Source organism: Cibotium barometz, chromosome 25 (genome assembly GCF_041138505.1).
Source record: "Cibotium barometz isolate CiBa-2024 chromosome 25, ASM4113850v1, whole genome shotgun sequence".
Lineage (NCBI taxonomy): Eukaryota > Viridiplantae > Streptophyta > Polypodiopsida > Cyatheales > Cibotiaceae > Cibotium > Cibotium barometz.
The window spans coordinates 44,501,890-44,623,667 of NC_141070.1; the positions used below are offsets into that span (position 1 = coordinate 44,501,890).

Sequence of the window (121,778 nt, forward strand, 5' to 3'; positions counted from 1 at the left end):
CCTCGTCAAAGAGACACAACCGTTGATTCTTTTCCATAGAACAAGGATTATCTGTGATTTACTTCAACCATCGTCACTTGAATAGAATTGAATTTTAATTATAGGGATCCATCAGTCTAGACTAACACCATCCAATCCCATGGGTTAGCCAACTGCCTAACCACTGTATTGATAGGATCCATTTAGAAATTTGGTTATGTTTTGTCCTGGGTATAAGGGAAAAGAGTTCCCAGGTCCCCTAGCCGGAACTCATGCAAAATACAATTTAGACATACCACTTACGCACCCAATATGAAATTGCCTTTTACAGATTCAGCTCTCTTTAAAGTAAACTTGAAATGAAACCATAGTATTACTGATCATAATCCTCCAAAATATCCAGATCCAATTTTCAACTTTTTCACTTTCCAACCATAAAATCCAATTTCAGTCATTCCTTCCTCAACATACCTATGGCATCACCAGCAACCAGAACGCTAACTAGCTGCTCACTCAAGGGCCTTTTCAATAGTTCCTAGCCCATAGTACGTAGGCGTTTAATCACATAAAAACCATATAGACTCTCAGTTGGGGATCAACAAGATCAACCAACAAGATCCATGTAAAAGAGCCATGAACTCCTCCATTGAAGACCAACAAGGTCAATCAACCAGATCCATACCTGTGTTCAGAAAATAGCTCCAACTCATTTTCTTCCCTGACGCATGCGTGGGTATCTTCGATGACCCAGAGCCCGAGCACCATATGGTCAGCACCCTCTAGGTTCCCTAGCAGGTGACCTAGCGCTTCACTCATAGGAGGCCGCTTCCTTGGTCCCTCATTCACTGTACCGGAAGCTCACCAGTTTAATCGAACCGAGGCTGGTCAAGACATCGACTGACCTTGCCAACGCAAGACGTCTTTCATTGACTCTTTGTCAATTGTTGTAACTTTTTCACTTAGGTCCGCACGACCTCATTCAAGATGGTCAAAATGCTTCCCAGCATTCTTGACATAAAACAATCTTTAAAAAAAAAACAGGTTTCATCTACAAATACAGTTCCAACAGAATTGCCATCTTTTCTCATCATCCACATTCTTTCACATTATTCCTCATCATCTCTCGTCATTCCACATCATTTCTCATCGTCCCATTCCATGTCATTTCTTATTATCCCATGTCACATCATTTCTCATTATTCCACATCATTTCTTATTATCCCACATTTTCTACATTAAGTCACATCCAATCACATCATTCCTATGGGGTATACTGCCATCAAATACCAAAGTGTTTCGATTGATCCACGAAAACACTAACACAATCTTCAAGGAGTGCTGGTGCTTCCTTAGTTTATCATCAAGTTCATAGTGTTCTATTGGGGGTATGGGTGTACTGCCATCAAATACCAGTGTTCCAATTACCAACATGGTCTTTAAGGAGTGCTAGAGCAAACTACTGGACAAGTTTAGAGACAAACAGAACAAGTTGCAATGTGGGGCGGCCCACCTTTTCAAGATGTACTACCATCGAATACCAGAATGTTCCAATTGATCTGTGGAAGTGCCAACATGGCCTTCAAGGAGTGGAGGAGGCGTCGGCCAAGTTTGGAGAAAACCGAATAGGTTGGTGAAGTGGGGCAGCCCACCCACCAAGCTTGTTATGTGGACCGCACACCACAAGTCTGGACTGCAAGTGTAATGCCACACTGTGTACCTTAAATGAATAGTCATTATGGGATCTCAAGGGGTGTAAATGAGAGGTCGTACCTGTCTGAATCCCGCGACCATGTATTTGTTTTAAAGGCTATATGCCTGTGTATTTTGCTGATGCACAAATGACGCTTTGGCCAATTATCTTACGCTTAGTCCGGGCGACATTTTAATCAACATGGAAGATCTAGAGTCCTTGAAAGTCACTCTTTACCTGGAGGTGTCTCGGCAATGGGAAGAACAAATTGCATTGTGGCACAGTTTAGTGGCAAGGAGGCCCGTTGTTGCAGAGTCTGACCTCCCTATAGAACCCGCTCCTACACAGGTTCCTGATGTTGCTGTTTCACAGGGTGATAGGGGTAAACAAGTGATTGCTAAAGACATTTCCCTAGATAGTTCTCATGTAGTTATGGCCACATTGGTTCATGAGCATGATGAGGCAGTGCAAAAGAGGAAGTGCTTTGCAGTGGCATTCAGCAAATAGAAGGAGGTTATTTGTAATCTCTGCTTCTTGCTTGAAATGTGCTCCCATAGTTTTGCTCTGCATTTGCCTCCTCAACCTCCTTGGTGAAATGCGGCGAATGAATTCTTGTCACACGGCACTATGATCGGCATGTGCCTTTAATTATCTGCAGCTCTGAAAACGTGCATTGTTTTGATGGAGCGAACTGAGGAACAAGTATGTTGGCGTCCAAACTCTGCTGGAGCAGGTTTTTCCGAGATCGCAATGGCCGGAGGCTTGACCATTACCTACTCAACGATATGAAGAGCTGTTTCAGGAGGTTCAGCAAACACATGAAGGATCAGCAAGTCATGCCATTCCTGATGGCGTCGACGAGGTGCGGAGGATTGACCGCAGTAGCAGTGTTGCTATTACGGGTTGTGGGGCAGATTCTTTTTTTGTGGGTTCACGCAATCCACCGTGCGTGCCAAGTGTTATGTGGAACGCACACCGCAAGTCTGGACCGCAAGTGGAATGCCGCAATGTGTACCTTAAATGAATAGTCATTATGGGATCTCAAGGGGTGTAAACGAGAGGTCACGCGCCTATTGGAATCCCACAACCATGTATCTGTTTTAAAGGCTATATGCTTGTGTATTCTGGGGCAATCAAAAAATTTAGTCAATCAACATTTCATATGCAATAATCTAGCAATCTGTGTTAGCGAAGCATTGATTATGTTGCACTGTGTATAATCAGTTCTGTATTCATTTATCAGTATAAGCTACCTTTTCAATTAATGTTGTATGCTAAGAGGGTAATCATTCTCGTATTATTGTATTTGTGTTTAAGTACGTAATAAGCTAAGGTGTACCCCAAGGTGCCCATTATATACTAGGATGTGCCAACCCACCTAACTTACCAAGTAGGACATGCGGACCAAGTATGCAACAAATCAAATTAAGTAGCCATCCATGTGCCAAACATGGGTCATAGGTATGGACCCTCACCCAACAAGCGGTGAGCCCAATAGCAAGACACCTCCTCCTAACCACTTCTTGGTTCTTGTAATAGTTAGGAAGTTAAGAGTTAGTTACTATGTACACACTCAAGACACAGAAGGTTGTGCACATACTATGAGTGTGTATTATGTACTATGTTGCTAAGTAGGTTTGTGAGCCAGAAGAAGTAAGTGTGAGGAGAGTAGCTTAGTGTAGCCATTGGTGCAATAAAAATACAACCTTATTCCTAGCTTTACAACCCTTGCAGGGTATACTTCCCATGAGAGAATCCACTATCTCTATATGCTTATGAGTGAGAGTGAGAAGAGTGAGTCTAGTTCACTGTATGCACTATGCACCCAAGTCACCCACAGTATATAAAATTTGGCAATCATGGTGGGATTCTCAATGTGAAGCAAAAGGTTTCTAAGTAGTAAAGATAAAGTTGAAGATTTGGGAGTGGGGATGTACACCCGTGCAGCAAAAGACGTACATCCCCACCCATCCAACCTCTCACCCATAGCAGAAGTGTCTTCAAGCCTAGCTCCAAGCTCTTTCCTAGGAAGAGTCATGGCTAGTAACAGTGGCACACCTAGAAGTGTAACCACAGAAGAAAATGGCCAATGTCTACCTCCAACTTTCCAACCTCAAGTCCAAGCCCAAGCCCTGGCCTAGCATAATGTATAGCAACCACATCAAGGTGGCTAACAATGACCATAATGTAAAGCAACCACATTAAGGTGGCTAACAATGACCAATTAACCAAGGTGATCAACAAGCCAACCAGCTAGAGCCATCACCAACCCTATTGAGTAGGGTAAGTGTGAGGCCTCCAACCTTTAAGGGTACTTCTTTGTGGAAGATATAGATGATCGTATCAAGAAATTCATCAATTCTTGTAAAATGAGAGGGCTAGATAGAGAAGGTGCCTATATGGTTCTTTTTCCATCCACCATGTGAAGGGAGGTGCAGACAAGTGGTATAACCAGCACACACTTTGCTACTTGGGATCAACTTAGAGGGAGGCAAAGAAGATAATTGTAAGATCCCTGTTCCCACCGAGCAATGGATTCGCGGAAGTAGCACTTCTCACGTGGGACAGGGTCCCACACTCGGGGCCTCACCCACGGATATCCGGACAAGAGACTAATCCATCGGTTATTCCAAAACCGAACCCGAAAAAACTTCCTTTACCCGGAAAGCACGGGCGATTCCACCAAGATAACTTTTTACTCTAACGTAGTCAAGACCATTACTAATCAATCTGATCCGACTGCATCTATAAAGATACTCGATCAGATCAAGGAAGAAACTTGCACTTGGATCATTGGGATCAACGCTTTTTTCCCCATTCAAGAGGCACAGCCGTTGATTCCTATCCATAGAACAATTACTGTCCGGGATTTACTTTATCTAACGTAATAACAAAAGTTGAGTCTCGATTTACGGATCCATCAGTCCAACCTAACCCCATCCGATCCCATGGGTTAGCCAACCGCCCAACCACTGTAGTGATGGGATCCTAATTAAGAGTTTGGTTAGGTTTTGTCCCGGGTACCAAGGAAAAGAATTCCAAGGCCCCCTAGCCGGATGTTCATGCAAAAATAAAACTAGTCACACCACTCACACACCCAATATGAGATTGCCTTTTTACAGACTCAACCAGTTTAAAACAATCCTTTAATAAAACCATAGTATCACTGATCACCATCTTCCAATTTATCCAGTTGATTCTCAATTTTTCCATCATTCCTTCATCAGAGTATCTATGGCATCATTGGCAACTAGGACGCTTACCACCTGTCCACACAGGGGCCGTTTCCTAATCCCTAGCCCATAATACTCGGCAATATAATCACTTATCAAGATGGACTCTCATTGAAGATCAGCAAGATCAACCAACAGATCCATATAAAGAGCCATGGACTCGTCCATTGAAGACCAGCAAGGTCAATCAATCAGATCCATGCCCGATTTCAGAAAACAACTCTTACTCCTTGTTCCAATATCTTCCTCGACGCACGCGTGGGTATCCTGGGCGACCCAGAGCCCGAGCACCGTATGGTCAGCACCCTCTAGGATCCTTCGCAGGTGACCTAGCGCTTCACTCACAGGCCGCTTCCTTGGCCCCTCATCCACCGTACCGGAAGCTCACCATTTTAATCGCACCGAGGCTGGTCAAGACCTCGGCCGACCTTGCTACGCGAGACGTCCTCCATTGACTCTCCGTCAGCAGTTGCAACTTTATCAGTTAGGTCTCCACGACCTTAATCACAAGATGGTCACAATGCTTTCCCAGCAATCTTGACATAAAACAGTCATTTACAAACAGCATTTACAAACAGTCACAAAATACAGTTTCTATATTAACTCTCATTTTTTCCACATTATCCCTCATCAATCCATATTGCTTATTCCACATTCCAGTTATATGTGTACTCATCCCATCACATCATTTTTCATCACATCATTTTCCATCTCATCAATTCAGATTCCTTCACATCACATATCATATATTCACATCCATACATATATCCACATCCACATCCATACATCCACATCTACATCCATGCATCTATTTTCACATCCACATCTACATGCACATTCATGTATCCTCATCCATACATCCACATCTTCATGCTCATTCACATCCATACCTCCATATCTATATACTTACATTCACATCTACATGCATACATCCATACATACACATCCATACACCATTTCCTCATTCCCATTCATATAACCCCATACGCCTTCTCATCTATTCTTTTTCATCACATCCATTCTCACCCTATCACAATCCATATTCATCTTATCTCATCACATACACTTCTTATCTCATCCCATACACATCTTATCACATCTTAACGCATCTTATCACATCCTAACTCATCTCATATACATCTTATCTCATCTTATCACATCTCCTACACTTCTTATCACATCTTACTCATCTTATCACATCCTAACTCATCTCATGTACATCTTATCTCATCTTATCACATCTCATACACCTCTTATCATATCTCATACACCTCTTATCACATCCTAACTCATCTTATCACATCCTAACTCATCCTTTATGCATACCTCTATGCAAGAATAACAATTGTGATAAAAGTAACACTTTTACAATAAAATAATTATTATTTTTTTTGTAATATTTTTATAATAAAATAATAATTTATTTATTTTTTTCATTTCTATGCACGAAATTCAATATGATGAAAATAACTTTTTATACTAAAATAATCTTTTTTTTTCTTTACAGTTTTATAATAAAATAATAAAATATTCATCTTTTATGCATACCTCTATGTATGAAATTCAATTATGTTAAAAGTAACACTTTTATAATAAAATATTTATCTTTTATGCATACCTCTATGCATGAAATTCAATTATGTTAAAAGTAACACTTTTATAATAAAATATTTATCTTCTATGCATACCTCTATGCATGAAATTGAATTATATTAAAAGTAACACTTTTATAATAAAATATTTATCTTTTATGCATACCTCTATGCATGAAATTTAATTATGCTAAAAGTAACACTTTTGATATAAAATTTTATCCATTATGCATACTTCTATGCATAAAATAAAAATGATAAAAGTAATACTTTTGATATAAAATTTATCCTTTATGCATAATATAAAAATTCAATTTCCTCATGATTCTAATGAAATTCATTCAATTAATCTAGGATGATAATTCCTAGAATATGGTAGGAAATCCTATTTTCATGCTTTGAATGAAATTATTTTGTGTGTAAATTTTTATAAAATTTTGCCATAGCTCCGCTACTATAACTAATAAATCTCAATTATTTTAAAAGATAGGTTATCTTTAAGGGAATGATTAGAATGATCCCTAATTGGATCATTAATCCTTAATAGATTAAATCAAAAATAATCATAAATTAAAAGCATAGAAAAACTATTAATTTATTCTCAAGCATAGATTAATCTTGGATTAAGAAAAAGCTTTATGAAAAGCTTTATTTGGATTGAGAATGGGTCATGAATATGACCATTTCTTAAGTAAGAGAGAAAAACCATTAGAATTAAACATAAATGGAAATTTATGTAATTCTTTACTATCATTAATTAATTAACTTCAATAGCATTTCAAAAACCATACCAATTAAGCTTCTCAAGCTTGAGAGGGGTTGAGAAGAGAGAATCATTGAGAAATTACAGAAAAGATCAAAATTCACTATACTTACCTTACAATTTGCTTGATTCTTTATTCACGATAGAGGTCCCCAACCAATCAATTGGTTTAGTATGTTGATGGAGCCACCAATGGAAATTGAAGAAAGAGAGAAGTGTCAAAAACTAGTGAATTATTAAAGAATTCACAGTTCTTGGCTTAGGTGGAGAAGAGTAACAATGCATAAGACTCTATATTTTTTTCAACAAGGGGAGGCTTCTATTTATAGGAAAATTTGAGCTCCTAACCAAACAAACTGATTCTAGAATTTTTCAAGTCAGTTTGGTCACTTTTTGACCATTTTTAGGTTAGTTAAGCTAACTTTTTGGAACTAGACTTGAATGAGGAGAGAGGAGAGATGAAATATCTCAACTTTTATGATTTTAAAACTCATTTAATCATGTGTTTTAGGCGTCTCATTGAAGGCTCTCCTTATCCTTACTGATGTGTCAAAAAAGGAATCCTTACACTCAAAATATCTCATATTTTATATTGCTCATAGTTTTTTACTAATAAACCTTGTACATTTTCAACTCTTCATCTTATGTGAGAATTTAAGGGACTCCCCTTCCTTACATATGTGTCATAATAAAATCATTATACCCAAAATATATCTCATATTTTTAATATTGCTCATAGTTTTTTACTAATAAACCTTGTACATTTTCAACTCTTCACCTTATGTGAGCATTTACTCATTTTTTGGTATTTTCTTTTTACAAATTGGATTTATCTCCTCCCTACACATGGATTGATGCTATTGGCCCATAGGAACCTTAATTGGACCATAATCCAAAGATTTATGAAAATCTAGACCTTAGACTAAGGTTCTTTATACCTATTTTTCATTAATTCCAATCACACATTGGAAAATTCTTTTTGAATTTCTGTTTCAGGGGAATTCATTTTAATAAGGTGAGATATTTTTCTATCCAAAAATATTCAAAATCTAAATATTCTCTCTCTAAAATATTTTCTCTCTCTAGGTTAAAACAGCCACAAACAAGATCTCTTATATTTCAGAAAAAGGAATTGATTACAGGGGAATATGCCAGACATCAAAAAGGGGGTGGGGGAGGAATCTTACATTCTACCCCACTTAAAAAACGCGAGATGTCCTCATCTCGCAAACTAGGGTAATTTCGCAAGATGCACGAATATGAGACTTAGAGAAAAATTTTAATCAAGATTAACCACCAAGAAAAATCTCAAAGAGAGCAAGATAAGAACAATATTTAAACTTTATTCATTCTCGGAACTTATACAGTAAAGATAGAAGAACTCTTTACACTTCCATAAGCCCGTCCATCATATGGTCACAAAAGCAGCACTCACAAGCTGCACAAGTATAAGGTAACTCATCTATGGGAATAATTCTGTTGGTTATTGCCGCACCTATCTCAGTGGTATGAGGTGATCTAACAAAAGGACCTTTGAGAGGCAAGCCAAAAACGGGATAAAGGCATATCTTCTCATGATGAGGAAGAAAACACGCCAGTAAGAAGACCCGCTCAGAAAACCCAAGATGCCTTGATCTCATGACGCAGTAGTATCGGGGACCCAAACCCAAAGCTTCAATAACCATGGCCAAGCGGACATTGTTACGAAAGTGCTGCTGACCCCAAGGTGTTACCCTAGTTATGCCTTGATAGGTCTGCCATTTGGTCTGCGCTACAGAAGTTCCCAATTGAGGGAAAAGTGAGCGCTCATACTATTCTATAAAATCCTTCTTCACAGACTCACTTGCGTCTTGAAGGTGAGGAATCATTATGGATAAAACTAGTTCTTGTTGCCAGGCCATGAAGGAGATTAAGAAAGAAAGGAGATTGATGGGAGTAAGATTATTGTGAGCGACAAGTAAAAGTTACGATTTATATAAAGGAAGGAGCTAGCGTAACCTAGAAACCAACGGTAACTTGCCACACTGAAGTTTTACCGTCTTTCCATGATTTGTGTTTGACACATTTTTCTATAGAAGGCATTAAGAATTTTGAGATGAGGAGATAAAAGAAGCTTGTAGGCTAAGTTACCTACTTTCATTGAATTCAGATATAAGGGTCACAATATCTGGGGGGATAACTTCTTATACTCCCCAAGAGATAAAGAACTTCTTGGGCCGTACTCGAATGAAAACCAAAACCTTGGTATCCAAAACACCGATTCTCACTTCTGAACTCATTGTTCTAAATCTTTAAAACAGGTGGGACTCCTGAGAAGTATTCTAGGGAAAGGGTCTTCCTTTTTTAAACAGAAACTTTCTTTTATTTTAGAGAGGGAATAATTATAAGATTAGAAAGGAAGATTCTTACTCCAGTATACCTCGAAGGTTGGGGAGGAATCTTACATTCTACCCCACTTAAAAAGTGTGAGATGTCCTCATCTCGCAAGGTAGAGGATAGCTCTTTTTCTTAAGATCCAATTTTATTCTGGGTTCCTTGTATTCTGGTCAACCCAACAGAACACTGGGATAAATATCCCTTATATAGAACTCATCATTAAATAACAATTCATTCAGATTATATCATTCATATCTTTAACATGATAATGGTCCTTTAGACCAAAAAGTTTCCTTCGGAACATTTCTCCACGGAAATTTCAGTCAAGCAAGTTCTCAATTTGACATCCCTTAACTTGATCTACCGGTCAAGTATTAACAGCAGCAATCTGACAGCACAACCCACTAATCTCATAGTGATTTGTTGAATTCGTTATCATCATTCTAGTTATGAATATCATCACAGGGACTCGTCCCATTCCCCCTCATTGTGGTTTCATTATATTTCAACTAATATTTAAAAATCAACATTTTTCAATCAGCATTTTCAATCAGAATCCAAATCAATTCATCAATTCTCAAACAGAATTAAAAATCATATCAATCACATACGAAATCATCATCTGGATAGCATTAACGCTTATAATTTCAAGTCTTAGATTTACTCGTATATACTGTCAGTAAAGAGCTGCAGTATACTCTCGGTATATATGGGTAGTCACGGCCCTTGGAATTATAAGGTAAATACTATCATGTCTAGGCCTCAAGCAAGTCAGGGATTCTATATAGTTGCGGTACTTCCATCTGAAGACCCAATTACCAAATTACCAATTTCAATTTGAATATCAAATTGTATGAATTATCTCACACAATTATAACCTTTTTGTGTTTCTTGATAAATTTTTGACATATTTGTCTTCTCAGTTGGTCTTTATTAACCAAATGCTCTGATACCAATTGTAAGATCCCTGTTCCCACCGAGCAATGGATTCGGGGTTCTAGCAGCGGAAGTAGAACTTCTCGCGTGGGACAGGGTCCCACACTCGGGGCCTCACCCACGGATATCCGGACAAGAGACTAATCCATCGGTTATTCCAAAACCGAACCCGGAAAAACTTCCTTTACCCGGAAAGCATGGGCGATTCCACCAGGATAACTTTTTACTCTAACGTAGTCAAGACCATTACTCATCAATCTAATCCGACTGCATCTATAAAGATACTCGATCAGATCAAGGAAGAAACTTGCACTTGGATCATTGGGATCAACGCTTTTTTCCCCATTCAAGAGGCACAGCCGTTGATTCCTATCCATAGAACAATTACTGTCCGAGATTTACTTTATCTAACGTAATAACAAAAGTTGAGTCTCGATTTACAGATCCATCAGTCCAGCCTAACCCCATCCGATCCCATGGGTTAGCCAACCGCCCAACCACTGTAGTGATGGGATCCTAATTAAGAGTTTGGTTAGGTTTTGTCCCGAGTACCAAGGAAAAGAATTCCAAGGCCCCCTAGCCAGATGTTCATACAAAAATAAAACTAGTCACACCACTCACACACCCAATATGAGATTGCCTTTTCACAGATTCAACCAGTTTAAAACAATCCTTTAATAAAACCATAGTATCACTGATCACCATCTTCCAATTTATCCAGTTGATTCTCAATTTTTCCATCATTCCTTCATCAGAGTATCTATGGCATCATTGGCAACTAGGACGCTCGCCACCGGTCCACACAGGGGCCGTTTCCTAATCCCTAGCCCATAATACTCGGCAATATAATTACTTATCAAGATGGACTCTCGTTGAAGATCAGCAAGATCAACCAACAGATCCATATAAAGAGCCATGGACTCGTCCATTGAAGACCAGCAAGGTCAATCAACCAGATCCATGCCCGATTTCAGAAAACAACTCTTACTCCTTGTTCCAATATCTTCCTTGACGCACACATGGGTATCCTGGGCGACCCAGAGCCCGAGCACCATATGGTCAGCACCCTCTAGGATCCTTCGCATGTGACCTAGTGCTTCACTCATAGGCCGCTTCCTTGGCCCCTCATCCACCGTACCGAAAGCTCACCATTTTAATCGCACCGAGGCTGGTCAAGACCTCGGCCGACCTTGCTACGCGAGACGTCCTCCATTGACTCTCCGTCAGCAGTTGCAACTTTATCAGTTAGGTCTCCACGACCTTAATCACAGGATGGTCACAATGCTTTCCCAGCAATCTTGACATAAAACAGTCAGTTACAAACAGCATTTACAAACAGTCACAAAATACAGTTTCTATATTAACTCTCATTTTTTCCACATTATCCCTCATCAATCCACATTGCTTATTCCACATTCCAGTTATATGTGTACTCATCCCATCACATCATTTTCCATCTCATCAATTCAAATCCTTCACATCACATATCATATATTCACATCCATACATATATCCACATCCACATCCATACATCCACATCTACATCCATGCATCTATTTTCACATCCACATCTACATGCACATTCATGTATCCTCATCCATACATCCACATCTTCATGCTCATTCACATCCATACCTCCATATCTATATACTTACATTCACATCTACATGCATACATCCATACATACACATCCATACACCATTTCCTCATTCCCATTCATATAACCCCATACGCCTTCTCATCTATTCTTTTTCATCACATCCATTCTCACCCTATCACAATCCATATTCATCTTATCTCATCACATACACTTCTTATCTCATCCCATACACATCTTATCACATCTTAACGCATCTTATCACATCCTAACTCATCTCATATACATCTTATCTCATCTTATCACATCTCATACACTTCTTATCACATCTTACTCATCTTATCACATCCTAACTCATCTCATGTACATCTTATCTCATCTCATACACCTCTTATCACATCTCATACACCTCTTATCACATCCTAACTCATCTTATCACATCCTAACTCATCCTTTATGCATACCTCTATGCAAGAATATCAATTGTGATAAAAGTAACACTTTAACAATAAAATTATTTTCTTTTCTGTAATATTTTTATAATAAAATAATAATTTATTTATTTTTTTTCATTTTTATGTACGAAATTCAATATGATAAAAATAACTTTCTATAATAAAATAATTATTTTTTTTCTTTACAGTTTTATAATAAAATAATAAAATATTCATCTTTTATGCATACCTCTATGTATGAAATTCAATTATGTTAAAAGTAACACTTTTATAATAAAATATTTATCTTTTATGCATACCTCTATGCATGAAATTCAATTATGTTAAAAGTAACACTTTTATAATAAAATATTTATCTTCTATGCATACCTCTATGCATGAAATTCAATTATGCATACCTCTATGCATGAAATTGAATTATATTAAAAGTAACACTTTTATAATAAAATATTTATCTTTTATGCATACCTCTATGCATGAAATTTAATTATGCTAAAAGTAACACTTTTGATATAAAATTTTATCCATTATGCATACTTCTATGCATAAAATAAAAATGATAAAAGTAATACTTTTGATATAAAATTTATCCTTTATGCATAATATAAAAATTCAATTTTCTCATGATTCTAATGAAATTCATTCAATTAATCTAGGATGATAATTCCTAGAATATGGTAGGAAATCCTCTTTTCATGCTTTGAATGAAATTATTTTGTGTGTAAATTTTTATAAAATTTTGCCATAGCTCCGCTACTATAACTAATAAATCTCAATTATTTTAAAAGATAGGTTATCTTTAAGGGAATGATTAGAATGATCCCTAATTGGATCATTAATCCTTAATAGATTAATAAAAAATAATCATAAACTAAAAGCATAGAAAAACTATTAATTTATTCTCAAGCATAGATTAATCTTGGATTAAAACTATTAATTTATTCTCAAGCATAGATTACTCTTGGATTAAGAAAAAGCTTTATGAAAAGCTTCATTTGGATTGAGAATGGGTCATGAATATGACCATTTCTTAAGTAAGAGAGAGAAAAACCATTAGAATTAAACATAAATAGAAATTTATGTAATTCTTTACTATCATTAATTAATTAACTTCAATAGCATTTCAAAAACCATACCAATTAAGCTTCTCAAGCTTGAGAGGGGTTGAAAAGAGAGAATCATTGAGAAATTACAGAAAAGATCAAAATTCACTATACTTACCTTACAATTTGCTTGATTCTTTATTCACGGTAGAGGCCCCCAACCAATCAATTGGTTTAGTATGTTGATAGAGCCACCAATGAAAATTGAAGAAAGAGAGAAGTGTCAAAAACTAGTGAATTATTAAAGAATTCACAGTTCTTGGCTTAGGTGGAGAAGAGTAACAATGCATAAGACTCTATATTTTTTTCAACAAGGGGAGGCCTCTATTTATAGGAAAATTTGAGCTCCTAACCAAACAAACTGATTCTAGAATTTTCCAAGTCAGTTTGGTCACTTTTTGACCATTTTTAGGTCAGTTAAGCTAACTTTTTGGAACTAGACTTGAATGAGGAGAGAGGAGAGATGAAATATCTCAACTTTTATGATTTTAAAACTCATTTAAGCATGTGTTTTAGGTGCCTCATTGAAGGCTCTCCTTATCCTTACTGATGTGTCAAAAAAGGAATCCTTACACTCAAAATATCTCATATTTTATATTGCTCATAGTTTTTTACTAATAAACCTTGTACATTTTCAACTCTTCATCTTATGTGAGCATTTAAGAGACTCCCCTTCCTTACATATGTGTCATAATAAAATCATTATACCCAAAATATCTCATATTTTTAATATTGCTCATAGTTTTTACTAATAAACCTTGTACATTTTCAACTCTTCACCTTATGTGAGCATTTACTCATTTTTGGGTATTTTCTTTTTACAAATTGGATTTATCTCCTCCCTACACATGGATTGATGCTATTGGCCCATAGGAACCTTAATTGGACCATAATCCAAAGATTTATGAAAATCTAGACCTTAGACTAAGGTTCTTTATACCTATTTTTCATTAATTCCAATCGCACATTGGAAAATTCTTTTTGAATTTCTGTTTCAGGAGAATTCATTTTAATAAGATGAGATATTTTTCTATCCAAAAATATTCAAAATCTAAATATTCTCTCTAGAATATTTTCTCTCTCTAGGTTAAAACAGCCACAAACAAGATCTCTTATATTTCAGAAAAAGGAATTGATTACAGGGGAATTTGCCAGACATCAAGAAGGGGGTGGAGGAGGAATCTTACAATAATTATTAGCCGTGATGTGGTGTTCAAGGAACAACCTCATGAGATGGAAGAGAAGGTTCCATTCACACTATCTTGCAACAAAGAAGTAGCATAACAAACATAACCACCAATGATAGTACCAACTCCACAAGAGGTGGATTCATCAGATGATGAAGAAGAGAAGCCTACAACACCATCGAAAGGACCATATCCTAAATGGGTGAAGTAGCTCTTGGATGGGAAATCTCTGTTCATGGCAATCACAGAGGAGCCAGCATATTCGTAGATCCAAGAGGGTAGAGGAGCAAAACAAGACCTTCATTCATATTGTCAATATGCCCTTGATGGTTAAGCTAATGAAAATAGAGGAGCCACCCATCTTGGAGAATGCATTAGCATATCCAAACTAGAGGGGGAGTCGTGGAGACAGAGTATGACTCAATTTTAAGAAACCACACTTCGAATCTTGTGGCTCGTCCAACAAAATGGAAGGTTATTGGCACCAAGTGGGTTTGGAAGTCCAAGTACAAGTCTAATGGTGCATAGGATAAGTACAAGGCAAGGCTTGTGCGCAAAGGATTTTGCACAGGTTGAAGGGTTCAACTTTCAACAGAAACTTTTCCCCCCCAACTAGTCTGACCACTATTTGTACAATACTAGCCTTGATCACTTATGGTTAAAGTGATCAGTATTACAAATGGATGTGAAGTCAACATTTCTAAATGGCCATCTCAAGGAGGAGGTCTATGTGTCATAACAACCCAGGTTTGAGATACCCAGTTCAAAAAACGTGTGCAAACTTCGAAAGGCATTATACAGGCTGAACATGGATAGATGCTTTATTTGTAAGTATTGGTCTTTTTAAAGCCCATCAGTTATAATTTTATACATTTTCTCGAAGAAGGGTAGGTACATGATCATTGTCCTATATGTGGAGGACCACATTATGATGAGGAATCATGAGAAGAGAAGATCCAGAAAGCATAGGAGATGAGTTCAGAGTTTGATATGACTGAGCTTGGGCTTATACATTTCTATTTGGGATTGAGTTCTGACAAGAGTCAAATGGAATCTTCATTTCTCATCAAAAGTATGCAGGAGAAATTTTGAAGGTATTTGGTATGACTATCTATAAGCCAATGATTCCCCCCATGGAAGTTGATGCAAATCGTTTTGCAGAAGATGCTTCTCTACTTGTGGATATGAAGGAGCATACATGAAGGTTAGTGGGGCGTTTGATCTTTATGTGCAATACACGGCCTAACATTAGCTTTGTAGTTGGTGTCCTTAGCAGGTTCTCAAATTAGTTTCGAGAGAACCATTGAAAGGTAGGGATGTTAGTGTTAAAGTACATCAAAGGTCCCATTGGATATGGCATCACCTATAAATTGATAATCCCTTGATTGGATTTTGTGATTCAAATTGGGTAGGAGATTTTGATAGCATGAAGGCTATTTTTTCTTATTGTTTTCTTATTGTACTGGCTTTTCTTTAATCGATGCAAACTCTCAGCTTTCGTATATGAAGTGATTATGACCAGATTCAGATGTCTAATTGAACTTGTAAGTGGACTAGGGACTCACTTCTTGAATGAGGTCATCAAGAAGTAGATAGAGTAGCACTTGGTGATACACAAGAAGTTAACAATGTACTATCCACAGGCCAATGATTAAGCACCGTCCATAAACCAGATCATCCTGAAGGGAATTCTTGTTAAGCCTGCAAATGAGAACCGGATAGATTGGGACACAAAGCTATATTTTACAGTATGGGAATTCAGAACAACTTAGAACACGACAAGAAGGCTGACACACTTTACTATGGTGTATGGGTTGAAAACGGTAGTGTCCATAGAATTCCTAGTGCCAAGTCTCATGATAGTTGTATAGCAGCACAAAGCATGAAACCAAAAGAATGTGAGAAGCATACGATAAAGCATATCTTGAAGGATGAAACCAGAAGAATGTGAGAAGCATAGGACAGAAATCTCTTGAAGCTAGATGAAAGGAGTTTGTTCAGTGCATGGACACTTGAAGTGGTTCAATAGAAAAGGAAGCTTCAGGTGGACAGAAACTCAAAGCTCAAAATATTTAAGGGAGGAGATGTGGTGCTGCTATTCAATTCCAAGATGGAACAACCCCCAAGAAATCATAAAATGAGATGGGCAAGACTATACAAAATCTTCACGAAGCTAGGTACAGGGACACGGATTAGAAAATCTGGATGGCAAAAGACTGTCGAAGTCATCCACTGTGTATAAGCTCAATCCATACCATGGACTTTTCCCAGAAGAGCATCATCTTAGGAAACCAAATGTGGAAGATGAAGGAGGAAAAAAGATTGGTAGTAAACCAGAAAGACACATGCCAGATCTTGAGTGATGTGCTTATGATAGAGGTGGTCATGGAAGAGGAAGAGCGAGTTGTTATATTTTTGTGATGCTAATAATGCCCAAGGAAATGGCCATAAATAACATGCATTGAGAAAAGAGGGTGGAGGTCACATTAATAAATTTGCACCACTAACCCCTCATGATTTATATTCTTTTGTGTCTTTTCCACAAAAATCCTCCAAAAGTTGAATATTGTGCTTAATCAATCAAGTTGAAGATCATGTTCAATCAAGCTAAATCGTGCTCAATCATGAGGATATCGGTGGTGCACAGCTAGCTCATTGACAAACGCACCCAAAGCCAACAGTCGTCTCAGTTAACTGTGGTGTGGCCCCTTCTTGAGTTGGGTAGATTGCCCTATGCCCTTCATTGTAACCTTGATCCTTTTAATAAGCACTAACGTTCTCTACAATCGTCTCTCAGTAACCCTACTCTCTATCATCAACCAACCCCATCAATCCTCCTAACAAGATGGTGGAGTTTGAACACTTGAGCTCTGTTGACTCTAAAGAAGTAGAAAAGCGTATAGAATGGCTATAGAGAGTTGGCTCTCAAGGAGTTTGTTGAGCTGTCATGGGGAGAACTGCATCTTAATCTACATGCAGAAAGGCAGCTGGCCAAGTTACATAAATCAAACATTAGAAAGCTACCATCCAACAAGAAGGTAATGTTCTCTCCAGCATGTGTAGCAAAGGTATTCAAGTTCCCTGCAAAGGGAGAGATTATGATCAAGCTAGCAAATGAGGAGGACCTCGGTCCAACAGCTTGGGCTGTTAGAGGAAAGATCCAAGGAGTATAAGATTACAAGGAAACCAGATGAGGACAGACATTAATAGATGAAGTTTGTGGTGGAAATGATAAATCTTATAAACAAAACCTTATGGAAAAACTATGGGTTAGTGAAATCAGTAGAATGAGGATCCAAGGTGTCCTTGTATAATAATCTAAAAGATAAGATAAGGAAGCTCACAAAACAAAGAATGGAGGCTATCAGTAGAGGGAGGATCCAAGGTGTCCTTGTATAATAATCTAAAAGATAAGATAAGGAAGCTCACAAAACAAAGATTGGAGGCTATCGCAAGGCTCTTTTCCAAAGAAGAGTAGTCCTAGACAAGTAGGAGGAAGCAAGGAAACAAGAGGTAGCAAAGTATATCGCTCTCTTCCAAGGAACAACAGTCCCAAAAAGTAGGAGAAAGCAAAGGAATAGGAGGTGGCAGAGCATCTCACAGAGAAAAAAAAAAGGAGAATTTGAAAGTTCTAAGAATCAAAGTGAACAAATAGCAATAGGACAAGGGAGAGACGAGTGGTGAGAAGCGGGGGCGAAAGCAAAGCATGTCCAAGCCAGAGCCCACTTAGTCTGTGGGTATAACCCCCCTGCCACACCCAAGACAACTCCAGAACAGACATCAAACAGGCCAGCTCTAAGTTGTCCCAAAAAATCAAGTTTAATTTTGGAGACAAGAAATCAAGCAACTAGCCAAACAAGAAGCTGAAAGTGGAGCAGAACCAAAGGCTGAAGATGTCCACCACATTCCATACAGTGCAAAACCTCCTTGCCTTAGGTGCCACAACAATGGAAGGAGAAACCATGAGGGATCCCCACAAGACTATCAAGCAATTGGTGCAAGAATAGAAAACAAGATTGATCAAGGAAGGGCTACATAAATCCATTGCCAAAACCACCAACATCCCAGCAATAGAAGGCACACATCATGTTGCAGGAGCACTTGGAGGTGATCTCAATCCAAGCAAGGGAAGATAAAAAGACAAGATCGAGCTAATCTCGACAGAGGCCAAGCTTGTAGTTTATGAAGCCAAGACCCCTGCAGAGGTGTAGGATTTGGACACAGTTGGGATGGAGGAGTGAGAAGAGCATGCAATTGAAGAACCCCAAGCAGTGTGTGGGAGGGAAACCTGGAGAAACTCAAAGCTGTTATATACGCACCCACGCCGGAGCAAGACAACAAACTACAGAGGGAGGTGGAATTCTGGAAAACCAAGTTCCAGAACCTGAAGGCCAAAGGCAAGAAGGCAATCATAGAGTCAAAAAGGGAAGGGAAAGGAAAAGAGTTGGTATTGTGAACCAATGTGGACCAGCATTGCCATGGATACAATCCCTGCCCATGCATTAAGGGAGCATGTGTTGGCACCACCAAGCGACTTGAAGACAAGACAAGTGAAAAAACTTCACTTAGAGCCCACATTGAAGAGCTAGAAAGCATGGTACATGAGTTCAAAGAGCAATAGAAGGATAGAAAAAAGATATAAGTGTTGAAGGAGGAGCTATAGGCATGCACAACTCCAAGAAAGATGTGGAATGACTCAAAAATGACAAAGGAAGAACTGGATATGGCACTAAGAATTGCCCAAACACAGCTGACAAAGAAAATTAAGCCTTTTGGACAATCAAGAAAACACATTGTGAAAACATGGCAACCAAGGGCAAGATGATTGGAAACTTCCACAACTTGCCTAGGCGAGAGCAAGGAGCCAAGGAAGCACTGCAGGCAAAAAAGAGGCAAATGCTTGCAAAATTAAGAAAGGTTCGTTAAATTGCTCCAGCCTAGGAAGTCATCAAGATTAGGAAAGAGCTGGCTGATGTTTGGAGTGCATCAACACAAGATATCAAGAGGGAAAAAGCCTTGCTAGGACAAGCATGCTAATACCTGCAGCATATAGCCACCCATGCAATGCATGGTGGATGCCCTCAACTGACAGACTCGGTGGATATAAATAGGTTTATGAAAGAGTATGTAGAATAGGCAATCCCCCAGGCCCAAAAGCAGGAAGCGACCAAAGCAAGACCAATTGGGTCTTATGTCATTACTCGGTGAGGAGGCAGAAGCCCCATGTAGGGGGTGACAACGCCATTGCCACTCACCAACGAGTTATGCTCGCAAAGATGGATATAAGATAATCGACAAGGCACCGCCCCCAGCTAGAAGACACCGGAAGGCCTCCATATGGGTGGACCTAGAGCACTGGTGATAGGAGAAGGGATAAGGAATCTGCTATGATGCCATTGCTATGAAATACACAGAGCCACATGCTTTTGCTACCAGATGGTTGCTAGCCATGTTTAGGACACAACTCAATTTTTCGCAAGCCAAGGAGATAGAAAACGAGCACAAGAGGCGAGCTGAGAAGGCCAGTCTCAAAACACGTCCTAATCAACAGACACTGAAAAGAATATGAGCGTGGGTACATACAAAAACGAAGATAGAATTTGCATTTGGCAGTGTCAATGCACCGATTGACCCAAGCAAGAAATGATGGGACTGGACCTAAGTTCTTCCAAACTTGGAATAGATGTAGAAAAATTTTCTCGAATCCATAAGGTAAATTCACAACACGGCGGTTAGGGTAGGGTTTCCTTAACATTTTGGTGCCGTTGCCGGGGAGTGCCATCCACTACTTGTCTACGCCTGAAGAGTCAAGAGTCAAGACTCATCACTCAAAGAGTCAACAACCAACCATTACAATAAGTTTAAAATCAAATGTGAGCTTTGAAGTTTGAACAAGTGCCAAACATGAAAAGAACTACTCTCTAGAATCTAGATTCTAATTTAGCAAAACCTATTTATCGTCGTGAGACTTATATCCTCAAGCTCATCCTCTGCCATGTGCTTCCACTGGCTCCTCTTCCTGCATCTGTGCATCCTCATTTTCTTCCATTACCAAGCATGGAACCACTATCCACTTCTAATTTGTGGAAGCCAATGTAGTTATCTTATGTGTATTCATGCTTCATCCTTGTTAAGCAAATGCAAGTTTGCATTAACAAAGACAAGGTCATTTTCTTTTTGTGTCCCAAGCCGATTCCTCTTTTGAAGTGTATGTGGCCAAATGTACTCCATAAACGCCCCAAAGCAGATGATGAGCACACCTAGCTCAAAATATGAATGGCAATCAATTGAAGCTCTAGTGCTTCAGCACCATAATCTTCCCACCAAGTGATTGCACCAACATGAAATCTACAACATAAACATTTCAATTAGACAATCTATGTGCAAAGTTCAAACCTTCAAAGCATCATAACAAAGGTGTAAATCTTGAAAAGATCATAGCTTTTTTCTAAAGTCTCAAAGTAAAAGGAAGGGTTCAATTGCTTACTTAGTGTATATTAAGTATCTGCTAGATGTTGGTTGGTGAACATCCTATAGTTCACCACAAACAGATGAATAGTGGCTTCATCTGTACAAACTCATCATGAGCTTGTGATATCTCATTGTAGCCTTCTTTTACAACGGATGGTACCTGGATGAGCACCTTGGTTCAAGATAGAGAGAAGAAAGTATTGTGCTGAGTGGTGGCATGTTGCCAATTTGTTAAGAAGATGAGCCTTGTAAGCAATGGATTGTGTCTTTATTGAATCCAATCATATCGTCTCTATACTGAAGTCTATCTATGTGGGCATCCAGAGTGTCACCATATATATCTTGGATTATGCTCTTTAATGCTATGAGCTTACACACATGCACTCTTAAGGACATGCAATTGAGTACTAAAATTCATGTAACTAAGTCTTCCTTGCACTCAAAATAGTAGTAGGCTCTCCGGACTCCGATCCGGAGGCCTTCCAGATTGTGCTCTAGCTCATCTATACTAACCTATCCAAAGGCCTTCCCGACTCCAAAATGTCCCTAATTCATGCAAGACTAGTGATGGGCATGTTTTACCCATGTATGGTATTGGGCACAATGGATAGTCTAGCTAGATGATGCCAACTAAGTGGTCTAGAACCAGGAAGTGTTGGGTCTTGACCAAACAACATGTAGCAAGTAAGCTAGCTTGGTTTTTTTTAAAACCACTAATACGTATTTCAAAAAATGGCAATGCAACAAATCACGTAAAAATATTGAGGCCAAGAAGCTAATACCATGTCTATTAAAACTTCTCAAAAAACCCTCCACTTTTTACGAATAGAAGTTTATGAATGTGTATTTGAATTAGAGATACATATTTATCAATGTGCAAATAAACATTGTGTGTGTTAAAACACGTGCACTAGCTAAGGCCCAAGAAATGTGGAGCATTGTTTTCTAGCCACGTAGAGCAACACTCGGCTCATGTTCCTCTTGAAATTCTAGACTCTTGAAATTCTAGACAAGTTCAGCTTCCCTGGACATAATAAGCTCCTTTTGCAAATTCAACATGATCAGCTCAACTTAACTCCCATGTCCTCAAGAATCTGCGTGAACTAAAACATTTTCCAACATGCATGCATACACCTGGCACTGAGCTTTTGATAAATCTTCTTCTTCATTAACCAAGAGATGCAAGCAAATCCCAATGCAAAACAGGAAATGTCGATCTTGGGTGATAATAATATTTTGGGTGCCTTCTTACACCACTCCTTCCAATGGTTCCCCAAGCTCCAGAAACTAAGTGATAGGCTGTCCAGTGCCCTCTTAAGATCTGGTATACAAGACCTCTTAAGATAATGAGGTTCATCCATGTAAATGATGATGACCACCCATAAACCCTTGTTACTATACACACACACACACACACACACGCACACACACGCACAAAAAGCATCAAGTGATTGTGAAAAAAGCAAGTAGTTAATCTAATTATCCCTTCTTTGTGCAGCTTGTTGAAGCGAAAACTAGGAGTCGTTACCCCAACTCAAGTTAAACCTCCTTGTTTTCTATGAAAGAAGGATTCACTTACATTCAGTGTAGTTGGCCTCCTTGTTGAAGGGCAAAGCCTAATTACTTTCCATCAGGTCATAAACTTATCATGTATAACTAATGTCATTGGCAAGAGCTTTGCATTCATGCTGTTCATGTAGTATGTCAACCAATCAACGTCTCAAATAATAGATCACGTGAACCACCATTAGTGATCATGCTCAACTATTTTGGTCAACTTACCATGTAACTAATGTCATAAAGTAAATCTGATCAAAGATTTTTGTTGTTACTAATCAAGGCATGTATCCAATAAACATCTATTCATGTCATTTTTTTTTAATCAGCAAGACACATTCTTATCCATCATGTGATACAAGCAATGATGTGAGCAAGTGTATCTAGTCCAGAGACAAGTAACCCTACTAACACCCAAAAGAGAGGGGGGGGTTCACATCTTGCTCTAAATAACTAGCCCACGATTCCCTTGCAATCTGGGAACTGCATAAAATTAGTGTCCATCCAGCTTGTGTGAAGAGCCGACTGATGCCAAATGCAGGCATGGTCTGTAGATCCATGTGAACGAGGACCTGTGTCTCTAGTCTAGGGCCACTAGTCAACTGACCATTGAGGGCAAGGTGTGCGGTGCAAGCTATCTGAAGAGGAACACAACGTTTTTTATAAGAGGAGTCGGCCCCACTTGTACTCATGTCCAGTTCACTACTGCAAATGTAGTTCTTATGCCTACCCTATGCCGTACTACCATTGGCATCTCTTTATGTTATCACGTGCTCTAGCCTCTTGTATGATAGCATATTGCCATGTGACCCTAAACTTGCACCTTAATCTTCTCTTGTACTGTATTGCATATGTCTCCTGAAAGTTTGATAACCAGCCTGGCTTCTGTATTGATAGGCTTTCCTGAAAGACAGAAACCAAGACTGATGCTATAGTAGACATGGAGCATCAATGCATCTGTAAATGGGCTACATCTAGGGACACCTTATGTAAATAAAGGGGTGCAATGTTGACCGCACTTAAATAATGAACCTTCGACTTTCTTGAAAGAATTTCCACTCAGATAAGCCTTGGGGCCTTTTTGTACTACTAAAATGTTTGCTCTCAGGCCCGTACCATAATACAGGCATTGAAATTACAGGTACACACCCACAAAGGTAAGACTATCCTTGATTATCTCCAACATAGTACATACATGAGTCACATCAGTCTCTCGCTTCAAGAGTAACTGGGACTTCAACTTTCTTATCGCCTCGTAGCACCTCAACAGTAACCTGTGGAAACAAAGATCCCATTTAAAATGAAGTTGTATGTAGAGTTAAGTAATTAGACCTAAAACTTGTTTCTAAACACAATTTTACCTTGTCTCCTACATTACAACGATCCAAGATCTTGTACAGATCACTTCCATTGCTGACTTTCTGTCCGTTCAAGGAAGTGATGATATCACCCAACACAAGGCGCCCATACTCATCCCTAGAGGTAGGTCTTAACCCCTGAGCACAACAAAGAGAGACGGCCCTGACATTAGAAGTCAAGAGAATATGTCCTGGCATTGTTTCATAAACTGCTTAGATAACAGCAAATGAAATCAAAACTTTTACCGCTTTTCCAGCTGGCCCACCCGGTGGAGCATCAAGCACAAGCACTCCACTGACCCCAAGTTGTTCAACAGACTGTTCTGGGGCGAATGAGATTCCTAACACAGGCCGCGTCACTTTTCCGTACTTAATGATTTGGTCAACAATGCCACTGACCTGCAAAAAGAAAACTAGTTTGCTCAATCTAAAAAGATGAAAGATTAATGCACTACTACGAAAGAATCATGAACAAAAAAAACATGTAGCCTGACTAGCTAGAGACCACAATTTATACAGTTGCATTACGCTCCTTGTCTCAGTCTGCTTCTCAACATTTTTGCTACAGATAAACTTTTCTGTGAGTCACCGAGTCTCCTACGACCAAATGGGAAGAGCTGGACCCTCGTTTAGTTTTGAGGAGCAATGCTTGGGGTCAACTTGTAAAAAAGCAAGTCAGGATACAGAAAGGTGGGTTTATAAGAGTAAGGGCCTGAGCATGTGTACATGCGGTGGATGGTGGGAGAAAGAAAGAACAAAAGTAATCTAACGTTTTCAAAAGACCCAGTGGGTCTACAGGTATAACGAATCCATGAGAGTACTCAGTCAAGGAGAACTGAAAGGGAAAAAAAAAACTAGCTACCTACGCAATGAAAGCCATATGAGTACAAGTGCATCATGAGCTCATGTGGGTACATAAGAAGTTAAATTTCATATTAGGGTGTGTAGAAATGGGTTAGCATCAACATTTTGACATAATAAGAATGCAAGAAAGAGATTAAGACTAATAACAAAACTAGAGCATAATGACAAGGCAAGAGATTTAGCAAAAAGCTCATATGATATTCCATTAGATAGAGGGCCTTTATATCGGCTTGAGTACATCTCCATTGGCCACTAATTATGACTCTAAGTTTGATTAAGCCATCCCCTAATCCTGCCTAGATTTGAGGACCACCTCCCTTGAAGTGAGCACCCACTTGGACCATTTCTCACCTTCTTCTAGGCACCTTCTTCTGGTCTCCATTTGGGCTGGACATTCCACATAAACCTTCACATTTGGGCTTCCTTTGAGCCTTTGAATCTTAGTCTATTCCTAATACAACTCATACATCATTTGGAGGTCACATAACACTCCCCGTTGCTCCTAACATTCACCCAACATCACTAAATATATTCAACACTCCCGATCAAATCATGAACACTACCACCATACGTATACTGGATCTACACTCTTCGTCATTTGCTAGAGTGGTCTATCACGCGTGTCTAATAGGCTACAATGTTGGCTTAGGGCTTAATGTTTTACAAAAGGATAGGAATTCAATGAGTGGATTTAAACACAACGTGGGAGAGGTGCCCTCTTCCATCAATTAGACAAAAAGTTCCGATGATTGGCCTCCTTGGGAAGCTCTTCATTCTCTGATCATTATGTTTGCTTCAGTGCATAATAGTTACCAAACACGTTTCATACCATATGAAACTTACGAAACGTTTCATACATATGAAACGAGTTTCATACCTGGTCAAGCCTTATCCAGTTGAAAAAGGGTGTTTTTAACAAATCGACCAAAGACCTTACGTTTTTTCTAAAACATAAACATCCTCTCAAAAAACGTCCTCTTCAAAAAACGTCCTCGGCCACCTGGGATTCTCAACACTAGCAACCTGCATGTCCACAAATTGTCACCAAATCAGCCCCTCCCGCTCTTCTCGGCTCGTGTGCCTACCATCTCTCACGTTGGTTTAATCGATTTGGGCTGACTTTGTTTGATTTTGCCCAAAAAACCAAATTGGGGATTTTTCTTGCTAGGGTCCCAATCTTGCCTTGTGTTTGTCACAATGCCTCACACCAAGGATGCCATTTGAAACGACATCATTCCTATGGGAAAATACGGCAGTTCTAGCACTTCATAGTGGAAATGTAATTTTTGCAAGGTTTTTCCAGGTGGTAACATAGCCTGCGTTAAGGCCCATTTCTCAAGTTTGAAGGGAGAGGGCATTGGTCCTTGCCAATTGGTGCCTACAGAAATCAAAGTTGCCCTACAAGAAAGGAAAAAACTGTGGTTGGGTATACAAGGTTGTAATGTTGATGCTAGCAAGGATACAGGTGATGCATCCAAGAGAACGGGATTGGCTCAAAGTCAGATGCACATAGCCAAGTAGAGTTTGTGGGTATTAGTAGCTCTGCTCCGATAGCAAAAAGCAGCTTTTTGCCTATAGGACCTAGAGGCTCACTCATGATGTCATTGTCATATTGACATGATGTATCATGTATCATGTATCAGGATTCAAGATGCCACTATTTTTGGTTTTTCTTTGAGTAGTGAGCACTCAGCACTTTAAGTGGAGTCTTTGCTCTTTTATATTGTTTCTCAGTTTTGAGCAATAATACAAATTACAATATAGGATCTATCATCTTAATGTGTTCACTATTGATAGCTCAACTTGCATGTATCATTGTAAATTTGTATGATATTTGAATCATGATTTAAGCATGTTTTATAGCCTCTATGAGATACTTTTTAGAGCAACAAATGTGAAGCTCCATATATATGATTTTTGGGGCCAATATCCCCCCTGGTATGAAATATTTTCCAGAGGTATGAAACATTCTTGAAATACATTTTTTGAAATGTCTCGACTACTATGCTTGAGTGTTGGCTTGAGTCTTCGTCTTGTTCCAACAATCTTTCTCCATGTGGCCTAGTTTACCACAAAAGTTACACTATCCTCTGGCTCTTGGTCCTTTGGTGAAGAATTCTTTCCCCTCATAATGTGATGAAGGTCCACCCGCTTTGACTTTGAGTCTTTTCTCCTCATCAATCAAGGCTGCTTCAATGCCACACACGTCCAATCGGGTAGATTTCTGAAGTTAGCCAACAATGGGCTAAATGCTTCCAAGGTCATGTTCTTGAGAAGAATCGCTATTGCATCCTTGTCATCCACTGGTCCAACACATGCAAGTTGTTGCATGACACTTTTCATTGTGTTTAAGTGAGTTTGAAGTGACACCCTTTCTTTGATGTCCAATCCAAAATGCTGAAATGTATTCTACACTCGGATGCCACGGGGAAATATCTATATAGCAGGTGCAGGACCTGGAGTGGTAACTAGTCCCTTGTGAGCCCCAGTTCGGGACGAGTCAGCCAAGCTTCCACTCTAAGCGTCCAGGATCAGGTGTACAAGTCCCATACATGGTCTTGGTCAGGTGTGCAAGTCCCGCACATGAAGCAGTGCCAGTCCATACTATGAGTCACCCTCTAGAATGGTGCCAGGTGTTCCGAGCATTGATAGGCTTGTAGCCAGATGCAAGGCACCTAGGAAGCATGTAGATGCATGTAGAGTTGCATAGAGTGTAGGGGCCATGGGTTTACCCATGTTGCCATACACTTGGCCCATGTGGGGCAGCCCGTGGGCCATGGTTGTGGCCCACAAGCCCCATGGCATGTAGTGGCCAGCCCTTATAGGGCATAGGCCTAGTAGGCCAGCGTCTAGGGGGCAAGGGCAGGCTGTCGGCTTCTAGGCCTGGGCAGCCAGTCGGCTAGCCCATGGAGGGCCAGCACCCAGGCAGATGCAGCAAGGCAGCCAGTGCTTGGTTAAGGCTGAATAAAAACAGGTGGTATATTTGCTTTATTGAATGATGAGAAAGAGACTGATTTCTGTAGGTAACCTTGGCTGTAAATCTGCGGGTGCCCTTCAGAGGGTATATGGGACCCAATCGGGTGTACCTTGTCTTTGTCGTTTTCATAAGGAGACCCAGAGAGGAGAGGATCTGCCGATTATGCCACACAGAGGTTGAGGCGGAGGAGCATTACATATGCCGCTGCCCAGTATACTATGAGATCCGCAGGAGGTTTCGCTGTCTATTTCGTGAGGGATTTGGTCCACTCTGCAGGTTCATTGACTTCTAGGACCAGCGTTGCCTAATCCTCTTCCTACTTGAGCTCAGCAGACATAGGGACACTTTGAGAGAGCTTCAGCCCCAGCCACCCCGCCCCCTCCCTCACCAGCCAACCATCACCAGCTTCTTCTGGACCCAAGAGGTGGAGAACACCGATATAGTGGATCTTGTGGACCCTCCACGAGCTGCTCCGGACCTACCTCGTCCGAGAGAAGTTACCTCGGGACAGAGCCTCCGCACTCCAACGTGCCCGACGCCCCCGGCCCCCCCGTTGGCCACGATCACCTCACCAGCTCCAGATCCAAGACATGCTCCACCGCCATCAAGCTACCTTTCCACGTGACACAGCTGAGGGAGACCTCTTAACCATACTCATTAGCCCCATGCTTGATATTTGGAGAGCGGTATACCATCTACTCGAAGCTGATGCTACTCTCATGTTTCTATGTTCTTAGTATTCCATGATGAGTTTCCATGGACAGTTTTGTATCACCCCAGTGAGATAGCTATGTTCATGTTTTCTTTCAGTTTTATTTTCCATTCCATGATGAGATATGCCATGGACATTATTGTATCACTTTGGTCTCATAGGCCCATCCATTGGGTTTTTTAGTAGACGCTTAATATATCTTTCTTTCCTTCTTTCTTTTTCTCTCATGTTTCTATGTTCTTAGTATTCCATGATGAGTTTCCATGGACAGTTTTGTCTCATCCCAGTGAGATAGCTATGTTTATGTTTTCTTTCTGTTTTATTTTCCATTCCATGATGAGATATGCCATGGACATTATTGTATCACTTTGGTCTCATAGGCCCATTGGGTCTTTAGTAGACGCTTAATATCTCTCTCTCTCCATGGCGTGACGTTGCGCAAGCCCTCCTCCCTGCTTGCGTTGCGCGCTGGTGGTCTCTCTCTCTCTCTCTCTCACGCTGGCGTTTGCACCTCGCTGCTCGCACGCTGCCGCACCTCTCCGCTTTGCACCCACCTGCACGCACTGCCCGTCTCTCTGTCCGCCCGCCGCTCGCACGCTAGTCCCTTCGCCTCCCTAATGGCGTGAACCTATTCGCACCCTTGCTCGCGCCTCGCGCCGCTGGCATTTGCACCTCGCTGCTCGCACACTGCCGCACCTCCCCGCTTTGCAGCCACCTGCACGCACTGCCTGTCTCCCTGCCCGCCCGCTTGTGCGCTAGTCCCTTCACCTCCCTAATGGCGGGCACCTGTTCACACCCTTTTGCTCGCGCCTCACGTCGCTGGCGTTTGCACCTCGCTGCTCGCACGCTGCCGCACCTCCCCGCTTTGCACCCACCTGCACGCACTGCCTGTCTCCCTGTCCGCCCGCCCACCTGTGCACTAGTCCCTTCCCCTCCCTTATCCCACCCACACTGCCGCACCTCCCCGCTTTGCACCCACCTGCACGCAATGTCCATCTCCCTGTCCGCCCGCCCGCCTGTGCGCTAGTCCCTTCGTCTCCCTAATGGCGTGAACCTATTCGCACCCTTGCACACGCCTCGCGCCGCTGGCGTTTGCACCTCGCTGCTTGCACGTTGCCGCAGCTCCCCGCTTTGCACACACTGCCCGTCTCCCTGTCTGCCCGCCCGCCTTGCGCTAGTCCCTTCGCCTCCCTTATCCCACCCACGATGCGGCACCTCCCCGCTTTGCACCCACCTGCACGCACTGCCCGTCTCCCTGTCCGCCCGCCCGCCTGTGTGCTAGTCCCTTCGCCTCCCTAATAGCGTGAACATGTTCGCACCCTTGCTCGCGCCTTGCACCGCTGGCGTTTGCACCTCGTTGCTCGCACACTGCCGCACCTCCCTGCTTTGCACCCACCTGCACACATTGCTCGTCTCCCTATCCGCCCGCCCGCCTGTGCGCTAGTCCCTTCGCCTCCCTTATCCCACCCACGCTGCCGCACCTCCCCGCTTTGCACCCACCTACACGCACTGCCCGTCTCCCTATCAGCCCGCCCGCGTGCGCGCTAGTCCCTTCGCCTCCATAATGGCGTGAACCTGTTCACACCCTTGCTCGTGCCTCGCACCGCTGGCGTTTGCACCTCGCTGCTCGCACGCTGCCGCATCTCCCCGCTTGCACGCACTGCCCGTCTCCCTGTCCGCCCGCCCGCCTGTGCGCTAGTCCCTTCGCCTCCCTTATCCCACCCACGCTACCGCACCCACCTGCACGCATTGCCCGTCTCCCCGCCCGCCCGCCTGCCCGCCTGTGCACTAGTCCCTTTGCCTCCCTAATGGCGTGAACCTGTTCGCACCCTTGCTCGCGCCTCGCGCTGCTGGCATTTGCACCTCGCTACTCGCACACTGCCGCACCTCCCCGCTTTGCACCCACCTACACGCACTGCCCCCCCCCCCCTCCCCCCCCTCCCCCCTCCCCCCCTCCCCCCCCCCCCCCTCCCTCCCTCCCTCCCTCCCTCCCTCCCTCCCTCCTCTCTCTCTCTCTCTCTCTCTCTCTCTCTCTCTCTCTCTCTCTCTCTCTCTCTCTCTCTCTCTCTCTCTCTGTGTGTGGGAAGCGACTATGGAGGAGGGCATCCCAGCATAGACGGAGGTTGCAGCGGCGGATTCGGATTATTCTTGCGAGGCACGCGGGACACCCAGTCAGGGTGCTGACCACAGAGGATATTGAGGAGATCCGCCAGTGTCCGATGCGGCACATATTATGAGATGGAGGCACCTCCATAGTGTACCCCCCCTCACTATTTTCACACCCTATAAGGGTTTCTGTTTACCTTCCAGTTCCAGTTTCATTTTCTAGGTGCCAGTAGTATCATCTTTATTTTTCATTTTTCATTTTCTGGGTTTTTTTATCCAGACATTGTATCAGATCCACCATGATGTAACTTTTGGTCTCATAGGTCATTATGGCCTTTTGAAGACGTTAATATAACATTTCATTTCTCTCTCTCTCTTCTCCCTGCCTGTGGGAAGCGCTGTAGAGTAATCTCGAGGAATGGCTCCGAGTCTCCAAGAGAAGCTCGAGGCCCTCGAGACGGCAATGAAGGCACTAATCAAGGAGAACAAGAAGACATCCGATTCCAACCTCAATGAGGTGGAGAACAAATTACACCGGCACATCATGGCCCTCGAAGCACGGGTCACGGACCTTGAACAAGAGAACACGGCACTCAAGGAGGAGGTGAGTGCATTGAAAGTGGAACTGGTAGCCGTCAAGAACACCGAGAAGCAAGAAGGGGAGATCAATGACAACACGCTCACGGCCATCAAAGAAGAGATCTCCAAGGAGATCACAGAGGACATGGAGGGAAAACTCGAAGCCAAGCAGTCAGGATGCGTTGAAGTGGTGAAGAAGAACATCCGTAAAGAAGTGAGGGAGGAGACTCGAAGTGAGGGAGGAGACTCAAAGGGAAGAACAGCACCATTGGGGAGGAGAAGATGAGGCAGGCCCGCCGCCTCAACATTCGAGTCACACGTATAGCCGAGACACTTGACTCCACTCCCAAGAAAGATGGAAAGCTTCTATGCAGCACGAAGCTCCGCTACAGGGAAGAGGACCCTCTCCCCTTCACCAAAGCATGGAGAGCCGGAAAAGACTCAACACGCAAGCGAGCCCTCATCCTACAGTTTGCAGGAGAGACGGAGAGGGTCACCTTCATGAGGAAGAGGGTGATTCTACGAGGATTACAGGGAGATCCCATCTATTTGGATGACGACCTTACAAGGATGCAGATAGAACACACGAAAACATGCATGCCGAGAGTCCTACAAGCCCGGAAAGAGAGCAAGAGAGCATTCTATCCCGATGGCCGTGTCATCATCGATCGATGGCAAGGCCACCGATTAGCGCCAGGCGGCCTATGGGACATCGGCCTATGGAGACCACACAGGCAGTGACATCTTTCACCATCCCCCCCTTGTCCTATTGGTGCGGATCACACGTACCTCTTACTGTCACTGGCGAGCTCCACACCAGCACCCACAGCCCACACAGGCATCGCATACAACTTTCTACTTCACCCATGACTTGGCAGACATATATGAGCATCATGTATATGACGGGCTACTCCAGATGGATCCCATGTCACCTCTAGACACACTCACCACCCAGCTGTTATCTCTACTACATACGGCCGCCACCCACAGCTTCCCCCATCATACACACATTGCACACACAGATAGATCTAGGAGCATGCCCTAGAATCGGTGGTATGATGATGAGTGCAGAGAGCTATATAGACACCTCCGTGCCCAGAGAGCACTGGGGACCATTACACAGAGACAGGCGAGCCGACAGATGAGGACCCTCACATGCCATAAGAGGCGTGCATATGAGGAGGCACAATACTGGGATATATACCACCTACTCATGAGCAGAGATGCAGCCACTCCATGGCACAGGATGAGAGAGCCTCGCCCTCGTACCCCGATTGAGGATCCACACAAATGGCACACATATGCAAAGAGCCTCTACCATATCCCTCAACAACTGCCCATACCACAGCCATAGGAGTCCCGCCCTACCACCTCTACTTTCTTTACCGCCTCGATAGTAGAGAGAGCTATCCGCCGGTTATAGCATGGGAACAAGGTGGAAAGGTACGTAGTGTACGGCACGCTATCAGTACGTACGGAACGTACTTCTGTACGGAATAAATTTTAAGGTACGTAAACAGTACGTACCATTTGTAAACAGTCCTAGAAACCTGAATATTTTGTAGAGTCTAGACATAGCAACCAAAATACTTAAAATAAAGACTGAACCTCATTACTTAAAGTTTAAATCAATTATCAATTACCAAGCCCATTACACAATACCTCATGTCAACAGTCATAGTGATATAAGCAAGAACCATGAAAGTCATAGATGATAAAAGAGAGTACAAATATCATGTCTACAACACATGTCCTGGTCCACAAGTGCAAAAAGCAAAACAATGAAACACTACAGTTGTCTAAACTCTAGAGTCTAGACGCAAGAGTCTCAAATCTCATCATCAGATGAAGATGATGAGTCTTCTGAAGAGAGCATGCCTCCATCATTGATACCATTGCCCTCTTCATCGAACTCTGCCTCAGAAACAACAAGCTCCAGTGCATCCTCGTCATGTGCCTCGGGAATCTAAGTGTGAATGAGTTTGACAGCCTCATTTGCACGCCTCTGCTGGGTGCGACGAACTGGAAGCTTTCCCCTGCGAATGCTCTCTCGTCTCGCAGAGCTTGGATCTGGAGCTGCCTGGCATAGAGGAATGCTGAGAGATCGTGCACGTGATCACGTGCACGATCTCTCAGCATTCCTCTATGCCAGGCAGCTCCAGATCCAGCGGGTCACACAACGATCCACGCTCTCAAGCTCTCTATGTAAAGCTCTCAAAATCTCATCTTGCTCATCTCTAATCTGCCGATCCACAAGCTCCGGGCTGGGTTCATCTACCAATTTGTGTAGTGTTGGATCAACCTGTTTAAACATGCCACAAATTGCATATTGGATATTCATTGAACTAGAAAAAAATTTCTACTTCTAAGTTCTTCTTGAGTCCAAATTCCAATTTATACCTGCTTCGGTGACCCCAAAGCATGGTAGCTTCGCACGAGCCTCATGTTAGCTCTGCAGTACACCAACTTCTCTAATTGAGAAGTACTAAGGCGATTCCGAATCTTGGTGTGTATAAGAGAGTATGAGCTCCAGTTCCGCTCACATGCTCCAGCTGAGCAATCCTGTGCAAAAATGAGTGCAATGCGAGCAAATTTGTAAATCTTTTAATGCTAGAACATCAAGCTTCACTTCGGAAGACTATACTTTAGAGATTAATTACAAGTTACCTGAGATAGAACACGAAGAGCAAAGCGTGAAAGGTTTGGAAGACCAACCCTTCCATAAGAGTGCCACCATGTCAAAGGGAATTTCATGGCTTCCTTCCTCAATGACACAGGTCTCGCAAATGAAGCACCAATACCACTCATGTACGTGGTGAACTCTCTATCGATCTGAAGTTGCTCCTCCTCAGAGAACATCCTTCCAACATACTCTGACTGCTTCATGCTCAAAGCAGTATTATTCCATAGCTCTGGCGACCTGTAGAGAGGATGGAGCATGGCAGCCATCGCATGGATGGGACGGCTCATGAATGTGCACCGTTTGTCTACAATGTCCAAGATCTCACCTCGGCTGAAAATGAGAGATTGAAAATACATGTCTTAGGTTATAGTGCTAAGTGTACACATGTCAGTCCTGACATGTCATGAGAATCGAGAATCGAGAAGTCATAAAAATCAAAGAAAGAGGAAGAAATTAGAACTATTGCTTACCGTTGAGCAGTCATCATGAAGCACCAAGCAACATGGTCTTTCATTTGCATAAACAAATGAAAGACCAGCCCCAAAGTTGAGCCCTCCATGTCTGTAAGTCGGAGAAGGACATACACGCGCTTAAGTGCAACTGAAAGGCTATGAACTTGCTGCCAAAAATCATCATCCAGGATCCGCCTCTGCAAGTATTTTGTACGCTCATCCTTTCAATGATGCATCTGTCGCCACCTTGGATCCACAACTGTTGATGATAGTGAATCTCTTATCTTATAGAGCCTATCCAAGACCAAGAATATGTAGGCAAACCTGGTCTTGGAGGGTCTCACCATATCCAAAGGGCTATGGCTCCGAAAGATGGCAAGAGCCTAATGCTTCTTGCGGAAGAAGGTGGTGATCTTTACAGCATCTGCAACAATGGGCTGCACCCAAACAAGCTTCCCAATGTCTTCCATAAGTAAATCAAGACAATGGGCAGCACATGGAGTCCACACTATTTGTGGAAACTCTGCCTTGACCATTTGACCCATTGCCTTGCAGTTAGAGGCGTTGTCGGTCACCACCTGCACAACATTGTCCTCCCCAACCTCAAGGATAGCCTGTCGAATGTGGCAATAAATGAACTCCCCTGTGATCCTGTCTCCTGCTCTCCCTGCATCCACGGCACGCAAGAAATAGGTGCCCAAGCAAGATGACACAAGGATGTTGATTATGTGCCTGCCCACCCATCTGAAATAATAGTGCATCCAAACTCCTGCCAACCTGCTTTCACAGGAGTGAGCGCCTTGTCTATCAAGGCCTTCTGCTCATCCAACATGGATGTACGCATCTTCGTATTACTCAAGACCTGTCCACGTCTCAGTAGGCCCTACCTGCGCAATTGCTTTCACCATTCTTTTCCTTTGGTTTGTCCTTAACACATTGAAGGATATATTACACTCAATAAGAGTACGACAAATCTCCATTTCTGCCACCCTTTGCCGCTCCTTTACCCAAGCTTGTGATGAGATACAAGAACGCAAAGTGGATTGCTTTGATGCCTCCCCTGTACCTCTCACATCTTGTGGCAGGAGGTCCTCATCATCGGCAATACGTGCCCTCTTCCTGCCTGTGGTGGATTGGGCTGAAGCCAAAAGACTTTCACCCTCATCTAGTGTACCTGAACCTGTAACATCTCCGATAAAGGCATCATGGAGAGCATCTTGCGTACTTTCACCAGCTCTAACATTGCTTGCACCACCCATTGCAGGACAATTCTCCGCAATGAATTGGTCCCTCAAAGCTTGTGGTATTTTATCACATGAACCACATTGATTGGTGCACCCGATACCTGTCATGTGCTTGATGACGCAAGTTATGGTGCTAGTGTACTGCTCCTCCCCGCAATACTTGCATGCCCATAGCCGAGTACCTGACCCTTGCTGAGAAGGGGTGTTAACAACCCTCAGGACATTGGTGTGGATTGCCCAGTTCGGGTTAGTCTTGCGCGGCATGATGAAGTGTGGGCGGGAGAGAGAGCGAGGGAATTTGCTCTGCAAAGTTTTGCAGGTACACACAGGACACTCGATTTTGCAAGTACACACAAAATGCCCAAATTTTGGTCGCTTATCTACAATCGCCTGATCGCCACACACGCGCCTCGCCACACGCCACATATTTTTATTTTTTTTAAATGATTCCGTACGGATCCGTACAGTACCGTTACCGTACCGTACGGTTGTACCGTACTGTACGGATCCGTACGTGCGTACGGCAGCAACCTTGCATGGGAGATCGACTGACCACACAGGTATACAGAGTGAGCATCTTATTTATGCAGCTAACACACTAGGACCCTTTGTTGCTCACCTCTTTAATAGGGCACTAGTGGAGGGCCTACCAGCTGAGTGGACTATGCACACCATCGTGCCTCTCCACAAAGCGGGAGACATGCTAGACCCCAGCAACTACAAGACTATCATGATTGGTCATACATTGGCCAAACTTTATGGTGTAGTGCTCGAGGCAGAGTTGAGCTCGTATGCACAGAAGGAGGGACTGCGGACACCAGGGCAGGCTGGATTCCGACAAGCTTTCTCCACTATTGACCATATATTCACTCTGAGATGTCTGATTGACCAGGCTAGGGTGCTGGAGAAGAGATTATACTGCTGGTTTGTGGATTTCCGCAAAGCATTTGACACGGTGCCACGAAAGAGACTCTTCCAGCACCTACAGTCATTGGGGATCAAATCAGAGATGGTTTGGGGCATCTATGCTTTACATGAGCAGGTCCTCGGGCACATACGATGCCCCGGGGGGCTATCTGATGTTATTGCTAGCACCATAGGTGTGAAGCAAGGGATGCCCACTCTCTCCTACACTATTTGGGCTATACATCGATAAGGTGGCTGACTTCATTGGTCACGGTGGTGGGGACGGGGTATCCACCAGATGATATTATTCTGGTCTCTGAGTTGCAGATGGGACTACAGCACCATCTCCATGCACTCAACGACTTCTGCACACAGAGGGGGCTTACAGTGAACCTTGGGAAAACCAAGGCCATGATTTTCCACCTCAAGGCCGGTTCGACGACAGGCCATCTTCACACTAGCAGGAGGACAAGTAGAGGTGGTAGACTCATATGTGTACCTGGGGATTAAATTTACGACTCCGCTAGGAAGATTTACTATGGCACATGCAGCCAGGGATAGACTCACACGAGGGTATGCAGCTCTGGCCATGCTAGAGAGACAGTGTCACCAGGCACACTTCCAGGAGCCCCGCATTAAGGGGTGGTTGTTTGACACACTAGTCACCCCTGCTTTGATGTATGCTGCAACAGTATGGGCACCTGGGCTCGCCACCTCCACATGGTCTCAGAAGAAAGAGAGGCCTCAGATTCTCATGCTCTCACGGATGATCCGCAGCAAACCCTCCGTCCCACATGACATTGTCCGGACGGAGTTTGTTGCACCTCCTATGCTAGTAGAGGCCCTCTTCGAGACGATCTGCTTCATACAGAGGATCAGAGATATGCCATCAGATCGACTCTCACATAGAGCTTTTGAGGCCTCCAGGCAGCTCGCAGAGAGTGGAGATAGGAGATCATGGTATTCACACATGATACAGTGGCTCACTCAGCATGGTCTTGACATAGATCACCTACCACCTTTCCAGTATGATATACATGCACCACACATCCAGCTCTCTCACAGTGAGAGGAACAGAGTCCTTCGGCAGGATTTATGGCAGCGATACACTCAAGAGACTTGGATTACATCCAGTCAGCCTCTACCGCCGAAGATGCTATACTACAGAGATCAGTTTATGCGTATCTCAGCGGATGGATTCATACAAGAGACTGGATACATGGATGTGTACATGCCTCACAATGCCCAGGTGGCGATTGGGCCCGCTCAGAGTGTCATCACACCAGCTTGAGATTGAGGCAGGTAGGGCAGCACGGTCCCCAGAGCAGAGAGGATATGCAGACTATGCCAGGAGAAGGTGAGAGTGAGGAACATTATGTATGCAGATGCAGAGCATATAGTGTCATTAGAGAGAGATACACCACCATCTTAAGTGAACATCCCTCACCCCGCCAGATCATGGAGTTCGCAGACCAGCACAGATTTGGCCAGTTCTTGTTAGAGACAGCGTCACACAGAGAGACAATGATACGGACTCATACCACAGGGAGAGGTGGGCGACAACTCCAGCTCACTGATTTCTTCCAGAGATCTATCCCAGTGCCTTCCCTGACACAGGAGGGGGTTACACTTCAGTGCGCTGCGGTCCTCCGAGCCAGACGGAAACCGAGAGCACCAGGCTACCAGGCTCCTAGACTACATCAGAGCGAGATCACAGAGATACGGGCTCGACATCAGCACCATATCCCAGAGCGGCTACCTCACTTACACTCACACCCGGAGATCATGCTCCAAGGTATTTTGCCTCACCATCGCCTATGTATCACATATTACACCCCCATTATGGTACTGGTTGGAGCTAGACACCCTACGCATATAGGTTGCATACTGAGCCTCTAGCAGTAGTGCTCCATCCATCACACCCCCCCACTAGCTCAGTACTCTCATACTTTATTTCATGTTCATTTTGTCCTTTTTGTTTCTGGACATCTAGAAGACATTGACAGTTGTACATTGATTTGTCTCATAGGTCGAGTTCGGCCTCTAGTAGACGTTAATACAGCTCTCTCTCTCTCTCTCTCTCTCTCTCTCTCTCTCTCTCTCTCTCTCGGAGCTGATGTTGCTCTCATGTTTCTATGTTCTCAGTATTTCCATGAATGAGTTTCCATGGATAGTTTTGTATCACCCAAGTGAGATAGCTATGTTTATGTTTTCTTTTTGTTTTATTTTCCATTCCATGATGAGATATGCCATGGACATTATTGTATCACTTTGTCTCATACGCCCATTGGGTCTTTAGTAGAGGGGTTGCAGAGGCAGTTGGATGCATTACGGGCCTTTTGCGAGGACCGGGATCTCACTGTGAACCTTGGAAAGACCAAGGTCATGATCTTTAACACCTCCTCACAATGGATAAGTAGATTTGTAGTATTGTTTACATACATTGGAGAGCCTGTGAAGTATGTTACCTCATATGTATACCTTGGGAATGGATAAGTAGATTTGTAGTATTGTTTACATACATTGGAGAGCCTGTGAAGTATGTTACCTCATATGTATACCTTCCTCAGCTCTCGATGCGGAAGGCGGCCGAAGCTAGATTGATGAGGGGATATGCAGCCCTTGGCTCGATAGAGAGGCAATGCAAACAAATACAGTTTCAGGAGCCGAGGATGAAGCTTTGGCTATTTGATACTATAGTTACACCTGCACTATTGTATGGTGCCCCCATCTGGGGTCCTAGCTTATACCACAAGAGGAGACAGAGGAGAGAGCACGCCCAGACAGATACGAAGAAAGTATATGATGGGTGGAAGCCGATGGAGAGGCCCCTTGTGGCGATGATCTCAAGCATGATTAGGAGTAAGCCATCAATGCCACATGAGATTGTGCGGGCAAAGATGGGGGCTGCACTGATAGTGACAGAGACTCTATTCCAAACTGTGACATACTGGCACAGGCTATGGGAGCTTCCACTTGATAGATACCCCCGACTAGCCCTAGAGTCCTAGAGACAGCTGACACTTGAGGGAGATACACAGTGCTGGTATGCACAGGTAGACACTTGGTTTGGCATGCACGGTATGCAAATGGAGGCACTCTCCCCGTTTCAGTACAGCATAGAGGCCCGTCATTTGCTCTCAGCCGCACAGAGCAGAACACGATTATCAGGAAGACATTGTATGTATATATACATACATATACATGTATGTATATATATACATACATGTATATATACATGTATGTATATATATACATACATGTATACATGTATGTATATATATACATATACATGTATACATGTAAGTATACATACATGTATACATGTATATGTATATATATATATACATACATGTATACATGTATATGTATATATATACATACATGTATATGTATATATATATATATACATACATGTATGTATGTATATATATACATACATGTATACATGTATGTATGTATATACATACATGTATACATGTATGTATGTTGTATACATGTATGTATGTATATATATACATACATGTATACATGTATGTATGTACATACATACATGTATATACATGTATGTATGTATATATATACATGTATATATACATGTATGTATGTATACATGTATGTATGTATATATACATGTATGTATATACATACATACATGTATATACATGTATGTATGTATATATATACATGTATATATACATACATACATGTATACATGTATGTATGTATATATACATGTATGTATATACATACATACATGTATATATTATGTATATATATACATGTATGTATGTATATATACATGTATGCATACATGTATATATTATGTATATATATACATGTATGTATGTATATACATACATGTATATATACATACATACATGTATATATATACATAATATATACATGTATGTATGTATATACATACATGTATATATACATACATACATGTATACATGTATGTATGTATATATACATGTATATATATACATACATAATATATACATGTATGTATGTATATACATACATGTATATATACATACATACATGTATACATGTATGTATATATATACATGTATATATACATGTATGTATGTATATACATGTATGTATGTATATACATGTATGTATGTATATACATGTATGTATACATGTATATACATACATACATGTATATATATACATGTATGTATACATGTATGTATACATACATGTATATATATACATACATGTATACATGTATGTATGTATATACATACATGTATACATGTATGTATATATATATATATGTGTGTGTGTGTGTGTGCCAGCTCTGTCACATAGAGCCCGAGACAGAGGATCATTACATATGACGATGCCCTATATACTATGAGATTCGGGGGAGGTTTCACTGCCTCTTCCGAGCTGGGTTCGGACCACTTTCCAGGATCATGGACTTCCTGGATCAAAGATGCCTGGGACTTTTTCTTCTAGATCTCTGTAGACACAGGGAGTCCTTAGTGACATCCAGATCAACTATACATGCTCGAGGACCAGCACACAGGACTCTCACAGACTTCTTCCATACCAGCACTGCGAGGGCCGATCCACCCATCATACCCGAACCACAGGCTAGCGCAAGAGCTCGGCCGAGAGGTGTGACACTCGACAGAGCCACTGAGTTATGCAGAGCTCAACGCCCCAGACCCCATGGCCCTCGCCAACGGACCCCATGGCCCTCGCCAACGGCCACGCCACCACAGGAGGATCCGGGCCATTATCTCCCATCATCGCAGGACCTTCTCGCGCCAGCTCACTTTTACCACCTTGAGCACGATGTCCCAGCGGCCCATGAGGGATGTATTAGGGTGATATGAGAGCTCTCAGCTCATGTACCTAGATCAAATTTTGTAGTTCTGGATTTTTGTTATCTTTCTTTATTACTATTTTGTACCCACGATAATGTACCTCATGGATATGATGTAACCTTTTCGTCTCATAGGTCATTTTGGCCTTTTGAAGACGTTAATACAACTTTCTTTCTTTCTTTCTCTCTCTCTCTCTGTCTCTCTCCGGAAACGTCTCCCCCACACACAGTGGATGGTATTACATGCAGCGGAAGTATTTGTAATTGAGGATCCTGTCACACAAATGCTCACACCGTCTTCTGTATCCTGAGTTCCACAAGTTTAGCAATCCACTTTAAGACTTCAAACTTTAAAAAATTTGCGAGCGAGAGAGAGAGAGAGAGAGAGAGAGATGGAAATTGTACACCGTATGGGGTCCCGAATTACCCACTGAAGGGCCCCGGTGTGATTGACGATAAGCCAAATGCAAGATCTCTGAAGACCAAGAGTCGGGCTGAACTGTACACGGCTGTAGAAACACCAATGATGTCCAATCTCGAGCCTATGCACTCTTCCCAATGGAATGAAGGAAGGCTATAAATCTGAGGCTGAGATAGGGGCTGTTTGGGACTGTTCTAGGCTATATATGAATGCTATAAATGAATATGAATGCTGAGTTTTACCTTCACCAACTGGCTGTAGCAAAACAATGAAGAGATGAATGGGGAAAACTGTATGTATGCAAAAAACACAAGAATTTACTGATGGCTGAATGCTGTAGACTGCTGTGTTTTGTTGGAGGGCTGGATGCACATGCGTTGATGCTCCTAGGGCTGTAGGATGACACGCTTCTCCAAAACGCAGGTTGCTGAAGTGATCTATGGGCTGAAGACTGAAACACTGAACCGCTTGAGAGCTGATTGCTGAGATATGAGATGAATGAATGGATGAGCAAAGCACTCCTATTTATACTACCCTGATGCTGGTCGGTTGGCACTAGACGCTGGCCGACTGCATAATAAATGCTACACGACTGATAAATGATGTATAAATGCTGAAAATTGTGGAAAAAATACCAGATAAATCCTAATAAATATTCTAATAAATACTAGATGATATCTGAGGGGTTTTGCAATGGTCTAGATGCAATGGATGAATGATATGCAATATGCAGAGTGCTTTCTAATGCAAACCCTAAGGTTTCTACAGACTCTACATGCATGAATGCGTCTCTTCAAGTGGGTTACTGAATGACTGACTGTCTAAGGCTCAGAATGACCTACGTAGCTTGTGCCTGACTTATCCTGGACTGAGGATTACAATGGGGTCACGGCATACAACAATTATCATCCTAAAAGGTACTAATACTGTACAATGTTGCACTGATGATGATAAGCCAGCTTGTCACCATGCACTACAATGCAGAGTGCATGTGACATTCCCTCCTGCTTAGCTTGGCGGCAAGTTCATGGCTTCCAAGTAGACCGCCAATAACTGGGGGTACTCTTGAAAGAACTCCTCATCTAGCCATACGGCTTCGTGGGTACCTCGATTGCGGAACTTCGTATAGAACTGACGTATCGGTCGACCGGAACCATGCTTCCAACGATGAAGAAGGAGCTTCCAACGATGAAGAAGGATCTGCTCAGGCTCGATGACTTCAGCTTCGTCTACCACGTCTGGCTGTTGTTCATCTAAAACATCAAACACTTCTGATCCAACAAATTGTTTTAGCCAAGAAACATGGAAAACATCATGCATCGTCCAACTGTTAGGCAATTTTAACTTCATGGAGACATCACTTAACTTTTTAACTATTGGGAAAGGTCCAAAACTACGGAATGAAAGCTTGGGACAACATTTACCCACTTGTTTCAATCTTTGTTTCATGATAAACAAATAGACCCAATCCCCTTCCTTGAAGTGGGCATCTCGTCTTGACTTATTTGCCTGTCTGCTATAGGCTTCCTGTGCTTTGGTCAAGCGGTCCTTGACTAACTCAATGATTTCGGAAAATGCTTCCGTCGTTTTATTAGCCTCTAGAGATGGATACACCAATCTCGTCAAAAGAGAAGAGAAACGGCGACCAAGGGCTGCTTCATATGGAGTCCGTCTGACATTGGATGAATGAGTATCGTTCAAGATAGCTTGGACCAATGGAAGATAATGTTCCCATTTGAACTGTTGGTCATGACAATATGACTTGAGAACATCAAAGGCCAACTGGTTATAAATTTCTGTTTGGCCGTCTATCTATGGATGGAATGCACTAGACAATTGTAACTTAGTTCCAAAGTTTTCAAATAATGCCCTCCAAAAATGCGAGGTAAACTTGGAATCTCGATCTAAAGTGATGATGCTAGGCAACACACAAATTGGGTACCAATGTTTGAGAAAAAGACGGGCTACGTCCTCAGCTGTGGCCGCGTATGCTTGCATGGGATAAGCATGCAGAATTTACTGAAGCGATCCACAATGGTGAAACACTGAGTGTTACGTGATCCGGTGGATGCTGGTAGAGACCCTACAAAGTTCATAGATATGTTGATGAAAGGTCCGTCGGGGATAGGTAAAGGTTGGAGTAACCCAACCTTCTTTGTATGTGAAACCTTTACTTTTTGACAAATCTTACAGGCTTGAACATGTGAATATACATCACGCCTCATTTTAGGCCAATAAAAGAACCGTTTTAATTTCTCGAGAGTATTATTGATACCTCTATGTCCTCCAACTAAGGAGTCATGGGCATCATGGAGAAGAGCTGATCGCTTTTCCCGAATGACACAGAGACGGTTCTTGAAGAACAACCAACCGTTTTGTACTGAATAATGGCAAGGCTCACAAGCGAGGGCCAAATTATACTGAGTACCAAACTCAGGGGAGTCAACATATTAGTCTTTCATGCTAAGTCCTTCCCCATGATTTCGAGAATGGTAAGACTCCTGGACTGCCTGGATGCTGGCCTTTCGACTAAGAGCATTTGCTACTAGGTTATGCTTACCAGGGATGTACTCAATCATTCCTCCAAACTGTTGGAAGAGTTGACTCCACCTGGCTTGCCGATCACTCCACTGGGCACTTGGCATGGTTTGAAGCCACTTAAGTGCTTGGTGGTCTGTTTTTACTGTGAAGACCTGTCCATAAAGAAAAGGCTTCCAATGTTTGAGCGCTGTGATCACACCCAAAAGCTCTTTGTCATATACCAAATAATTCTTTTCGGCGACATCCAACTTTCTACTGTAGTATGCCACAGGTCTATTGTCCTGTTGGAGAACTGCACCTATGGCTACATTGCTTGCATCAGTAATGACCTCGAAAGGTTCGTCCCAAGATGCTAACTTCAATATAGAGACCTTTGAGGCAGCTTTCTGGAGTGCACGGAATGCATCAAGCACCTTGCCTGTGACTGAGACTTTTTGTTTACGAGTCTTCACCCCCTTGAGCAAGTCGGTGAGAAATGCTGCAAGGTTGGAAAACTGATGAACATGGATGCTGTAGGCTTGACAAAGACCTACAAAAGAACGGATTTCTTGGGCGGTCTGAGAGATGTCCCAATCTAAGATTTCTTGAACCTTTGAAGAGTCCAGTCTAATCCCATCGGAAACGATGATATAGCCCAAGTATTGAACTTCCTTAACGTCGAAGATAGACTTTTTGGCGTTTATGTAGAGCCCATTATCTCACAAAAGTTGCAAGACTTTCTCCACATCTTTCTCATGTTGCTCCGCAGTGGCTGAAAGCCCAAAAGGCATGACTACGAACTCGTAGTGACCACGCTCTATCCGGAAAGCTGTTTTTGGAATGTCAGCTTCGCAAATGCGGACCTGATGGTAACCACTCTTGAGACCGATCTTAGTGAAAATTTTTGCACCATTGAAACGCTCCAAAATGTACTCAATCCTTGACATAGGAAACTTATTCTTAATGGTGAGTTTATTTAATGCCCTGTAGTCTACACAACGGCGTGTAGACTTGTCCTCCTTTTGGACAAATAGGAAAGGTGCAGCAAATGGTGAGGAAGAAGGCCGAACGAATCCGGCTCAAAGGAGCTCAGATAACTGTCTTTCTAGCTCGCCCTCTAGAGTCTTGGAAAGACGATAGGGAAACCTGCGAGGAGGCTCTGATCCAAGGACCAAATCAATATGATGGTCCTCAGGACAGGATGGAGGGAGACTGGGCAGAAGATCGTCCCTAAGCATAATGTCTTGATGTCTGGACAGGAGTTCTGCTAACTGTGTGACTGAAGATGAGATGGATGCTATCGATGAGGTAGAGGCTGTTTGAGCACGAACATAAAGTAGTGCTCGTTCTACTCCCTTGCGGATAGCTCGTTGGGCCTGAAGGTGCGAAATCAATGGGATGTCGAGAATGCTTTTGTCAAATCCCCATAGGATCTCCTCGTAGAACGTTCCTGGTACGAGACTCAAAACCTGCAAACAAACCAAACAAACAAGAAGGAGGTGCAGGCCTGACTCACCTCCCAACCACGACAGCCGTGGGTAAGCCCACAAGACTTAGTTGTCCCCACTGAGCCACGAGCTGAGCTAACTAGATGGACGTACAGACCAATCTCTACCTCGTGACGTCCCATACCGCCGCGAAGCTACCCTTGCGGGCCTCAAGACTGCTGTGCCGGTCTCGGCTGCATGAAGCAGGTGCACGTCTGCACTAGATCCAAGCTTCTAACCATAGAGCTTTCACAAAGTACGCGAGACTCTATATGACTAATGACTAACCTTGGCCACCCTTTTATAGGCTCTTGGCCGGTCATCAGGCGCCCACACTTGGGCGCCCGCCCGTTAGTCTATCCCTAACTCAGCTCGCCAATCAACCTGCCTAGCTCCAAGCTTCCCCAAATCTCGAAGCTAGTCTTGTGTGCGTGTAGCACACGGTAGATACACAATGCACATGACAGCTTCTATCCCCACCACGAATCATTACGGGCTCAGGAAAACCTTTACAGATAGTAAAAGTGTCCTGCCCCCAACCAGGAATAGGCTCATATTAGCGAAACCACTGGATTCCTAAGATCATGTCACACCCCAAAAGAGGTGAGAGAATGAATTGTAAGTTGCAAGTGCATGAAGCAAGTGAGTGCTCATCACTTAGCAATGCCTCTACCTTGTTAGCCACTCGACCTCCTAGCATTTTCTAGTAGCCATCTAAGCTTGTCTCACACAAGCACACAGTGTGGAATGCTACCATCTTTGTATTCTTGCTTTGTGCAATAGTAATACATCATTCTCTTTACCTTGTCTACTACTTTTGCATGAGCTGCTTATTTTCGCATCAAGATCCTCGGTATGTGCGCGTTCTATGTTTTCACCACACTAAAAAGTCTTCTCTTTCACTTGTGAGGCTTTTCCAACATGGTATGAGAGCCTTGGCTCTAGATGCGGCTATGCATCATCTTTGCCCTTTTTAGTTGACCATAGGATCTTGAGAAATGGCTATGGAAGCGGATGATGGACCACTACCACCACAATTGGCTGACAACGAAAAGCTAGATGGAGCAAATTACAACCTACAAAAGCTGAAAATGAGAATAGCCCTTGACTCCTTCAATTTGCTAGGTGTGGTGCCTAGCAACGACAAGAAGCCAACCACCACCGAAGATGACGATGGTAACGATGTTTCAAATTAGCTGATCTTCTTGCTTGGAAGCAACGACAAGCTGATTCTCTTTATGCACTCACGAGTAACATCTCAGATAGTGTGTTATCTTCAATACAACACCTAGATTGTGCTTCTGAGATTTGGTTTGCTTTAAAAAATCAGTTTGGCAATGAAAATCCACTTAAAGTAACATCTAAGATAGTGTGTTATCTTTAATGCAACACCTAGATTGTGCTTTTCAGATTTGGTTTGCTTTAAAAAATCAGTTTGGTGTCACATGCACTCTGCACTGTAGTGCATGGTGACAAGATGGCTCATCATCAATGCAACACTATACAACAGTAGAACCCTATTTGATATTTGTCGTACGCCATGACCCCGTTGTAGGATATGTCAGGCACAAGCTACATAGGTCATTCCTCAGCCTTAGAGAGTGAGGCAGTCAGTCAAAGTCCCTTAACCCACTTGGAGAGAATCATTCATGCATATAGATGTCATAGAAGCCTTAGGGTTTGCGTCAGGTCATGTTCCCATTTTTTCATAGCCAACGGGAGACAGAAGTAAGGTGGCTATCAACAACGATGCAACATGTCTATTGAAGGGCATAGGTAACATCCCATTTTTACTCCAAGAGGACTCTAAAGGCACTTTGGCTCACATGGATTTTTGAGGACATGAAAGCATTGCGGGAGCAGCCTATGGTGCTAGATTGGGAGACCAAGAGTTGCATAGCCATTGTAAAGGATCCAATATTCCATACCTACACCCAACACATGAAGGTTGAGTATCATCTTGTGTTAAAGCTCACCATATCACACAAGGTGCAGCTAGTCTATTACATGCAACCTTGGTGTGGAGCGGCATCAACATGGACTTGGCATTGGGCAGGATACCCATTTCTTTTCGGGTGTCTATTGAGGAGGGGTGTTGGAGATCATTGTTCACCCTCGCTCTAGATTTGTATGGATATAGGTAGCTCATGTTTGTAAGGCCCCCTTTATGAGGAGAAGCCATGTTTGAGAAGGCTGCACATCAACCTAGTTTAGACACTAGACGATGGCCTTTTTGGTTGGATGGTTTTGGTAGGCCTGGCACATGGCCACGCAGGCTAATAATGATGGGAGCCATCCATTGAGGAGTTAATGGCATGGAGCCAGGCAGCTGTGCATTGAAGCTAGGCCCTTGCCTAGACTTGATGGGGCCTAACCAGGGGCCTTGGATGAGCTGGAGCGTGAAGCTCCATGGGAACCTTCTCTAACTAGTGGGCTAGCGTAAGCAAGCGTGAAGCTTGCGTGGGAACCTTCTCCAACTAGGGGGCTAGCATGAAGAAGCTTCTTCACCTTTTGAGGTGGCCCCTAGGAAGCGTCGCCTAGAAGAGGTCAAACTTGTCCACCTCAAAAGGTTATAAGTTGCAAGTGCATGGAGCAAGTTGAGTGCTCATCACTTAGCAATGCCTCTACCTTATTAGCCACTCTACCTCCTAGCATTTTCTAGTAGCCATCTAAGCTTGTCTCACACAAGCACACAGTGTGGAATGCTGCCATCTTTGTATTCTTGCTTTGTGCAATAGTAATACATCATTCTCTTTACCTTGTCTACTACTTTTGCATGAGCTGCTTATTTTCGCATCAAGATCCTCGGTATGTGCGCGTTCTATGTTTTCACCACACTAAAAAGTCTTCTCTTTCACTTGTGAGGCTTTTCCAACAGAACAATATGAGGGGCGATGTTTCTTTTCTCATATAAAAGGACATACTTCTAAGCCATGCCCTAAGAAGACCCCTCCATAGACTACCACCCAGTCTCGACAACTTCTGTGGTGAGCCAACCTCCCACACCAACCCCCCAAGTTGTCACTAGTCCTCCAGCTCCCACTCCTACGATTGGCACCATTGTGTCATCCGGGAGCTAGAAGATAAGCAGCAGGGCAACCATGACCAGGAGTATGAACGAAATGAATTGCTCAAGACATTTGGCTACATAGCGGCCATAGAGTCGTCGTCTTGTTTGACAGCGGTAGTACAAAGGATGTGGTTGCGGATTAGGCCGCTGAGCGAGCCCATTTCTCGTTGACTCATTGAGTCTCGTTCTTGCTTAGTCAACCCTCTTCCCATCCATGACTCACCATTTCGGCATCTACGTCCTCACAAGGGCTACTATATGGGTTATCGAGAGCTATGCTTGACTCCGATCTTAGAGAATCCTATATCTGGGTTATCGTGAGCTATGCTTGACTCCTATCTTAGAGAATTCCATATCTGGGTTATCGAGAGCTACGCTTGACTCCTACCTTAGAGAATCCTATATCTGGGTTATCGAGAGCTATGCTTGCCTCATGTTCAAGCTGCTTGAATTGGTATAGCTGGGTTATCGAGAGTTGTGCTTGACTCCTATCTTAGAGAATCCTATATCTGGATTATCGAGAGCTATGCTTGACTCCTATCTTAGAGAATCATATATCTAGGTTATCAAGAGCTATGCTTGACTCCTATCTTGTTCTCTATCTCTCTCTTGTGCAAGAGTGTGTGTGTTCATGTAATCAAGTGTTTCCCTCTCTCCCATTGACTGTGCCTTTTCTAACAATCACTAATTGAATAATATCCTTCTAAGTGGTGGTTCCCACTTAAAAGAACTCATACCTTTTTTTTTAGTAATGATATATTACTAGTGGGAAACCTCAGTGCGAGGTGAAAACCCACGAAGAAATATGCACTTAAAAGAACTCATACACTAGCGGTTGTTCACACAAATTGGAACCACTTTATATAAAGCCTAAGCTTACACATAATACAGTGCTAGTTTACACAACCACCTAGCACCTTTTTATTTACTAACCCATTACACATTTTCACAACCATGAATGTGAATATTCCCAACAAGGAGCGCAAAGTAGGAGCAGGAGGGACAGAGTAGGCAGGTTAGAGGGGGAACGTAGGGAAAACACGAGCGCAGGCAATGCACAAGATAACGGGAGAAATCAACGCAGATGCACAAGGGCTGCATGCAAGGAACGGGACTACTGGTAAGTGCACAAAAGCAATGGGAGGGGGCTTTTTTTTGGGGGGGGGGGGGGGGGGGCGGGGCGGGGCGGGGCAGGGCGCTCTAGCAAGGTCGCACGAGCTCTCAGCTCGCTTTGAGAGAAATTTATTTACTTTTAATGTGGGACCATTACATAGTGGAGCCCATGAAAAGTCTCATCATGAGAGAGAGAGAGAGAGAGAGAGAGAGAGAGAGAGAGAGAAATGAAATGTTATATTAACGTCTTCAAAAGGCCAAAGTGACCTATGAGACCAAATTTACAACCATGTGACATCTAATACACTGTCTGGAAAAGAAAAGAAAGAACTGAAGGTAAGTATCTAGCCCTACAATGCATCAGTAGGGAGCATCCGGAAGCAGCAACTAGGGAGAGTGGGAAGCTAATGCTACTAGTCAAAATGGGGTACATGAGTACATGGATACATGAATACATGAATATGGGGGAGTACAAAAATGACAGTGAATACAACAGTATATGGCTGGAGTCCTAATCATCCTAGGAGCTCTAGCATGGGTCTCTGCCGGATGGCCTGGATATCTGCCATAGTGAGATGCCTGGTCGAACAAGCCCGATGCCTCGCAATGATGCTCTGAATCCTCCGGTGTAGGCACCGTCTCCGATGTAAGGATCCGCGAACCCTCGGGCGTCTGGATCTGCCCACCTGGATAGCTCTCTCAACTAGAGTCCCACGGGGTGCCCACTGCTGGGCTGTCGGCTGTGTGTCCTCCCGAGTAGTCCCTCTAAGGAAGTCAGTAATCTGTCTCTGCGTGGACTCCCTGCCAGTCGGGCGTCTGCTCCTGATAATGGACTCTCTGAGCCTGCGGATCTCCAGGAGATAAAAACCCAAGCATCGCTGATCACGATAGTCCATGACAATAGCCAGTGGTCCAAATCCCTCTCTCAAAAGGCAATGGTAGCGCCCTCGAATCTCATAATATGCTGTGCAACGACAGATGTTGTGCTCCTACGTCTCTGGCTCTATCCCCTACGTCTCTGGCTCTATCCAACAAATCTGACAAATCCTGTCCCCTGGAGGTATGCCTCTAAATCTGCCTGTCTCTATCTCTAACTGATGTGAAGAGGTGCGAATCTGCCCAATGGCGCACCTCAATCCATGAGACAGATGGGTATCCATGTAGCTCGGTCTAAGTATAAAGCCATCCTCAGTGGTGCGGAGAAGATGGTCTCTATAGAATGCCATCTTCGTCCCCAACTCTTGTGAGGGCTCTAGCCATGTCCTCCTAGTGTCCAACTGAATGAGGTCCTGTCTGATGACTCTACTAATCTCAGAATGTGTCAAGGTGAGAGAGGGTGCCTCCAGCGAGTACTCGAAGGGTGGAAGTCTGTCTAAACTGAACCCGTGGAGCTCAAACCAGGATGCTATCTACGCATACCAACATGAAGTGTCTCCCTCCATGGCTAGCTGATGAGAGGACTCTAAAGCAAGTCGTGAATACCGGTGTCAAGGAAGCTCCCAAGTGCTATGAATGAGGACACTGATCTGGCAAGAGCCTCGACTACGATCGGTGGTGCTCCCATCTCGGCTCTGATAATCTCATGGGGTACCGAGGCCTTAGCCCGAATCATCCTAGAGATCATGGACACAAGTGGTCTCTCCATCGATCTCCATCCATCGTATGTGCGTCCTGATCGACTGTGACGATCTAGGCTAGGCCCCCAGATCTGTACTCCATATAGCATAGCCGATGTGACCAGCGTGTCAAAAAGCCACAGCTTAGTGCGTGGCTCCTGAAACTGTACCTGTGAGCACATCCTCTCTAGACCTCCTAGTGCTGCATATCCTCTAGTCAATCTGGCCTCTGCTGCCCCCCCTCATGGAAAATGTGGGCCCAATGAACACCCACTCCAAGATATGTGTATGAGTCAACATACTCCACTGTCTCCTGCCCATGTGTGAAAATAGGCGCTGATCTCCAGACCCACTGAGCTGTAGTGTTAAACACCATAACCTTGGTCTTACCAAGGTTAACTAAGACCACACTGTCCTATGCATAAGCATGTAAAGTATCCAAGTGCCTCTGCATACCCTCTGGTGAGTCTACTATAAGCACAATATCATCAGCATATAAGAGCAGAGGTATCCAAGTGCCAGTCAACTGGGCTCCTCTGTCCCCTCGTGTCTTAATATAATCAGAGATCTCATCAATGTATAGTCCAAATAGAGTCGGAGAGAGCAGGCAGCCCTGTTTCACCCCTATAGTGGAGTGTACTGGCTGGGAGAGACCCTCTGAGTCCGCACCTGCCCAACTACTGTCTCATAAAGTGCCATAATACCCCAAATGAGCTCGCATGGAACCCCCAAGTCTTGCAGCCTGCGCATCAGTCTAGCTCTGGGCACTGTGTCAAAGGCCTTGCGGAAATCCACAAAGCCACAGTAGATCCTCCTCCCATGTGCTCTGCCCTCCTCAATGATAGCCCTGAGGGTAAAGATATGATCCAAAGTAGAGAATCTCCTCCTGAAACCGGCTTGTCCCTGAGCTCGGACCCCTTGTCTCTCTGCCCATCTGCTCAACTCTTGCTCAAGAATAGAGGCATATAGCTTGGCCAGCGAGTGACCAATCATAATGGTGCGGTAGTTAGTCGGCAAGCTCGGATCTCCAGACTTGAGTACCGGCACAATCGTGGAAGTACTCCAAGTCCCAGGAAACCCCTCACACATGGCTCTATTAAACATGAGAGCTAACAAGTCTGCAATCATATCTCTAGCATGTATGAAATGCTCGGCAAGGTGGTCCCTAAAGCTTCGCTTACTATGCCAAAGAGTACATACAAATGAAAGAAAGTAATGTTAATGTCTACAAAAGACCCAAAGCTGTGTATACAAATGTGATAGCAGCATGTGACCCTGTATGGGAGAAACTAGCCATGAACAACTAATAATGATGCCCTCTTCAGCCAACACAGATCTGATGGCCAAGAGAATATCTAGCCTCTGTGATGGAAGGATGGCATTGCGTCGAAGTACCTCCTGATCCGTCTGGTGGAGGGTCATGATGATGTGGTTTGGGGACCATCAAACAAAGAATCAAAACTTGTGCATGTGCATGTGAGTGTGTGTACAGGTGCACGAGCATGAATTGGGCATGGGTGGTGTGCACGCGCGCGCATGTGTGTGTGTGTGTGTGTGCGAGAGAGAGAGAGAGAGAGAGAGAGAGAGAGGCCAACAAACAGAGAATCAAAAAAATTTACTTTCAGTGTCATACCGTATCCACTGGAATGGAAAAACCAACACCAGATGATGCCCCTGATGGAGAATATATTGCGGTATTGATCCCAATCAAATTTCCAGAACTGTCAAGGAGTGGACCCCCACTGTTTCCAGGGTTGATGGCTGCATCCGTTTGAATCACGTCCTGTATAGGACGCCCTGTTGCAGCTGAGCTGATCTCTCTCCTTAGACCACTGAAATTATACTAGATGGAATCACTATGCAAGCCTTGAGATTGAAAACAGACCATTCAAAGTAAGCATATAATTGCCATACCTGATCACTCCTGTTGTCAATGTGTGGTCAAGACCAAACTGCAAAAAAGAAACACACACACACACAGAAAACAGTACTCACAATGTGAAACAAAAAAGGAAATGTGACAACCACCTCTAAAAAAATTCCACAAAAACAAAATCCCAGACACACAATGTAAAACAAAAAAGGAAACAATTTCTTAAAAAAATCCACCAAAACAAAATCCAATACATGACTTTGGACTTCTTGATTTGAAAAAACAGCCCCGTGCCAGCCAAATTCCCTATCCTCATGCAAGCAGTTATAGAAACATGGCAGGGGCAGTTCAATCTGGAAGATGCACTTCTAGAGCCCACAATTTGTACCACCTAAGTTGATAGAGTGTGCACAGAGTGGAAGCAAAGGGAGCAATAGAATGTGCTGAAATGAGAGTGCGAGAGAGAGAGAGAGAGAGAGAGAGACAGAGACAGAGAGAGAGATGAAGCTAAAAGGCTGAATATACTGCAAAGAATACAATCCCGAGGAAGAGACCTTGTAGGCTCATAAGTGAAGGATACAAAAGGGGCCAGTTGTGTCAACACATGAACCACACAACAACATTAATGAACATGATAAATGGGAGAGACCAGCCCACCTATGTATAGATATGGGGCTGGCCGACCGGTCATCAGGACCCGACCTGGGAAAAATGCCAGAAAAATAGGGGGGAAATAGGGAAAAAATAGGGTGGCCAGTCCACAATCAAGGGCCATAAAAAGGAAACAAATATGGGCAACATACAAGGATGAAATGCTAACACCCCCATTCAGCACCGGATGCTGAACAAACTCCAACAAAAAGCCAAAGATGAGGAGCCAAGGAAACCTAAGACACCGGCTTGGTGAACAAATGTGTTGCATGCTCTACTGAAGGACAATACTCCAAACGCAAATCTCCCACAAGAACCTGTTCACGAACATAGTGATACTGGATCTCAATGTGTTTCAAACGAGCATGAAACACAAGGTTCTTGGCGATGGCAATGCCCTTCATGAAGAAGTATATATAGCCGTCATGCCTCCCTCATATTTCACTACTTACTCTGGTTATCGCACTGGATGACTATGGGCTCCTTCTGTGGAAACCCAATCTCGCCAAGCAACCTCCGCAGCCACACAACCTCGCAAGTAGCACCACAAGCAGCCCGGTACTCTGCCTCTGTCGGAGATAAGGCAATAGTTAGCTGCCTCTTACTGCTCCTGAGCCGAGGGTAAAACTGTAACCTGAAGTAGATCTCCTCGTATCTGGATCTCCTCCCCAATCTGAGTCACTCCATCCTTGGAGTCGGACTCCATCCATCAATCCCCCTCCTGTGTAGAAGAGTCCAAGATCCTTCGTACTCTGCAGATACCACAAGATCCGCAATCCTGCGTCCCAATGAGACTTCAATGGCGTCTGCATAACTGAGCTCAACAACCCCACGGAAAAGCTCAAGTCCAATCTGGTGTTCAGTAACCAGATCAATGAACCAACCAGCTTCCAATACTGAGATTCTGAGAGGCATCAACTGGCTCACAAGGATCATTGACAGTTAACTTTGTATTCGGATCCATCGGCGAAGTAATAGGCTTGCAATTCTCCATCCCAAAGGCCTCAAGCAACTCATGAACATACCGCTGCTGAGAGACGAAAAACCCCCTCTGGGTCTGCCAGATCTCCAATCCCAAAAAGAAGTGGAGTAAACCTAGTTCGGTCATCTCAAACTCCTTTAACAAGGCAACCTTCGTCACGCCAATGTGCTCCACATGACCGCCGGTGAGAATGAGATCATCCACATAAAGGACGATAATCGTAACCATGCCGTGTTCCCGAAAGAGATACACGTTGGGATCTGCACACCTCTCTGGATCAAACAATCTGTATCCCTTGGAAAGAGAGTTGTATCCCACAAATATAAGCTTACGGGACTTGGAGTCAAGCTTCCCCCTCTGCTACTTCGGAATATGTACATACGCATCGCTCCCAAACACACGGAAGTGGGAGACATCAGGTTTCCTGCCAAAGTATGCCTCAAAGGGAGTCATGTTAGGTAAAAAGTCGTTGGAGAACGGTTGAGGATATGGACAGCCGTAGTCCCCAAAGTGGACGAGGAAGATCACGATGCTCCAGCATCGTCCTCGCCATCTCCACCACAGTCCTGTTCTTGTGTTCTACCACTCCATTCTCTGAAGGCGATCCTGTATTGGCCACTTCCCTCTTGATGCCATGATCTGCACAAAATCTGACGAGAACATTCGAACAGAATTCACCTCCTTGGTCAGCCCCCTGAGTCTTTACCTGCAATCCAGACTCTTTCTCCACCATCACATGCCAATCCTTGAACCGAGCAAAAGTTTAGTCCTTCTGCGAAAGAAAATAGACCCATGTGAATCTGGAACAATCATCAACAAGCAACATGAAATATAGAGAACCTCCCAAAGATGGTGTCTGCTAAGGTCCACACAAGTTAGTGTGAACCAACTCCAATGGTTTCGAAGCCCGCCTGGAAGCCTGCTTCGGAAAGGATTCCCTGTGCTCCTTACCACGTATGCAAGAATTGCAACATCCTTGCCTGCTGCCAGCATCTGGCAAGCCAACCACCATCTGGTCACGGAAAACTCGCCGCAGTGCATCCACATTTAAGTGGCCAAACCGAAAGTGCCACAAGTCACCAACGTGAGAACCTGTCAATGAGGAGAGTGCGGAGAGTTTGTAGATACCATTCTCCACGCCACCTTCCCAAACAACCTGGCCAGTCTCACGGTCCCTTAGAGGGACTGAATGCTCCTCAAATTCCACCCGGAAGCCAGTCTTGCATACTTCATGCACTGACAAAAGGTAAAAACCAAGAGCGGGGACGTAAAGAACACGGGAGGAATACTTACCCCCCTTGCCGTCGGGAATAATCTCCATCCGGCCCTCACTGTGTATCGGAATGGTGGTGTTGTCGCCAATGAAGACGCGACCTGACTGCCGTTTCATATCCAAAAAGAAGTCTCGGGAAGGAGTCATGTGCCTGGAAGCACCACTGTTAAGAATCCACTCCCGGGTATCCTTTGCAGTGAAGCCAACTGTCTCCTCGCTCGAAGACGATGAAGCATATGAGTCCATCATCTCTAAGTGCACAAATGCTAGAGTCTTTGCAGCTGAGGCTAAAGAATCAGCACTCTTCCCAGTCCGCTTAGGACACTTCCTCCAATAGTGGCCTTTCTCACCACAATCATTGCAGGACCTCTTGGCCTTTAGTTTCTCTCGGTCTGCATCAGGCTTCTTCTCACAAGACTTCTCCGATGAAGCCTTCCCTTTGCCCTTGTTGTTATTCCGGCCTTTCAACCGTTGGCCAGTTAAGGCCTCCGAACCTCCGCCCTATGGAGGGTTCGTGAATCTTTCCTCTTGGTCCAAGACCATGGGCACAAGCTCCTCCCACGTGATGGTGCTGAGCCTGCCACTGGTAGTCAAAGACGAGTAGAATGCTGAGTACTAAGAAGGCAAATGTGACAGCAACGTTATGGCCATGTCCTCCAATGATATCTCCTTCCCAGCCTGAAGAACTTCCTACTGAAGAGCCTGCAGCTTGTTAATGTGCTCCCGTATCGTCAATGGTTTTGTAGGGTTCATAACGCGCATCTGTAATCCTCTTCATGGGCGATACCCTGTTATAAAGAGAAGCCAAATGCTACCATAAACCTCTGGCCAGCGTCATATGCTTTATATGATTGATTACCTGCGGTGTGCAGTTGAGGAAGATGAACGAACGGACCCTGGCATTGACACGATCCCATAACTCTGCCTGTGCCTTGCGGTCCCTTCGAATCGACGGTAACTCCCCTTCCTCTACCTCCGACCGTGGAACCCGAGCAGCAAGGTCATATGACTCCAGAATAGATTGCATCATAACCTTCCATATGCCGTAATTAGTCCCGTCCAACTGACGGTCTACTGGGAACGTGGGGAGTGTAGGGATCTTCACATGCTTTTCAGCCATCTCAAGTAAATCTGCCATTGCGGGGATGTAACTGAAAAGGGTGGGTGGGTGGGAAAAAAAACTTACACCTGCAAGTGGCTGTCCATCAAATCAGCCCGCCTTCCTCTTGCTTCTCCTCTTCCCGAACAGTCCAGAACAGTCCACCAATCAGCAACACAACAATCCCCCTCTTGCTCACAAAATTCCCAAGATCTATCAAGAGCCTAGGGCTCTGATACCATGTCAGAATATGCAGCGGAGATGAAGACAAAATCTGAGAACACAAGAGAGACAGCACAAGAGAAGGAGAGAGAGAGAGAGGCGTGTAACTCTGCTCTATCATACACAAGATCCCAAAAAATGAAGAATACAATGGCAAGGGGCAATGGGGCCACTTTATATGGCCCCAAGCACGCAGTCGGCCTATAGAAAGGCAGCCGACTAGACCTGAATCTCCACAACCAGCCAAAAGTACCAGTCGGCCAGCTGCACAGTCGACCAACATCCATGAGAGGTCGGGGACCTGAAGGAGGAGTCGGCCAGCATATGGGTCCTCCTGCCATCGCAAGGCAACCACCCAAGCCAAGGAAAAAATAGGGAAAAATGGGAAAAAATATGGAGAGTGGGGAAAAATGAGAAAACACCTAATAAGGGCAGGCACACCCACAACAGAGGCCCTGGTGTATATGTATAGACAGGAGATGACTTCTAACAGCTCTTTGGGCTCCCTTTTGCCTGAACCTTCTGGTTATCTTGTACCATCCCTCCCACCCCTGATTGTTCTCTGCAGCAGTTCTTGATCTGAGGCTTCAGCGTTTCCATATTCAGCCCCTTATACCTCTGCGTTTTCAGATTTGCAGCCATGGTTGCTGCATTTTTCTGAACCGTTCTTGCTGGTAGCTCTACCTTCACTTGGGCTTCATCTGTTGGACCCGAAGGTACCTTCTCTTCAACATTTTCCTCATATGAGGTGTGGACATTGGTTGACCTGAATTTTCAGGTTTGTAGCCCTTGTTTGGCTGTGTTTTCTTCTCCAGTGGACACAAATCACTTGCAGAGGGGGTTTCTTGATTGGATTGTGGCTTTGGAGGCAGTTTGGTACTTGAGGAGGATTCTGAATTTCAGATTTCAGTCAGCGTTTTGCTGATTTTGGAGCATCTATACCTGTGTTTTGTTCCTGGCCTACACCGTTTCCCGGTTTCTACATGTTCCTTGCCTTCTGTTGGTGGTGGAGTGCTATTTTTGCTGGATAGCAGTGTTTTGTCTGCGTTTTGCTTCCCACAGGAGTTTTCTACACTCAGAGGGGGCCTATCTCCAGCTACTTCACTTGAGGGGATCAATTTCGGGAGCTATTTTGTATCTGTGGAGACTTTCTTCTCTGATAGGAGTTTTCAGTTTTCTGGAGGAGAGCAGTGATCTTTTTAGAGATCCTCAGCAGAGTTTATTTTGTCCGAGCTTGTGTTCTTTGCAGTATTTGCAAAACAAGGAGGGTGTTTTGCCCTTGCGGTGTGATCCTTTCACATGGATCCTTTATTTGTTGCTGATTCTTGCGACCTGGTTCTACTTCTGGAATAGTCTTCTGCTATCTGTGATGCTTTTGAGGACTTTGTTACCACTGCAATCTATATTCCTGCTTCCCTTCCTCATTGTGAGGAGTCTTCCTCTGCCTCTCTTTGTGATGCTTCTGAGGATGCCCCTCCCCCTGCCAATTCTGCAGGTTTATTGTTTTGGAGGATGGTTTTTGGGACCCAATGGGATGCTTTGGATCTGTGGTTGCTAACCGTGCCTGGGGCATAGTGGTACTTCCAGAGTTTTTTGGATTTGGATCAAAATCAGGTTGGGCTTATATCAATCCGACGATATCTTTTTTCAGAGGGGGATGTGGAGTCCTTTCATCTTGCGATGCCCACCTCCGTGGTGTGTACTTATGTACAGCTTTGGGCAACTCATGTTATGGAGTTTGAGCAGATGGATCCCATCTTTTCTACAGAGTCTTTTGCGATGCCGACCTTTTCAGAGGATGCTTTTATACAACATTTGACTACTCTTTGTACAAAGTTGGAGCAAATTGACTCTATTTCTTTTGAGGGTTCCAATGAGGAGCAGTTTTCTTCTCCCAGGATTGATTATATACAGGATCTAATCTTGGTTGGTTATGAGGTTTTTCATATCTTCTCTAGGCTGGATACATGACATTCGACTTCCGGGAGTGTTCTTACAATTGGGTTTGGAACCATCATTTGGAGCAGCATGTCACAGCCTATATGGTTGTTTCCTTCCAGAGGAGTGGTGTACCTGGCAGCTTGTTCTGTTACTTTTGTAGCTTAGTTGCTGAGGAGATTGCTTGTGGAGCTTTCTTGGTACCTGTTTCTGCAATCTTTCATCTTTGATCGAGGACGGCGTCTCTGGCTTCTTGGAGTTCTGCTTAGCATCCGGAGCTGAGAGGGGGTGTTAGACATCATCCCCTACTTACTGGCTTCCTATTTGGTGTCCTATTTTAGCCTCTAGGGCTGACCATGTTAGTCTGAGGGGCTGGTCACCCCTCACATATATTTTCCCATATTTTTTTCCATTTTATGGAGTCTTGCGCATTTTCCCAATCGTGTAGGTATTTTAGCTCCAGTCGGCTGCCTTCATGTAGAGGTATATATAGCCGGCATAACTCCCTCATATTTCACTACTTAGCATTGCTTGCCTAGCTTGTCTAGCTGCAGTCCCTCACTTACGAGGTTCTCCCCTCTTGCTCGGGACATGTATTCCTTTTGGTGATGATATTGAGAGCAGGTTCTCACCTGTCTTTCCTCTCTCTCTCTCTCTCTCTCTCTCTCTCTCTCTCTCTCTCTCTCTCTCTCTCAATGGATCACCACAGCCGAGCTGGTAGCACTGATGGATGGAGACGTATGGAGAGGCCCTTGGTTTCTATGATTTCCCGGATGATTAGGGCCAAGGCCTCCGTACCACATGATATTATCCGTGCAGAGATGGTTGCCTCCCCATTGGTAGTAGAGGCACTTACTCGATCAGTCTCCTTTATACATAGCACTTGGGCTCTCCCTAGAGACAAATATGCTCGCTTAGCCCTGGAGTCTTCACGACAGTTGGCATCACAGGGAGACGGATCATGTTGGTATGCACAGATGACAGCTTGGTTCCAGCTGCATGGCTTTAGTATGGACAGGCTACCTCCATTTCAGTACTCCCTGGATGCACCCTCCCTCTCTCTCACACGGGCAAAGATTACCAGACTTATCAGGCAGGACTTGACTCAGCTAGACACTAGGAGGACATGGATACAGCCGACACACGAGCTTGGTACGAAGATGGCTTTCTATAGAGATCATCTTCTCCAGCTCACGGAGGATGGGTTTGTGATTAGACCCAGCTACATGGATACTCATCTTTCTCATGGGGTACAGTGTGCTATTGGTCAGATGCGCACATCCTCACACCAGCTAGAGATTGAGACTGGTAGATTCAGAGGAGTACCAACTGAGGCCAAGATTTGTCAGCTGTGCCAAATGGAGCCAGAGACAGAGTTACATTACATATGTCATTGTCCAGTATATTATGAGATACGAGGCCGTTTTCACTGCGTGTTTAGAGAGGGTTTCGGACCACTTTCTAGAGTCATGAGATACCAGGATCAGAGATGCCTCGGATTATACTTGCTAGAGCTGCGTAGACATAGAGAGGGTCTCTTGAGAGGGAGGGGATCAGAGAGGGAGAGACACCTACAGAGGCAGATTACAGACTTCTTTCGACCAGAGATTGAGCAGTTAGGCCAGCAGGCATTGCACCTAGCCCCAGAGTATAGCCGCACCAGAGGTACACTGATTGATCGGGCTATAGAGGTACACTGATAGATGGGCCTCTCTTCTTGGGGAGGTCCAGGCTCCCCAAGAAGAGAGGCCCATCTCGACACCGGCGGAGACTACAATAGAGGATCAGGACCATACTAGCACAGCATGGGAGACGTCCAGTCAGAGTACTCACCATGGAGGACATTGAGGATATCCGCCATCGATCGATGAGAGACATCTTTGGATAGTGATGTGTATGATGCTTACCTTTGTTGCTGGAGTTTTCCTCCCAAATGTTATCCATTAGGAGCTCCTAGTACCGTACTTTTCCTCATAGTTGTTTCAGTTTCAGTTAGTTGTTTAGTTGTTTTTAGCTTTTTTAGCTTTTCTTACACAGACATTGTATCAGATCCACCAATTGTTGTAACCTTTTTGGTCTCATAGGTCATTTTGGCCTTCTGAAGACGTTAATATATCATTTCATTTCTCTCTCTCTCTCTCTTTTGGATTATACTTGCTAGAGCTGCGTAGACATAGAGAGTCTCTTGAGAGGGAGGGGATCAGAGAGGGAGAGACACCTACAGAGGCAGATTACAGACTTCTTTCGACCAGACATTGAGCAGTCAGGCCAGCAGGCATTGCAGCTAGCCCCAGAGTATAGCCGCACCAAAGGTACACTGATTGATCGGGCTATAGAGCTAGGGTGGTCCAAGCACCCCAAGATGAGAGGCCCATCTCGACACCGGCGGAGACTACAACAAAGAATCAGGACCATACTAGCACGGCATGGGAGACGTCCAGTCAGAGTACTCACCATGGAAGACATTGAGGACATCCGCCATCGACCGATGAGAGACATCTTTGGATAGTGATGTATATGATGCTTACCTTTGTTGCTGGAGTTTTCCTTTCCCAGATGTTATCCATTAGGAGCTCCTAGTACCTTACTTTTCCTCATAGTTATTGTTTCGGTTTCAGTTAGTTGTTTAGTTGTTTTAGCTTTTCTTACACAGACATTGTATCAAATCCACCAATCGTTGTAACCTTTTTGGTCTCATAGGTCATTTTGGCCTTTCGTAGACGTTAATCTCTCTCTCTCTCTCTCTCTCTCTCTCTCTCTCTCTCTCTCTCTCTCTCTCCTGTGTTTCCACTTTCCTTTCTTCCGTTGCACATTCTATCATGTCAATCTTGAGAACCTTGACCGAAGAACCAATCTCTAAGTCCTCCAATCACGAAAGTGTTGAAAGACCTCATCGTTGGACTTCAAAAAGAAAACCCAAGTATATCTAGAGATCACAAGCATGTACAACGCCTTACTCAAAGACGGGGTACTCATCGGACCACACAAGTCTGCGTGAACAAGAGCAAGTAAGGTCGAAGATCTGTGTGTCGCCTCCTTCAGAAAGGCGGCTCGGTGTTTCTTCCCTTGCAAGCAAGAGGAACATACGGAGCCTTGACGGTTAGTAAACCCTTGACCAACCCATCCTTTGAAGCTCGTTGAAGAAAACCGAGCATGCCAAAAAGCTAATGAAAAGATGTCCAATCTCGAGCCTATGCACTCTTCCCAATGGTATGAGGGAGGGATGCAAAGCTAGGGCTGAGAGATGGACTGTTTGGGATTGTTCTAGACTGTACATGAATGCTGTAAATGAATGAGAATACTGCGTTTTACCTTCACCAAGTGACTGGAGAAAAACGATGAATGAATGAATGCTGAAAACTGCATGGATGCAGAAAACGCAAGGATTACTGATGGCTGAATGCTGTGAACTGATTGAACTGATGGCTGAATTCTGAGAACTGATGCGTTTGCTGTAGGAGGGCTGAATGCACAAGCGTTGATGCTCCTCTTACTGAAGGATGCTACGCTTCTCCAAAACACATGGATCTAGGTGGATGCAAGGCTGAATGGTATGCGCCTGAATGCTCCTTGACTGAATTATGAGATGAATGAGGGGATGGGTCAAGCCCTCCTATTTCTACTAGCTCTATAGCTAGTCGGTTGGCACTAGATGCTGGCCGACTGCTCCATAAACATTAAATGCTTAATGATGATGTATAAATGCTGAAACAATCCGTCCAAAGACGAAGGCACCCCAAGTGGGCGTGGATCCTGTCCTCCATGTGACGCCACTGTATCCGAGCACGAGAATATGCATACTCCGAACTCCATCGATCACAATGGAGGTACCTGTAAGAAGGGGGGAGAGTTACTGAAATATGCATGAACACAAAAGGCAGCACCTCCAGGCTAGAGGCCACCGTCTCCCCGTCCTAGTCTCTGTGGCCTCAGCCTTCAAGCTCCATCCTAGCCAATGGCCATAGATGGGTGAGTACGTCCATGATGCGAAGGTCGTGAAGATGGTGGAAGAGCTCAATTGCCTGTTCCTGGATGGTGGCAGCCACCGACTCCGAGTCCTATTCTGTCCCCAGGGCTGCACTCAAGGGGAAAGAGAAGATCATCGCGCCATGCTTTGGCGTAGAGGGTCAAGAGTGGAAAACCACAGATATTCGAATAGGGTCTACTATCACAGGCAGCCCCAAGATCCTGGGGAGGTCCCACTTGGGGACTCTGGCGGGAGATCCCTCACCGGGGAAGCGGCAATGGTCATCTCTACCAACTTAGCAAAAAGATGAATCAAGCGGCAAACAGAACTCGCCGCTATCTCTGTTGGGTAGGAGGGCAGCTAGCCTGCACACACACACACACACACACACACACAACCTCAAGCACACAGAAACGTGAGAGTGCTGGAAAAGATGTACTCAATAATGATATAAAATGAAAGTACAAGTGAGTACTAAAAAGCCTAGGGCTAAGTGCCCAACACACATAAGTGTGTGCACACAGGGAAAAAACCTGTGTCCAGTCACAGGGAAAAAGTGTCCGTGAGTAAGCTGGGTTCACACCTGAACTAGCCGGGAGTGGACATGACCAACAAACCCCCCTCAAGTGAACGGTATGAACAGGTAGCAGCAGGGTGATAAAACTGTGAATGCTTCCCTGCACTATGCTCCACAGTAAGAGTGATCAAGAGAGATCACAATGGCAAAGATAAACTGCAGTGCCAATGGGAATAGCAAGCACTATATGACGGGGAAAAGGAGAATCCCCAATGTCACAGTAATGCTAGAGCACAGTAGTACATAAATGCATCACCTGAAATGCATGTCAAAGATCATGTGGACATCAACTACATCAAATCAAGAGGCATCGCATAATACCCCCCTGAAGGCAAGCATCCAAATGCCAAGCTGAATTGCATGTAATCCATATCAATGACAACAAGAGAGCAAAGCATAGCTAACTGCACCAATGATAAGCATAAGAAGTGGTAGCAGATATACGCATGTGTAAAGGCAACAGGATCTAGAAGTCATGCCTGTGAGACATGCAATGTAAGCTACAAGAGGGAAACTCATCAATGGAGGATCCGATGAGGAAAAATCAGCAATGGTAGGGCTGATAAAAGTAAAAATTCAGCAATGGGAAAAGCTGAAAATCGGGAGAAAAAGTGGGGACTCGGGGCGGGCATCAGCCAATGCTATGAGAGGATGGGTAAACTCTCAGCGATGCCATGATCAGTGGTGGCATGTATGGCAAGTGTAAAGATGCATAATCCCACAATGAATAATATACATGTGACATGTGAAAACCATGAGGGCAAGCCAACACTGGCCAAGTGTGTAAAAGGCACTCCCAGTAAACATCACACGTGTGAAAGTGACAATGTCAACACTGTAGAAACGATCCCGCTACAAGGGAAAACAGCATAAAAGACATCTCCAGTAGACATCACATAAGAGAAAGCGTCTAGCATAGACAAGCATAAGGGTCAACAAGCATAAGTGACCATGAGGCATCACCAACTACATGTGGGCAAGTAAAATCCCCCCCTGAAATGCATCTACCAGACAATGCATACCAAGAAGTACTGACTATAGAGCATAGTCATCAAAAGCAACTGCATCAGAAGACATCTCTGCAAGTGATGAAGATGTAAGGGTCAAGGCTGATACAGGTGTAGCCAAATTGGCCTAATCTGCACCTGTAGAAAAAGATGCCAACTGCTTCTTTTTTTCACTCTCAATACGCTTCCTGCATTCCTCTATGGTGTCCCCTGTTTTCCTGCAATACAGCGCTTTTTCTTTTCAGGCTTGTTCTCTGTCTTGGGAGGATCCGATGGGCTAGGTTTAGGCCCAGATCGATTCCCACGAAAGGGAGCAACCATTGCTGACTCAGCAAACATCATGTTGTTCCTGTTGAAACGAGATTGCTCTTCACTGAGCAAGAGAGTCACAAGGTTGTCAAAAGTGACCGCATTAGGTGCATTGCCAGCCAACAACCGTAGAGTGGTGCCAAATGTCTAATTAGAGTCAGGCAAATTATGCAAAACTGTCTAAACAAGATAGCCATCTGTTAAGACCTCATCAATGTTAATGAGCTACTCTCGTAGGTCTTTCACATGCATAAGTACTGATCGATAGAGTCACCTTCAAGCATGCGGTCAGTCTCAAGCTTGCTCTGAAGGTAAGCTACACGAGCCTCATTGCGACCTGAATACAACACCGCCAAGGTATCCCAAGCACCCTTTGCAGTGGTGCAGGAACGAATGTGCGGAATGATATGGCTACGGCACGAGAGAGCAATCAACACATGGGACTGAGCATCCCTAGCATCCCAAGTACGCTGTTGTTGGATAGGAGGAGGACGAGAAAGTGGACCTGCAGGAGGGTGAGCGGGAATCACTTCACCTTCCGCTGGAGCAGGTGCAAGATGACGCTCCTCAGTGCCATCCACATATAGCCATACATTCTTGGCAACCAATACATGACGCATCATATAAGCCCACATAGGGTAGTTATCCCCATTGAGCTTGTCCTCTTGAGATAGCATTAAAAGAGGTCATTATTACTGTTGGCCATGACAACACAGCAAATCTGTCACAAGTCACCACGAGTAGGCAATGCCCAGCAAAACCGTAAGAATGTGGGAGATAAATAGCAGGATAATCAATGGACTGAAAGGGAACTCCTTCACCACAAGAAATACATATGCATGTCCCAAATTTGCAAGTGTACTGCACGATGATGCAAATCTATCAAAGTGTCCACAATGGCATACATATACTGCAGCAAACCACAAATGTATACATGTGCCGTGAAAAACACAATCAGCTGACACCTGTAAGAGCTGCAAGTGCTCAAATCCTGGCGAAATCAAAGGTAAATTGGTCGAATGCTGCAAAAATGGGCTCAATGTAGAAAAGCCCTAATTTTTAGGCAGCCAATTAGACCAAAGCTGAACCGGATCTACTCTTGTAAATCTGCTAAAGCAATTGTCGCCTGTACCAAATGCTGTAATGCCCAAAAACAATTGGGAGAAATGCCCCAATGCCACGTAAATGTGCCTGTAACACCCAAAATGCCTGCAAATAGTGCCAATTTTTGCAAAATAGTGCCAATTTTTGCAAAATCCCCAAATTTCTAGTGCAATTACGCACCAAATCTGCTAAAATCAATGCCAATGTTGCAATTGCACGCTCAATGGTGAGAAGCCCCAAATTTCAACAGACAAAATGTGCAATTTGAGGTCAAAAACTACCAAATCCCACAAACCTATAAATCTGTAAACCTGTGTGGGCTGAAATTTTCAAAAATTTCAAATGTCCCAAATTTTGTACTCTGTCAGTGCTCGCCAGGTACAATCGGGTAGGTAAAATCGGGTACCAAGTACAATCGGGGTTGGTACAGTCGGCACAGGGGAATCGGGCGCACTGGTGCAGTCTGGTGCAGTCGGGCGGCGCACAAGGCGGCAGCGCTAGAAGGCGGCATGAAGTCGGGCACACAGCGAACTGGGCAGCACAGAGGGCGGCGCACGGGCGCGAGCAGCGGCAAACTGCAGACAGGCGGCAAATCTGTACGTAGCAGAGAGAGTATGGAAAGATCTAGAGAGATAGTGTGGCATGTCTGATGTGTGCAATAGGCTAAAGCAAAAAGCCGAAGGGCAACAAGATGTAACCCTAACCCTAACCTTAATCGGGCTCTGATACCAATGTTGGGTAGGAGGGCAGCTAGCCTGCACACACACACACGCATACACAGTCTCCGCTCCAAGTCGGGGGCTGCTAGGGGTCGACAGGAGTGCTCTGGAGAGGCGGAGGGAGGGGGAGAGCGGGCTCTCATGAGGACGACGGGGCAGAAGGAACTGTTGCGGGAAGAGTCGAGAGTGAGGATGGAGGAGGAGCGGGAGGCGGCGAGAGAGAGGAGGGAGGGGAAGGGGGGGGGGGCGCGGCTAGGAGTGATCCATCAAAGAGCAAGGCTGCTGGGAGAGGCTCGTCGGGGCCTCAGTGGGGTCTACCGGCCTCACTCGACACTGAGAGCCGGCGGAGGAATCACGATGGGGAATCAGCCTGGGACCAAAGCGACCCGCTCCGTGACTGGAGGGGGCCCATCGCCAAAGGGTGGGTGCTGTGATAAATGCTTGAACCGGTTCTCTAACAGAACCGAACCATCCTGTACTCTGCGAGCCTGGCACATGCGATCGCGGCGCTGAGCACTGGTGGTCGGCTGACGGTCCTCTCACAGGCCAACCGTCCGTTGCTGTCCGACAGCTAGGTCGTCCGCAGTCGGGGCCTGGTGCTCCACTCATTGGGACCTACCTCTCTCTCTACCCCATGGTGAGGATCTAAATGGGAAACCAAGGGGGAGGGGGCCACAAAAGACGGTCTCTTGGATTGACGCCAAGGGCAAGCTCTGGCTAGATGTCCCATCTGCCTACAAATGAAGCATTCGCCTGGAAGGCCTTAATACTCCACTCCATTGAATGATGAGGTCACCCCGAAGGTATGGAATAGATACAACATGAGGCACTAAATCCAGCAAGGTAACACAGATGCGAACGGATGGAATCCCGAATGCCCATGCGAGGGCCGAGGCGGCAATGGGGGGGGGGATTCCATCACTCTCTCGATGGCACCACCAATCACCGGGAGAAGAGGAAGATATTCCTTCCTAAGGCCTAGGAAGCAGACTGTCATTGGGAAGCGCGACACGCCAGCCAGAGGGTCAGATGCAAAGTCAAAGCCATGCTACCATTGTGCAAAGAAGGCATGGGGCGTACGCAGTGCAACGGGGCTCAGCTGCATGACTCGATCTGACGCCGCTGGCGAGTCAAACTCAACCTGATAGTAACTGTGTCCCAGAGGATGAATGTCTAAGATCTTTGCAGGCCCACCAATGAGACTCGCTGCAAAAGATCTCCGAGTTGTCCTCGCGTTGGGCGGCTACCAACAATCTTTCCCTCTAATGATACAATACTCGTAGAGCGAGAAGCTAAAGGTCCACTTCTGAAAACGATAAGTAACGGCAGCCTTGGTCGGGGATGACGAAGCAACTGCCATGGAGTCCTCCAGAAAAAGCCGAGACTTGCCGGGAGAAGAACGAATCCCAAGAACTGAGTATCTTCCTGAAGACGACGGAGGAGGCGAAGGAAACGAAGGAGAGGCTTCGGTTGAGACGATGGAGGAGAGGCAACTATTGGGGGGAGGAGGAAAAGAGAAAGAAGAAAAAACAAACGAGGGAGGGGGAGAGCGGGCTGAGGAGAGAGCAAGAGGCACGGCACAGTCAGAAAGAAAAGGGAGGCAAGGGGGAGGCGAAGGGTGAGCGAGAGACGAAAGGCGGGCAAGGGAGGAGGGCACCATGGCGGAGAGATGGGAGGTGCCCGCAGGCGGAGAGAAGGATGGCCGCGAAAGCGCAGCGGAAGAGGGGGGGGGAGGGGGGGGGCTCAGGGACGTACTAGATGTTGATCACTTCCGTACAACCAGAATTGTTTTTACTCGACCTTTACATTTCCCTTTCCATTTTCTCAAATCACACTGCCGTCATCAACCCCACCATAATAATACCGTGTAACTGACCTAATCCAGCTGTTACGCCTCCAGAGGCCTACACGCAGCCATCTACCAACTCTACCACCTCTCTATGTCCAATCCGCACCTTCACCGACTTCCCCGCCTTCACCTAGCAACACTGCCATTTTCATCGCACCCTACTCTACATGATGCCACCACATCGCCACAATTACATCGCCCTACATAGCTCTCCACATTCCATGCCTTCCATCTCTTCAACCTTAGCTTCCGCCTCCTCCCCAAACATTATTTTCCACAAAAGAAGTTTGCTACTACGTACTCCTGTCATCTTCAATCACTTACCCTTGTTGATTTCTCAAAAACTCATCCTGTGGTGAAGTTAAAGCGGTGCTCCAGTGAGCGGTGAGTCATGACTGGTGCAGCATCAGGAGTGGTGTCGCTTATCTCTCAGTACTCAGTCCCCTCGTTCTTAACTATATGATGAAGTAGCACATTTTAATTTCAACATAGGGACTATTGTACACCTCTATACGACGCGGGAGCTGATACAAGGAGACCTACATCATCATTGTCTTCTCAAGAGTAAGCATCTGCGATTTCGACCCTCAAGACACGAGTTTGAAGAAGTATACACCCCTTCAAGTACAAGAGCAACACGTTAGAAATGTGCATGCTAGAAGTATGGTAGATGCAAATTACACATGCAAATTCTCGTATATTTTTTCTAAAAATGCACATGTTTGAAGAAGTATACACCCCTTCAAGTACAAGAGCAACACGTTAGAAATGTGCATGCTAGAAGTATGGTAGATGCAAATTACACATTTACTCGTGATGACTTTCTCACAATGAGAGATATCATGAATATTTCAAGGAATGACACCACCAAATATCAAGTACATAAAGATGATGCTCAAAGTGTACGCATGTGGTGCATTGAGAATAGTGGCAATGTTTTCATGTACCAAGAGCATGATAAGGAGAGAACCCGACGGTATTCAAACTTATTGGCAGCTTCAAAAGATAGATGAATATGGAAGCAATGGTATCATCTCCATGGATTCCACTTTTGCAACAAATATCTACAAGGTAAAATATCTTATTTTTATATTTTATAGTCTTATGTATATGTATTCATTATTGCTATTTTCTTGATCTGATATCTATGATGTATTATTCTAATATTATTTATTTACAATGATTGTCTTCGATACATATTGCAATGGATTATCACATTAACACTTGATACCCAAACAAGTACGCAATAAATGAAGGCAATCCGTAATCACATTCTTGATTATAATCGCTCATGTAAGCCCAATGCATTCCTGGTTGATGATGCATCAACCGAGCATCAAGCCATCAGGTTTATACTAGAAGCAAAAGATAACATGCTTTTATTTTTACCCCTTGGATGGTATATGAATTCAAGTAAACATGACTCCTTCGATTCTTTTACCAAGAAGTGTTTTATGTGCCAATTTACCTCTATATTTGGCATGTTAGACGATACTGGCTCAAACATCTCGTTAAATAGGTCAAGGATTGACCCACGAGAGCTTCCATGTTTAGACGCCTTGGTGCTATCATAAACATACGAAGTATTGGTGGTACATCAAATGGTCCTTGACTTCAAGTCCGACTTTTCACATGAAGACAAATTCATAGATTACTTTTCTACTTATTGGGAAGAACGCATTGGTACGTTCTTGATCGTCTTCTATAATTGATAGATATTGTAAGTCATTTGTAAATATGCTAATACTTGATCTCCATCTCGTGATTTAAAAGAAACATGGGTGCAAGCATTGAGGAACTTGCCACATGCCAACCAAGACACCAATAGTTCTATTAAGTCTTATCATGCCATATTAAAATCCAAGTTTTTATATGAAAGAAAAAGGTTGGTGGATTGAAAACTGGATTGGCTTATACATCAGCTCATCTCCAATGCCCTACCATACTATTGGTATCAAGATGAGATAAAAAAGAGTGTTTTTAAAAGAAAACACCTCATTAAGACACTACTCGAAAATTCCTTGGAGAAAGCACAAGGGATTCTAGATAAGAGTGTGCATTTTAAAGTTGACAATGATTGTGAAATTACAAAGGTTAGAAGCATGTCAAACTCTTCTTTTACATATAAAGTCTTCAATGCATATTGTGATTGGGCATGGTGTACATGTGAATGGATACAAAAAGAAAACTTGTGCAAGCACCAAGTCAAAGTATTGCTCATGAAGGAATTCACAGTGCAAACCATTATTACTAAACCCATGGATATGTATGAAGGTCAAGAAGGAGATATGCCAGAGGATGATATGCCATCATGGAAGCATGTGGCGTCCATTGTCAGTGATCTACATGGATGGACCATCCCACAACTACGTGGTTGCATTAGAGAATGCACAAAAATGATGAAGGATATGATGAAGGATGGTGATAATTCAAGGACAATTAACAATCTCAATACAAAGAGAGGTCCAAAGGCACCGAGAAAATGTTCAAGATATAGAGATACTTCCAAATTTGAAAAACGATCACGAGGCGATAAGCCTTGTAAAGACCCTGAGCACGATCCCACATTGTCTTGGAGTTGCGGGAGACAATATGTATCTTATTCATATAACTCAAAGACTCTTTATATTTGCAAGGCATGCTATAATAGAACTAAAGGAAATAAGCCTTTTCATGAGCGCTAATTGTGTATCTTATTCGTTTGCAAGGCATGCTATAACAGAACTCACAGTTACACGGTATTATTATAGTGGGGTTAACGACGGCAGTGTGATTTGAGAAAACGTAACGCAAAACTTAAATGTCAAGTTTAAAAAAAATTCGACTGCCGTCATATAACTTGGAAACACAATCAAGGCTCATGAAAAGCCTTATTTCTTTTAGTTCTGTTATAGCATGCCTTGCGAATACGAAGACAATGTGAGATCGTGCTCAAGTTCTTTACAAGGCTTATCGTCTCGTAGTCGTTTTCCAAATTTGGAAGCATCTCTATACCTTAAACATTTCCTCCCTGCCTTTGGACCTCTCTTTATACTAAGATTATACTTGAATTATCACCATCTTTCATCATTTTTGTGCATTCTCTAATGCAACCACGTAGTTGTGGGATGGTCCATCCATGTCGATCACTGACAATGGGCGCCACATGCTTCCATGATGGCATATCATCCTCTGGATATACTCTCCTATGCTCATCCCAAAAGAAGGGCATGCAAAAAAGATTCTCTGTAGTAACCATGGAGCCACAAATACCAATGCTAAGACTCTTTGTAATGGCTATCTCGGAGGGATAAAAACCATAGAGTCTATCTTCGCCAGAGAGGAAATATGTGGTTTAGGCATTCATGAGCTCCCACTTGTTAAACATTCTTTCCATTCCCTCATCATTTCAAAGTTATGTGGATTCCAAGAGTGCCATGTCTTTGTCCCTGTAAGTAGAAGCATCCAACCCATTTGACACATAAGGTCGATATGAGAAGCTGAATAAAAATGTTTACTTGAAAACAAAATACCTAGTCTAGATTGCATTGGTGTTCTTCCAAGCGACTCCATCAAGAAAGGTAAAATATTATCTTCAAACTTTGGGTATCCCTCTACACCTTCCTGCATGGTCCAAGATAACATTTGTATTGGGTATTTGTATTAGGTTTAAATACCCAATACAAATGATCGAGTTCTCTCCTTATCATGCTCTTGGTACATGAAAACACCGCCACTATTCTCAATGCACCACACGTGTTCACTCTGAGCATCATCTTTATACACTTGATATTTGGTAGTGTCATACTTCCTTGAAATATTTATGATATCTCACATTGTGAGAAAGTCATCACACGAGCAAATGTGTAATTTGTATCTACGCACATTTCTAATGTGTTGCTCTTGTACTTAAAGGGGTGTATACTCCTTCCATAACGTTGTCCATACCTATGTCTTTTTTGAGAATGAAATCCATAGAGCAAAACAAGAATTCAACATACTTGAGTTGTTGCTATCTTGTTCATGACACGAAATCCCTGATTGGGCAATATGCTCCATGTGGGTGTACTTGATGCGAGCCACAGAAGAAACTAAGTACAATTGTTCAATGTAGAAATGACATTGATATCCAATTTGATGTACACCTCATTGCCTTTGTGGCCTACTACCCTTCCTGTTCTTTGGTGTAGTAGAGCTTCGAGGAGCAGACTTGGGTTGTCGTCGTATGTCTTTGGACCATAACAACATTGATAGCTACGAAAAAAGGCAATATTCTTTAAATCATAGTGACATGGGACGGGGGGGACGGACCCTAGGGACGGGGAACGCCTGGGACGGGGGCGGGACGTCCGCGGGACGGAGGGACAGGGACGGCTGCCTGACTGCGGGACGGGGACGCCGGGAACGCGTTCCGGGAACGGCGTTCCCTGTCCGTACGGGGACGGTCAAACTGACCGTTGGCGGCAGTTTTTGACTGTTGGCGGGGCGCCAACGGCTATCTGTCCTAGCCGTTTGGTGATGCGCAACTCCTCCAAGGCTTCTTCCTTGAGTCTCTCTCTCCCACATGGCTCCCCTCTTCTTCTATATAAGAGACCTCCATGCTCTCCTCAAGCCATCTCCTCTCCAAGCTCTCCCTCTCCAAGACCCAAGGCTCAAGCTCTCCCTCTCCAAGCTCTCCTCCTCCAAGCTCACCCTCTCCAACCTCTCCAAGCTCACCCTCTTCAAGCTCTCCTTCTCCAACATCCAAGCTCTCCCTCTCCAAGCTCACCCTCTCCATTGTCCAAGCTCTCCTTCTCCAACATCTCCATCCCAATTCTCCGTCTTGACTCTTTCTCAAGCTCTACCATCCATCTCAAGCTCTACTCTATCACTATGGCATCCTCTTCTCAAACCCCTTCCTCTCCTCAACCCGGGTCCGCCGCCGCCTCCACCACTTCAACACTCGCTCCATCACGAAGGAGGAGGCCCGCCGTACATCGATGGAGTTGGTGGGATGAGGTAGAGTGCTCGCAATACGGTCAAGGGGGTGGTTCAAGACCATGGGTATGTAAGCTTTGCGGCTACAAGCGAACCGGCGGTGCCCACAAAGTGCGTGCTCACTTCTTGCATGAGCCCGGCAACGAAGTGCAATTTTGCAAGGAGGTTTCGGCTGAGAAGAAGAAGGAGCTCCTTGAAAAGCTTGTGGTTTATGAGGCGGCCGAGTTGGCAAAACGCAATCCTCACCACATCCTTTGTGAGGACATCAACGCCGCATGTACCTCGTTCATCAAGAGAGGCATCCGCTTCCCGGGGACGCCAAAGTACTCTTGATGAGAATTGGAACCCTCGATTGAAAGAGGAGGTGGACATGGCGGTGGCACGATTCTTCTTTCATGACCACATAGCATTTCGGGCGGCACGGTAAGTCCTTGGCACTATGCTCATGTACTATTCAAAATTCAAATATCATGCTCTAAACTTTAAAGACTAAAACTTAAAAGACTAAATGATGGTAAAAATCTGAATTTTGTTTGTGTTTTGCATATGGTGTTTTGGATAGATCTCCATACTTTCGGGCCATGTGCAAATTGATAGCGGAGTATGGACCCTCTTATGTTCCCCCCTCTTCGAAGACCATCCGCACCTCTCTCCTTGACAAGGAGAAGGCAAGCGTGGAGGTGGCGGCCAACCACATGAAAGAGCAATGGGCTGAAAATGGTGTTACCCTCGTCGTTGATGGGTGGAGTGACACTAGAAAGCGCTCCATCCATGGAGTTGTTGCCTACTCACGAGGGGAGACATACTCTGTCGACTCCCATGATGCTTCCGGGACGGGGAAGAGTGCCGAGATACTTGCTGCGGAGTGGGCAACAACACTAGAGACGGTGGGGGCGGAGAATGTCATTGCCATATGTGCGGATGGAGAACCGGCAAATAGGGCGGCGCGGACAATTCTCCAATCAACTTATCCTCGCATCACCGTGTGCTTTTGCATGGCCCATTGCCTCAACAACCTTATCAAAGACATAGGGGCCTTGGATTGGGTTGCACCTGTCATTGAGGGTGCCAACAAAATAGTGACCTTTCTCCTTAACCATCACAGGGTGCAGCACGAGTTTTCCAAGAAGTCAAGCCTCTCTCTTCTTAAGTATTCCAAGACGAGGTTTGCATTCAACTTTCTCATGCTAGGCCGCTTGTGTACATGTAGCGGGGCATTGAGGGGACTCTTCCTCAGTGATGAGTTTGCACGCACTTCAGAGGCTTCCACGACGGTCGGCAAATTTTGCAGGGAAAGGGCAGATGATGCGGCATGGTGGGAGGAGGCCAAGGCGCTTGTGGAGATGGTGCAACCGATTATTGATCTCTTGGATACGATGCCACTGGATATAAGCATATCAAATAACCCATAGGGTGATTTCTTACAAGACTCAACCTTCCAACTCAATTGTTTTGAATTGAAAGAGGAACCTTCAGGATCTTGAACATTAAGGTATTTTGTCATTTCTATTTCCAAAGCATTAGAAAGAGCATTGTTAAACATTGTATAAGAGCTATATCTCTTCTATGTATATTAAGTTAAGCATGTTAAAATTTATGCATACTTTGGGACACTTTCACTATCTACATAATTTTAACGTTTACACGAAGTGGCCTATTGAAATATCAACATAAATAACATAAATTGTTAAAAAGTATGCATATTTTATAAAAAGAATACAAAAAATTACACACGAGAAAACGTATACATTACAAGTGAAATTTACACGTGAAAACATGTACATTTTCAAAAAAAATATACGAGGACTACCTATACTCGTGCCTAGAGGATCGAAATCGCAGATGCTTACTCTTTAGAAGACGATAATGATGTAGGTCTCCTTGTATCAGCTCCCGCCTATAGAGGTGTACAACAACCCCTATGTTGAAATTAAAATGTGCTGCTTCACCATATAGTTAAGAACGAGGGGACTGAGTACTGAGAGATAAGCGTCACCACTCCCGATGTTGCACCGGTCACAGCTCACATCTCACCGAAGCACCGCTTCAACTTCACCACTCCATGAGTTTCTGAAAAATCAGCAAGGATTAAGTGATTGAAGATGACACGAGTACGTAGCAGCAAACTTCTTCTGTGGAAAACAGTGACTCGAGGAGGAGACGGAAGCTAAGGTTTGAGAGATGCCAGGCATGGGACGTGGAGAGCTATGTAGGGTGATGTAATTGTGGCGACGTGGCGGAGTCATGCAGAGGGGGGTGCGATGAAAATGGCAATGTTGCTAGGCGAAGGCAAGGGAGGCCGTGAAGGCGTGGACTGGACATGAAGTCGGCAGAGTTGGGGGATGTAGGCCTGCGGAGGCGTAACCACTGGATTACGTTAGTTACGCGGTGTTATTATGGTGGGGTTGACGGCAACAGCGTGATTTGAGGAAACGTAAAGGGAAACGCAAAGGTCGAGTTTTAAAAAATCCAACTGCCACGATGTAACTCGGAAACATAGTCGAGTGTAGACGACAAGGTCGTCTGCACTACATTTATCCGCAGGCCCTTTCCATAGGTAAGCACAAGTTGTCCTTTAATTTATCCCTGGCGCCTTCAAGTTGTCTCAGCCTTGGCTGCAATGGTGATGGCAACCCTTTGAAGTCATCTAAAGATGATCCACAGAAACCACAGGTCTTGCATCCCATGGGGCCCTAAAGATACAAAATCATATGCATAGCTGTCGATGCTTCTGCCTACCCTTATCCCCCTGATGTCTGGCCAGCCTTGTCTTGTAAACAGACTAATCTATGCATGGCCCAAGCTAAGTACACAAGCAACCTTTAATAGACAACACAACTGTGCCACATGATCCAAGTCTGAAAAATATGCATGTAATTAGTTGCACATGCACCATATAGTAATGTGAGCCCAAGAATGTACACACTCAGGGCATGAGAACAGGTAGAGAAAAGAAAAGGTATAAAACCGCTCACACAGGCCACACATATGACAGGTGACCCATCCTGACAGGATCATACAGAAACATACCACAATGGTTGCAACATAAGGTTTCAAACTCTTGATTTTGAAAATTAAACGGAAAAAAAATTCCTTGTAGACATTGGAGCACAATTCAATCAGGGTGTTCTTGGAATGAACTTACCTACCGGATTTCCAATGGCATAAACTTTTTGTCCAACTAGAAGATCCGAAGAGGTTCCAACAGGAATTGGTCGAATCTTTTCTTTAGGTGCATCAATGTGTAATACTGCAACATCTTTGTCTTCATCATAGCCTACAATGTCCGCTTCATACACAGACTGGTCTCCTAATGTCACCCTAGAAAATTGTTGAGACAATCATCATAAATAGCAGGTCGCACATCCACCAAGAGTACTGGTTAAAGAACCTTTTAAATATGTAGTCAGGCCCAGACTGGAGTTCAGATGCTAGAATACCTTAGATCAGAGGCCCCTCTGATAACATGGTAGTTTGTCACAACATGCCCTTCTTTGTCCCATAAAAACCCTGAACCAGAACCTTGCGGCACTTCCATGACATCCAATGTAAACACATCACGTCTGCAAAGGGAACGAAAACATTAACCACACAAGATTTCTGTCATAAATGACTGTCCTCTCCTTACCCCACTTTTTAATCACAATTTGTTGATCTGCAAATACATTCCAGAGATGTCCACTGCTCCTCCCAAATATGTAGCAGATGTTTGTGGACATAGCTATGAGAATGTAACGTGGAAATACAAGGGTACACTATAGGACACACCGCCAAGGATCAAGAAGTACTACACTCAGGTAATAGCGCTGGCCTATAAGACTGGGTCAGCAAACAGATGGCAGATGGCCACATGAGACAGACCTGCAGAGAGGATGACCAATCAGAACCAATATCAGCCTATTCTAAATGGCTGAATGGTCCAACCAAGCCACACAAATGTGAACATGCCACACAAACGTGAACATGCCACATGTGGTATTGCAGCCTAGGTCAGGCAGTATAGGCTATGTACAAAATAGCACAATCAGTCTGACCATAAAAATGACACAATCTGAATGCAAAAAAATATTATGAGTAGGCCTTACTTTGTGGCCTTAGAATAAAATCATCATCTCCTTGTTCTACCCATCGTTTCGGCAGCCACCAAGGAGATTTTTCAATGTCTAGACACAACCCTGTCACGGCACATGTGCAGGGCAGGACACGTTTGGACAGCATCCAGGCAGCCAAAATATGTGATCGTGTCAAGGCAGTGCACCCACTTGCAGGCACGTCAGGCAGCATGTGTGAACAGGACAGGCAAAGCATCGACGCTCAGCCTTAGTATTTCAAAATAATTAACAGTTCTTGTAAGCAAAAGCATGTCCTGTGACCAGACTGACCAGCAAATAAACAACCATAAAGGTGGCACCATTACCATATCTAGACCCTTCACTGGACGCCCCAGCTCTAATCAATCATCATAATCAAGAACCATCACCCTCTCCACCAAACCAAGATAATCAAGTGTCGAATGCTTTGGCAGGAGAAATGCACTAAACCACATAAATAACAATTACGCAGTTAAAGAGATTTTTCCATGCACAACACAAACAACAATCAAGCACTTAAACTTGAAGAGAAGAAACAACCACACACAGCACCAACGCTGGGTGCCAATGCCCAGCCCGGGGTCACATGCACCAGTTAATTTGGTGGTATGCAGACACAATTTGGCCATTCAGGGATAAATTTGGGGCAGTTTTGGACCAATTTTAGGTTGCCTATGCATGTGTAAACTAGCCTAGCAAAGGGACCAATAGTTGGGCACCATTCTAGCCCAATATGAACACGTTAAATGACTTATGCATAGTTGTCTAAACTTGGAGTTGGCAAGGTCCCAACCCTGTTCTTACGTTTTTTGCCCAAGAGGAGGCATTGCCAACTCAGTTTGAATTTGGTGTCATTTTCAAATATTTCTGTTTTCAAGACATTTCAAGGGTTGCCATTTTCAATCTATTGGGACTCGTTGAGAACTAGCTGGCTTGGCAAAAGGCTGGCCGACTGGAGCAATTATGAGCCTTTGAATTGCAAGACTGGGATAGCTTTCAGCATTCAATCACAAAACTGCAATGCCATGTTCCCGGTGCAGAAAACCCTAGATCAACAGTTGGCAGCCCCGGCACAGCAGGTATCAGCCCTATACAGCTTTGGAGTAGAAAGTACAGTCATTAGCTTGCCTCAGTATTCAATGCACAGCATTCATAAGTCCAAATATAGTCTAGATCAGAGCAATCATTGTGGAAATTCATTCATGCTATTAATTAAGTGAATCTCTTCCATTCTCTGTGGCTTTTCAGTTTGTGCATCTTGATTAGCATTAACATAGGTTGTCACATGCACACCTTAATATGGTGCCACATGGATATGCATCGTACTTGCAGCTGACTAGCCAGTAAGTTCACAAGTCAAATATGGGCAAATTGCAGGAATTATGACAGCCCAATAGGCACCTGAAGTGCCTAGGACATGCTTCAGATGTTGGGACATTCAAAACTGCCTTCCTTAAAAGGGGACTCACACGAGAAAGTGTATGTAAGTCAGCCCATGGATTTTGTGGCGCATGGTTAGGAAGGAAAAGTATGTAGACTATTCAAGGCACTCTATGGCCTCAAACAAGCTTTTGCAAATCCGGAATGATCAAGACTGGACCATGTGTAGTTGCATCTTTCGATTTGAGGAATCCATCTCTCTCTACATCAATCCATTTAAATGTAGCCTTCTTCTTTGTCAATCCATGCAAAGTGCTAAATGAACCTGCAGTAGTAAGAGCATAGCCCCCCTTCGCAACTTCGCAACAAACCCCCCCCCCCTCCTCTCTTTTTCTCGCAACAACCGGCTCCGAGAATCGATGAATCAAGCGGCAGACAGAGCTCCCAGGCTGCCTCTGCTCTGGGTTGAGCATTGCCGGAGGGAAGCAAGAGTGCTCTAGAGAGGCGGAGGGAGGGGGAAGTGTGGGCTCAAGAGGAAGAGGACGGGGACATGGGGGGCTGCTGTGGGAAGAGTCGGAGGCGAGGATGGAAGGTGAGGCGGGGGGGGCGGTGGGGGGTGGGGGGTGGGAAGGCAGAGAAGAGGGAGATAGGGGTGATTGGGAGTGATCTATTGGAGAAGGAGGGTGATCGCTAACAAAAATACAAACTCCTCGCCGTGAAGTTGCGAAGGGGGGCTATGCTGTGATGGTCAGCGATCAGCTCTTGCGAGCAATGACAGGCTCAGGTGTCATAGTCTCTGGGCAAGCGCAGTGGGTTACCATTAGGATCGGAGGGGACTGCGTGGGCTTCCTCAATGTTTATGCCAGGAACGCCGCAATAGGTAGAGCCATCTTCTGGAGTATAGTCCGTCAGGCCCTTCCTCAGGCTGACTTTTGGTGCTTGGATGAAGACCTTAACACGATCGAGTCGGTAGAGGACAGACTCTAGGGAGGCACAGCTACAATCTCAGGTGCAGAGTACTCTGCATGGGGAGGACCCTTGGCATCTTCCAAAGTTTGGGCACAGCCCTGAGAGCCTGTGCTTCTCTCAATCTGATAGGAGGAGCACCAGCCCCAACCTCTCTCAACTTCATAGATTCTATGTGATGAGTGGGCTTGCGGTCGCGGGGGCATGATTGGCATCTTGGCAAGCACTACTTTCTTTGATCATGCTCCGGTTATTCTGTCCTTAGAGGACCCCTAGAGGCAGGACAGGCATGCGAGCACTAAGATTCCGAACAGCCTCATACAGGACCCCGAGATCTACAGCAAGATAGAGCACATTTGGGCGGGACTGGATTTTATCTCAGGTTCTACCGCATGCATCTTGGATGTGAGCCTTGGTGAGATCAGCAGATTTTTGCAGGAGGCAACACATAGCAGATTGGAGGGATTTCGTGTGCAAGAGAGAAGCCTGAGGAGGGGTCTTGCTTCTCTCCAACGTCTTCAGGAGAGTTCCCCCGATAGCCCATGAGAGTCAGCTTGCTGCCGCCCATATGGAGATCAGATCCATCAAGGAGAGAAGGGTGGAGTATAGGTACCATGCCACAACTTCCTTTTGGACCCACGCGGGAGATAGAGTCACAGGGGACTTCTTTGAGATTGCAGGCCCCCATAGGCGAAGAGATGGTATTCGCAAGTTACGTGCCCAAGATGGAGCTATTGCTTTTAACCTCCCCACGTGAGAGCCATCGCCACTGATTTTTTCGATCCCTCCTCACGGGCGCCCCATTATTCCCACAAGTGATCACGTGTGAGAGGGCCTGGAGGCACACCAGAGAGGTAGTTCCCCCCGCTCCCGGTCCTTCTTATTGACTCCCTTCACAGCAGAGGAGTTGGCAAAGGCATTGACATCTCTCACTAGGGGCAAATGCTCGGGGGCAAGACGGGCTTCTAGTTTCTTTCTTTCCTCGCCACTGGGATCTCATGGAAGGCGGCCTTCAAGCAGCCTTCAATGAGATTATGATGACAAGTGCCATGCCAAAGAGGCTTTCAGAGGGTTTGATACACTTGATTCCTAACGAGGGTGGTGACAGATGGGAGATCCAGCAATGGAGGCCCATCACCCTACTTGGGACCGCCTACAAGATCTTGGCCAAGGCCATCAGCCGAAGACTTCAGCCTTTCCTCCCTTACTTGATCCATGACACTCAGACAGGTTTTGTTCAGGTTCGGAGCATTCTGGACAACATCTTCACTTTTTGGGAGCTGACAACTTCGGCCAGGATGCGGCAACAGGCCCTCATAGTGCTCCTCCTAGACTTTGAGAAAGCTTATGATAGAGTTGATTGGAGTTTTCTGGAGGACACAATGTACCGGATGGGATTCCCAGTGGAGTGGATCCATAGTGTTTCAGGACTTTACTCAGCCACTCACAGTCAGGTTCTCATTCAGGGAGCCCGAGGTGATAGATTTCCCCTTTCTCACTCGGTCCGGAAGGGCTGTCCACTAGCACCTTACCTTTTCCTATTCGTCATCGAGGTCATGAGCAGTTTTCTCTAACTCAAGAGACGGGGCTCCAAGGATTGTGTCTCCCCCTCCGTAGCTACTGGACTCAGAGCTTGCAGATGACACAGCAACATACCTATCCGGAGATGTGGGGAATCTCCAGAGATTTGCAAAGGCGATCAAGATCTTTTGTCGCCAATCAGGAGCACAAATCAACTGGCACAAGTCGTGTGGTTTTTGGGTAGGCTCTGCACCCATCCCGACTTGGCACCCAGTTGAGGCTTTCCAGTGGATCCCGAGGGGCACTCCGGTCTACTATCTGGGATACCAGGTGGGCATCGAAATCTCCCCGGAGCAATAGCTCGCCCCTCTTCTTCTAAGCGTTCGGAAGAAGCTTTTTACTCGAGTTCTATGAGGCTCTCCTTAGCTGATCGAGCGGTGGTGGCGAACCAAGTCCTTCTTGCCACCATGTGATACATTACTTCTTGTTGGGCTTCTCCTACGCATGCATTGGTCAGGTACAGCAATTGATCCGGAACTTTTTGTGGGCCCACAGTGATGGGAGGCCTACCCAGGCCAAGGTGGCCTGGAGAGTGATCATTCAGCCGCGATGCAGAGGGGGCCTAGGCATCATTGACCCCGCCATTCAAAGCTGCACCTTGCTGGGCAAGTTGATTGTTAGAGGACTCCTTCCAGGTGGTGATCCTTGGAAGGACTTTCTCCTGACCCAGATTTCAGCCCATACTCCGAGCCTGGGGGCCCTTGGCCGCAATGCACCAGATGGATCTTCATAGAGATGCGGGCCCACACATGTAGCCAAGCTTTTGAGGACAGATTTGCAGCCACCCTACTCTAAGCTTGGGAATCGAGATCACCTCAGGCCGACCCTTAGGCAATTAGCTCCAGTAGCCTTGGAGGAGCGTCTTCAGCAACCTCTGATCTAGAACCCCCTGATCCGTTTACCCAGTGGCCATATGTTGGGGGCCCGACCTCATGTATCATGGGGAGAGTTGAGCATAGGACCCGCCAGGTCCCTCGGAGATTGTCTTGCACACAAACACCTTCCCCCAGAGGCTCAAAAGAGAGGCTTGGCTGGGATCCGAGGTAGAGACAAACTCAGCCTCGACATCGACCTCTACTATTCCCCGCGAGTGACTGACCCCTATCCCAAACCCAACCCCCCCACAGTGGCTAGGCATGTTTACTAGGCATGATATTCTCTTGGCAGTCCATGGCACGGATGAGGACTGTGGTTTGCTCACTTTTTCTATTGGTCCCCATGGCAGATTAGAGATATCAGAGCCCCCTTTGGAGGATTTTATTGGTGGCTGCACCTTACAGAGGGTGAGAGTGGTCAAATTTCACGCACATGAGTGGCACATAGATCCCCCGCCGGCCAAGGTGGCCAGGGAGAGACTTTGGCGATTATGGATTTGGGAGAGCTGGCCCCTCATGCACCTCCAATGGAACCCGGGGGAGTGGCCTTGGCATGATCCTGTTGATCAAGAGGAGACTCTAGATACCCCTTTTTTTGCATACACCACACAGCTAGGCCGCCGGATTCAGATCCCGAGGTTGAGGGCACCCCGGCAACAACAGTACATTGGCAATCACAGGGCCTCTCACAACGACTTTTTCTAAAATTTTTGTAAGAGGCTCTGGGACAATTTTCGGCCTCGAAAGATCACCCTCTTTCTTTGGCTGATGGCACACAGGATGCAAGCCCAACAGGGCCGTGACAATTCCACCACATATCCAAGAGATAGAAATATAGAGAGAGAAAACAGAGAGAAGGGTTTAGGGAACTTTGCACAGTACACACACTGAGAGCGGGGAACAGGCCCCGTCCCCTTTCAAGAATTTATTCAGGAATGCAAGCCAGGATCAATACAACCAATGAATACAAAAGCAAACAAATATGCCGATGTAAGGTATCCAAGTCGGAGTCGAGATAGATGATGAAGTATATGAAGCTCAGCCGTAGGGTTGAAGCCCAATCCTGAAGTAGAAGACAGCCCACAAAAGATGCCTCACAAAGCAGTATGATCGAAGCAGTTCCACAAAGCTGTATGGTAGCTATACAATACAAATCAATTGTAGTAATACGACAAGCGATGGTGTACAGGTAGGTGGCCCTAACCAATAGGCGATGGTGATGAATGGGCAAGAGGTGTTTCATTCAACTGGATCAGCATGGTGGCGGCAACAGCCAAAAAGGATGCAGTGCCAGCAGGTGGCAGATGGTGGACAGGTGTAGATGGCAGCGGCCAAGTGGCAATGGCACAAGACAGGCGGCGCTAGAAGGTTGGGCAGTGACTGGCAGCACAGCCCAGTAAGTGGCAACAGCCTCTATATTAGGGAGGTGGCATAGGTAACAGCATTGGCTGGCGCAAGTGCACAGGCGGCAGCAAAAACACTCGCAAAGTGGCGGCAACAGCAGCATGGTCAGGCAGGAGCAATACAACGATGGCCACTGCAGGAGGTGGAGGCGACACTGCCAAGCAGTGGCGGCAGCAACAGCACAACCAGGCGGCGGCAGCTGTAAACAGCAGTTCAGATAGTGGCGCACAAGCAGGTGGCTATAGAAAGGTGACACAGCCAAGCAAGGTGGCATTGGAGAAAATCCCCACACTAGGGTGATGAAGATGATAACGATGATGAGCACCTTGCTCTGTCGATGAGGTTGTTGGAGAGCTTCAATCTTCAATGATGATCTCCACGCCTTGTCCTGGATTCGAGAGGCCTTCATGCTTCTTTTATACTTGAGGAGAGCCCTGCTTTTTGCCAAAAAAGCTTATCCATGCTTTTGCTTTGCCTTTCTCTTTTCTTTTGCTCTTTTTACTTTATACAATAAATATGGCCAGCTTTTCCCAAAGTTCTTGTGCTTTGCTTTTTTGGTTTTAGAGCCTTGCTTTTTAGCCCTAGAGTTGCTTTTTGAAAAAGCGGCTTTTTGCATTTTGGTCCGGCTCAATCTTCTCTTGCCAGTGGTGCTCTGTCACGTCCACACCCAGTTGGTGTACAAGTGACATGGCATTCTTAGCATTCATAAGCATTAAGCAAGACAATCAAGCATTAATCCAGTTGTTACAGCACCTACAGCAGTTCATGAAGCATTCCAAGCATTTAGGACATTTAGCACATCAGGTCAGGGCTTGTAGAACCAGCCGACAGCCTGTAGAACTAGTCGACAGCAGATAAAGAGGTTCTCCTGGCATTTATGAGTCGTGGAGAACAGGCCAACAGCAAGGTTCTGCCCGACCAGCAGCAGCATCTCATATATAAAGCAATAGCACATCATTCGTTCATTCATCTTCTTCTTCTCAGCATTTCTGGCCTGAGGAGCAAGGGCATCATTCGTAGGCAGCATTCAGACATAGACAACAATCAGCATTCAGCCAGCCTCCTACATAGAGAAAAGCTCACATCCAAAGGGTGGACCTCAGCATTGGAGAAAGGAACATTCAGTCGTCATCTTCATTCAACATATCTCTCTCTTCCCGAGAAGGATACTCAATTAGGACAAGCATAGATCTATTCATAGATCTCATTGTAACCATCGCATTTAATACAGTTGCATTGCATTTGTATTGAAACCGTTCTCTTTCTCTTAAGTGTTTCTAAGTGAAGTTTAGTTAAGTCTAACGTTGTTTTACTACGGTCAAACCCTCGCATGTCACATTCGTATCAGAGCATTACAGGGTAACCAGCCTTAGTTCATGTTCATTCCATAAGCCATTTAGTAAGTCATCATGTTAGTTGCTTCCGCTCAGTTAAATCTAGTCCTCAAGATCTTGCAAGCCATCCTTAGGGTTTTCCCCTTAGGCATGCATCAATAACCCATCCATTTGCATTCTTGCATAGTATATAGGGTTACACATGGCTTGCATCAGCATAGTAGTCATCCTAGCAGTCCAGTAAAGATAGTCAGTCTAGTATCTTGCATCTGCAAGGCATACATGATTTACCCATGAGTTTTTTGGGGAAGAATGACATCCATCATCAAAGGAGAAAATGGAGTTTCGGGCTTTAACTAGCATTAGCAGGGGGTTCTCTTCCACATAAGAAGACGGAAGTGGCTCCAACATCGCCTCGGGAGGTTCAGAGTTCCCTAAACGACGGAGATGGTGTGTGAAAGGATTCCACGGACAGGTCAATGGTGATTCACATTTTTCCAAGCAGATTCTTTGGCCATGCAGTTCCCGTAGTGGAAAAGTCTTTGGCTCAAAAGATTGAACTCCTACAGTCAACCTCAATCCCAGCAAAAGAAGACAAAGTGGGGCAGTGGTTTCAGTGGAGGAGGATCGGCAGACGAGTCGAAGGGTTGTCAAGTGTACCACCTAGCAACAGTTTAGCAGAGGGGATTGTCACGTGCACACCCGGTTGGTGTACACGTGACATGGCATTCTTAGCATTCATAAGCATTAAGCAAGACATTCAAGCATTAATCCAGTTGTTACAGCACCTACAGCACTTCATAAAGCATTCCAAGCATTTAGGACATTCAGCACATCAAGTCCAGGCTTGTGGAACCGGCCGACAGCCTGTGGAACCAGCCAACAACAGATAAAAAGGTTTTCTTGGCATTTTTGAGTCGTGGAGAACAGGCCGACAGCAGCGTTCTGCCCGACCAGCAGCAGCATCTCATATATAAAGCAAAAGTGCATCATTTGTTCATTCATCTTCTTCTTCTCAGCATTTCTGGCCTGTGGAGCAAGGGCATCATTCGTAGGCAGCATTCAGCTATAGACAGCAATCAGCATTCAGCCAGCCTCCTACCTCCTACATAGAGGAAAGCTCACATCCAAAGGGTGGACCTCAGCATTGGAGAAAGGAACATTTAGTCATCATCTTCATTCAACATCTCTCTCTCTTCCCGAGAAGGGTACTCATTTAGGACAAGCATAGATCTATTCATAGATCTCACTGTCACCATCGCATTTAATATAGCTGCATTTGCATTGAAACCATTCTCTTTCTCTTAAGTGCTTCTAAGTGAAGTTTACTTAAGTCTAAGGTTGTTTTACTACAGTCAAACCCTCGCATGTCACATGCTCTTAGCTCGCGGTCAACTCAATTTGACTTTTTGCTTTTCTCTACTTTTTGACCAAAATTAGCGCTTTTCCATGTGCGAACCTTATGGTCTCTATTCCCATGCCTTCTTCTACCTGTCTAGTGTCCGCGCACGGGTTCCATCATGTGAATAGTGCTAGGAGAGCCAAATAGTTACACAGGAGCTTGGCGGTTGGCACATGGTTGGCCATTGGCAGTCGACCAACAGCTTGTCTGAGGCGCGGCCATCCTCAGGAGTCTCAACGACATTGTCTTTGGGATTGCCCAAAGGCTTAGCAAGTTTGGCAATAGATTCTCCGCATTTTCACGATTGAGACAACCTCGACCCGTATCATTTCATGGGGCACTATCGCTTGGGCCACAAAGACTGAGGTTATCATGGCTTATGAGAAGGAAGGTGGAGAGCTAGCCCTTCAGATCTCTAACCTTCACATATCAACAGTATCAGCCCCAACCCTAGCCCCAGCCCCATCTACTGATCACTAGACTCTGAGCTCGTGCCAGAGACGGGAGATTTGTAGTAGCATTGCAGCCTAGCACATATGGAGAGCTCGATGCAACGAAGCCATCGAGGGTACCCACACTCATAAAGCCCAAATGTTGTCCTGAAAGCAGTTTTATGTACATCCTCAGGCACCACGTACACTTGATGATAGCCACTCTTGAGATCAATTCGGCTAGAGCATGCCAATCTATCCAACTTGTCAAGGATGTCCTCTATGCGTGGAATCGAAAACCGATTCTTGAAGATGAGCTTATTCAAAGCTCTATAATCCACACACATACGAAAAGATCCATCCTTCTTTTGAATCAAGAGGACGGATGAACAATATGGGGAAGAGCTTGGCTGAACCAAACCCTTCTCAAGAAGCTCATTTACCTACTTCATGAACTCCTCTCTCTAGGATGCACTCACACAATAGACTGACCTATTAGGTGGTGAGCTACCCCTCACAAGATCAATGCGATGATCTTTCGATCGTACGGGTGGCAACTCATTTGGTAACTCATCAGTATAACAATCATTGTACTCTTGCAAGAATTTCAGTCTATCATTACTAAGAGTGTTTACATACACATTAGTTTCTTCAACATAATCCCGTACAAAAATCAAGTACGCAAAAACACCATTTTTCATTACTTTCTTAATTTGTACATGAGATACAAGGGAAGTGGTATCACTCTCTTGAATCTTCACCAGCATCAATCACATGCTCTCGGCCTTTATGCATGAAGGTGATCATGTTGGTCTTGAAGCCTTGCGCGGATCAATGCAAGTGTGCCAAGGCTTCCCAAGCAATACATCCGTTCAAAGGCACTACAAGGAAGTTTTCATAGTCCACATAGCCTTGAATGTGTATACGCAACTTGCCAATAATAGACATAACCTGCACTTCTCTACCAACAAAGACAGTCCCTACTTCAATTTAAGGACCCATGAACCCAAAGCAACTACCATATATGTAGATATGAAGTTCTCAGTTACATAATCATCAAACATGAACAAAGCGGACTGGTCCTTAAGCTATTCCCAAGCTTTACATAAAACCTTGTCTTTGCTATCATGTGAAGTGTTGCCTTGCACATCCGGATCCATATGCCCATTGGGCTTTGATGCATTCACATTGCTGCTACTTCTTATTTGGGCATGCATTTGTAATATGCTCAGTGCTACCACAAGTAAAGCATTTTCCCTCGCTCAAATACTATTTTTTCTGCTCCGCAGTGAGACCGTAGTCTTTCACTTGGAAGGGACGCTTCTTGGTAGAATTATTTTCAGCCTTTGGACCATTTTTATCTTGGTTTTGGTCCTTTTTAGGTGAGTGTCCACTATTTTGCTTTGTCTTGAAATGAGGATTTAGCCTTATTGGATCAACTCAACTTGAGTTCCAATTGCTCGGTGGCAATGGCGGCTACGATTAGTTGCTGTAAGGTGTGACCAAGATACATTTGTAGTCCTGCTTTATGCATGGGTTGCAATCCCGATTGAAACCTTCTCTTTCTTTCCGTCTCTGGAACATGCATGAATGGAGACAGCTCCAAAAGCACTTTCCAAAACTTTTGCACATATGCATTCACCGTTTCTCCCTCATTTTACTTTACCCAATCCCGCTTCATTGTTATCTCATTGAATGCATTGGGAGGCAAGAATTGGGCATAAAACCTCTCCTTGAACTCTCCCCATGATCTAACAGGATTTGGTGAGAGGAGCTCAGTAAGCCACCAATGAGCAACAGTAACTTTCATGAACATGCTTACATGCCGGATCATGGATTTCTAAGTAAAATCCACTAAAAGCAGTATCAAACTGGGCAATAAAAGCAAGTGCCTTTGATGCATCATATTCCCCATGATATGTGTGAAACTTCACAGATTTGTCCCCGGCTTTAAAGTCACCAGACTTTGATGCATTTGCCGGCATCTCAACATGTTTTCCTGCATGTATGTCCATTGGGACAATCCTTGTGACTGGCATTCCTCAACACATATTGGTGCATTTTCACCCATAGCTTCTCCCTCACGAGCACACTCAAGGACATGAGTAGCATGAGAGATACGTGGAATACCTGCACCAACAGAAAATTGCAGCCCATGTTGCATATGTTGTGCATGCACATTTTCAGTAAGCAATGGCATTTGACATATATTTTGACCATTGCCATAATATTGCATCCTTCACGAGCTACATAAGGTACACCTGCATGGCGTGAAATAGCCGATGGTTCCTCTCTAATAGCATGAGGATTCATCCTCTTACACATATGTTCTTATTCAACCACATGTGGAAATACCAAGACATGTGGGATGGTTGCCTTTTCTACATAGGCATCCTCGGCACAAGCCAAGTATGGACATGCTACATCCCTCGGTTGCACGTGCAACTCTTGAGCAATCATTGCCATGACATAATCCATAAAAGATTCCACTTTCTTAGCCATCAAACGATCATGTACCAATGGATTCTCACGGTAGAGCTTCAATTCTTCTTGTTGTGCATAAAGAAGAACCTGCATACAAGTAAGTTCAGCCCTTAAGGCTATGGACTCTTCTTCCATCATTTTCTCTTTACCACGAGATAGTTGTCCCACATGTTCCTGTTTCCTGGTATGCACTACATGAGTTTTCTCTTCTTGTAAAGCATTGGAAGCATGCATTTCATTGTCCACGCCTCTTGTGTTGGCATCTCCAACATTCACTGTATGACTGTCCATAGTGTTCTAAGTGTAGAGATAGCTAGTGTTCGTGGTGATCATCTTTCATGATAGTAGTGAAAATAAACCGTATGCTCTGATACCAATGTAATTCCACCGATTGGTGTGGAATGCTTGGCTAAACACAATGCTAATCAATACACTTAAATACACTGAGAATTAATGGACAACAAGCTCAATACAAGATGTAATTTGCTAAATTAACAAGAGATGCACAATGAGCTGGAACGGCCGGCCCCTCCTCAAATAGAATATATTAAACTTGGGAGAATCAAGTACATAGTGTCATGGGCATTTCTGACCACATTTCCAATTAAACTTGGGAGAATCAAGTACATAGTGTCATGGGCATTTCGAACCAGATTTCCATATCTATGCGTATGAATATAGTATTGCAAACAATCTGGTTGTCGGTGTAGAACTGCAACTCACACTACCCTCTCAGGTGCCCATGTTTCCTACCATCTGTTCTCTATTGTTCCACCAACACATGATAGCAACAATCTACAAGAGAGCACGTACGACAAGAACACTACACAGGGTATGTGAACGTATCATAATTTATAAGTAAGTTTTGGTCGCCCAAACTTAATGAAGTGTGTACACACTCACTTATAAATTAATGCTAATTTCTAAGGCTAGGTTTTTGACTAATACTTACCACCTATCACATGCCACATAACCATGTCAGCAGACAATTTCACACACGGTTCACGGGTAGGCGTCCCCTTACCCGAAACTACACATTGGTCACCAAGCATAAAAACAACATGCAAATTAAATTGCAAGTAAGCACATAAAGATGCTATGCAATGCAACATTAGTATAGACAATCCCCATTCACGAGACTACACCAAAATAGATGTGCTCCACACAAGTACACGAGGTACAAGACCCAATGAAACACCAATCCTCCAAGCATTTCCGGGCATGTACACACAGGCACAAGTCCCAGCAGAAAGCCAAGTCCACAGTATCACATGAGTGGCATCAATCCCTGGCATATGCAACTGCCATGGACGCCAGTCCAATGTACATACATAATGAGAGCACAGGTGTACCAGTTAGGTGGCCAAATGGTGACACCAACCTCCTGGGAACTTCTTCCATGTCTTGTGTTACTCTCCTTGGACTATGCACCTTCATCTGGGACACCATCAATGTTTAGTCTTGTTGAGCCTGATGCTAATACAATGTTGTGTGGTCACCACCCCACCAAAAGATGAAGACGCAGGCGATGGTTTCATCAATGCGCGATGCAATAAGGGTGGGTGGGACATGGGCAGCAACAATAGCTTAAAGCTCTAATACCAATGTCACATGTGGAAGCTATGGGAGTCTTCTTTCAGCCCTAAACACCTTTCTTGAAACATGCTTGATGCAAATGCAAGTAGAAGATGGAGAGGAGAGAGAGAGAGAGAGAGAGAGCTGATTTTTCAGTGTATTCTATGTAGTACAAAAAGGTACATTCTATATAGTAGAAGATGGAGAGGAGAGAGAGAGAGAGCTGATTTTTCAATGTATTCTATATAGTACAAAAAGGTACATTCTTTGGCAAGCCATAGGGGACTAAATGGTGCTAATGATTCTTGGCTGAGCCTATTTATAGGCTTTGGAACACCACCAAAGGTCGGCAAGCAGAAAATATCCATAGTATTGTACTTGCTGCCCAGTCCATTAATCCCTTCATTACCCTGTCGGCCAGATCCTGCATCCTTGGGATGCTCTTCTTGGGATTCCCTCTGCCTTGCTCATGCCCTGGTTCATCTGTTGTTCTGTTGCCCTTCAAGGATTAGCCCATGAAGTAGCATGTCCATGTGCATGCACATGACACTATATTATTGGAGTATTTTAATTTGTACAAAGTTCTAAGGACTCACCTGCCAGATAATCCAATGCAATGCAAGCATGAAGACAAGTTCCCAAACAAAAGTATGTCAGAGTACACTGTCGATGCCGGACTCGTTGAATGGGTCAGAGACTCAGTAGCCTGGCCACCAATCTCATACACCTGGAGGGGAGTGAACGCGAAAATTGTCGTTCCAAGACCACACAAACAGGCGCTCTCGTATTAGAGTTCGGCTCACACCCTCACAGAGACTGTGTGGCACGTGCACACCCATGCCATGGCTAATCATCAGCATGAATAGTCTTAATCCCTGACTAGTCCAACAATTAGGACAACAGTAGAATCAATAGCATGAGTATCATCAACATTAGCATCAGCAGCATCATCCTCGTCATCATCAGCCCCATCATCATCAGAATCACCATCATCATCATCATCATCATCATCATCAGGGTCACCATTAGCAACATAAGCATCAACATGAAGGGCTTGGAACCCTGTCGGCAGCCAGCACGGGTTCCAACAGTAGGTGACCACGCAATAGCTGGCATAGCAACAAGCTTGAGCAACATCAAATATTTAGCGCAGCAATCAAGGCATTTAAGGCCTAATTCCAATCCAAGCAACAGACCTTGGTTGGCCGACTGCAACCTTCACACATATATATAAGAAAAGGGGCATAATTCAGTCATTCATCAAATTCATTCATTCAGTCATCAGTAGAAGATATGTAGAAGGGGCCAGGGGTCACCCCTATGGGGCTGACCAAGGCCTAAGCATGTACACGCATCTAAGCCACCTTTTTGTACCATATTAAATACTAGAAAAACCCTGACACTTATCTCTCTCTCCTCTGTCTTAATCATGTTTAATCAGCATCATATTCTTACTCAGGCTTAGAACTGTGGAACAGTACAACAAAGACTTCCGCGCATGCAACACCATGGCTGAAGCCTCCCTAGTGCGAGTACTCAATTCTTGATCCTCCTCGTTCCATGCATTTTCTAGATCTTTACTTCTTAATATGAGGGAAATGTTCTATAAATTTCTAGTTCTATCTAGTTCTTAATCCTTCTTTATCTGGCTGCACTCTAGGATTAGTCCTGAGATTAGCATGTACATGTGTGTACACATGACATGTTCACATGCCACAAACCATGTCAAAATGCAAGACACTCACATGGTTCATGGGCGGGCGTCCCCTGCCCGTGAATTGGGCATGTCATAGCAAGCAGTCACACGAAAACAAGTCACGTAAAATCAATTTCAAGCAAGCAGAGATGCGTGCACATGCATTATGCAATGGATATATCTCCCATTCTTGGAACCTGTAAATAGCAGGTCTTTTCGAGCACGAAACTAGCTCAAACTAGCTCAGCGGGAAGCCTAAACTAGGATCCCTAACAATGGGTTCCACGTCCTAGCCACACTACAAGTGACACAAGGCCTAGCCTCCCGTACCTTGTCACGAAATAGGCAAAGACCATTTGGGCAGCGAAATGGTGACAGAGTCCAAGTCTAGGTAGTACACAACAAGATCTACATTTTTCTTCATGGCACGCATGGAAGAAGGTCTCGAGACTTTTCCAAGGAATGCTAGAGACTTGGGAGCAAACAATCAAGACTCTCTCTTGGATGCATGACTCTGAAAAGAAAGAATTCAAATGGGATGACACTTTTGGAATACTTTCTACAACGTGTTAAAAGAATTGGATGGCAGATTATTAAAGCAGGATCCAATCAGGAAGTAGCATTGGACAACACAAACAAAGTTGACAGAGAGAAAGCAATGGTAAGTTCACTAGGGGTTGCTAATGAGGGCTTCTTTAGAAGATGCAGAGCTTCAAAAACCTAAAGTTGTTTAGGAGTTTGAACCAAAGGAAGGCCAAGGGCACTTTTCCAGTGAGAAGCATGTGATAGTCTGAACACCGCAGACTAGCAGATAATTGTCCAAAGGCACCCTAGAGAGATAAAACCCATTCTTGATTCTAGTTGTAATATAGCCACAAGAAACATTTCGAGGTTTTTGAGAATTTGTTTCAAAAAGATTTAGTCCCTCAACCTCAAGGTTTCGTGGTTTCAAAAAATCAATATTTTTATTAATTATAAATATTTAAAAAACAGATAAAAGCCACCTAAAAACATAGTATGATGATGAAAAAAACCTCGAGGTTTTGAGGTTTTTTAGACAAAGGAGTAGTTGCACGTGGACATGATTTTCCCTTGCAGCCGCCTATTGGCAAGTTCCAAGGGCATGTTTGGACCAAGAGGGCAACGTTTTGTGCACCGGGATAGTGGGCAACTAGGCGCCCATGGTCCAGAGAGGTGTGGACAGTTTGGGCACATCCTTTTATGGTCATGTTCATTTGACCTAGTCGGTAGTTGGCCAACCAGTCCTATAGACACGTTTATAAGGGCAGGTTTGAAGGTCATTCTAGGCATGGTCCATACGCAAGAATATGCAAAACCAGAATACAATGCAACGAAGGACAAGTTGTGGGTCATTAGAAGGCAATTCTCTAAGCGTATTTCAGTGGGATAGGAGAATCATCAGGTTAGGGTATGTATGTAGCCAAGGGGAGTTGCACATGGACATGATTTTCTAAGTGGTTTAAGGCATGATCCCCGAGTTTGCTACGATCACTCTAGTACACAGCTCATGTGAGATCTTTTAATGCACTAGTAAGGACCATTATTGTCCTTCCAAAATGGCTCATTAGGTGTTTCGATACTTTTTGGCACTGCCTATGGATCGAAGGCTGTTGGGGAGGGGGGGGGAGTGCGCATAGCAGAAGGGGCCTTCCAATCCAGCACTCAGCAATCATCTTCAGCAGCCTTTTTCATATTATTTTGGGTTTGTCTGTGACACCCATAGGTCCACCCTTGTCGTCGTTTCCCATCAGGCTCAAGATGCAAATCTCTTTCCATGTCATTATTATTGAACATATACAGTGATGACAATCATGCTTCAGTAGATTTCATCAGCATCCTCCGAACATAAGAAGTACAAAAGTAACGTTGGATCTTAGCGCACACTTTTTGATCTTCGTACAGGCCAGACACAAAGCATGAAAACTCCCATGGGGAACCCCATATTGCAGACAAGTTTGAGCAATTGTTTCCAGCATCAAACCAGACAACCTCGAGGTCACCTTGCACCAACCAATTGTGCACTCCTAGTTGGCAGCTCTTCAGTTTTCCTGCCCTTGTGAAGAGAAAGGCCCCCACCCTGAGCTCAAGCTGCAACAGTGTCCAGCCGACTATTGTGAAGCCACCCTTATGGTACACATAGTCCTATGGCTTCAAAAGGTTTGACATTGCAACGTTTCCGCAACTATAGTAATGGGGCATGGTTACAGTAACCTTAACTACAGAAAAAGAAAGACTGAAACGAAATTAACAATAAAATCCACATCTTAATGACATGTTCAAGGATGCATTGGAAGAAGAAACCATGGTTACCTGACAGCTAGGTTTGTGATGTAGACAACAGAAGGGGTATTCTCTCTGAAGAGCTGCACTGTGGCGAGTTCATCACTCTGCAACCGTCTAGTTGGGGGCGAAACCAGTGCATGTGAACCTGACCCAGTTCCAAGCACTGCTAACGCCAATGCCAAGGAGGTCACGGCAACAAAAAACTTCTTTGGTGGCACCATCCGGGCCAATGTGCTCACAGAAAAGCGCCCCAACACCTCTGCTAAAGTGGCGAACCTGCTAAAGAGTTCAAAAAACTGATCGGAAAGGCGGAAAGGTCTCGCCCACATTACATTTGGTCGCCCAGGACAGCCCGCTTTCACTGTTCCGGCAGAAGAAGAATCATTCTCCGGCACTCTCCGTGCGCAACTTCCGTCCAGGTAAAGCGTACCGTCAATCGTACGACCGTTTCGAGAGTGCTCTGAAAGAAGGGCTGATGCGCCACGGCGGAACCGCCGACAGGTGTTCCCGGCATGATGGAAGAGGAGGCGAGCTGGGGGAGGTCGAAGCTGTGGAAATCTGCAGAGTGTGCAGGAGAGGCCAGAAAGGTTCCGAGTGTGGCGAAACTGAGTCCACTGAGGGTGGGCAACTGTTGTAAGCATGATGAATGATGAATGAAGCCAGCAGTCGGGAGTTTAGCCTATAACATCAGCATGGATAAATTTCTCTATATATCTATATCTATAGATATTTATTTATTTATTTATTTATTTATTTATATTTCTATTTCTATTTCTATATCTGTATTCTATATATGTATGTATATTATATATAAAAGAAGAGTTTTACAAAGCTTCCATTTGGCAAGAATTTGGAAGTTCTAGAAGAGGAGGAAGAGATCCACGAGGAGATTGGGGTAGAATTTGAATTTGGAGGTTTGAAGAGACGTGCGAAGTACAAGTCATCTCACTAGTGTCTATTAATATTCACTCTAATGCCCATGTTACTTAATTAGTGCAGGGGCACTAATTAATTGATAGGGCTAAGGTTAAGCTAGCTAAAAACATTTTGGGTGTACATTGTAGCCTATCGAGCAATGCCACTTTTTTGTGTTACAAAAAGCTATTACTTTTGACTTCTTAATACCCTTCTTCATCCTCCTCCTCCTCCTCCTTCATGCTCTTTTCAAGCCAAACTTATTCCATGTTTATCCAAAAGTGAATGGGAGGGAGGGGGGAAGATTCTTGTGAGCATGAGCATTTTTTAAGAAATATCTAAAATTTTAATTCTTCCAATATGCATGCATATTACTTACCACATCCATTGATAAACTAATCACTTTTCGATTATAGAAAACTTAACATGCTGTAAGACCAAATTATAGAAATCTTAGGAAGATAGACTTTTTCTAAAACCATAAATTACAATATTACTTATCATATATGTACACATACATTCTCAGTCCCTCAATGCTCATACTTTAAGAATAGGTTCTCATACAACTCAAAATTACATATACATTAGTATTTGATAAGGTAGGTTGGTGCATGAACATTTCTCATTATGATGTAGCCCTAAAACATGTAAAAGTGCATAATATATTGGTGTTTTCCTCTTCTCAAACTACCTCTTGTAATATCTCATGCCTCCTTTTTGGTCTCCATAATACGCTATCATCTAATCTCCCTTATGTGCAATGTTCATCCTCATCTTACCTTAGATACATTGAATTTGCATTCCGTTCCATTTATTAAGGTTGCACTCATTCATTGTAAATTAAGGCCACTATCTATTGAGGTTGTATTGCCTTCCATCTTTTACGGTTGTCATTTATGAATTAAAGCCACCTTTATCATACTTGTGCCATATATTGCATGAATGGTACTGGATCGATATTATAATCTAGATGTCACATATAGGTGATGTCATCATTACAAAACCACGACATCATGGTACAAAATAAGAAACCTCCATGAATATATAAGTGTAGGTGGGTTGGTGATTATTATAAATCTAAAATTATAGAAAATGCGGCGAATGTTTTCAAAAAATGCCCTAAAATGTCCAAAATTGCGCAAATATTTTATAAAACCATTCAAAACGGCCAAAACTTGGGCAAATGTTTTAAGATATTGGGCGAATTTTTTGTGGAAAAACCACAAAAAATAGTCAATTGGCAAAGATTAGCCCCCTTTTTTTTCCTTGCATGGCATATGTGGCCTAGCAATCAACCATAGTGTTCTCTCTTAAAGAAAACATGGAGCTACCACACCTTTTGACGAATGTTGAATGTTATGGTCTTAGTTCAATTCCCAAATTATCTCTAGTGCACTCTAAGAATCAAAATTTGACCGCATCTTCAGCTCCAAAGATTGTAATTGGTACTACCTAGCATTGTTAGTCATTTCTCACAATTAAATATAAACTCTAGGACTTGAAAAGAAGTTGTATACAAAATGTCCCCACTTGTGGGTGGCAGAAAGGCAGTGCGAGGGTCCTCTTTTATTACACACACACACACACACTATGGGAGAGAGAGGTATTAACATCGGTAGAATGCAACACGAGGGCATATACGACCAATGGTGGGACTTGAACTCGGGTGGATCATGGCCTTTATATGGGCCCTCACACTAGCCAATCGGCCCGACTTGTGGGTGGGAGAAAGGTAGTGCAAGGGTCCTCTTTTATTACACACACACACACACTATGAGAGAGAGAGAGAGGTATTAATGTCAGTAGAATGCAACAAGAGGGCATATACGACCAACGGTGGGAGTTGAACTCGGGTGGATCATGGCCTTTATAAGGGCCCTCATTCTAGCCAATCTGCCCCACTTGTGGGTGGCAGAAAGGTAGTGCAAGGGTCCTCTTTTATTACACACACACTATGGGAGAGAGAGGTATTAACGTCGGTAGAATGCGAACCGAGGGCATATACGACCAATGGTGGGACTTGAACTCGTGTGGATCATGGCCTTTACAAGGATCCTCGCACTAGCCAATCTGCCCCACTTGTGGGTAGCAAAAGGTAGTACGAGGGTTCTCTTTTATTACACAACCACACACACTACGTGAGAGAGAGGTATAAACGTCGATAGAATGCAACACTCGGGCATATACAACTAACGGTGGGACTTAAACTCGGGTGGATCATGGCCTTTATAAGGACCCTGGCACTAGCTAATCTTCCCCACTTGTGGGTGGCAAAAACGTAGTGCGAGGGTGGATCATGGCCTTTATAAGGGCCCTGGCACTAGCTAATCTTCCCCACTTGTGGGTGGATCATGGCCTTTATAAGGGCCCTGGCACTAGCTAATCTTCCCCACTTGTGGGTGGCAAAAACGTAGTGCGTGGGTCCTCGTTTATTTCACACACACACACACTATGGGAGAGAGAGCTATTAACGTTGGTAGAATGCTACACAAGGGCATATACGACCAACGATAGGACTTGAACTCGGGTGGATCATGGCCTTTATAAGGACCCTCACACTAGCCAATCTGCCCCACTTGTGAGTGGCAGAAAGGTAGTGCGAGGGTCCTCTTTTTTTACACACACATACACACTATGGGAGAGAGTGGTATTAACGTCGGTAGAATGCAACATGAGGGCATATACGACCAACGGTGGGACTTGAACTCGAGTGGATCATGTCCTTTTTAAGGGCCCTCGCACTAGCCAATCTGCCCCACTTTTGTGGGTGGCAGAAAAGTAGTGCGAGGGTTCTCTTTTATCACACACACACACACACACACACACACACACACACACTATGGGAGAGAGGGATATTAATGTCAATAAAATGCAACACGAGGACATATATGACCAATGGTGGGACTTGAACTCGGGTTGATCATGGCCTTTATAAGGGCCCTGGCACTAGCCAATCTACCCCACACACATACACACACACACGCTATGGGAGAGAGGGATATTAATGTCAATAAAATGCAACACGAGGACATATATGACCAACGGTGGGACTTGAACTCGGGTTGATCATGGCCTTTATAAGGGCCCTGGCACTAGCCAATCTACCCCACTTGCGGGTGGCAGAAAGGTAGTGAGAGGGTCCTCTTTTATTACACACACACACACACACACTATGGGAGAGAGAGGTATTAACGTCGGTAGAATGCAACACGAGGGCATATACAACCAACGGTGGGACTTGAACTCGGGTGGATCATGTCCTTTGTAAGGGCCCTCGCGCCACCCAATCTGCCCCACTTGTGGGTGGCAGAAAGGTAGTGCAAGGGTCCTCTTTCATTACACACACACTATGGGAGAGAGAGGTATTAACGTCGGTAGAATGCGAACCGAGGGCATATACGACCAATGGTGGGACTTGAACTCGTGTGGATCATGGCCTTTACAAGGGTCCTCGCACTAGCCAATCTGCCCCACTTGTGGGTGGCAAAAAGGTAGTGCGAGGGTTCTCTTTTATTACACAACCACACACACTACGGGAGAGAGGTATAAACGTCGGTAGAATGCAACACTCGGGCATATACAACTAACAGTGGGACTTGAACTCGTGTGGATCATGGCCTTTATAAGGGCCCTTGCACTAGCTAATCTGCCGCACTTAAGGGTGGCAAAAAGGTAGTGCGAGGGTCCTTGTTTATTTCACACACACACACTATGGGAGAGAGAGCTATTAACGTTGGTAGAATACTACACAAGGGCATATACGACCAACAGTAGGACTTGAACTCGGGTGGATCGTGGCCTTTATAAGGGCCCTCACACTAGCCAATCTGCCCCACTTGTGAGTGGCAGAAAGGTAGTGTGAGGGTCCTCTTTTTTTACACACACACACACTATGGGAGAGAGAGGTATTAACGTCGATAGAATGCAACATGAGGGCATATATGACCAACGGTGGGACTTGAACTCGAGTGGATCATGTCCTTTATAAGGGCCCTCGTACTAGCCAATCAGCCCCACTTTTGTGGGTGGCAGAAAAGTAGTGCGAGGGTTCTCTTTTATTACACACACACACACACACACACACACTATGGGAGAGAGGGATATTAACGTTAATAAAATGCAACACGAGGATATAAACAACCAATGGTGGGACTTAAACTCGGGTTGATCATGGCCTTTATAAGGGCCCTGGCACTAGCCAATCTACCCCACTTGTGGGTGGCAGAAAGGTAGTGGGAGGGTCCTCTTTTATTACACACACACACACACACACACTATGGGAGAGAGAGGTATTAACGTCGGTAGAATGCAACACGAGGGCATATACAACCAACGGTGGGACTTGAACTCGGGTGGATCATGTCCTTTGTAATGGCCCTCGCACTACCCAATCTGCCCCACTTGTGGGTGGCTGAAAGGTAGTGTGAGGGTTCTATTTTATTACACACACACACACTATGGGAGAGAGAGGTATTAAGGTCGGTAGAATGCAACATGAGGGCATATACTACCAACGGTGGGACTTGAACTCAGGTGGATCATGGCCTTTATAAGGGCCCTTGCACTAGCCAATATGCCCCACTTATGGGTGGCAGAATTGTAGTGCGAGGGTCCTCTTTTATTACACACACATACACATACTTACACTATGGGAGAGAGGGATATTAACGTCAGTACAATGCAACACGAGGACATATATGACCAACGGTGGCACTTGAACTCGGGTGGATCATGGCCTTTATAAGGGCCCTCGCACTAGCCAATTTGCCCCAGTTTTGGGTGGCAGAAAGGTAGTGTGAGGGTCCTCTTTTATTTCACACACACACACACTATGGGAGAGAGATATGGGAGAGAGAGGTATTAAGGTCGGTAGAATGCAACACGAGGGCATATCCAACCAATGGTGGGACTTGAACTCGGGTGGATCAAGGGCTTTATAAGGACCCTTACACTAGCCAATGTGCCCACTTGTGGGTGGCCGAAAGGTAGTGCGAGGGTCCTCTTTTATTACACACACACACACTATGGGAGAGAGAGGTATTCACGTCGCTAGAATGCAATAGGAGGCCGTATATGTCCAACGGTGGGACTTGAACTCGGGTGGATCATGGCCTTGATAAGGGCCCTCACACTAGCCAATATGCCCCACTTGTGTGTGGCAGAAAGGTAGCGTGAGCGTCCTCTTTTCTACACACACACACACACTATCGGAGAGAGATGTATTAACGTCAGTAGACTGCAACATGAAGGCATATACGACCAATGGTGGGACTTGAGCTCAGGTGGATCATGGCCTTTATAAGGGCCCTCGCACTAGACAATCTGCCCCACTTGTGGGTGGTAGAAAGGTAGTGTGAGGGTCCTCCTTTATTACACACACACACACTATGGGAGAGAGAGGTATTAACATTGGTAGAATACAACATGAGGGCATATACAACCAACGTTGGGACTTGAACTCGGGTGGATCATGGCCTTTATAAGGGCCCTTGCACTAGCCAATCAGCCCCACTTGTGCGTGGCAGAAAGGTAGTGCGAGGGTCCTCTTTTATTACACACACACACACTATGGGAGAGAGAGGTATTAACATTGGTAGAATGCAACACGAGGGCTTATATGACCAACGGTGGGACTTCAACTCGGGTGGATCATGGCCTTTATATGGGCCCTCGCACTAGGAGGTATTAAGGTTGGTAGAATGCAACACGAGGGCATATACGACCAACAATGGGACTTGAACGCGGGTGGATCATGGCCATATAAAGGCCCTCGCACTAGCCAATCTGCCCCACTTGTGGGGGTGGCAGAAAGATAGTCTGAGGGTCCTCTTTTATTACACACACACACACACACACACTATGGAAGAGAGAGGTATTAAAGTCAGTAGAATACAACACGAGGGCATATACAACCAACGGTGGGACTTGAACTCGGGTGGATTATGGCCTTTATAAGGGCCCTGACACTAGCCAATCTGCCCCACTTGTGGGTGGCAGAAAGGTAGTGCGAGGGTCCTCTTTTATTACACACACACACAACACGAGGGCATATACAACTAACGGTGGGACTTGAACTCGGGTGAATCATGGCCTTTATAAGGCCCCTCACACTAGCCAATTTGCCTCACTTGTGGGTGGCAGAAAGGTATCCTGAGGGTCCTCTTTTATTACACACACACACACACAAACTATGGGAGAGAGAGGTATTAAAGTCGGTAGAATGCAACATGAGGGCATATACAACCAACGGTGGGACTTGAATTCAGGTGGATCATGGCCTTTATAAGGGCCCTTGCACTTGCCAATCTGCCCCACTTGTGGGTGGTAGAAAGGTAGTGTGAGGGTCCTCTTTTATTACACACACACACACACACTATGGGAGAGAGATGTATTAACGTCGGTAGAATGCAACAGGAGGGCATATACGACCAATGGTGGAACTTGAACTCGTGTGGATCATGGCCTTTATAAGGGCCCTCGCACTAGCCAATATGCCCCACTTGTGGGTGGCAGAAAGATAGTGTGAGGGTCCTCTTTTATTACACACACACACAACACACACACACTATGGGAGAGAGAGGTATTAACATCGGTATAATGGAGCACCAGGGCATATATGACCAATGGTGGGACTTGAACTCGGGTGGATCATGGCCTTTATAAGGGCCCTCGCACTACCCAATTTGCCCCACTTGTGGGTGGTTGAAAGGTAGTCCAAGCCTCTTTTATTACACACTCACACACACTATGGGAGAGAGAGGTATTAACGTCGGTAGAATGCAACACGAGGGCATATACGACCAACGGTGGGTCTTGAACTCGGGTGGATCATGGCCTTTATAAGGGCCCTCGCACTAGCCAATCTGCCCAACTTTTGGGTGGCAGAAAGGTAGTGCGAGGGTCCTCTTTTATTACACACACACACACACACACACACTATGGGGGAGAGAGAGGTATTAACGTCAGTAGATTGCAACACGAGGGCATATACGACCAACGGTGGGACTTGAACTCGGGTGGATCATGGCCTTTATATAAGGGCCCTCGCACTAGCCAATCTGCCCACCTGTGGTGGTGGGCAGCAGAAAGGTAGTGCGAGGGTACTCTTTTATTACACACACACACACACACACACACACACACACACACACACACAAACACTATGGGAGAGAGAGGTATTAACGTTTGTAGAATGCAACACGAGGGCATATACGACCAACGGTGGGACTTGAACTCGGGTGGATCATGGCCTTTATAAGGCCCCTCACACTAGCCAATCTGCCCCACTTGTGGGTGGCATAAAGGTAGTGCGAGGGTCCTCTTCTATTACACTCACACACACACACTATGAGAGAGAGGTATTAACGTCGGTAGAATGCAACATGAGGGCATAAACGACGAACGGTGGGACTTGAACTCGGGTAGATCATGGCCTTTATAAGGGCCCTTGCACTAGCCAATCTGCCCACTTGTGGGTGGCAGAAAGGTAGTGCGAGGGTCCTCTTTTATTACACACACACACACACTATGGGAGAGAGAGGTATTAACGTGGGAGAGAGAGGTATTAACGTTGGTAGAATGTAACACGAGGGCATATACGACCAACGGTGGGACTTGAACTTGCATGGACCATGGCCTTTATAAGGGCCTTGGCACTAGCCAATCTGCCCCACTTGTGGGTGGCAGAAAGGTAGTCTGAGGGTCCTCTTTTATTACACACACACACACACTATGGGAGAGAGAGGCATTAATGTCGGTAGAATGCAACACGAGGGCATATACAACCAACAGTGGGACTTGAACTCGGGTGGATCGTGGCCTTTATAAGGGCCCTCGCACTATCCAGTCTGCCCCAGTTGTGGGTGGAAAAAAGGTAGTGCAAGGGCCCTCTTTTATTACACACACACACACTATGGGGGAGAGAGGTATGAACGTTGGTAGAATGCAACAGGAGGGCATATACGACCAACAGTGGGACTTGAACTCGGGTGGATCATGGCCTTTATAAGGGCCCTCACATAGCCAATCTACCCCACTTGTGGGTGGCTGAAAGGTAGTCCGAGCCTCTTTTATTACACATACACACACACACATAGTATGGGAGAGAAAGGTATTAACGTCTGTAGAATGCAACATGAGGGAATATACGACCAACGGTGGGACTTGAACTCGGGTGGATCATGGCCTTTATAAGGGCCCTCACACTAGCCAATCTACCCCACTTGTGGGTGGCAGAAAGATAGTGCGAGGGTCCTCTTTTATTACACACACACACACACACACACACTATGGGAGAGAGAGGTATTTACGTCGGTAGAATGCAACACGAGGAAATATACAACCAACGGTGGGACTTGACATCTACTATCAAATGTTTCAAGTGCCACAAAGAAGGACACATAGCCCCGAATTGTCCGGAGCGTACCAAGAATTCAACACCAGCAGCAACAACAGCAGCAGCTCGAGTCAATATATATATGATTGAAGAAGACGACAATGAAGAAAAATCATTCAAGCAAGAGGGTAATTCCGATCCAAACTACTCAGAACAAGGAGGTAAACCTCATGTTCATTCTTTGCTTAAAATAAAAGGAACGATAAATGGACATGAAGTTCTTATTTTGCATGATGATGGTAGTACACATGATTTCATTTTTGAAAAGGCACTTAGAGCATTAAATCTTCATTCTTCACCTACGCACTATAAAGTCAAAGCAGCATTTATTGGAACAAAGTATAATTGCATGCAAGAGGTGAAAGGTTTGGATTTATGCATCAAGCCTTTAACAGAAAAGAGGGATTTCTTAGTTGCACCTTTACAAGGGGTAGATATAATTTTGGGTATGCCTTGGAGACACAAATACAATCCTATTATAGACTATGACACTCATAGCATTTCTCTAAGAAAGGACAATGAAAATATTATCCTCCAGTGTCAAGTTAAAGGAGAAATGAGTCCTTTGTTGAGTCACACTCAAGCAAAGAGAGCTCTAAGAAAAAGAGACAAGACTTATATGGTATGGGTTAACCAGCTTGATGCTGAGTTTGACACATCCAAAAGTCCAAAGTTTGATCTTTTTATCTCCAAATTTAGTGACTGTTTCATGGAAGATCTACCTCCAGGATTACCTAAGTCTAGGCCTGAGGATCATAGTATTGACTTATTGCTTGGAAATTCTCCGCCTTGTAAAGCTCCCTATAGAGTCAACAATTTAGAGCAAAAAGAAATCCAAAGCCAAATAGAAGACTTGCTAGAGAGAGGCCTTATTCGACCTAGTAGTTCACCTTTTGGAGCTCCAATACTTCTTGTTAAGAAGAAGAATGGAACTTACCGAATGTGTATAGACTACCGTGCATTGAATAAGATTACTGTCAAGAATAGATATCCTATTCCTAGGGTAGATGATCTTCTTGACAAGCTTAGAGGATCAAAGGTCTTTAGCAAGATTGACCTGAAGTCTGGGTATCATCAAGTTCGTATGACTCAATCTGACATTTTCAAGACAGCTTTTAGAACCCAAACTGGTCATTATGAGTTTTTGGTTATGCCATTTGGTTTGATCAATGCTCCAGCTACTTTCAGCCGTATGATGAATCGCATATTCCTTAAGTTTCAAAGTTTTGTTATAGTGTTCTTTGACGACATTCTTGTTTTCAGCAAGGATCGACAAGAGCATGAACAACACTTGGAACAAGTGTTCAACCTTTTGAGAGAAAATGAATTGTATGTCAATCCTGAAAAGAGTTCTTTCTTTCAAGAAGAGATTGAATACTTAGGTCATATAGTGTCGGCTGAAGGGATTCGTGTAGATCCTAAGAAAATTGAGTGTATAGCTTCTTGGCTTACGCCTAGAAACATACATGATCTTAGATCTTTTCTTGGCCTATGTAGTTATTATAGGAAGTTTATCAAGATTTTTGCTTGTATTGCTCATCCTTTGACTGAACTCCTTAAGAAACCTACAAATTTCAATTGGACTGAAAAGCAAGATAAATCTTTTGCAACACTCAAGAATGCTTTAACACAAGCACCAGTTCTCACACTACCTGATTTTCAAAGACCATTCTTTGTAGTAGTGACTGATGCTAGTGGCAAAGGATTTGGAGCTGTTCTTATGCAAGACAACCATCCTATTGCTTATCAAAGTAGAAAGCTTAAGCCTGCAGAGCAAAATTATAGCACATATGACAAGGAATTAGCAGCAGTAGTGCATGCTTTGAAAATCTGGAAGCATTACCTAATGGGTTTTGAATTTCTTATCAAGACAGATCAACAAAGCATTAGGCATTTGCTTACGCAACCTCTTATTTCAGATAGGCACATCAAATGGGCATCTTTCATTCAAAGTTTCCAACCTATGATTCAATACCAACCTGGAAAAGAAAATGTTGTTGCTGATGCTTTGAGTCGAAGACCAAATATCAACAACATTTCCATTATTGAAAGTGAACCATTTGTACTTATGAAAGAAACTTACGAAGTTGATCCAGATTTTTCTGAAATATGGATCAAATTGCGTGAAAATAATTGGACACCTCAAGGAAGTTATTCTCATAATGATGGCTATCTTTTCTTTGAGAAAAGATTGTGTGTTACTCAACATTATAGACAACTTGTCTTGGAAGAGATGCACCAACCACCATTTGTGGGACATAGAGGAGTTTCCGCAACACTTCAATTAGTTTCTCGAGAATTCTATTGGCCTCATTTGAAGAATGATGTAGCTAAATTTGTAGCTGAATGTAACATTTGCCAAACAATTAAAAGCTACAAAGGCAAAGCTTTGGGATTGCTTATGCCTCTACCTATTCCTGATAGACCATGGGAACAAGTGTCTATGGACTTCATTACTGGCTTTCCTACTACTTCCAGTCATTCATGACATGATTTGGACAATAGTGGACAGATTTAGTAAGCAAGCCTATTTCATTCCATGTAAAAAGACACTAACTTCTCGGCAAGCCGCGAACATATTTGTTAAGCAAATTTTTGTTCATCATGGACTACCCAAAGTGATAGTTTCTGATAGAGATTCTAAATTTTGTAGTCACTTTTGGGTTGCTCTTTTCTCAAACTTAGGCACTAAGTTAGATTTTTCCATGGCTTTCCATCCATAATCGAATGGACAAACCGAAGTTACAAATAGCACTATCTTAGATATGCTTAGAGCCTATGTTTCCCAGCAACCTAGTGCATGGGATAAGTACATACACCTACTCCAATTTGCTTATAATAATACTCCTCATACTGCTACTGGTCGAGCACCATTTGAGATCATCTATGGTAGAGCTTTGCCTATTCTGGCTACTAGACTCTCCCATAAAATTGAAGTTGCTGACGAATATGTTAGAGACTTTGATCGCATTTTATCTGAAGTGCGTGATTGTATTGCAAGAGCTCAAGAGAAGTATACAACTCAAGCAAATAGGAAGCGTAAAGATTTTTCATTTCAAGAAGGTGATTATGTACTTTTGAGAATTGAAAAACGTTGATTAAAGAGTGTGGAAAAATTCCCTGCAATGAAGCTAGCGCCTAGATATTATGGGCCATTTAAACTCCTTCAAAAGATTAATGATGTGGCCTATAGACTAGAGCTTCCATCTAATTGAAATATCCACAATTCTTTTCATATCCATCTCTTGAAACCATTTCGAGGAACACTTCCTACTCACCCAACATATGAAGAACCACCTCTTATTGAAGGAGAGGAAGAAGTACTAGTTCCTGATGCTATCATTGACCAAGAGATAACAACAACAAGAACAGGTAATCAATACTTCAAGTATCTTTTGACTTTCAAGAATCATCCTCAAGAAGATGCTAAATGGATGCCTGAGAAATTTTTTCGAGTTTACCCTGAAATTCTTCATTCTTTTCAAACCCAGCAAATCCGCAATTGAGGACAATTGCAAACTCAAGCAAGAGAGATGTCATGAGAATATATTTTAAGTCCTCTAGAAAAATATTATTTATCCCCTCTTGAGTAATTTGGGGACGCCTAGATTACTCTTGCGTCATGCCGGCTAGGTTAATATCGTGGGTAACACTACTATAAATATTAATACATGCGGTATATGACATATGTTTGAGGCCACCTATGATTATTTCAGTTGTTTGTATGACAGGGTGATTCCTGGGGTACTTACGCCTGGTAGTCATGAGTTGGTGATGATTTGTGCCTGTTTAATATTTGTGGGATTAATTTAATAATTAATTGGGCTTATATTTTCAGGTGATGAAGAATATGGGAATTGAAGAGTTTACTTTGGAAGAAATGTCTTGGTTCATCACATTTCATTTTTGGCAAGCATAGTAGCTTGCAACCTTAGCAAATGATTTTTCCATTTTGAACTTTAGGAAAGATACATTTATTATGTGGAATTTATTAAAGTCTATGGCTTTACCCTAGTCCCAATATTTGACACTCTATTTTTGTTAAAGAAGAGTGCCGTGCTCTCTAAAAAGCACATCTTGTATATTTTGGGGGCTATGGCCTAATTTTTGGTGAAAAGAAAGCTAATAAAGAAAGCTAATTTTTGGTGAAAAGAAAGCTAATAAAGAAATACTCTTGTGTGGGGAGAGGCCACGCACAAGAGGGGGGAAGATTGCACCCAATATGGTCTATTGAGCTAAGTATTTTAATTTTGTTAAGTGTTTTAATTTCAATTGATTTGATTTAGTTGAAGCTTGCAAAGCAATGGTTTTTATGGTTGAATCAATTCTTGTGAATTCTCTACTCTTCCACAATCTTTCCTAGAATAAGATTCCGGTTGCAAGAGAGAAGAATACAATAGTGCAATAAGCAAAGATATAAGGATGGCACATCTGTCCACTCATGAGAGGAGGGATATTAGATGATTGTTAGAATTTATAAGAGTGGGGATGTAAAATAAGGGGGTCAACACAATCAAAATTTCACTTGATCTTCAACTCCTCCAGAGGTTGTAGTTGGTGCTATTCAGCTTTGTATTCTCATCCATTGGTTGTGGTGATTGGGGTCTATTGTTAGTCATTTCTCACAATCAAATGTCAACTAGATAGTATATGAATAATACCATATAAGCTAACCTACAACCTACAACAATGGCGTAAAACCTAGAACCCTCACAAAATTCAATATCTTGTTTAAACACATAGCTCAAGCATAATAGAAGACAAAGACAAAGAGAAAAATATTATAGTGCACTAAGCAAAGATATAAGGATGGCACATCTGTCCACTCATGAGAGGAGGGGTATTAGATGATTGTTAGAATTTATAAGAGTGGAGATGTAAAATAAGGGGGTCAACACATAATGATGATCAATAAATAGTGTAGAGAGACATGGCCTATGGTGTATAATCTCTGAGATATGAAGTGGCCTTGACATAAAGATATTCTAGAATTTGCTATGCATTGCTTCCACCTTGCACAACAATCTAGGCTCATCTCGATCGCATGGGCCCTACAATGTACATAAGGTGTCCAAGAGTAAAGTCTACCTACCTCAAGGAATCTTTTTTTCCTACTAGTGGTGTGTAGCCTACAATGTACATAAGGTGTCCAAGAGTAAAGTCTACCTACCTCAAGGAATCTTTTTTTCCTACTAGTGCCCTACAATGTACATAAGGTGTCCAAGAGTAAAGTCTACCTACCTCAAGGAATCTTTTTTTCCTACTAGTGGTGTGTAGCCTACGTATAAAATTGCTCAGCCGCCGTGTCTTCTCCTCACACTAGACCCATTACAAAATAGAGTGAGGGTGGAAATTGATATCTCATACATAATTATACTCACATAATTAGCCTAGAGGCAAATTATACACATAACTTGACAAGACCCTTATGCGTCTTCTATACACACAATTTGGGTCAAGGCTATGATGAAACAAATTCCAACACCCTTAAATGTTTTTTTAGGTGTGAGCTAAAAAAGAGGAAATGCACAAAGATTAGAGCTCCACACATTATTTCCAGAGCTCATGCACATTTTTTGCATACATAGATTTGAAACAAGCCACATGTAGGAGATGTGACTACAAAGGAGCTCATTGCTTATTTCTTGGATCATATAAGGCAATATTTGCTAGGGGGCCTAGTGGGACATGACTAGATTTGCAAGAAGACCACATCTCTACCCCCCCACAAGGAGATGTTATATGGCGTGTCAACAAAGTCTATAATTCCCACCCTTAATGGTGGGAAGACCTCTTCTCTATTGTGTGTCATACATGTTGGTGACCATATGACATCATAATGCTATTACCATGACAACACACAAGCATGAGCAAGCTTACTTTTAGTTACTTCATCTAACTTATATTAGCATTGGTTAGAGGAAAATGATAGATGTGGCACCTCCCATTTGTGATAATCCACAAACATTCTAAGGGTGCCATATATGTTTTAACACTTCTTGACTTACCACTCCAAGCCCCACACACTAAGTGTAAATTAGATTAATCCAAGGATGAAACATTGAGAGTAAAAACTCATTTTTTAAAGACCACCCAACTCTACCCTAATGCAAGATATTTAACTTGAAAGATCCATGCCCCCTCCGTGCAACAAATTTTGGGGTGCTAGCAGCGAAAGTAGCACTTCTTGCGCAGGGCAGAGCCTCTCACTCGGGGCCTCACCCATGGATATCCAGATAAGAGACTAATCCCTCGGTTCTTCCAAAACTGAACCCAGAAAAACTTCTCTCGCCCAGCAGACAGGCGATTCCTCCAGGATATTTTATTCTAACGTAGTCAAGGTCATCACTAACCAAACTGATCCGACCGAGCCAGTAAGTCTCATGGTCAGATCAAGGAGACTATCCGGGATTTACGTCATCTATCGTAACATAACAAAATTGAGTCTCATTTTAGGGATCCATCAGTTCAGCCTAACCCCATCCAATCCCATGGGTTAGCCAACCGCCCAACCACTGTAGTGATAGGATCCATTTAGGAATTTGGTTATGTTTTGCCTCGGGTACCAAGGGAAAGAGTTCCTAGGCCCCCTATCTGACGCTTCAAGCAAACTTCAAGATAGTCACACCACTGACACACCCAATATGAAATTGCCTGTTTCATAGATTCAGTTGTCTTTAAAACAATATTTTAATGAAGCCATAGTATCACTAATCATAATTCTCCAAAATATCTAGCTTGAATTCCAATTTCCAATCATTCCTTCATTGGTGTACCTATGGTACCATTGGCAACCAGAATGCTCACCAACTATTCACTCGGGGGCCTTTTCAATAGTTCCTAGCTCATAGTACCCGAAAATATAATCACATAAGAAAATCCATATGGACTCTCCATTGAAGATCAGCAAGATCAACCAACAGATCCATATAAGAGAGCCATGGACTCATCCGCCGTTGAGGACAAGCAAGGCCAATCAACCAGATCCATGCCCGAGTTCAGAAAACAACTCTAACACCTTGTTCCATTTTCTTCCACAATGCACACGTGGGTATCTTCGGCGACCCAAAGCCCAAGCACTGTAAGGTCAGCACCCTCTAGGCTCCTTCTCACAAGTCACCTAAAGCTTCACTCATAGGCCACTTCCTTGGTCCCTCATCCACCGTACCGGAAGCGCACCATTTAAATCAAACCGAGGCTAGTCAAGACCTCGGCCGACCTTGCTACACGAGACGTCCTTCGTTGACTCTCATAGCTGTTGCAACCACATCACATCTCATCTATTCACATCTACCCCGATTCACATCTATCCACATCTACCCCGATTCACATCTATCCACATCACATCTCATCCATTCACTTCTCCCTAGATCCATTCACTTCTACCTAGATCCACATTCATCCACCTTACATCTCATCCATCCATTCACATTACATCTCATCCATCCATTCACATTACATAACATCCATTCAGATATCATCATATCACATTCACATCCATTCACATCTCATCGCATTTATTTAGATATTATCACATCACATTCACATCTCATCGCATCCATTCACATCCATCACATTCATTGCATCCACATCACATCACATACATTCCATCTATGTTACATCATGTCCACATCTATCCACATCACATCTCATTCATTCCATCCACATTACATCACATCTACATCTATCCATATCTCATCACATCCATTCACATCTCATCTCATTCATGCACATCCATCCACATCCATCCATTTATTCACATTCACATCTATCCACATCCATCCATTCATTCACATGTAAATCTATCACTTCACATCTCATTCTCAATTATTTACATCACATCACACCCATTCACATCTCATCACATTCACATCCACATCCATTTACATCGCATCACATCTCATCACATCCACTCACATCTTATCACATCCACTCACATCTCATCACATCCACTCACATCTTATCACATCGCATTCACATCTTATCACATTGCACATTCACATCGTATTCACATCGCATTCACATCGTATTCACATTTAGTACCGTTTTCTACTTTCGATATCGATGGGACTTTTCTAAGTTGTGCCAATAGCTTGGGCTAGTTAAAGGTACTTTTTCTCGATGGATATTTTCATATTCTTTCTCAAATTTCTCAAGTGAAATATATTCAATATTCTTCTTTTTGAGTAAAAGATTAATGGGATTTACAAAAATCAATTCTACCCATATTTCCCAATAAAATTAATAATGCTCAAAATTTCACTTTTGATAAATACTCAAAATTTGAATTATGCCAAAATTTCCTCTTTTACCATTTAATTGCTTGGATCTCAAATATAATGGAAATTCCTCTTTTTGCATAAAAATAAATTTACCAAAAATTTCTCTTTTTCACAAATAATACATCAAGAGCTATTACCAACTGTTACATTAATGCATTGACCAAAAGAACGGGAACTAAAGCAAGTCAAAGGTCAAAGCCATCCCTAACGAGGCCAAGGATACACCATAGGTCACCAATAGGAGCAATGTTAAGCTCATGAGTGGCCTCTAACTTATGGATGGGTAACTGAGACAAATCTGCATGGTGTAAAGTGCCAATTACAAGGTCAAATGTGTTGATTAAAGATGTATTAGTGGCCTATGTCAACCAAAAATAAATTTTTAATAAAATGTGTTGATTAAAGACGTATTAGTGGTCTATGTCAACCAAAAATGAATTTTTAATGTCCATGATTAAAACCTAATAGCATGATAGAAATCTATTTTGCTTCATTAAAATATGTAATCATAGTATTAGATGCCTATGATGGTATTAGGGTATGCCCAAGGATGTGCCTAGGAATTATTTATTGAAAGCTTCATTAAAATATGTAATCCTAGTACTAGATGCCTATGATGGTACTAGGGTATGCCCAAGGATGCGCCTAGGAATTATTTATTGAATTAGGAGCTTAGATAATAAGAAGCTAGAGACTAGATTAGTGAATGAGTGGGTTATGTCCAAAGGAGAAGTGTGAACACTCGTAATTTAACTTGTATATATAAGTCAAGATCTCTACACTCAATAAACTTTTACATGCTCATGAGAGCTCTCTTGGCCTCTTTCCCTCTTGTGGGTGCTTCCCATTACTCTCCTTGTGGCACCTCACTCTTGTTACATCAGGCTACAAAAGCATTGTACTCTATTAAAGCTAATACGAGAGAGACATCATTGAGTCATGTAATCCTTATCTCTCTTGAGTGTTATCACATCTCTCTCTCTCTCTCTCTCTCTCTCTCTCTCTCTCTCTCTCTCTCTCTCTCTCTCTCTCTCTCTCTCTCTCTATTGAGTGTAATCCTTATCTCTCTTGAGTGTTATCACATCTCTCTCTCTCTCTTCTCTCTATTGAGTGTAATCCTTATCATCAACGGCCCATCATCATCATCAATAAACAGCAATAAAGAGTGCATTCTTTTTAGCTGTTCGGTGCATTGAAAGTTGACCAGCCCACCTAAGTTTCTAAAAAGTTTTTGATTAAAAAGCTTGGTTTTAAATGCTCTTTAAGACCTCTTCATATAGGCTATTCACATGCACAAATGACATGATGCTCTTGGCATCAAAATAAGGCTTCATATATGAAATGGGTTCTTCAATATTGTGTTTATCTCATAATGTACTAACTAGGCCTTGGTTTTAAATGCATTCTTTTTAGCTGTTCGGTGCATTGAAAGTTGACCAGCCCACCTAAGTTTCTAAAAAGTTTTTGATTAAAAAGCTTGGTTTTAAATGCTCTTTAAGACCTCTTCATATAGGCTATTCACATGCACAAATGACATGATGCTCTTGGCATCAAAATAAGGCTTCATATATGAAATGGGTTCTTCAATATTGTGTTTATCTCATAATGTACTAACTAGGCCTTGGGTGGCCAATATCTCATAATGTACAACTTTTATAGTGCCTTTGCATGACACTTATTAATGTCCTCAATTGAGGATCATGTTGTTAACTCGGATGGGATTAACAGTCTCAAGAGCAAGAGGCTTCAATGAGTGTTGATCGGTCTCAAGAGCAAGAGGCTTCGACCATCTCCATAAGTCTAGACTCTACATCTTCAATGAGTATTGCCCCCCGTGAGGTAATAAATCTAGTAGACAATCTCCAAGACAAGGATGTAGATGATGCACATCCAAAACCCCATTGACTAAGAGTGCTTAACCAGCACCACCAAATAGATTCCTAGTTAAGGACATGAGCATGGATGAGTTGGCAAAAAATATGCTCAATCGTTTAAACCACCATCCCCAAACAATGTCATTCCATACGGAGGCAGATGTTACAAGTGTGCATTCGAGCATGCTTTCAAGGATTGTCCCAAACAAAGTGACAATCATCCTTATGGAGCATCAACCACATTGATGAGCCTTAACTTGTTGTCTACAAGCTGGGCGTATTCATTTCCCCTTATCAATGCTATCACAAGGCTCCAAACCAAGTCTATGGAAATTATCCAAGACAGCTAAGAAGTAGAAAGCTCGGGCTTGACAACCTCAAAGTCACTTGCCCAAAGAGCCTAAGGTGCAAGCCCCAAAGACTGGAGTAGCCCTTGAAAACATTAAAGGACCACAACTAGGCTTAAGCTTAGCTGACATACTATTAGGTCCCAACCAAGCTCCTAGAAGCGCAAGGCTTCTATGAAGGGAACCCCTACATTTGGGTTTTGAAGTCAAGAAAACTTGCACCATGCCATCAAACGCCAAACCAAAGATGTAATGAAGACCAAAAGCCATGCCTCCGATGCCAACCCCAAAGCTCAAGCATGAATGGAGAACAGCGGGTTCTATCTGGACTTATGTGTTAACACCCTTCACAAAAGTAGGAGTACCCCATGGAGACCAAGCAGGAAGAACAGGTAGTACCTCGCCCATGTGCAATGACCTTACCCAACCATGTTCCCATCAAACAAGAGCAACCCATGGTGGAAAATCCCAAAGAGATCCATCCACACACTTCTAGGGCACCACTGACCAACCCAAAGGCTCAAAATGATCACCACAACCCCACCACACTTGTGTGCATGGGTGGAAAATCCCAAAGAGAGCCATGCACACAGTTCCATGGCACCACCGACTAACCCTAAGGCTCAAAAAGACCACCAATGATCCCACAACACTGTGTGCACCATGCTAAAACACAAACTTGTGAGCGGAATTGGAAAGGTAAAGCTCAATCAAGCACGCCAGCAAAGCCAATGGTAATGGCATCAAGGCCTTCATCATGGATAGGAAAGTGACTCTCCACCTTCGCTTAGTGAGGCCATCAAAGAAAGCCGCCAAAACCTTAAAATCCTGTTGTATATATGTAACATAGCACTTTCTATTAATTGTACATACACATATGCTTAGGAATGATTAAAAACTTGAAACCAAAAACAAAACTAAAAATGACCAAAATTTTAAAATACGCACATGTACTTATGTGCATACCACACCCACACACACACACCCCTCCTTTTCTTAACTACCACATGTGCCATGAGGTGATGCAAGCTCACGGTTCCATGAGGCAATGTAGGCTCACGACGTCATGTCATCACACACACACCAACAAAACTTTAAAAATTTGGGGAGGGAAAAAAAGGTGCCACATAGTAACATAGGCTCATGGTGCCACATCACACACACAAAAGAAAAATTTGGTGTTATCAAGTCACCATAGCTATGGGAAAAGCTAACAACCATGCATCAGCAATCTATTGATCTTAAATCCCCAAGAAAAGGGATGTTGATAAAATGTCAAAGAAAAAGCAGCAGAGAGTCAAAGAAAGCAATTGAGTTAAAGAAATCTTCAAGTTGGAGGAGTACACACATGGGCATTCCTTCCGCCCATTACCCATGCACGTCACCTGCATATTTCACTTTGGATATAACATTTTTTTTCATATCTCACATCTCACTCCAAATCCCTCGAGCCACAAAAGCCACCTAGCTCCATTGCAGCTATGGGAAAAGCTAACAGCCATGCATCAACAATCTAATGATCTTAAATCCCCAAGAAAAGGGATGTTGAAGAAAGCAGAAAAAGAGTCGAAGAAACTGTTGAAGAAAGCAGAAAAAAGAGTCGAAGAAAGTAGTTGAGTTAAAGAAATCTTCAAGTTGGAGGAGTACACACACGGGCATACCTTCCGCCTATTACCCATGCACGTCACGTGCATATTTCACTATGGATATAACATTTTTTTTCATATCTCGCATCTCAGTGCATACACAAATGCATGCCCTTGCAACTAACATCATCAATGCCCACCCTTGAGGTACATCTCTAGGTTAGGGGACCATGGTGAGCGCAATCCTGGCCCATGGTACAATCCATCACTTGGAGAACCCTCAACCTTGCAAGTACCTCCAACGAGCTTTAATGCATGCAGTCTTTGCTTTGACTCCAATTCAACACTAAAAAAACCTTACACTGGCCAATGTGCTCCTCACCATAAAGAAGCCTAATCTCTAGGCGTAGGAACCAATCTCTAGGCGTAGGAACCAATCTCTGGGAATCATGTTGTGAGATCAGGACATACTCTCACATCATGTCATGAAGATCCGAACATACTCTCACGACCAATTCAACACCAACAAAACCTTGCCCTAGCTGATGTATTCACCACCACAAAGAAGCCCAATCTCTAGGAACCAATCTCTAGGAATCATGTTGTGAGATCGGGACTAGTATGCCATGAAGATTGGAACCGCCATGAAAAATCAGAATGTGAGATTAGGACATAGTCTCATGTCGCAACATGAAGATCCGGACCACCATGTGAGATCGGGACTAGTATGCCATGAAGATTGGAACCGCCATGAAGAATCAGAATGTGAGATTAAGACATAGTCTCATGTCGCAGCATGAAGATCCGGACCACCATGTACCCATACTAGTCATTCATTCCATGGTGGTCTTGGCACTCATCCCACCAATCACACGAGGTGCAGATCTCTTCTATCAACTACCTAATTTTGAAGGATCCTGAGGCCTTGCATGAACTTCATCGCCGATAACTTTCATGCCACCTCGACAAGTTGCCTACCAGTAGAGTTACCCAAAGCTTCTGTCTATTATTCTCTCCATCTAGTTATGGATCAGTCTTGAACCATACCACTTAACCTCGCATGCCAACTTTATAGTGTATGATGAACAATTCACACCTTTTCTCCTTATAGCAGTAACTTCACCACCCAACTTAGGTGACATGGGGGCACCGTCACCATTAGGAAATGCAGTATGTTAACTAGTCTGAAGATTAACATAGTTTCACCTACTTGATCTGCCCCATAAGACGCTTTTCCATCTTACCTACTCGAATAGACACTTATCTTTGGTAAGATGACACTAGAACATATAAAGTCGTCTTACCTTGTAGTTAATGTCAAAATAGGAAAAATGTAAGAACTTCGAGTATGTACCTACTTAAGACTAGTAATAAAGACTGGACCATTTTTAAGTTTCGCCAACCTATTGTGAAAACTAGTCACTTTTATGTAAGTCATTTTGCAACACACAATCATTTCCTTGTAATAGAATACTTGTGAGCTCTTATGTTCCCTCTCCTTGCATATGTATGCTATTGAATCTTGTTTGCTTGTGAGCTCTTCTCTTCCCTCTCCTTGCATGTATGCTATTGAATCTTGTTTGCAATTGAATACTTATGAGCTCTTATATTCCCTCTTCTTCCTTGCATGTATGTTGTTGAATCTTGTTTGCTTCATGGATGCGTACTAGATAGGTTCGTTTGTAGGTTTCTCTCTTGCATTTGTTTCCTCTTCTTCCTCCGTCTTTTTTTAGAGAGAACCACCGTGAAAGGCGAATCTCTTTTTTCATGTATGCTATTAGATTTTGCTTGCTTGATGGATGCATGCTTGATAAATTTATTTGTAGGTTTCTCTTGCATTTGCTACCTCTTCTTCCCCCGCCTTTTGTAAGAAAGAACTACCGCGAAGACAAATCTATTTTTGCCTCTATCTAGGCATAGACAGCTCTTCCTTCACCCCATTGGCAAGGAGCATTCCAATGTGACAACAAAATGAGGACACACTAGACGAATCTCTTTTTACCTCTATCTAGGCATAGAGTGCTCTTCCTTTATCCCATTGGCAAGGAGCATGCTAATGTGACAACAAAGTGAGGGCACGTCAAACAAGCTAAACACACCCACATCAAGAAGTTACATTTGTAGCTCAAAGACAAGGACTAACGATCCATGATTCGATAAGGCTAAAAGTAAGCTCTTTACTTGAACATGGAACTACAACTACAAGATAGAGAAAGCACCTAATTAAGTATACATGAAAAGTAGTCACAAAGTAGTCAAAAGCAGCCACAAAAAAAGCAGTCGAAAGTAGTCACAAAGTAGCCACAAAACAGTGATGACAAAGTAATCAAAAAGTAGGTTCACTTGGTGGTTTAATTGCTTGTGGGACTAATCATCTCCCTAATAAGTATCAAAGTAGTAAAAAACGGTGGCTTTAATGCTCGGGGGACTCATGATGGCTCCAAGCAGCCATAAAGCAATCAAAAAGCACATAGAATTGGTAGCATTACTACTTGGGGGACTCATCATGGCCCCAAGAAGCCACAAAGCAATAAAAAAGTAAGTTCGTTTGGTGGTTTAATTGCTTGGGGGATTGATCATCCCCCGAAGCAGTATCAAAGCAGTCAAAAATCATCTAGAATTGGTGGCTTTATTTCTTGGGGGACGCATCATGGCCCCAAGCAACCACATTAAAGAAGTCTCAAAAAAGCAATCCAAAAAGCACATAGAATTGGTAGCTTTAATGCACACATGCACAATCCTATACACTAGAAAGAAGAGGAAAGATGTAGCAACTTAAATTCCACCTTGTACTTATTTGTTCTATATGTAACACCATTTAGTTAGCATGCTAGCCATATTTATTTATCATTTTGAGTTGCCACATTGTTTGAATTCCCAAGATGAAGAGATGTCCTTTTGCGTCCTTTTGCATCCTCAAATAGGTAATAACAAAAGGTTTGGTGTTTGTTTTCCATAGCCCAATTGTGGACACTACAAGCATTATGAGGGTCAAGCTCTTCATATACTTGCAATGCTCTAGTGGTCCATGCAATGTAGGGGCATCAACTCTATTGTTTTCACATGTGATGGAGTTACAACTCTAAAAAATGGAGCATAGACAAGATGCAAGACACTGTACTTTGAAAGTTGGTGAGCTTGAGTCTACCTTTGAAGCACGACGTAGGAGTGTTTGCAACTTAATATAGAGTTGGCACATGTGATTCTTGTGATAAGACAAAGCCACAACCTACTAACAATACCTTGGCATTTTTCAATCGTTTGTACATTGTGTGTGGTGCTTTTGAGTCAAAGTTAGTACTTGTCTCACACACAAAATAGAGACTTATTTAGTTTAGACAAAGATGCACATTAGAACACATTAGCTAGCACACTATGACATACATAAGCTCTACTGTGATGTAGAGCCAATTTTCTCTTTTAAGATCCAACATGCTATTGTGGAGAATAATGGGGAGGCAATTTTGAAGATCAAGGATAGTAGATAGTAACTGAAAACACTCGAGGACAATGATATCGTATGGTTGTGGTGACCACCAAAGAGATCTGAGCTTGTTAAAGAGAGACCTAAGTTTCTTAAAGAACCCAAGGTTAGTAGGTGGAATGTATTGTAAGTACTTGAGTTCGTGCTTAGCAAAATAGGAGTGAAAGAACTCAAATGAAGAAGTCCTTCGTTAAGCATCGATTGTTGAAACCTAAAATGGAGGTTCATAGAAATCATTGATTGAAAGTAAAGGGGAGACGATAAAAATAAAGGGATATACAAGGTAAGACCAAGAAATTATTGCTTGTCACTATATTGGTTTAATGAGAAATTGCACCGCTGGTTATTGAGGAGATTTTAGCCATGGAGGATAACGTGGGTGGCGTTTAGAGGTTATGACCCCTTCAAAATGGACCTTGAAACTGTATTATTGGCAATCGTAGCCCTTGCACTAGCTCCATTTACTTTAACCCCCTCGCACTAGCTCCATTACTTTACTCCCCTCGTACATTCAACTTTACCTGCACTTGATTTCCAATCCAATCGCACATGTTGCACCTTTTGGTCCTTGTTTGGGGACACCCACAATAAGTTACAAACATTAACTTGGACACTTGAATGCCAATAGGCATTGTGCAATTACAATGGTCACTTCAAATCTCACCATTTTGTATATGAAATTGTACCTTTTTAGTGCACGTACATCACCCTTTGAATCTCACATGTTCTACAATCCTTCATTCATGATGTTACTTGCCAATGAAGTACAATCAACATGGTCTTTCTTTTATATGAATGGTACATAAACCTTCACTTAAATCACTCACAATAATAAGTTTCATTTCAATGCTCAATGCTTCAGTTTATTTATTTTTTTTCATATCTTTTTTTTAATCGCATGAGAGAGAGAGAGAGAGAGAGAGAGAGAGAGAGAGAGAGAGTAAAAAAGGATA

At 43.8% G+C, this 121,778-nt stretch overlaps 2 protein-coding genes across 2 annotated transcripts; both read right to left on the reverse strand.

The window, feature by feature from the left end:
- Positions 1–23,869: 23,869 nt before the first annotated feature.
- On the reverse strand, positions 23,870–96,622 carry LOC147624605 (protease Do-like 1, chloroplastic). Its single transcript, XM_086819622.1, has 8 exons — positions 95,970–96,622; positions 77,860–77,982; positions 77,569–77,740; positions 53,808–53,845; positions 53,527–53,725; positions 24,544–24,696; positions 24,301–24,435; positions 23,870–24,213 (listed from the first exon to the last, which is right to left on the reverse strand). Exons 1-8 carry the CDS (start codon positions 96,581–96,583, stop codon positions 24,145–24,147), a joined length of 1,503 nt encoding a protein of 500 aa, XP_086675748.1. The 5' UTR covers positions 96,584–96,622; the 3' UTR covers positions 23,870–24,144.
- LOC147624606 (uncharacterized) lies at positions 33,502–34,687 on the reverse strand. The gene is made up of 4 exons (XM_086820025.1): positions 34,203–34,687; positions 33,936–34,097; positions 33,712–33,837; positions 33,502–33,615 (listed from the first exon to the last, which is right to left on the reverse strand). Exons 1-4 carry the CDS (start codon positions 34,572–34,574, stop codon positions 33,502–33,504), a joined length of 774 nt encoding a protein of 257 aa, XP_086676151.1. The 5' UTR covers positions 34,575–34,687.
- Positions 96,623–121,778: the final 25,156 nt, after the last annotated feature.

Coding starts and splice junctions, on each gene's coding strand:
- LOC147624606 (XM_086820025.1), bottom strand. CDS start 34,574: ATGTATTTTCAATCTCTCATTTTCAGCCGAGGTGAGATCTTGGACATT. Junction 33,838..33,935: donor CTTTGGGGTCACCGAAGCAG/GTATAAATTGGA, acceptor ATGTTTAAACAG/GTTGATCCAACACTACACAA. Junction 33,616..33,711: donor TTGAGAGCGTGGATCGTTGT/GTGACCCGCTGG, acceptor CCTCTATGCCAG/GCAGCTCCAGATCCAAGCTC.
- LOC147624605 (XM_086819622.1), bottom strand. CDS start 96,583: ATGCTTACAACAGTTGCCCACCCTCAGTGGACTCAGTTTCGCCACACT. Junction 53,846..77,568: donor TTTATGCCATTGGAAATCCG/GTAGGTAAGTTC, acceptor TCTTTTTTGCAG/TTTGGTCTTGACCACACATT. Junction 24,214..24,300: donor GTTGTAATGTAGGAGACAAG/GTAAAATTGTGT, acceptor TTGTTTCCACAG/GTTACTGTTGAGGTGCTACG.